Source organism: Alosa sapidissima, chromosome 11, assembly GCF_018492685.1.
Source record: "Alosa sapidissima isolate fAloSap1 chromosome 11, fAloSap1.pri, whole genome shotgun sequence".
NCBI classification, from domain to species: Eukaryota; Metazoa; Chordata; class Actinopteri; order Clupeiformes; family Clupeidae; genus Alosa; species Alosa sapidissima.
In genome coordinates, this window is record NC_055967.1 from 4,955,533 (window position 1) to 5,081,528 (window position 125,996).

A 125,996-nucleotide genomic window follows, 5' to 3' on the forward strand; every position below is an offset into this window, starting at 1 on the left:
AAGTAGGGCAGTTCATCACAGTTCATCCATTGCAACTGGATTGATGAAAGGTCACTTACACCTGTAGGCTACATTGTATTTGGGAAAAGCAAAAGGTATCAGCATAATGTTATTTATTTATTTATTTTTTATGTATTTATAAACAAAAACATCTCTGTCAGTTCCATGCCGTTTTCAACAGCTATCAAAAACAAAGGTCATTTTTGGATGGATGGATTTTTTGTGAATGTTTCTTCTTCTACATAAGATTTTAGTCATCTTTAGTTCATGTCATACTTTATTGTCAATGCACAAATTAAGTAACAGTAGTCTGAAACGTTATTGTTAATGCACAAATTAAGTAACAGTAGCCTAGTCTGAAACGAAATGCAGTTTTACATCTAACCAGTGGTGCAAATAACTGACATGTCCAAATGGGCCTTGATGAAATGCGTCGCTAGACTGTTCATACACATTTTAACGGGCCAAAGTTGAAGAGCTTTTGTCCGTTATTGTTCGTGCAAATATAGGCTGATTCATGTTCCCTTGCATTGTTTAACTGAGGTCCATGGCTAGTCTGGCTTTCATCAGACCAAGCTCAATCTTTTAAGAAATCAAAAAATAAATAGCGGGCAGATCAGGCTGGGTTCACCCAGCCTAGTCCATAGGCACCCGATATTGTTTAATTTTCCGATTGAGATATACACGCTCTGGCTATTCTAAATGCAAAAATGCATCAGGGAGTTATGACAAAACGGTAACTAACAAACTAGATCCTAATAGAAAGCTGTTAGCTTCCATAAGCTACAGGTAGGATTATAAGGTAGGCCTATTTACAACATAAATTGTCAATAGGCTATGCTGGCGACACAAATAAAATCTCCTTTGGAAACCAATGGCTTACGCCTTACAGTATCAAGCGGACTTAAACTGTCATATCGTGGCGAAAAGTTGTAATAACATTCACGCAGCTCCATGAGTCAAGGAAAGCGCGAATGAAGTAGCCACTTCTAAATGGGACCCACTACACAGTAGCTTAAGGTGTTTTGCTAAAGCAGCCATAATGAAATGAAGGTGTCATTGTTTGGATACTTCACACACACGTGCTTTTTAATTTCACAGACTACAACTACCAAGCTGTAATCAAAGCACATCGATTCCCCTCTCACACCCTGCACGCACTTAAAACAAAATAAACAGGCGTCTCAGTCTCACGCATGTATAGGCAAAACTGTATCAGACCGGTGTAACGTTGGTAAATCTTCCATTGCACAGAATGATTTTGTAGCACGTGCAATAAATGACAGTCGAAAGATACAAACAGTGCTGCTATACATTTGCTTGGTATAACCGCATTTATAGTTTTCTACAAATGCAATCAATCAAATGCCTCCATCACTCAACCAACGCTAACGGTAACATTACCTAGGTCCTTATTGATATTACAAGATTAACGTACCTGCAGTAAAAACCAAGCATGTCCGATAAACATCCTCAGATTTATTTCGGCTTCAAGAAGAAATGGGAATTACACTTCATGTGAACATCGTCCTATCCTTATTAGATGTTCGCTGCGGTAAATTAGTCCTTGTAGGAAGCGTCCATTGTTTTTTCCAACCCACTTTTAACTTCCAACAAAATTACGTCTCACTGCAACGATGCGCCATCTAGTGGACAAACGACTACTTCTCGCCAACACTGAAAATGCAGCCATGATGATGATGATGAATATTTATTTTGGCTTTCTTTTAATCCTACTGAATTTGTAATTATGTATCGGCCATTCTAATACCGATAGTATGTGGGTGCCTGTGTGTGTGCATGTGTATATGTGTGCACCGCCATTTACAGGCCAATGAGTGTACAGTCACTAAATGGACACATAACCTAATTTTTTTAGACCCCCCCATGGATGAAATTCTACGAAACTTGGCATACCCCCAGAGAATGCCAGGTCAATCATACACATAACATTTGGTGCAGTTCTGAACATCTTAACTGAAGATAGGGGCGATTAAAGCAGAATAATATTGCATTTTCATTTTTTACCGGGGGTGCAAATCACAAATGAGCCAGGTTGATGTGGGCCCTTGAGACCAACATACCATAAAAGATTCTTCATCCTCAGTGCCACGGTTCAGGTAGTTATTTAGGAAAAACTGTTTTTTTTTTTGCGGTTTAGGGGGCCCAGCACGAGGGGGGGGGTGGTGGTGGTCCCCGGGGACGAAATGAATTTTTTCCGTAAAAGTCTAGTGGGGCTACATACCCACCAAATTTCATGTACCCCGGTGGTTTGGTGTCCCGGGTATCAATGACCAAAAATTCAGGGAGTAGATGACGGGAAAAATTCTTGAATTGTGTGCATGTGTGCGTGTACAAATTTATGTATATGTGTGTGGGTGTGTGTGTGTGTATGTGCATGCTTGTGTGTTTGCCTGCGTATGTGTGTTTGTGCATGTGCATGCATGCGTACATATGTCTACTGTGTGAGTATGTGTCATACGTATGATTACTGTAAATGTATGTGTGTGCGTGTGTATCTGTTTATGCACATGTGTGCACATGGAATGGGTTAACATGACCCCTGGAGGCAAACATACGGAAAAAATTGGTCATCCTAGGCCCTACAGTTCTCAAGATATTCACAGAGAACTGTGTCTGCCCTACCCTCCTTTCGGGGGGTCCAGTCCAGCGGGGGGGGGCTACAGATCAAAACGAAGAATGACGGTTCCATGCTATCCATGTGGGGGTACATGCCCACCAAGTTTCGTGTACCCCGGTCTTTCAGTGTCCCGGGAATCCTTGTTGGTGTACGTCACTAAATGTACACATAAATTATTTTATTGTAAGGCCCCCCATGAACGAAAGTACTCAACTTGGCATGCATTCGGAGGGTGTCATAATGATCCTACACTTTTAATTTCGTGCAGTTTTGACCTTGTCAGCCAGAGATATTGTGATGAAAACACCACATTTTTTGCTTTTTAATTTTTAACTAGGTGGCGCTATACATGAAATAAGTGGTAATGGGATGGGTTGACATGCCTCCTTAAGACCAACATACATAAAAAAGGTGGACCTCCTAGGCCCTACGGTTCTCGAGATATTCACAGAAAACTGTCTCCGGCCACCTACAGGCCAGTTGGTGTATAGTAACATAAATTAATTTATTGTGTGGCCCCCCATGAACGGAATTCCACGAAACTTGGCGTGCATACAGAGGGTGTCATAATGATCCTACACTTCCAATTTCGTGCAGACTATGTTAGGTCACAGATACCTTCAATTACAACACCTCATTTTTACTTTTTTGTGTTTAACTAGGTGGCGCTATACATGAAATGAGTGGTTATGGAATGGGTTGACATGGCCCCTTGAGATCAACATACAAAAAAAAAATGGTCCTCCTAAACCCTACGGTTTTCGAGATATTCACAGAAAACTGTGTCTGCCCTACCCTCCTTTCGGGAGGTCCAGTCCAGCGGGGGGGCTACAGATCAAAACGAAAAACGATGGTTCCATGCTATCCATGTGGGGTTACATGCCCACCAAGTTTCGTGTACCCCGGTCTTTCAGTGTCCCGGGACTCATTGACGGAAATTTGGGCATGCGAAAAAGAAAAGAAAAAGAAAAAATAAATAAATAAAGAAATAAAGAAAAAATAAATAAATAAATAAATAAATCTGACTAAACCTATATGACCGCCGCTTCGCTGCGCGGCGGTCATAATAATGCTAAAGGATATTTATAACCTTTGTATGAGGAGGAAGTCTTTATAGTTTGAACAACTGTGTAATATATATGTTGGATTGTATTATTCCAGATATGGAACTATGTGTCGTTGAACAATAAAGTGTTTGTTGCTCGGTATGGGAATAGAAACATTTCATGTATTTGTTTCTGCTCAGTGCACTGACACACCAGGTGACTAGTGTTGAATGACCTGTGCGCTGAATGAATGTTTGTCTTGAAGAATGAGGAAGAAGGAAACAATAAAAAAATATAACCGCAAGCGGTGATTTACGGGGTCCGAGCAAGATCCGAGGTAGCATAGCTTTTTAGTTTTACATATGCTTTGATTGTTTGGGCCCAATTGTTCAAAAGAAACGTGATCGGATTTCGATTATCGGATTTCAGTTATCGGATTTCGGCTATCGGATTGGATCAAATCTTGAAAATGGCTTGTTCAAAGGGAAACAAGGATCCTGAAATTGGATTAGATCACATAATTGGGGGCCAAGCAGCAAAGCTGTGAAGGCACCCATTGTGTTTGTTAGTTTTCTTATTATTATTCCTCTGGCATGGGAGTCTATGGCAGCCCATAGAACCGTCTGGTGAAAAGTTGTGAAATTTGGCACACTAATTAGGCACAGTCCCATGATTAATTTCACCAAGTTTCCAGTCAGCACCTCAAGCATTCTAGCGCCACCAACAGGCCAAAGTTGGACGTGCGTTCATGCAAGTAACTTTTGACCCGTTGGCCTGATTGTCAAATATGACGTATCTTTGGACCAAGCCGAGTTCAACGCACCCTATGACGTCATTTTACGCCATGATGGATTTTCCGCCATATTGGATTTAATCAAAAACACCTAAAAGTTTTCACAGGTCACAAAGTTTGTCCGATTGACACCAAACTTTACACACATAATCGTCCAAGGCTCAAAAAGGCTCATAATCGTCAAAGGCTCATAATCGTCCAAGGCTCATCCCTTTTTGTCTTCAAATCTAAAACCGTTTGCCCGTAACAGCCAATCAAAATTGGCGGCGAAGCCACCAAACAGGAAGTGAAGGACCAAATAAGGGGGAGGCTCAATAAATATAGTGACTTTTGACCTATAGGTGGCGCTATAATTAGCAAAATTACCTACATTACATACAAACAGGTGCTGGACCCAAACATTTCAGTAATAAAAAATGACGTTAGTCCGCATACTGAAAACTCCTTATAAAAAAGATTTAATCATCACATGTGACGTTCGGGCTGAATGCCCTTCTTCAGACGAAGATCCTAAGGTCCTAAGTCTGACAGATGTGAATTTGTGACGTCAACGTAATTGATCCGGCCGCCATATTGGATTTAATCAAAAACAGCTTTCACAGCCAATCCCACTTACTTGCTTTGCAAGCTGCTTTGTGATAGTATATTTTTACTACCTTATTTCTCGTGAGACTCAATCAGGACGATGCAAGATCAGGATCCAGGCTTTATTCTTTTCAATGAGGGGCCAGTGCCCCTCAAGGGAGAAAAGTACATGTTTATGTCAGCCCATCATGGATTTCACCAGATTCTCAATATTCTCTTCTAAAGACTACCGGAAGAGGCTGGCCTTTTATGCTCAATTTGCAAGGGTGTGGTTCACGTGGTGATCATAGGTACAACGTCCTCTGATTGGCTTTCTCTTCCCGCCGTTTCCGTCAGCCACACCCAGACACACCTACACACACCTACACACACCCACTTACTATTTAACATATTAGGAAGGCTCCTCAGGTAGAAATGTTATACAGGATGTTCTAAACATTCTTACACTTAATTCATTGTACTCCTTGTACTGAGACTATAAAAATGATACCAAACATGAATACATTTACAGTTAATGACACAAACATATAATTCAGCTAAAGTTTAACCCAGGTCTTTGTTTAACCCAAAGAGGAGATTGTGGACAGATGGTAGGAGCCAGTGGGGAGCATTTCACACCTACATCTGCATTGAATAGATCAAAGGGAGAAAGAGAATACCCTCTAAATGTAAATGTGGCTAAGCCTCCACCTAGTCTGGGGCAAGAATCAAATTTATTTATTGTAAATTTGTTTTTCTTTAAGGTTGGATTTTCCATAATTATTTTCATTGTGAGATTACAATAAATCACCAACAAATTATTTGTTATGCCGGTTTTTAGTCAACTTTAGTAGAGGTGCCAATAATTCTGGAGGGTACTGTGGGCCTATAACTCAAATGAGAAGTCTTACAGTTAGTCTGCACTATTAAATCTACATTTATGTCGTTGAAGCTCTGCATGTGCCCAGTCTGCAGTATTTATTCTAATAATACTTCTAATAAACAAATAAAACTATCGTAAAAGCACCAATTACTGGCCCTTTCGTTCGAAAATTCTAAAACAACAATGTTTTTTAATACTTCAAAATAACATTTGATAAATGAACCTTACATTTTTCAGTAACCATAGGTGTGTAGATTTGAACAAAACCGGGGCTTTTATTGCCTGAAATATCCGATTTTGTTTACCACACTCGGAGGTTAGTGCTGGCCTGGTGGGTTGCCTATTTCCGACCTTTCTCACAGCACATCAACAGTTAGACCGAGAATTCTCGTCGCAAATCAAAATTCCACTGGAGTTCCAAGCGGATTTGTACACTCAAGTCAAGTCAAGTCAACTTTATTTCTATAGCACATTTAAAAACAACTGAGTTGAACCAAAGTGCTTACAAACAAACATATGACAATGGTACAACAACAATATTACATGGGGGGAAAATAAATAAATAATTGAAATAATACACAAATTGGTCAAAAATAAAATAAAGAATAAAGAGTGTGTGTGTGTGGGGGGGGGGGGGGGTATTAAGGTAGATTAAAAGCTTGGGAGAAAATGAAAGTCTTTAAGTTAGACTTAAAGCAGTCAATGGTTGGAGAGGACTTAATATGTACAGGTAGGCTATTCCAGAGTTGGGGGGCAACAACAGAGAAGGCTCTATCACCCTTAGTCTTAAGGCGTGTTTTGGGGATATAGAGAAGATTCTGAGATGAAGACCTAAGTGATCTTGGAGTGCTGTAAGGAATTAGTAGGTCACCTATGTAACTAGGTGCCAAACCACTGAGGGCTTTGAAGACAAAAAGTAAAATTTTAAACTTAACTCTGTGCTCCACAGGTAACCAGTGCAGCTTAGCCAACACAGGAGTTATATGCTCACGTTTCTTAGAGCCACTTAATAATCTAGCTGCTGCATTTTGAACTAGCTGAAGTCTGTTGAGAGTGGAGTGGGTCAGGCCTGCATATAATGAATTACAATAATTTAGTCTAGAAGTTATGAAAGCATGTATAAGAGTTTCAAGATCGGAGAAGGACAAAAAGGGCTTCAGTTTTGCAATGGTTCTTAACTGGAAAAAGCTGCCTTTGACCACACTATTTATTTGCTTATTAAAATTTAAAGAGGAGTCAAAGAAAACCCCAAGATTCTTTACTTCACTGTGGCAGTTTGCAGAGAGAGGTCCTAGTGCATTTTTCAAGATAGAAACATCACTTGGAGGGCCAAAAATAATTATATCAGTTTTACTTTCGTTCAGTTGAAGAAAATTTCTTGCCATCCAGCATTTGATGTCACTGAGACAGTTAAAAATATTCTCCAAAGAACAAATGCCATTAGTGTTAACAGGCAGGTAAAACTGAGTGTCATCTGCATAGCAGTGATACTGAATGTTATACTTTTTAAAAATTGAGCCAAGGGGTAGCATATAAAGAGAGAATAAAAGAGGGCCCAAAATGGAACCCTGAGGAACACCACACTTTATAAGGGCAGAGGAAGAGGAGAAATTGCCTAAACTAACTGAAAATGATCTATCACTAAGATAAGAAGAGAACCATTGCAGAACAGAACCCTGGAGACCAACTTCAACCTCCAAGCGTTTTAATAGGATGTTATGGTCAATGGTGTCAAATGCTGCACTCAGATCAAGAAGCACCAAGAGGGCGCAAGATCCAGAATCAACTGCTAAGAGGATGTCGTTTTGGACTTTAAGCAAGGCCGATTCAGTGCTGTGCAGAGATCTAAAACCTGATTGGAATTTATCACATATATTGAACTCACTCAGATAAGAAGAAACCTGAGAGAGGACAACCTTTTCTAGTATCTTTGACAGAAAAGGTAATTTAGAAATAGGGCTATAATTCTTCAGGTCACTGGGCTCAAGGTTAGGTTTCTTAAGTAAAGGTTGCACAATTGCACGTTTAAAACCTGAGGGGACCACTCCATTGGTTAGTGAGTGATTAATTATGGCCAATACAAGAGGGCAGATGATGGTAAAAACTTCTTTAAAAAGGCGTGCAGGTAAAACATCTAAGTGGCAGGATGTAGATTTCATATGGGAGACCACCTCAGAAAGCTGGGAGGAAGATATAGCCTGAAACTGTTGGAGGCAGCTAGGTGAAAGTTCTATCACTGAGGGATCCGAATCTGGAGGTGAGATTTGAGATTTTATTTTGTCAATTTTATCGATGAAGAAGTTGAGGAACTTCTCACAGATTTCTGTTGAAGGGGCAAGAGTAGATGACGCAGAGGCAGGATTTATAATAGAGTTAATGGTATTAAATAAAACTTTTGGCCTATGAGCATTATTGTTGATAAGCTGAGCATAATACTCAACCTTTGCTGCCTTAACAGAGTTTTGGTAGGTCTTTAGAGAATCTCTGAAAAGGTCATAGAAGACCTGAAGCTTCTCTTTTTTCCATTTGCGCTCTGCTTTCCTCACTCAGCCTTACCAACACTGTTTATAGCTCTTCGAGTCACGTTAAAATGTAATTTTTGGTACATAGCTAGCTAATTTAGATACACTTATGGTGTGGGTGCTTGGCAAACACACAACATCAAGAAAATTCCTACATTTGACAATAGAATTAAGGACTTTATAAAAAAGAGTACAGATCTGAAAATGTGCACTGTTAATGGTATCCACATAATGATGGTTGTATGGTTGTTCTCCAAGGGAAAAAAAAATACTCATATAGGAATATAGGTGATATAGGAGAAATGGACTGAGTGGTCGAACTTTATTGGTCTATATCTCTGAAATGGAACAACATATCCAAATTCTTTTGATAACTTTTGTGAGGCTTTGTCTAAACATAGAAAGAGAATTTAGGTGAAGATTTGATAATTTTTGAAGCCTGTGAAACCTTTTATGATGTTTGGCTTTTCTCTGAAATTGTGGCAAAAGTAAACATTTTTAGAGCATAAGACCAGGGTGAAAAAGATGCATCTAAACGTAGAGATTGATATGATGAAATAATTTTGAGTCTAGGTCAATCTGGTAAGGAGAAATAAGCATTTTTGACAAGAGCGCCACCTTTGGGTGCAGTACCCCAAATTTTGGGTTATGGGTAGTGGGGGGTACTGGTAAAAATACTTGTGAATGTGAAGTTTCTAGGACTTTATAGGAATGGGACGGTTTATAGGAATATAGGTGATCTAGGAAAAATGGCCTAAGTGGTCTAACTTTATTGGCCTATATCTCTGAAATGGAACAAAATATAAAAATTCTGAGCAGTAACTTTTGTGAGGCTTGGTCTAAACATTGTCTGTGAGGATTTTGGTGAAGATTTGATTATTTTTGAAGAGTGTGAAACTTTTTATATTGTTTGGCTTTTCCATGAAATTGTGTCAAAAGTAAACATTTTTAGACCATAAGACCAGGGCCAAAAAGATGCATCTAAATTTAGAGATTATTATTATGAAAGAATTTTGAGTCTAGGTCAATCTGGTAAGGAGAAATTAGCATAATTAACCCTTTTTCCAATAGCGCCACCTTTGGGTGCAGTACCCCAAATTTTGGGTTATGGGTAGAGGGGGTACTGGTACTGGTAACCATACCTGAAAATCTGAAGAGTTTTGGAGTTACGGTTTAGGCTGGAGTATGACTTTAACAGAATTTTGGCCAAAAATGAATGGTACAGAATCAATAGGGGTCCCGCAGCTACGCTGCTCGGACCCCTAATAATAAAGATTAAATCCTCATCCTCATTTCCTTCCTGTCTACTTTGGATTCTTGTAGTGTGTACCTCTCCATACAGAGCACTATAACCTGTGTAAAAGATTTTAAGGTTGTTTTGCCGTTCAGTTATCTAATCACTAGACAGTTGGGTATTTGGATATAGCCCAGTGATAACTTTCACGCAGGAACACTTTTGCAAATAGTGTCACTGGATTCCAGTCGAGGCTGTCTATAGACTTGTGGCCCGCCTCTGTACTGCGCGCGCACGTGTGTGTGTGTGTGTGTGTGTTCATACACCATGAAAGACGGCCAGTGAGAGGGGGTGGAATCCAATTAGAAAGTTATCCGACTGGTTCTTCCAGGGGCAATCTGAGAGTCAGGTGGTGCCTTCCCCGAGACTGCTGTGAGATGGTGTTCTGAGTGCAGAATGTTTGTACCAGGATGGAGAAGCATTAGCGGACGGAGAATGTCTTAAAAGGTAGTAGACTTCATTTATGGATATGGATTCTGAATTTTAGGGGGGAGGGGGTTGAACTGCAGCATATACTTTAGATCATATATGAGCAGGGCTAACAACTAAAGCAGAAACTGATGTATTGTGTTTTAAGAGTAATATTTTCAACTGAAAAGTCACTGGCTTTTCAAATGGCATGGAAGAGTGTCCATAGAAATCAATTCTGCACTTTAAGTGCAAATGTAGTGTAATGGGAACACCAATGTCACATGTTTATGTTCTTGTAAGGACTCTCTCTCCTCACAGTATGCCTCTTTTGCAGTGTATGCCAACGGTTAATATTGTCGTAGCATTTGAATAGAAGTTATCAGTCGGCATAAGTAAACTGACTTAAAGCAGTAATGGTGTCACATTTTGTTTAGGTTTTTTTTTTTAAGTCAGAGAAAAATGATTCTTCTCCCGGGCACCCAGCAGTTGGACATTCGAATGCCCTTTCCAGATGAGATTAAGTACACCATTTTGGGTATCTCGATTCTGCTCTTCTTGATAGCAATGGGCATTCTTATCTGGCAAGTTCACAAATGCTGTTCCAAGGCTCATTATTCAAAGGATTCAGGTGAGTGAGTCACATTACACAAAGTGGATTCATGGGGAGTATTTTTTGAAGTGGAAGCGGTTCTGGTCAGACTTTTAAAGTTGCATTAAAGTTTAGTTTACATTTGGTTAAACTTTTGTTTATTTGTTTGTTTATCTTGTCTTTGTTTTTCAGTTAGCAGCTTGGTGGGAGCAGATGAATTGGACCAGAGTAGAAGCTCCTATCTTGACATTCAGAGGCCAAGATTTAAGGTGACGCATTAGGATTACTCTGGAAAGACTTTTTGCTGTTTTCACCTCCTCATACCACTGAGCGTCATGTTCCACTGCTGTTCTTTATCTGTACTTCCCTTTAACCTTTCCTCCACTTTAACTTCAACTCTGGTCAGAACGTCATGGTCGTATTAAGTGTGGTCGGTCATCATATTGAGAGGACTTTCAGTGCTCTCACTCAGAATTTGACTCAGAATTAGACTTTGAATACAATCATAATAGTTAGATCAAGAAGGATTTCATTTATTTAAATGTTGTCTTGAATTGGCAGAGGTTTTGAACTGTCTGGTTTTTTTTGTATTTGCATTTCTTCACATTACTATTTCTACACATAACAAAATAACATACATATTTATGTACTGTATATTGTATTTCATATAGCTATACAGAATATAACACAATCATGTCATTTTGTCAACACACTTTCTCTGTCTTTCTCTCTCTCTCTTTCTCACACACACAAATGCACACGCACACACACACACACACACACACACACACACACACACACACACACACACTCACACACACAAACACACACACACACACACACACACTACATTTTGTGTGAGTCTTCACAAGCTCCCTGTCCCCCAGTACAGGAGGAGTTCGCCCATGACCAGGTGCGCAGGCTGAGCCGCTACCTGTCCCAGGACTCCCTGCCAGCCTCGATGCTGAGCGGCAGCCTGGAGAGCCTGGAGGACCAGGAGAGCGAGGACGAGCCGCAGATGCGCGGCTCGCTGCGCTTCTCCCTCTACTACGACCAGCTGCAGGGCCGCCTGGTGGTGACCGTCCTGGAGGCCCGGCAGCTGCCCCTGCGCGAGTTCAGTCACAGCGTGGACCCCTTTGTGCGCGTGCGTCTGCTGTGGGCCAACGAGGCGAACGAAGAAGGAGACACCGAGGAGGAGGAAGAGGAGGTGGAGGAGAGGAGGACGACGGCGAGGAAGGAGAAGAGCTCCGTAAGCGTCCGGCCACAGCAGTGCGTCCTTCACGAGTGGCAGTCGCGGCTGGTGAAGAACAGCAGCAGCCCGGCCTTCGGGGACCAGTTCTCCTGCTCACTGGCTGAGGAGGAGGTGCACCGTGTCACTGTCAAACTAGAGGTACATCCTCACAGCTGTGAATGGAATGGCCTCATACACACAAAATGTTCATTTCAATGATCTAATTGCCACTGTGCATGAACTGTCTGCATACCTTCCTGCTTCTGCCTTAGAAAGTTGCTATGAGTTAAATGTTTCCCTATATTTATGGAAATTTGAAGTTATTTATAGTGTTAATCCACAATGTAGGCTGCAGTTTTACCAATCTACAGGGCTGAATGTATTTCGTTTCTGCCCAGGTTCGAGACTTTGATAAGTATTCCAGGCATGGGATTCTGGGGGAGGTTCGCAAACCGTTGAGTAATTTGAATATTTCATATCCTCTGGAGATGTGGCAGGATCTACAACGACCCACAAAGGTAAGTTATGTATGTGAGTGATCCTTTGGGTAGCTTCTAAAAGTACGCTTTAGATTAAGTATTTTGCATTTTAGCTTTTGAATGCATCTTTTCTTGGAAAATGTCATGTTTTGTGTTATTTTATGTATTTAGGACTTGGTTGGTGAAGTGCTCCTCTCTCTGAAGTACATGCCTACATCACAGAGGGTGGAAGTGGGTATCCTGAAGATCAGGATCATTTCAAAGTCCAGCAGAACAGACAGAGGTAAGTGTTTGACCACTGTACTGGTTAACCACATTGTCAGAATCAGGAAGACAGTAAGACCACCAAGTGAACCAAGTCTGTCAAGATATGCAGGATAGAACTTCTCATTCTGAATTGTTAATTTAGCTTTATTGTTTGTACTGGACAGTGTATGGCTAGTAAATAGCTTTACTGTCACTTGCAGGTTTTATAGATAGAGATATATAGATAGATACTTTATTGATCGCCAAGGGGAAATTCAAAGAGGTTATATGTCTTGATTGTAAAACATTATTTCTACCAACCTTTTATCAGTCTGTGAGAACATGTTGTTTACATTAGGAAAGCACAATAATCAGCTTATGTGTGGTTAGGGTTGTATTGGCACACTTTTAAAAGTTTCTTTGCCTAATGATGTCATGCCTTTCCCTGCACTCTGATATCAGCACTCTATGTCCGGACCAGTGTCCAGTGCAACCAGTGCAAGCTCCGCCACCAGAAAACTGCGCCCAAGACCCTGTGGGACGTGACCGTTTTTAACGAGGTCATGATTTTCGTGCTGCCTGACCCTCCGGTGCGGGACTGCACCATCGTGGTCAATGTATATGAACTGAACCCTGGGAAGAAATCATCGAAGCGCCTGATTGGCCAACTAACAATAGGGAAGGGGAGACAGTCAGAGGATGAACACTGGAAGCTGATGATGCGTTCGCTTCGCCAACCAATTGCAAAGTGGCATCTACTGTATGTATGAAACTAGTGAACTATTTGTGTTTCTGTCTTATCCTGTATTACTCCTTGAGCCAGACCCCCTAACTTTGGTAAATCAGTACCATTAAAGGGGAATAAGTCTCATAGAGATTTTTGACAAGATATATCACCCTAGAATTAGGAAATGTGATAGCATTGCATTTTTGGTAGCATTTTGTGTTTTATCAGCCGGTTTATATCCATTATACGTGGAGAAAAATCGGCTGTATGTTATGTAAAGTATGTAAATGACTCATTATCTAATAACACTGGATAAAGTCAAGTTCAAAATTCTTCTTTTTGTTTTTCATTTTGGACAGTGAAATGTTATTACAGTGGGTGTTTTGAATTTGGTTATTTTGAATAGATACTGCCAATAGCCATTTTTTTTTTCTTAACCCAACCACCACCCCCCCCTTATGGGGACCTATATTATAAAGCCAAAATATAGCAGTTGAAGGACAGTACCAAAATAAGTGTTCTGTAGTCTCCTCCTCCTCTAAACAGAAACGTGTCAGGATCTGTCCCGGACTGTTAAGTTTCTTGCACTTGGGTCCTCCTGCACAACCCTGACAAAACGACAGAATGGATTTGTCTCTATCCCCCAAATATGCAGCATTTTCTGTGTGTTTAAGTATTTAAAAATTAACTAATATTGGAAAAAAACATTTTTATATCTAATGATGCTTCATACAATTTACTGAAGATTTCTTTCAATGGAAGAGGACAATCTATCATTTTTTCCCAGCTATTAAAATTTTTACATGGGAACTCCACCAATTTATCAGTTTGTAGATAAAACATATATATTTCCTTGTTAAATTTTGTTTTATCTAGCCATTTGTTCTGCTTTATATTTGGTCTACACACTAAATTATTATCAGAGCTGGTTTTCATTTTTTGTTTCCAACTTAAAGGCAGGGACGCGGTTAATTGATTATACTATTGAATAGTACATACCTCCCCATACCTAATTCTTAATTGTTTATATGGAAGGATCTCGCATTTTTCATTCACAATATCTTTAACAAAAATAATTCCTTTACTAAACATTTGCTTAAAAAAGATAACTTGTCCTCCACTTAATATATTTGAATTAAACCATAACATTTGTTGCAATATTTCTTCTGTTTTTTCAGGAGGATAATACTGAAAATGTAGCCAGCTGCCAATAGCCATTAAAGAACCTCTATTATTGCCATATTCACAACTCTGAACCAGAAATTGCCATTTTAATTTTAATTTAAACTGTATGTTTCCAGATATACTCCTACATGCTGGAGGATTTTATAGAGGAGATTGTTCATATATGATTTGTGACCTATAGTATGGAAAGTAAATACAAGATATAACATGGGTTTTCAGCAAATGTATGAACACATACCTTTGCCATAGCTATGTACCTGACTTTACCCAATGTTAGGATATCTATACTTTAAATGTATGCCAATTATTGCATATTTCATTAGATAATGGCTCATTTACATATGCATACATAATATTTCAGAAAACTTCCTATACAAAAAAATATTGACATCATGTAAATAATCAGCTGCGGAAGGTTTGTGTGGATATCTATTAGTTAAGATGTCTAGCCTATTTACCTATAATATATCCCTCATAAGCGTATAATAGATATAAACAGGGTGATAACACACAGAAAGCTACTACCAATGCAATGCTTTAACTTATTTTCTAACTCTAGGGTGGAATACCTTGACAAAAATCACTATGAGACTTACAGTATTCCCCTCAGATGGTACCGACCGACCCTTCTGGCTCAAGGACTAATCTAAGGACATTGCATTTATATGAGACATGGCTAACTTCTTTTGCCACATTTGTATGGAGTCCTCCTGACTTCAGCACACACTTGTGCATGCACTAAGTTAGTGCTTACTGGAAACTGTTTGCACCTTTTATGTCATTCTTTTCGTCTGTGTTCATCTTTATCTTTACGACTGTTTGAATTTGGTTATGTATCACTAAGCTATTAAACAGCCTGTAGTCAAGTCAAGTCAAGTCAAATTTATTTATATAGCACATTTCAAAGCAATAGCATTGCACCAAAGTGCTTTACATAAAATAATAATAATAATAATGGTAATAATACATACATACATACATACATATACATACATATAAACATAAGGGAGAGGTGAGGGAGTCAGGGAGTGTTAAAAGCTAGGGAGAAGAGGTAGGTCTTTAGGTTGGATTTAAAACTACTAATAGTGGGACAGGATTTCACAACATCAGGAAGGCTATTCCAAAGCTGGGAAGCATAGACAGAGAAAGCTCTGTCACCTTTGGATTTAAGAGAGGCAGAAGGAACACAAAGAAGACACTGGGAAGATGATCGAAGAGGTCTAGGAGGACAGTAAGGAATTCAAAAGATCACATAAATACTGAGGTGCTAAACCATGTAAAGCTTTGAAAACAAACAGAAGAATTTTAAAATTAATTCTGTGTTCCACAGGAAGCCAGTGCAGTTTAGCCAACACAGGTGAAATGTGGTCACGTCTCTTAGATCCAGTCAGTAATCTGGCTGCAGCATTTTGGACCAGCTGGAGTCTATTTAAAGTAGATTTAGTTACACCTACATAAAGTAAGTTGCAATAATCAAGCCTAGAGGAAATAAAGGCATGTACAGTGGGCATCGCTTTCAAATGGCCACTTCAGCCGCGCATTACGAGGCGTGAAGCTGCGTGAAGCTTTAGTACCACTTTCAGCCACTGTGCGTCGTTCCGCCACTGTACATCGCTCTGTCTAGTAGCCTGACTGCCGTCCCTTCTGAAAAAGCAGGAGGCTAGGCTACCTTTAAACGTAATTGTTACCGAGAGGAATCCCAGCCTACAAATTCAATAACAAAATAAATCGTAATTAAACATTACCTCGATTAAGGCTACTTGGGTATGGCTTAAGGCTTGACTACACGGTGGTAGCGAAAATCGAAATCTGCTTTTGATAGCCTACCGGTGCCGCTCCACAAAACGAAAACATATCTTAATTTGCTGTCTATGTTATTGTCAGTGTTGGGGGTAACGCAACTACGCAAATCAAAGCAGTGTCTTAATTTGCCCTACTTCTTGACTGCAATGTAGTCAATTGACTGCTTGACATGTCATTTTTATTTTTCTGTACAATAAACAAATACATCTGCTTTATCCCGCAGAATTACATTCATATTTGGCTGACTGCAGACGCGCCACTTCCCTCCCCATATTCCAAGATTAAGATAGCCTATACAAAAAGCACTTCATACTATCATAAAAAAATCGTTAAAACGAATAGCTATTTGCAATTTGACAAAACACTGGTCCTCATTTTGCGAATGCGAGGACGATATACCTGTTGCATTTAGTTAGATGTCCGAGTCACGCATAATGTTTGAAAACCACTGGCTCGTAATCACAATAATTTAACACAGACAGTTGGATAGCCTACTTCATCATGTCCCCATGCCTACATTTTTGTGAGTAGCATAGAGATCATTAAAAACAATAAAGTATGGCTCTCCGTTTGGGACATCGAAAACTTATATATTTTTAATAGACTACCGTCGAAGATGCTGACTTGCAAAAGCCTCGGGATAACACGTTATCTCCACTATCATCAGTCATGCCCCTTGATCAAAGTGGGGAATGAAATAAAAGTTTGAGAACCACTGGCTTAACAAGTTGCCTGCAGTCCAGAACACAGAATCTGTTGCAATATTCTGATGATCGGCGATGATATCGGCAAATGTAAGAATTTAATTTCACCATGCACCTTCGACAATGAATAGCTCATTACACTTGTTACTGTTAATACGTAGGCCTACCTGGTATCATTACAAACATTATTCTGTGTCCTAAGGCCTAGAATATTTTGCGTCCAAACGGATCCATCTCAACACGACTCAACACATTACTTCATACCCCAGGCCTATAGGTGGCACTGTGTCTTTACAGAAATTCACCAAAACTTGCAAAACTTGCGCTTTAAAAACAGACAGAATAGGCTACGGCGAAATGGCTAGTGCAAGGAAACCAGAATTGTTTGTGTGGACTGATGGTGAACTGTCAACTGTAGCCAACTGTAAAACTAATAAACTTTATTTTACAGTTTGTGAAGGGTGCAGTCCCGTCCTTTATTTGGCTAACGCAGGTAGGCCTACTAATCACCTTTACTTTCTTTGGTTGTAGGATAGTCCGTGATCAGAGCTGCCAACCCTCACGCATTCGATTGGTCTAAGAGCATGTGGAGCCAATCAAATGAATGAATCTCACTCTCAATGTGTGAGAGTTGGCAGCTCTGCGTGATTCACATTAGTTTTGGCTATCACCGCAATTAGGCTACTAAACGCAAGGCTTACCCAAGTTCTAGGCTATTCTGTCGCCACATTTATAATATTGCTATAAAACCTTCGTTAGTAGGCCTAACAGTCAATACTTTTGCCTGCATCAAATCGTGCATTCGCATTCAGTGTGCTACCATCGGCTTAACGTGAGTTCTAAGCGTCTTTGTATGCTTATATCTGATTTCACTCGACTGTGAATGCATGTATATATGTTGTAAGACATGTAAAATAAATGAATGACACTGGCACTACGCACAAATTAATGTAGCCTAAACTTACACCGCACTTTCCTAATAACTTAAGTTCTCTCGCGTCACTGACAGTAGCAAGAATGCATAAAAAAACACCGGGAAAAACAGTGTTCAGTCCACCAAGTCATAAGCTATCGGCGCTGCGCAGCACCAGTTGTGATATTTATCTTAACGGAGTGTAGTCGTAGGTAATGTCATGTATGAAAACTAGTATTGTTAGGCAATACTATAAGTGCAAGTCCAGGGCAGCTGAGGTGTGGCGATGACATCATCGATACGCAAGCAGGATGTGCGGTTTCGGTGTCTAAACGAACTCAAACGGGCTACGGTTTCAGATTTCTCCACTCTGGGACCAGGTTTCAGAAAAGTGCGGTTTCGGGCAGTGCGTTTACAGGATTCGTTTGGACGCTCGGCCAAGACGAAGCAAAACCTCTGCGTTTAACCTAAAAAGCGTCTCCGTGTGGACAGGCCCTAAAACTGGCATATTTTATGGCATTGTGTCATGTAAGTTCGTTGCAAAATCTAGAGAAATGTGTGATCAGCGGGGGACAATTGGGTCAGCGTGGTCAGGGTGGTCAGCGGGGGACAATTGAGACATACATTGGATTGTGTTATTACTTGAACATTCCACACTATCCACAGCTGTGGTAGGCCTATCAGGGGCAGGAGGATTACTGTTAGCGCAGGCTTTATATAAAATTCTTCAACAGAAGGCCTCGAATGTTGTCTTGTTTGTGGAGCGCTTTGCTTCGCTTCTGTAATCTCGGCTTCATTGAAAATGAGGGCTTCCCTCAATGACCCTCCGAGAATAAATAAAGGTTGAATGAATGAATGAATGAATGCCCAAAATAAAGGCCTGTGGTTTGCGCAGCCTACAGTAAATAACAGACCTGCCAGAATGTGCGTTATGATGCTTTTTTACGAGCAAGATGTTATTGGTACCCTACGCACACTGGATGTTCTTAAATAACAATGATCATCAGTAATATTCGACCATTCATTTGGGTAAATGGGCAAGCGTGACCACCTTGATTGGCTGATTGGCTGATGATTTTAACGCGGGCATGATTCCAAACACCTCCCTTACGATGATGAGTGACAGGTCTCAGAATGCGTGCGCTACACAAGGACGGAAGATGATGAATAACTGGGGCCGTAGGCTATTCACAAAGGTTTTTATCTTACTACTAGGAGTAGGCTACTCCTAAATCGCACTTAAAGATTTTAGCTTGGAGTTTTCTCTTAAAAGTTATTCACAAAGCCTTTCAGACAACTCCTAAACTAGGAGTGAGTCTTCGTGGCTATGGATGACGTCATTACTCATGCACGAGCTTGACTGAAGTGACCACCTTGATTGGCTGACGATTGTAACGCGGGAATTCCAAACACCTCTCTTCCGATGATGAGTGACAGGTCGGAGAATGCGTGCGCTACACAAGTAGTGCAAAGGACGGAAGATGAATAATGAATAAAGAGTAAATGAATAAAGAGTAAGGCAAAACAAATAGCCTAGTAGCCTAATGAAACATAGGCCTATGGATTGATGTAGTAGCCTACCTTTGCAACATTATTAAATTAATCTGTCACCAATATGCCTAGGCTACGTTTGCAAAGAGGAGAACATTTTAATTTGATTCACAATGAAACGTTATATTTCATTTACATGTTAGCAATGAGTAGTTTTGGTTGTTGTTGGTGGCGTTATTGCATCCCTTTTATGAATGCAAAATTGTTCCCTCGCGATTGGAAGCTCCTGTTGCGCATAGGCTACGCATTTCAAAATATCGCAACTAAAATGCCACAAAAAAGCTGTTTATGAATAGGTCTTAGTGAGTTAGGAGTCCTCTCGACTTAAGCTGTCCCAGACTTAGGTGCTACTTTTAGGTCTAAAATGCTTCGTGAATTACTTTTTGTGAAAAAATTAGGAGTCCTAAAGTTAGGAGTGAAACGCCCATTATTTTTAGGAGTTGCTCCTAAATTCGCCAGTTAGGAGCTACTTTTAGCCTTAAAATTCTTTGTGAATAGGCCCTGAATAAAAAGGCCTAGCCTAAATGAATCAAGGCAAAACAGCCTAGTAGCCTAATGAAACATACGGATTGATGTAGTATCTTTGTAACATTATTAAATTATTCTGTTACTATGCCTATGTTTGCAAAAGAGAACATTTAAATTTGATTCACAATAATGTTACATTTAATTTACATGTTGACAATGATTAGCCTAGTTTTGGTTGTTGTTGGCGGCGTTATTGCATGTTATGCCTACAATGCAAAATTGCTTCCTCACGATTGTAAGCTCCTGTAGCTGCATAGGATTTCAAAACACGGCAAAATGCCGCAGGTTTGTGAATAGGTCTATGAGTAAGGAGTCCTCTTCACTTCTTTTAAGCTGTCAGAGGTGGGAAGGTGTGATTTGTTGGGGGCAGGGCGGATTAACTGGGCACAAATGTCTGATGGCCCCCCTTCCCCCCAGCCAACGTGAATCGGGTGGTTAGTTAATAGGCCTAGCATAGTTAGCATTTTTTGTAAAACTGCTACAAATGATTAGCTAAGTTACATGGTTAACATAGTTAGCATGTTAGCATAGTTAACATAACTGCTAAAAATGATTAGCTAAGTTATCTCATGGTTAGCATAGTTAGCATTGTTAGCATAGTTAGAATGTTTTCCTAAACTGCTAGAAAACATGAGCTAAGTTAACTAAGTAACTTGGTCAAAATAATTAGCTTTGTTAGCATAACTGCTAGCAAACATTAGAGCCATTCCAGTTATCGTCAACTATCTACCTATATAGAGCCTTTAAAATTTGTCTATCAACACACATTAAACTATCAGTATGTGAACAACTTTTAAACTATCTACATATAACTTTTAAACTTTCAACATTCATTAAACTATCTGTCTATTAACAACTGTTAAACTATCTACATTCAACTTTTAAACTGTCTATGTCTAAACTATCAACTTTTTATTAAGTTATGCTATGTCTGTCCTAGCTTCAATTTTCATGCACTCGTAATCAGGGCTCCGAACCGGTTAAAGGAACGAAAAGGAAAACCGAAAACGAACAGAATTTTACGGAATTTTACGAGGAGCGGAAACGGAAACGAAAACAAAATGGTCTTCAACTGTTCCGGAACAGAAACGTTATTCTGAAATCCACAAAACCGGTTAATAACGTTTTTTTTTCGTTCTCTATATATTTTATAAAATTTCACAAAAGCATATCATGTCAGGGAGACTATTTCCGGTTGTGCGAAAAACAAGCCCGCATCTACACTGTTAATGTGAGCTAACAAGCCGCTATGTAGCCAACTACTGTAGGCGAACAGCCTAATAATTTGATTTCTGCAGTTTGAAAAAAAAAAAAAAACGAATAAATGGACCTTTGGTCCATATGTGTATATTTTGTCTTGCTGTTGTAATGTAACCTATCCGTCTGCCACTTCGGATCTTAGGCCAGCTCGTAGCGTAGGCTACTGAAACTGATTTGAAAATTGTTTGTAGCCTATGCGTAATAGCCTATTTTGCCTGTCCACGCCTTGTCATTTTAAAGTCGGGATTTGAAATGTTTGCGCAATAATAGCCTATTCTATGTAGAAGAGTTAAACGGGAAATTTGAGATAGGCCTTGTCAGCAACAGACAGGTTCGTTTATAAACAGGGTTGGAATTATAGCGCAAGCCTTTGAAGATCTCCATATGGATAAAACTTAGGCTACAACCAGGTAAGGAGTTTAGCACGTATCCAGAAATATTTTTGATAAGAAATTATTCATAGGCATAGGTTAGGCCTTCAGTAAGTCTGTAGGCTATGGGATGGATAGCCCATCTGAATGTTTTTGGATGCCGCCTGTGATTTATTATTTTTGGGCATAGCTACGGTATAGGCTAAATCAAGGGGAAATAATGAGTACATCCAGGTAAAGGTAAAGTCCACAAACATAGACTTGATAGGCCCACCAAACACTGCCGGAACTTTAAGAACGAACGATATTTTGCGTTCCGAACCGGTTCAGGACCGATATGTTGGTGGCGGAACGCATGCAAGAACGAAAACGTTAAACATAGGCCTACCTGAACCGTTCGGAACGGAACGTTTGAAAAATAATTTTGTTTTCAAGCCCTGCTCGTAATTCCCTGGAATTACATTCTCTAGTTATTCTTCTAACGCTTTTTGTGCATTTTATACAGCTTCAACCATTTAACTTAGAAACTTCATTCAAACTGTGTTGCGTAGGTCTTACTTATGTGACTGCAGCTATGTATTTTTCAACTTTGTAACTTTTATACTTTTTAAACTATTAATTAAAAACTACTAAAATTTCCCCATTGACTTAACATTAGATTATGACATCACAATAGAGCAACTAGAAAAGCATTTCCTGAAGGAAATACAGTGCAATAAAATGCAAAAATATGATGAGTTTATATGGTTAAATTATTTGCTTGGTAGATAAGGTTTAATATAGTTGGAATGACTGAACAGTTAAATAGGTTGATAATTTAAATGGTTCAATTATTTAGGTAGATAGTTGACAATAACTAACAGTTGGAATGGCTCCAATGTTTGCTAGCAGTTATGCTAACTATGTTAACAAAGATAATAATGCTAACCAAGTTACTATGCTAACTAGCATGCTAACAATGTTAAAAATGTTAACTATGCTAACCATGTGACTTAGCTAACCTAGCTAATCATTTTTAGCAGTTATGCTAACTATGCTAACTAGCATGCTAACCATGTGACTTAGCTAACCTAGCTAATCATTTTTAGCAGTTATGCTAACTAGCATGCTAATGATGCTAACATGCTAACTATGTTAACCATGTTACTTAGCTAACCTAGCTAATCATTTTTAGCAGTTATGCTAACTAGCATGCTAACAATGCTAACATGCTAACTAGCTACAGTGGGTAGGAGTCATAGTTGATGACAAGTAACAGTTACAATGGCTGAACAGTTCAAAAAAATCAGTAGTTTAAAGAGTTAAATTGTGTAACAGTGAAATATTGTAGTGAGGACTTTTATTTTGAAACAGTTTTTGGCAGAGGAAGCAGTTGAATAGGATGTGTAGTCTTAATAGGGCCAGTTTGTATGCTTAAAGCCTGAGACTGGCAGTTGATCCAGGTGGCCTGAACACCTGCCATAGGATTCTAATTGCTTAACGGCTCTATTGTGATGTCACAGCCCAATGTAAAGTCTATGGGGACATTTTGAGTAGTTTTTAATTAATAGTTTAAAAAGTATAAAAGTTACAAATCTGAAAAATACATAGCGCACATGTCCTAAGTAAGACCTACGTAACATAGTTTGAATGAAGTTTCTACGTTAAACGGTTGAAGCTGCATTAGCTGCGTTAGAAGAAGAAAAATAATAAGAACTAGAAATGCAATTCCAAGGAATTACCAGTGCATGAAAATGCTAAAGTTGTGATGTAAAATATCATGTATAGTTAAAACAGATAATAAGAGATGGTTACTACGGTGATGCTAGGATAGACATGGTGGTTGCATAGCTTAATAAAAGTTGATAGTTTAAAAGTAGACTGTTTAAAAGCTGAATGTAGATAGTTTAGAAGTTGTTGATAGACAGTAGATAGTTTAAAAGTTGTTGATAGACAGCTAGTTTAATAGATAGTTTAATGATAGTTTAAAAGTAGACCGTTTAAAAGTTGAAGGTAAATAGTTTAAAAGTTGTTGACAGACTGGAAGTTGAATGAATGTTGATATTCAAAGTTTAATGGCTGTGTATAGGTAGATATTTGACGATAACTGAAAGTTGGAATGGCTCTAATGTTTGCTAGCAGTTATGCTAAGATTTTTAACTATGCTAACCATGCTACTTAGCTAATGTTTTATAGCAGTGCTAGCTATGCTAACATGCTAACCATGCTTCTTAGCTAACTTAGCTAACGTTTTCTAGCAGTTTTGCTAAACATGCTGACTATGTTAACAATGCTACTTAGCTAACTTAACTAACATTTTCTAGCAGTTTTGCTATACATGCTAACTATGCTAGCAATGCTAACATGCTAACTATGCTAACCATGTGACTTAGCTAACCTAGCTAATCATTTTTAGTAGTTATGCAAACTATGCTAACTAGCATGCTAACATGTTAACTATGCTAACCATGTGACTTAGCTAATCGTTTTTAGTAGTTATGCTAACTATGCTAACTAGCATGTTAACATGCTAACCATGTTACTTAGCTAACCTAGCTAATCATTTTTAGTAGTTATGCTAACTATGCTAACTAGCATGCTAACATGCTAACCATGTTATTTAGCTAACCTAGCTAATCATTTTTAATAGTTATGCTAACTATGCTAACCATGTTACTTAGCTAGCCTAGCTAATCATTTTAGTAGTTATGCTAACTATGCTAACTAGCATGCTAACATGTTAACTATGCTAACCATGTGACTTAGCTAACCTAGCTAATAATTTTTAGTAGTTATGCTAACTATGCTAACTAGCATGTTACCTATGCTAACATGCTAACTATGCTAACCATATTACCTAGCTAACTTAGCTAATCATTTTTAGCAGTTTTGCTAAAAATGTTAACAATGCTAGCAATGTTAACATGCTAACTATGCTAACCATGCTAACTAGCTACAGTAGTTAGGAGTCATAGTTGATGACAAGTAACAGTTGCAGTGGCTGAACAGTTAAAAAGTTCAGTAGTTTAAAGGGTTAAATTGTTTAACAGTGAAATATTGTAGTGAGGACTTTTATATTGAAACAGTTTTTGGCAGAGGAAGCAGTTGAACAGGATGTGTAGTCTTAATAGGGCCAGTTTGTATGCTTAAAGCCTGAGACTGGCAGTTGATCCAGGTGGCCTGAACACCTGCCATAGGATTCTAATTGCTTAACGGCCGTATTGTGATGTCATAATCATAATGTTAAGTCTATGGGGAAATTTTGAGTAGTTTTTAATTAATAGTTTAAAAAGTATAAAAGTTACAAAGCTGAAAAATACATAGCACCCATGTCCTAAGTAAGACCTACGCAACGCAGTTTGAATGAAGTTTCTACGTTAAACGGTTGAAGCTGCATTAAATGCGTTAGAAGAAGAAGAAGAAGAAGAAGAAGAAGCAGAAGAAAAAGCCTTGGAAGAAGAGTACAGTGCATTTGCATGCACTGTAATAAGAAGAAGCCTAGGAAGAACAGTACAGTGCATTTACATGCACTGTAATTAGAATCCTATGCCAGGTGTTCAGGCCACCTGCAGCCACTGTCTCAGGCTGTCTCAGTCTTTAAGCATACAATATGGCTGTATTAAGACTACAGATCCTGTTCAACTGCTTCCTGTGCCCACAACTGTTTCAAAATAAAAGTACCTTTAAACTATCCAACTTTTTAACTGTTCAACTACTGTCAACTGTTCAACTGTTGTAACTGTCAGTCAACTATGACTCCAATCAACTGTATCCTCTGCCTTCAACTATTTCAAAATAAAAGTCCTCACTAGCTAGTTAGCTAGTTAGCATCATTAACATTGTTAGCATGGTTAGCATTTAACATAATTAGCATTTTAGCATAACTGCTAAAAATGATTAGCTAAGTTAGCTGAGTCACATGGTTAGCATAGTTAACATTATTAGCATTTTAGCAATTTTAACTGCTACAAATGATTAGCTAAGTTAGCTAAGTAACGTGATTAGCATTGTTAGCATAGCATTTTAGCATAACTGCTAAAAATGATTAGCTAAGTCACATGGTTAGCATAGTTAGCATGCTAGCATTGTGAGTATTTTTTCCAAAACTGCTAGAAAACATGAGCTAAGGTAACTAAGTAACTTGGTCAAAATAATTAGCTTTGTTAGCATAACTGCTAGCAAACATTAGAGCCATTCCAACTTAGCCTGGCGGGCCATCCTATATCATTGAAATGTATAGTCTGGAATCGAACCATTCACCTCGCTTAATCCAAGGGGCAGGCAGAGAATTGTCTTTCAAACTGCCTAGGCATGCAATAGGCCAGCGCTACGACCATATCCGTATCCGGTCGGCAAAACAGCAAATACATCCTTCTTCGAAAGTAATGATTTAAGTGCATTGTGTTGCTCAACTTTCAAAGAAAAGCACAAGTCCAACTCCTCCAAAGTTGACGCCAACGCCGATTCAAACAACCGCTCTTCGTTCGCCATAGCCACCTTCCTTGTTGTTCACAGTCGCAGGACTGTCGTTATCCTGTTAAGCCCACCTTAAGACTCTCTAACAAAATAGAGCGCTGTTATTGAATAACATCCACGGTGTTAGCCAATAGAAATCCCTATGGTTTGATACTAGACGTACAGGCTGAGCAAATTAATTTGCCGCCGCTAGGGTGCGTCTAGATTTCTAGGCTAATTCCAACTGTCAGTTATCGTCAATTATCTACCTATATAGAGCCTTTAAACTATTTGTCTATCAACACGCATTAAACTATCAGTATGTCAACAACTTTTAAACTATCTACATATAACTTTTAAACTTTCAACATTCATTAAACTATCTGTCTATTAAACTATCTGTCTATTAACAACTGTTAAACTATCTACAATCAACTTTTAAACTGTCTACGTCTAAACTATCAACTTTTTATTAAGATATGTCTGTCCTTGCTTCATTTTCATGCACTCGTAATTCCCTGGAATTACATTCTCTAGTTATTATTACAGTGCATGAAAATGCACTGTTCTGTTATCCGAAGTCTTCTTCTTCTTCTTCCCACCAAATTTCTGTGTCTAATTCAGCTTTAACCGTTTAATGTAGAAACTTTGTTCAAACTTTGTAACGTAGGTCTTGAAAAGGACACGTGGGGAATGTATTTTTCACTTTTGTAAACTTTATACTTTTTGAGATATTAATAAAAAACAAGCTTATTTTTCCCATAGACTTTGCATTAGCACTGTGACATCACAATGGACTAATTAACTTGATTTGGGCCAGTTGAACTGATAGCACCTGTATCAACTGCTTTCTGCTTAACTAGGCCAACTCTCTCTGTGTCTCTCCATTCTACAAGGATATAAGGCACATTCCATCCAACTTTCTTTCCATTCATCCTCTTCAAACCATTCACTCATCCACCCATTAAACTATACATCAACATCCATTAAACAATCTGCCTATCAACATCCATTCAACTTTCTGTCTATCAACATCCATTACACTATCTAAATTCAACTTTTAAACTATATACTCTGTCTCAGGCTTTAAGCATACAATCTGGCTCTCTTAAGACTACTATTTCCTCTGCCCACAACTGTTTCAAAATAAATGTCCTCACTACAATAATTCACTATTAAATAATTTAACTATTTAAACTACTCAACTATTTAACTGTTCAGCCATTTCAACTGTCAGTTGTTATCAACTATGACTCCTGCCAACTGTTTCCAAATACAAGTTTGTTTGGCATTTTATGTTAATATACAGTATGTTTATATTTTCATGCACTGGTAATTTCCTCGAAATTACATTTTCTAGTTTAAAGGATCTGCTTGTGTGTCAGGCAAAGGCTTGGAATTATATGCATAGGCTTCAAGTGACATGAGGGCTATAAATACGTGGCATAGGCAAATTTCTGAGCTGCATTTTTTTATGGCTTTTATGTAGACCAGTGGTATGATGTGTGTTACTCGCTTCCTCACAGGTTAGTGCTTTCACCTCTGTCAAACAACCTCCTGGTCATGTAAAGAACAGCAGGGGGTGCTATGTTACTATTTTAGATCAAGTCAAAGGACCCCCTTTCAAAGGGGTATATTTTATGTTAAATGGAACATGTAGTGACACACGTTATATGAAAACTTGCCCATGGGTGTTCGTTCGGCTTGTAGAATGCAGCTGTTTTCACACATTAACTGACTAAATGATTTGGATTTCAACAGGTCACTGTAATGTTATTAGACCACCAGACCCAGACTATCATTTCATCGGTATACCCCAAAACCTAACAAAGATACTAAATAGTCAGTTTCAAGAGCATCAATTTAAAATTCCTCTGCCAGATATTTTTCCTTCTTTACTCATAGCAATCCTCTGACAATTGTATGGGTGAATTGGCCTGGTATTCCTGTTATTTATATGATAGTGTCCCACAAATAAATTATGCAGGTCTTTCTTCATTCATATTCCAATGGTTCAGGGGTGGTCCATAACTAAGTACATTTACTTGATTATTGTACTTAAGTGTGAATTTTGAGTATCTTACTTGAGTATTGATATTTTTTGAAACTTGTGACTTGTGACTCCACTACATTTAAAAAAAGACACATACTGTACTTTTGACTCCATTTGAAATATGAGCATGAAGTATCCGTTACTTTAAACCACATTTGAGTCTTTGAATGCAATAATGTGATTGACCATCTTGAATTTTTTTCCAATAGTCCAATTTGAACTTGGCTGAATTGGCTGAGGTAATGATGATGACAATAGATTTTCCATCAGAACATCCTCCATGTAGCCTGGGAGAACTACACAAACCTGTTTTGGAACTTGAAACTGGAAAAGTGGTCTGGTGTTAACCAGGTTATCCTCCATGATCATTGTGAAATTGGAATGAAAATAGACAATCACCTGACATTCACAACATAGCTAGATCTTTAGCGTACATCATTAAACGATAAATCTACTGAAAATGTAGTTATCTGGTTTTGTATTCGGCAGTTAAAATGTTTTTAGATTTGTAAACAGAGAATGAATAATGATTTAAATTATATGATTGCATCTATTTGAACAGTTGCAAGGTTATGAAAATAGGTCAACTGTTTTTGTTTGATGTAAGTCCTATGAGTGACCAAATGATTTATGTTCTAGTACAGTATTGACCAAATAAACATTACATTACATAAATACATACATTAAAAAATACTTGTACTTCTGAATACTTATAGTATTTTAAAAGCAAGTACTTCTGTACTTCAGCTTAAGTAAAAATCTGACTTCTAAATCTAACATTTAGATGCATTGTTACACCTGTTGATACACCTGTATATAATCTTATCCTTTGAGTCCTATGCCAAACAAAGAAAAGAGAGCATTATGAAACCCCAACATTCATTAACAGCTGTCACTAGTGCCATACCAACCAGTAATACCAAAATATCAAATTAGAGATACATTGATCACACAATAGCAAAGACATATTGTGTGAATGACAAGCTGCAAAGTAATCAAATGTTTTGTGCAAATGTACTTTCCTAGGTAGCCTGCATTTGTACAAAATATTTGATTAAGGAAATGAAGAGTATAACTAAGCCTGTCTGCCAGTGTCACATCCCAGTTTATCAGACCTGTATTGCAACATCATTGGCCCCATGGCATACCAGCAGTTACATAACAGCATGTCACTTCTGACACTGCAGACTAAACCTGGTGATTCACAGCAACCTTTAGAAGCCATGTCAGAGGGTATGTTAATGAACAATGTGGTTCAGGCAGTTAACCACTGGTGTTGGGCAACATATTATTATCTAGAGAAATTTTGAAGAACCAAATTTTACCAAATGTTCACGCTTCTCCAATCAGACCTCATGGAACTGATCATGTGATTGCCAAGAAAGTTGACCCACGTATCACCACTTTTAGGTGTTGCCATGTGATGTTGCCGAGTGTTGTTCAGGCAACATTTCTGGTTCCAAAACTTCCATCATCAGTGGGCAGCTTACCACAATTATAACAATCAGAACACTAGGAACTGGTCATGTGATAGGCCAGCAACATTGTTGAAAAAGTTGTGTATCATCACCGTAACAAACACATCTGGGACACTTTGACCTGGATTAGGAGAATCTAAAATAACTGGCCTTTTTAAGCTGGAGTCATTTTGAAATCATGCACAGTATACACTACAAAAATATATATAAGTACAAAAATAGAACACATAAGCTTTCACTCCACTTTATCATGACTAGAAGTGAGGGAAAACTGGGAGCAGATACAAAAGTGTTTGCATTATTGTTGAGTATTTGTGCATCATAAACACAGGTCTACTCCGAAGAGTGTTGTATTTCTGATTCTTGGGCTGTTTGCTAAGGGTTAAAGTTTAATGTGGGGACAACCTTTTCATCATTTTGTAAATATACTGCATGAATATAGAAAAAAGTATTCTAAAAGCACATAAATCATGTGCACAAGGCACTAATGATGCCAAAAAAAACTTCAGTGCATCATTTTTTGTTTCAAAGCGTCTTAACTTCAGCAACAGTTTGGCCACATTACCATCCCCCGCTTTCCTGGAAGCAGAGGTAGTTTCCAAACCTTCTCCTCATCTAAGGCTGTCCCTCCCTCCCGGTCTACCAATGAAGAGAGAGAGAGAGAGAGAGAGAGAGAGAGAGAGTAAAGCAACTAAGCATGTGAAAATGAGCTGGAAGGCCTTGGAAATGTGATTTTCCCCACTCCTCTCTCCCTGTCTGCGTCCACTGTTTGAGAAGGAGATAGCCACCTGCAGTTAACATCGTCTCCTTCGTCTCACACAGCTGTCTCTGGGGTCCAGGGGTCACAGGAGGGCATTGCCCTGTGGAGGGACCTCATCCACAGCATGGGGAGAGCAAACCATAACATGCCTGTTGTGTGAATGACAAGCTGCAAAGTAATCAAATGTTTTGTGCAAATGTACTTTCCTAGGTAGCCTGCATTTGTACAAAATATTTGATTAAGGAAATGAAGAGTATAACTAAGCCTGTCTGCCAGTGTCACATCCCAGTTTATCAGACCTGCATTGCAACATCATTGGCCCCATGGCAGACCATCATGGCCGGATCTAGAATAGGGCTGGGAGGGACAATGCCCCCCAAAATATTTCTTCTGCCCCACCTAATTGGTCAATTTTAATTGACAGCTATTGAATCTGCCAATCACACTTTTCTAATTCGTCCCGTCTGAATTTCGAGGGTGCTGATTTGCTGGTTGGATAGTATAAATACCAGAGCAGCAGCGTTCCCCTACTATTGACCTCTCCAGAATAAGTCCCGCCTCCGTAACTTCCGTATCCATCCAACTTCCGGGCGTGGATTGTCTATGGGAAATAACATGGCGTTTCCAAATATCATACCGGTAAAACATCTGTAGGTAGCGAAGTTGAAAAAGCTGGTGGGCAGATTGGCCTACACACTTCTGCCATCTAGTTTCCACTGGATTTTTTTTATTGTCGGTGCCGTTTAAGTAGTATACTATAGACTATACTACTTAAACAGCACCGAAAATCAAAAAATCCAGTGGAAACTACATGGCAGAAGTGTGTAGGCCAATCTGCCCAGCAGCTTTTTCTACTTTGTCACCTACAGAGTTTGACAGGTACGATCTTTCAAAACGCCATGTTATTTCCCATAGACATTTGACTACCGAAGGTTGGATGGATACGGAAGTTAGGAGGCGGGACTTATTCTGGAGAGGTCTATTCCACACTGTGTGCATCACTTGCTGTTTCATACTTCAGTAGAGAGGGCTTAGCTATTATCCATAAAGGTTATAGGCTACTATGTAATATAGATTCTTGTTGCTGGTTTAAATAAAGACCTTTAACTGTAGTGTTAGTGTTTGTATTATTCTCGTTTTGAATAAGGTTTGTTTTTTAGCTAATGTGCATGTTAGCTTTCTAAGGTGATCTAGCCAGTTAGTTTGTTAACATTGGTCATTCCTTAACTGTGTTATAAGCAGGGTGGGAATTTACGGCGGCCACGTCGTTGTCCCTTGCGTTGGCCGTGATGTCCCTTTGAAAATCGGAGGTTCACAGGCCACTGGGTCTGTGGCCTTGGTGCGCCTTTCTTTCTATATTCTGCTTTGCATCCGACTACTTTGCATCCGACTGCTTAGCATTGACAATGCAAATTAATTTAGCCTGTCTTTTACGCAGTGGAGAATGTGACAGCGCACAGCAAGAAAGAAAGTGTATCCAAATTCACCCATTCTTTGCAGCAAGTTGTTGTGGTAAACGGTTCGCGAGAAAAGTAACTTTAATTTATTCATGTTACATTCTCCGCCCATCTCTCTACTCATTCATCTCGGTGGAATACTTCACTAATTTTTCCCGAACACATGACAAACCATATATCAGAAGAAACAGCAGACCTTACCGAATACAAAGGTGTAAAGCATTCCCCTGTACAGGTAGCCATTCCTAGGGTTAGGGTTCATTGTGCCCACCCCAAATTTCTATTTGCCCCCCGATCTGAGCAGCCTAGATCCGGGCCTGCAGACCATGTGGCCCTGTGGCATACCAGCAGTTACATAACAGCATGTCACTTCTGGCACTGCAGACTAAACCTGGTGATTCACAGCAACCTTTAGAGGCCATGTCGGAGGGTATGTTAATGAACAATGTGGTTCAGGCAGTTAACCACTGGTGTTGGGCAACATATATCTAGAGAAATTTTGAAGAACCAAATTTTACCAAATGTTCACGCTTCTCCAATCAGACCTCATGGAACTGATCATGTGATTGCCAAGAAAGTTGACCCACGTATCACCACTTTTAGGTGTTGCCATGTGATGTTGCCGAGTGTTGTTCAGGCAACATTTCTGGTTCCAAAACTTCCATCATCAGTGGGTAGCTTACCACAATCATAACAATCAGAACACTAGGAACTGGTCATGTGATAGGCCAGCAACATTGTTGAAAAAGTTGTCCAATGTATCATCACCGTAAGAAACACATCTGGGACACTTTGACTGGATTAGGAGAATCTAAAATAACTGGCCTTTTTAAGCTGGAGTCATTTTGAAATCATGCACAGTATACACTACAAAAATATATATAAGTACAAAAATAGAACACATAAGCTTTCACTCCACTTTATCATGACTAGAAGTGAGGGATCTAAGAAATGTATGTGCAGTGCACAAAAAAACAAAAGGTTTATTTCCCTACATTTTGTTTGGCAGCAGCTCTGGTGGACATTCCTGCAGTCAGCATGCAAATCAGTCAAAAGTCACACTGCTCACTAACATGACTAGTAAGCAACATTTGACAGAAATAAAATAAAAAAAATAAATATATATATATAAAAAAAAATGTGTGCATAGAGAAAACTGGGAGCAGATACAAAAGTGTTTGCATTATTGTTGAGTATTTGTGCATCATAAACACAGGTCTACTCTGATTCTTGGGCTGTTTGCTAAGGGTTGAAGTTTAATGTGGGGACAACCTTTTCATCATTTTGTAAATATACTGCATGAATATAGAAAAAAGTATTCTAAAAGCACATAAATCATGTGCACAAGGCACTAATGATGGCAAAAAAAACTTCAGTGCATCATTTTTTGTTTCAAAGTGTCTTAACTTCAGCAAAAGTTTGGTCACATTTACCCCCGCTTTCCTGGAAGCAGAGGTAGTTTTCAAACGTTCTCTTCATCTAAGGCTGTCCCTCCCTCCCGGTCTACCAATTAAGAGAGAGAGAGAGAGAGAGAGAGAGAGAGTAAAGCAACTAAGCATGTGAAAATGAGCTGGAAGGCCTTGGAAATGTGATTTCCCCCCCTCCTCTCTCCCTTTCTGCGTCCACTGTTTGAGAAGGAGATAGCCACCTGCAGTTAACATCGCCTCCTTCGTCTCACACAGCTGTCTCTGGGGTCCAGGGGTCACAGGAGGGCATTGCCCTGTGGAGGGACCTCATCCACAGCATGGGGAGAACAAACCATAACATGCCTGTTGTGTGAATGACAAGCTGCAAAGTAATCAAATGTTTTGTGCAAATGTACTTTCCTAGGTAGCCTGCATTTGTTAGCCTGCATTTGTTAATTCCTCCTAGACTTCAGCTATATGTGTTCATTTGTTTTGCACATTCTTTTCTTTTTGAGATGAGTTCTTTTAACGTACGAGAGCACTTCTGTAAACGTAAGGAGAAGGCATCTCTGGACTCATCCTGGAGCGTCCTATTCCTGATTGCTCACCCACATGTACAGTACTTGTACAAGGGATTCTTATCTGACATCCATTTCTGTTAAAAGGTGAGAGGGTAGAGATGGTCTGAACATCTCCAGCAGGCTTAACATTGTTATCTCTATCATGCCGCCTGTATCTCACTGACAGATAAAGATAATGCAGGGCCGCTCCTCTCCTTATAGTACATTTCATCATATACATGCATGTGTGCTGGTGACCAGCTGGCACAGAGCTAATGCAATGCCTCAGCACCTTAACAAGACTGCACTGGAAGAGTCTCAGATCAAGTTTTTGTTATTGAGTATACACTTAAGCCCCATGAGACAGCAGTCAGTTAGGCTAATTTAGAGAGGTGTGTGTTAAATTGAAGAAAGATCGAAAACAGAAAATGTTTGTAGGGCATTCGAGGAGGAGAGCTCCCTTCCCCAGTGACATTAACAGACTTTCTTCCTCTTTCTACTTTAGGGTGTCACTGCTGGTAAAAACTAGTGTTGTACCGGTGTACTACTAATGTACCGGTACACTGGAGGGAGTCTCCTTCTAAGCTCTATGTTTAGTCACTATTTGTGTCAGGTGCTATTCATGCCTTTGTATGTACTTGTAATGGCCAGAAACGTTAGTAAGGAATACAAACTAATGCTTTAGAGAAGCAAAGCAGATACAGAGTGCAAAATAATATTTGCAGAATATCACTTTTGTCATCACATAGTTGTGTATACCTGAAAACTGGTCTATGCTGTAAAGATGAACAGGCACACAAGCATCAGATGAAACTCAACAAGGTTAATTGGTGACTATGACTATTTTACAAAACGGAAACCACAAGCAGGGATCCCAAAGGCTGAGCTCAAATGGTGACATGTGGTGCTATCCAATCACAAGTCATAATCCAGTGCGCAGGCATCTAAATAATTGACACTGAACTGCTCCTCCTGAGCTACCAGAGACAACATTCCAGCCTGAGCTTGAAAGCCAAGAGACGACATGGGTCAGGAAAGGACTTCTGCGCTTGTGTTACTATTTTATAGTCCCTTCCTCTTCCGCTCTAGCGGGCCTGCTTGTGTCTACTCAGAGGAAACCATCACAATGTGCGCTGTTGTTTCCTGGCTTTTGCCGTATAGCGGCAGGCAGGGCGTGATTTGCGAGCCCTTGGCCGGGTGACTGTGTTATGTAACTGAGAGGTCCCAGCCCACTGCAGACATTAGTAAGGTGCTGCATTCCAGCTTCTCAGGGGTGGGAGAGTAAAGCAGAAAATGAGGGTGGGTCGTTGGGTTATTAAAACCCACAACCTTTTCTTTGGTCTGTTTACTGTTGCTGCTGTTTAATGCTTAACACAAGTGAGTGTTCAATTCTGCAGACCAAAGCAGTTTGGAAGACACTGACAGCCAGGCATTGGTAGGAGGGCCTTTCTCGGAAGCACAGCTACACTTCAGGGAAGACAACATGGCTTTTGCTTTGGAGGTCAGCTGGCTGTGCAGTGGCCAGTGGAGAAGGGTGGTGTGAGGGTACATGGGGGTAGGGGAAAGTATTGGCCAATACCAAAACACGTTGACAGTACTGCAGCCAGCCGACTCCACAGAATAGGAAGTCCAAACAAAACACAGAAAGGTTCCCCCAGCCTTTAGGCATCCATGCAATCAACGCCCCCCATCTACCCGCTCTGTTAACATCCCATTCCAACATTCCAACCCCACACCCCCGCATTCCCTTCACCGGGCCTGGAAAACATCCCTGTGAGCAGGCCTCTACAGCCAACAGAGCAGGACCCTGTGCTCTCCAGCAGGTTTGTCCTGTCCCCAAACTCTCCTTTTCTGCTGGATTCCTTTGAATTTGAACACAAATGGATCCAGCAGCACCACACCCCAATGCCGTTCCACCCTCGCTCACCTTCTCAATCACTTTTTTCTGATCAAGCTCTCTGGTGAGGGCTTTGGCTCAGGGCTCCAGCATGCACTCTCTCCGATTGGTATTTACATTTCCTGCCACCATTGCACTAACGTCCCGGCGATATCCTTCAAACATTTGACCTGAAGTTACAGTTTCAGTTTGTGCTGAAGGAGAGCAAAGCCAAAAGCCTTGCAGGGATGGACCTGACCCCCTGACACCCCCCACCCCCCCACCCCAGTGTGAAACAAGTCTAAACAAATAAAGAGTTACTTATATATAACAAATAAAGAGTTACTTATATATTTTCTCTGGAATGTGCTTGGCTGTCCTTGTCAGGGCCAGAGAGAGAAAATATGTGTGTGTGTGTGTGTGTGTGTGTGTGTGTGTGTGTGTGTGTGTGTGTGTGTGTGTGTGTGTGTGTGTGTGTGTGTGTGTGAGTGAGAGAGAGAGACCCTGTTTACATGTTTTTAAAATGTGTCTTGGTGATCCGATCAGAAGTGGTCAATTCTAAATACAAGTGTAAACAATCACCAAGACAGCGAGAGATCAGCTCAATGGGCCATCCAGGTGCCAGCACAAAAGTCGCCAGAGTGACCTACATGAGTGTCACTGTGACCTCTACACATGCCCTTCCCCTACTCCTAAACCCCACATACACCCATTACCAAATGGTCTATGATCTGGCCTATTGGTCCACATAGATTAGCCCACCTTTTAATGAAAGTCAAGTGACCTGTTGTCACACAGTCCCTTGTGTAAACACGTCTACCTTCAATTAATGTCAACTTGCCTGTTGTCCTTGACCTGTAAAGGGCAGTGTTTGATATCTGGCCAGATAAAAAAAAACATTTGCCAAAAATAAAACTGGGACGTGCCAAGTATGTTGAGCACGCACCAACACATACTGACCGGGGGTCAATGTACAGAGTATGAATGAATGAATGGAGGAGACATCAGAGGCGGAGCGGGCGGCAATGTTACAACACTGAAGTGGACGACGTGGCACCGACCTAAGCAAACACAGAGGTCAAATCCAGAGATTAGCGCAGTAGAAGGCACTCACGACAAATACTTTTCCTTGTAGTGCAGCCACAATTCTTGTGTCTTGACATGCCCATGTCATCTCAAGACTGCTGGGAGCAAAAACATGCACACCATGTGTTTCAATTCATTTCCAAGAGGGGATAGTGCATTCAATCAAGACTCATTTTTGACATGAGTCGGTGCTTAAGATAAGATAAGATAAACTTTATTGTCCCTCAAGGGGAAATTTGTCTTGGGCTGTAAAGTGCATTCACTGTGAATAACATCATCACATACAGGACAACAATCACATACATACAGGACAACAATCACATACATGCAGTGTATGAGCCTGATACAGGGAGAAAATAGCCCTTAAAATGTGTAAGAAGCCATAAATACATTAATTGTGTAGTGCAGCCACTTAGTTTATAAAAAGGAATTAGAGATTTCTAAAATGTATATTTCCTTCCTTTCCTTATTTTTTCAGTTTTATTCAGTAGAGCCACCGACGTAGGGAGGAAGGACTGCTTAAAACGGTTGCTCTTATGGCCCTAAACCGCTTCTCTGATGGCAGTAGCTCGTATTCACATGGAGAATATGAGTTGGGTCATCAAGAATGTTATGTGCCTGATTTACCATCACCTTTACAAAACTGGATTGAAGGGATGGGTAATCCCTTCTATTCATCATTACCCTTATTGCTGTGTTTACCAATCTCTCCACCTTAGATTTAAGCTGTACTGTGAGTGGGCCAAACCAGGCAGCCATACCATATCTGATTAAACTTTCCAATACAGCATTGTAGAAGAGTATGTGCATGTGATGTGACACTGCACTAAGTTTTGCTACTCTATTTATGTACTCTGGATTTGGCTAATTGATTATTGATTTGCAACAGAGTATTAGTCACAGACGTATGCAGTGGTGGTATCCCTCTGTCTGTGCAGCATCACAAACTTTTGCTGAAAGTGCAAATAATCATTATTACGTGAACTTGAGAGCTCCTGTTTGTTATAATTTCTGGAATACCAGTGATAATCAAAGCATATTACCAACGAATTATGAAACAAACAGTTCCAAAACAAGTAGTCTCCTACTCTGTGATCAATAACATTTTTAATCTATCAAGACACTTCCAAAGAGAATAGTAGCCACTTATTATTAACACATCTCAATCCTGTTGTGGTCTTATGAATTTATTTCTCTATACTCCAAATCCAGCTCACTTATAATCTCCTCATAACACACTGGTGTTATATATACACCACAGAGGAGTTCCAGATGCAGAGATCCAAAAACATTGCAGTTGTAAGCACAACCTCATGCCCTGTGGTAGGCTACAGTATCCTTACTATGAAATCAGATGTAGTTTGTGATGGAACATTTTTCGTTTTATCAGGCTGGGCATATGGCAAGAAGCAAGACAATCGCTGTGTTGATTACGTTTCTTTATTGATTATATGTGCAAAGCAAAAAATGAACAGTACTGTTTATGGATTACCCTGGCTACAAAGGAGTTGATTTAACCCCCTTTAACCCCCTCTGTTACAGAAGCTACTAGAGAGAGTGCTAAGGCTAGAGTCAGTCATATTGGCATACAAACAAGGATTACATAGTGGCCGAGAGAGAGAGAGATAGAGAGAGAGAGATGCTGGGGTCAATTTAAATCACGGTTTTAAAAGGTGGGTACATTGCAACCTCTCAGAAAAAGGTTATCAGTACATTCAATGTCATCAAGTAGCAGCTCTGGAATATTACAGTATTTCAAATGCTAATTTTCTCACATGAATATAATGTCAGTAATTAACATTAAAATAATCCAATTTATTTAATGCTTTGATGCCTGTGTTATAAAAATATCCAGCTGGGTGTAATTTTAATAGCAAATTTGCATATGATGAATAATACATTTAAGAAATGACCACCAACAAAAACTTTCACAGGAGGAAAAAGACAATTCATTTCAACAAGGAAAGAGACAGCTTTCTTATTAAGAAAAATACGTCTTCCATTGCAGGGAAAAAAAAATACAAAAGTAGCATTTGGAAACAAAAACATATACATGTAACTGGTGTGGAAAGTGCCACTGACATTATTAGCAAAAGGCTCAGGTTGTCTCAAAAATATCATAAACTGATTGAATAAATGAACATCTACTGTATAGAAAAACCATAAACATAAAACACAGTATATTGACTTGTATTGTAGAAGAAAGTAAAAGACTTATCACAGTTATCTTTCTGAAGATGAAATGAACTCAATGGCATTACTCAACAGGGACAAATCAAGTAGATACAGGACTGTCACTCAACACTTACTAATAAGTATGTAAAAGATTTCCAAGAAGAAAGATAAACATTCAATACATCCACAATCTCCAGTGATAATTGCACTGGAGCTGAGAACCTCTATCTGCTTCTCCAATATCACACTGGAAAACTGTACATTGTACATTTTGGGCTCCAATGTGCATTCGGGCAATGAGCAAAGTGTCTTGTGTATGAGCTAAAGCTATGGAATGGAAAGTGGGAGCACTGCTCTGACCCATCCACACTGCCCATTGCCCGTCAATGAAATTTGGGCCCTTAATCTTGACATCCCACTGTTTGACGATAGAAAGCAGTCCTGGTTTTAATGTAGACTCCGTCCCCATACACCGGTGGGAGTGGGTGCTACTGGTTAAAACATTCTACTAGATCATTCGTCATTAGAAGGTGACTAGATTATTTGTGGTGCACCACAAGGGAACCAAAAATATTTTGATTGTGACAGTTTGGTGCGGACAAGATTTTTTGTTACATCTTGCCCATTTTGGAAATCTGCATGAGATGTAAACAAATGAGTATAACACAGTCCCTATATCCACACTGTTATGACTCAGCACATGGCAACTGGTGATCCATGGGATTGTACTGGGGTTAAATGGGATATCTGGTCTGCTTCTGTCAGTGGCAACGGACAGAATCTCTTTCGAGATATCGACCATCTTCATTCACCTCCAGAATGGAGAGAACACCTAGTGACATGTACAGTTTTTCAACCATTTTCACAGGTCACTCACAAGCGTTATCAAATGAAGCTTATACAGCAGCAAAAATACTCATCTAATTAATAACACCATAGGCTATATTCAAGTTGGGAAAGAGGTAAACCAATGAGCAGTCACAGTAAAGGTAAATGTGTTGGAGAAAAAAACACTGTAGACATGAAGTGGAGGTTGGACCACACTATCAACATAGTGTTTGGCTATTCTGCTCACTGACTGCAACCTTAGTCCTACACAGTACATTTGCTATCATTGCGGTTGTATAGATAACACAGTTAGCGGGATTAGCGTCTGCAATAAAACACACTGAAAGTGCATTTGAGTATTTTTCCACCAATTGGCATTCCAACTCCACGTCTTTGTGTTAAGTAAATGCATAAACCTTATATGCCTTAGCAAGACTTATGTGAACAGACATGTGTGAATATTTCTGTGTGTCATCGATGAGTGTTGAGGACTTGCAAGTGCATGGAATGTTTGGGGATACAACTTGTAAACACTGTAAGGGCAGGCAAGGGACGTTAGTCAGTAGAAGCTGGACATTCTGCAAGTGTCATCAACGTGGTCCATGCAGCAACGTTCAGAGTGGAGCATCTCTTTTTTGAAAAGAGACAAATTGATGCTTTAATCCACCCATCCCCTGCTCTACCCCACTTCCACAACACCATTGAATGGTCCCCTTTACCAAAAAACAGTGAATCTACACAACCCTTAGACTCCCAGCTTCTTCTTCAGGTCGTAGTATGCATCAAACCTTGCCATAGCATATTCCTGGGAAAAGAGATCAACAACAGAGAGCAAAGATAAACATTCAAATTACCAGAAAGGGCAATATTGACATTTCAAAGTATGTGAATAAAGGGATATTAAACAAATGACATTTTCAGTGGCACAGAGAAGAGCATTTTAGCCAGACCGCAGTGCCACGGCCTTTTCTCACATCCCTCTCGTCATGATATTCTGACCTGGCAAATATTTGTGTAGGGGCCCTGAGGTTGTGTCACAGCACAAACACTGTAGCTATTAGACAGTCGAACCCTATGCACCATATGCTCTATAATATGTCTGGCTTGCCATATGATCTAGAGTCTAGATTGCTGTGGGTCCATTAGATACTAAGGTCCAGATGTACCTACATTTGAGAACGTAGCGTTATCAGCGGCATGGCCAAACCAAAGAAAGCGAACACAGTGGATCTTCAGTTTACGTGCTATTTATCATACCTGTAGCTCATCAGGTAATCAGCACTTTTCTCCACCCCCTACCGCAATTTGCGAACGTTCACAACTGAACGTAGCCTGGCTAGCGCCACCACTTCTCAAAGGGACGTGGTCTGGGAACCAAACGTTCATTTTCTCGTATTTGAAAAAAATGCCCAGATCCGTTTATTGGGTGCCACGGATGTCTATCAAATGTGTCTGTGCATAGCTCATCATCGTCTTGCTTTCACACCTGTTCTGTGATTGGTTCCCTATCTCAGGCGAAAATTTGCTCCATGGTCTCCAGGCTGCCTTAGCAGCGTGAATCAAATCGCGCGCAAGGCAGCATGGGAACACTCCATCGCAATTCCATCGCAATTGAAGTTAACTGATGACAACATTAAATAAAATCAAACGTTTAGTGATCATGAAATAATAGAATATGATAAGATGTCAACAAGCAGGGAGATAATGAAGACTGAAGAGCAGTAGTTCTACTCAAACTACTTGTGCATGTAGGCTATGACAGATTTAATAGTCACATCTAGCAAGTAGGAAAGTTAAGGTTGCTTTTGACATAGTGCAAAGAAGCAAAACTGGTACTATGAATAGCGATTCTGTTGTCTTTGAATGTTTCTCTTACGGACCGATTTAACCGCAATTTGGATTAACACCTGCTTTTACAAGAAATATTTCACCGCAAAACAGACGTGCGCTTTCATGGGCAGTTTTTGTACATACTGGGGAATACCTAATTAGGTGCATTTTACGCTTAGCCTCCCATTTTTTAACATGAAACTCATAACGTCCCTGACCCTCCTATGAATGTATATGCATGACACAGAAAAACGTAATTTGTCATTCTCAGCTCCTGCAACAGGCAGTCTGCGCTTTTACTGGCCTGTGGTGTGAGTGCGGCCTGTTAGTACATATCACACCATGTTTTTATGCGCATGTTGTGAAGAGAATACGACTTCAGTGGGTGCAAAAGTGTTAGTACATCTGGCCCTAAGTTCTTGAACAGAGGGGAAGGTCTGACTTACCATGTAGCCAAACTCAATAGTGGATATTCTGGCTTGGATCATGGCCCACAGACCCCAGAAGAAGTGAGAGGCAAGAGCAAACCTACACACACACACACACACACACACACGAAAACACAAAAGGACATGTTATTCACTGAAGATAGTGCTACCTCGAAAGCCCCCGCTCCTCTGTAATGACCTTGCAGAGACGTGCATTTCAACACTCCTGGGCCGCTGCCAAGCTTTTGTCTTCCCTACAGAGGCCCTTTGAAAAAACTGAGTAAGGGGGGCTCAGCAATGGAGCCATTATTTAACATACACTTTTACTCCAAGAGTTTCTACTACATTTAGTACATATTTTTTTCATTATTGATCAAAGACTGTGAATCCAACCATGAGGAGATAATTAAAAGCTACTCAGAGGTTCACAGAGTAATTCAAATATCAAATACTTTTCACCCCATTACCTCTAGTGAGCAATACAGAACAAGAGCCATATGTTCACCAATGACTGTATACTGTATAATGATTGTACTGACCAACTCTGTGTGTGTGTGTGTGTGTGTGTGTGTGTGTGTGTGTGTGTGTGTGTGTGTGTGTGTGTGTGTGTATAACATGCCCATAGTATCTACCTGTTGACTTCCTCCACCATCTTCTCCTTAAGTTTCAGTTGGTCCGCACTGCTCAAGTTATCAAACCCCTTGTCAAACTCAGAGAGGTAATGCCCATAGAAGTGCAGCTGTGGAGAGCATTTCATAAAGCAGTTTAGTCAGGTGCTTTCTATTAATAAGCCTGAGGTGAAGGACACTTAGAAGAAGAAGAGCTTAAATGCTACATACCTGCTGAGCTTTGGTAGGGTAATTCTTTGTGTGGACTTTGAAGAATGGAGGCTTGTCGTGGTTGTAGTCATACATCCACTCACAGAAGTGGTTTCCAAGGTCGAACCCCCTAATTCAAAAGCGAGAAAAAAACCAATGAGTATATATTCCCGTATGCGACTGAATTAACGTCTGAGTAAGATTTATTGCCTCTGCTATTGCGCTCACATCTGCAAAAATGGGATCTTTGAACTCTCCTAACCTCACCAAGTCTCCCCCCTAGTCGCCATGGCAAAATCTGCCAAAAAGGCAATTTTGCTGTCATTGAACCACAACTTTGGCCTTTGAGAAGTAAGACTAAATACATCAGTAATGAGCTGGCAAACACTCAGTGCTGCTGCTTTTCTTCTCTCTCCTTCTCCCTCTGTGTGTGTGTGTGTGTGTGTGTGTGTGTGTGTGTGTGTGTGTGTGTGTGTGTGTGTGTGTGTGTGTGTGTGTGAGAGAGAGAGATTGTATGTGTGTGGTGGGTGGGAGAGTTTTTTTTTTAAATGTGGAGCACAGCTGCTTTGGAGAGGAGACAAAAACACGCACAAGATGTGTCTCTGAATGCCAAGCAGCATTCCCAGCAGCATTCCCAGCAGCATTCCCAGCAGCAGCGCAACCTTCACTCTGGAGCTCGGGGTCCTCTAAGAGACAGAGCATCACTCCAGAGAGAGGACGCTGGCTTGGACAGGGGGATGGGAAAGAAACAAAATCTCAAGGCTTGGGCTCAATGTACTCTATGCAGGACTCCATTTTGGATTTGCTTCCTACAGGGCAATCAACTTCCTGTTTGTACACAGTAGGCTATGACAGAAAATGACAGATTACTAGCCTGTCAGTTTTAATATAGTAGGCTATTTGTAATTGAACATAGCATAAGTTACCTAACCAGTTCAGTAATATCAGTTTTTTTCCAGTTGCTTGATTAAGACTAAGAACATTTTAAACCCTTTTCCTGTTTGCTGGAGGGAGTAACACACAACATTTTCACAAAGTCGGTCTACATTACCATGAGACGAGGTCCTGAAGACAATGACTATAGAAAAAAGCCATATTTTCCAATGTTTTAACGTAAACAGGAAGTTGATATGCCAGTACAAGTGAATCCAAAATGGAGTCGTGCATAGTGCCTACTTAGAGATTTCCATCACCTATTGGACAATCAGGCCTGCTAGCAGGACCTCTCCTCTGGACAACAGAAGTGCCTAATTGGGGAAAGCCGTGGGCATCTAGTGACTAAACCTGTGTGAAATCCGACCACTCTTAAGCAAGCACGTGTGAGAACCTGAATGCCTTGCCCAGTGTTTTGACTGAGTCCATATTGGCTGACTGCCAGGTCACTGAATGTCCCTTGTAAGTAGCTGGGCACAAAAGCATTCCACGCTTTGGGGGGTGGGGGGTGAGGGGACCCAGGTCTTGGATAAGAGCGAGCTATTACTAGAATATTCTGGCAAGTGTGATCAAAGAGACTGGAACACTCTGCCTGACATCTGTGAGGCAAATAATCTTTAACCACAGAATGGAAAAAGTGATAAGGAAACTTCAGTTCAAAGAACTGATTCACAAAATGTTTACCTGGGTGTGTTGGTTACATAAGGATGCTTGACCTTATGTGTATATATATATATTATATATATACTGGCTGCAGCAGTGATCAATCAATGAGCTCACAAATGTCCAAAAAATGCTGCCAGAAAATTAGGAGCCGCATGTCTGGCAAGCCTTGCCTATGAGGCAATTGAGTGGATTGGATTGGATTCGATTGGACTGAGCTGAATGTCTGGCTTAAATCCACAACTTGCTAATACTGCAAGACAGCGAAAAAGAGGGGGGGGAATTCTTGACAGGAGAGTAAAGGAAGCTTGGATGTATTCCTAAAAGGATGCTACTGAGAGACGGGCCTGTTCTAGGGGCCAGCAGAAGAAGCAGGCAGCCCTGAATTAAGACAGTAGACCACTGGTTTAATAAACAAGATGTTCAGAGATTTCATTAGAAATGTGTTCCTGAACAAAACCTTGGCTCCTCTAAGGACTAAAAGATTTAGGTCTTTCTGAGTGTCTATGGCAGTCGTTCTCAAACATTTTCAGTCATTCCCCACTTTGGAGGTGGGGAATTTTCAAGTCCCATGTCTCTGTTCCCCTTTAGTGGGGCCTGCCCCACACTTTGAGATCCACTGGTCTATGGCAAAATTACTTATTTGTGAGAGAGTGAATCTACAGTTGCTTTCTACACCCTGCTCTAACACTCCTCTGTATGCTTTCAGTGCTACTGTGTCCAGCGTGTGTGTTTGCTACAAACCTGTAGTTGTAGCTGCTGTACTCAAAGTCAATAAGCATGAGCTTCTGTCTGTCTGAGTCTTCACGACCGTTCAGGAGCAAGATGTTTCCTGTGGGGACAGCATTCAGTTAGGACACTGACACATGGTACCTCACCTTCTGAACAACAGTCCTTCAAGGAATCCCGGACAAGACGCAGCGTGTTGGCAGAGCTAGCTCTTACCTCCTTGACAGTCGTTGTGACAAAAGACAACAGGTGAGTGAGTTGACTCCAATAGATTCCTGTGAACCAAGAAGGAGAACAGTCATGTATTAGTCTGAAGAATTACTATGTGTTTACAGCAATTACTCTACACGATATGTAATTAAAATGATGGAGACATGGTACAGAGGTCATTATTCAACTAAAATCTGGTAAACGCATTTCAGGCCAACATAGTTAATGGCCACTGATGGTAGTGGCAGTGGATTATTGCTTCATGTACTGTATTCCTTGATTCATGCGAATATTATTTCACATGACTTAACACATTCAATAAAAGCATGATTCTTTTACTAATGAATAAACTTTGTTTATGCTTTTAATTTTTTTTAACGTGAACAAAGTTGAGCTTACTTTAAGCTCTCCATCTCCTGAAGCAGGTTATAACTCATCAGTCGGGCGAACTTGCGAATGTGAGACTCTCTTGTAAAGGTCAGACTTAACACCTGGTTCATGTACCTGTAGACAGGGAAAGGAGCAACTGTTATAGAGCTTAAGCTTCAAGGCTTTATTTATCATTCATGATGTAAATACAAACAAGAGATCATTTTGCGCTTCTGAATAATAATTTAACAGTGTAAACAGGCAACAATGGCTGTATTCTGTAAATGTCCTACGTGCTCTATGGCATGTGTGAGAGTTTGAACCACGGTGGAGGACATCTTATCATTAAGATTTCTGGTAGCCTATTGTGCAGATAAGCTGGTATCTTGCCATGCTGTGCAGTCTTTATTTTGGCTAATGTGGGAGAAGGACAACACTCCACTGATCCAAAAACTCGCAAGTGGACAATAACAGCTGTGGTGAGAATTTAATACACCGTTGTTGACAGTTGGTTTTAATTACAGGGACGTTAAACAGGAGTTAGAGAGGATGGTTGCTATGACGACTCACTATGATGACTCACAGCTGAACTTTGCCAATAGAAGCATTTAACGCCTGTAGAAAATACTGAAATGTGAGACAAGGTGGCCACAAGGAACACAATGTAAGAGTGTGTGCTCATACCACTAAAATCGAGTTCAGGTGCCCAAAGCAATAACTAACAGTTGCAAATGCTAATATTAGCATAGTGTCCACACACCATTTTGGACTCTTTGTCTGAGCAGTCTGCAGTGTGTCCTACATTCAGGATTTCTTCAGACAAACATCCATGTGAAAGAAGAGACCATTTGTATAGAGTGACTTCATAGGTCAGACTGCCCACACCCTGCATATGACTCGCATTTACTTTCAACGTAGCTACCCAGAGAAGATCTGGGACTTTCCAGTCTATAGTGGCGAATTGGGCCTTAACACAGGTGGTGTATTGTCAAGGGAGCAAACTCACTTGTCCATAGTGCCAAACAACCACTTGGGCTCCTTGTTGAATGGCATTGTCATCCCGTGGAACTTGGCAACCTTTTCAGCGATCTCAGCAGATATGCTTGGGATACTCAGCTCCTCGGTGTCCAGCTTTCTACTCTGTAAATAGGAATCAATGGCAAAATGTGAGGGTGATGTTTATTGAAAAACACTCCAAATGGCAACCGCACAAATGCTGCAGGAAAATGGCTCATCAAACCAACTGGACTAGTCTGGACTGCTGCAAATTTACCTCCCTGAGCATTCCAAACAGCATCCCCCTTAATTAATATATATAACAGGAATATTCGATTATTTACTTTAACAACACACACACACACACATATATATATATATATACACAATGTTTCAATTTTCAATTCAACCTTTATATTCACATTCCAGACTCACGGGAGGGTGCATAGCATATAAAAATATTTAAATAAACAAAACAAAATAAAATAAAATAAAATCATCTCATAACAATATAAAAGGTGTATAATTAGATTTAACATAAATATGATGAGGCTAATCTAAGAAATGGGTTTGTTTAGGTTTGCAAAAAAATCCAGTAATGCTAAATGTACTCCTGCTAGCTAAAAGAAATGTACTTCTAAAGTGGGGCCCAAACTAGGCTAAATTTAGCTGGGCCACAGTGATAGGACAGGACAGTGGGTCCTCCATTTGGTGCTCATTGGGCATGCATGAAACACACTCAAGGACTTGGAGGCAGAAACTTATGTAATATTTTGTCTGTACTGTACCCATTTCTGGCTGTATTATTAAAAAAACAATACTAACTGGTAATGGAATCATTATTTCATTAATACGGACGTCATGTAGCACATGCATAGACATGCAATTCTCTCTCTCTCTCTCACACACACACACGCTTTCAGCGAGAGTGCTATCTAATCAATATTTTCACACCACTCGAGAGTATGGTGAACTCACAGGGACAAACTGCTCCAGTCTCCCCTGGGGAAAGATGCCGTAGAGCTTGGGTCCCAGCTCACGCTCTGCCAGAATGGCAAACATCACGCTCTCCAGCACCATGGCCTCGGCACCCTGGTGGAGGAAAGAGCACTGGGAGTTAGTCAACACACACGAGAATACCTCCGCAGTCCCCCCCCTCCCTGTTGAGACAGTTCAACAAGGTTAATTCTTCCATCATCACCTCCCCCCCAGTCCACCCTCATCCCAATGAGAGCTGTGAAGCTTGGTTAGAATGCTGAATGTGTTGCGTTGGAGCAGGGGAATGGGACGGTAGTGAGGGAGGGATGGGGGATGCATTCACACTACTCAGATGGCTGCAGCCAAACTGAGGTTGATTGTTTTAGTGGCGGTCATCTGCCCTCGTTGCTCCCCGCGGGAGGTCAGTGGGACAAGCAAGGGGCTCCACATGAGAATGAACTCGACCAGCTCCTCTGATCAACAAAGACCACAGGCATGCATGAAGCCTTGTGTGTAAAGGCACAGTCACATGAACTTGCTCACGAAGAGGACCCCTGCATATGTCTCTACTGGAATGAAACTGAAGTTACCACTGAGCCATGAAAATGAATAATAATACAAAAAAAAAAAAACACAATGTAGCGGCCCAAGCTTGAACAAATTCTAAACATTGTCGTCTCAGTGCAATGGAAGATTGCTTCTTTCATCGCAATGGGTCACGTCATTGACATACTATGTGGCTGAGCTGCTGTGGCGAGAGAGAAGAGACACACAAGGAACAAGAGAGGCGATTGTGCTGTGTTGAGAGGAGAAGGCTCTGCCAACAACTCAACTCATGAATTGAAGCAGCCTAAGTAGGCAAGACAGCAGAGGATGAGCTCAGCGCCCCTGCGTTCTTAGATGGTGTGACAAACAGGAAATGGTTATTTTTCAGAAGCTGAATTGGTAGTTTTCTGTGACTGGAGAATGCAGCGTGCATGCTTTGGCATACAACATGCATGTTGTCACATTAAGATACTGTGAAGGCATCGCAGACATTTTGGTGTCTCCTACTTGCCCGCTAACCCAGAAAAGCTAAATTAGCATTCCAGTTCCAAACACGATGACCTAGTTAATGTCAACCTATTAATAAATACAAAACAGACAGTTTTGTTCACGCTTGAGACTGTTCTGTGTTAACTAAGTAGTGCTAGGTCAGACTTTAGAGGCTGCATATTATTGTAATAGCCTACCCTGTGCAGGCGCTGATGGATGCCATTTACAAATCTCCTCAGCCTGTAAGCTCCATTACTGGAATCGTCCTGACACACATTTTGAACATATGTATTGAATTGTGGGTAAAGGGGAGGGGAGGCTGGCACAGCACAATGTTGCACAGATCACATCTGTGTCAAGAAAATAACATTGTGCGCCCATGTGCATGGCTCTGGATTCCAATAGCCTACACAGTAATCCCTGGGTTTTAAAATTTCAACACGTTTTGCCAATTAAAATCTTTATGGGAATTGCAGCAATTTCAGGTTAATAGTTTACAGGGTAATCTTCGCCATTCTAGTGTCACATTTGAATGGGGCAAAACTCACTTTGAGGTGGTGCAAATAGGCTCTGCTCACTTTAACAGCTTCCTGTGACCACTGCGACAAATCTAGGTCACATGCCACTTCCTTTTGTTTCAACACACTTGCATCCATTTGGGTACATGTGATGAGCACAAAAATGGCCTCCCAGCGTGTGCTCTGTCCAGTGGTCAACATAGCTGAGGAGGGCTCATACATGCATCCTGTCAACATCCTGTAGGACACTGCTGCAGCACGCCGTGACTCAACGTCCAGGGACATGCTGGCCAGCCTCACAAGCATGGAAGGAAATTACACGTCCGCAATAACAAATCGGTTAAAGAGGAAAAGTGGCTGGCCAAGGGGACATGAGTACTTACTGAATCACACCTAGAAAAAAAAAACAGGAATTTAATTGCGAGTTTAATTAAATAATTTATGACTAACTCTACTCCTGAGCATGGCGAGCATCTTTGCTGGCTTTTAGGCAAAAGCACGTGTTGATATCTCAACTATGGAACAAAAAGATGGCAGAGAGCAAAAAGAAGAGGATTGGAGAGAAGGCAGCTGAAATCAAGCAGGCAGGTCAATGTTCCAGGATGGGAGATGACAACTGCATGCACAATGTGTGGGTCCATTGGCAGCACCTGCTTTGGCTCTCACTTCCCCTCCCCCTTATGTTTGTAGTGAGTCTGTCAAACAGCTGCTGGGTTTTTCCACCTATGAGCCCATTACAGCTGCAGACAGATAAAGAAAAACCAGGGCATGAACCCATGTGAAGAGTATCAGTGGTGGATGGGCCTGGTAGAGTGCAGGGGTATGACAGGAGAGGAGAGAGAACATTAAGAGACACACACACACACACACACACACAAAAGGGCTGTGGTGAGCAGATAGGCAAGGCAGCCAGGTAATGTCAAACTACGGACAATGAGGGTGAAGCTAGGATAAGCTCTTAATAGGATCCATGTCCATGGGTGCTGCTGAAACATGGAGACGAACTGGAGCTAACAGTAGATGCTGAGAGGACAAAATGTAAAAGGCAATGGAATCCCAAAATGTATGAAGTGACATGATACAATGCAGATAATTATTTATTTCTCTAGTGTTATGATGCCTATACGGATCTTTCTCCCACTCTATAGCAGAACGCAAAAGAAACAGAGGGTCTTCACTTCACATGTCTCCAGTGGACTCCAGAGGACTTAACCGACTCCTATCTGAGGTGACTATGATGATGAGCTCATGTGAATATGAATGAGGGCCATATGTGGAAGTAACCCACTTACCTGACAGACCTTCTCACCAACACTCTCACGTGGCACTCTCAAATGCATCCCTTGGCTAAATATATGTGTGTTTGGATAAAACTATCTGCTAAGGTATACTACAGAGACTTTTTTTGCATATAGTCATTACTCTTTACCAATATGTGGTGAGTGACTGTCTTCTTATATACATATATTTTTTTAAATGATTTTGCTTGGGCAGTCTTCAATGAACAAACATAATTCACAGATGCCAGGCAATCAAGATTTTATGCAAACTTACACATGCACATTAACTCAAACTTATTCATCATTATATCTTGTGCATTATTTACATGAACATTATACAAAATGAAACAAAACAGACACAATCTAGCAAACAATTGCACATGCTAATATTTCAAACTAAACACAACAGCAATCTGTTGGCAAACTGCCATGCTGATACAATAAATGACAATATACTGTACAGAAGTTTGTTAAAAGGAAATGTGTGAGTGCAGCACAATTAATAGTACTTTGAAGAGGAAATGTGAGACAGAAAAGGTTTTTAACCTCATATGATCCCTCATCCTCATGCCACAGGCATGCTTTTTTTTTCATTTTTACATGCATGTCAACAAATGGCAGAGTGAGTATTTGCCAAAAACAACACGGTTGCTCGACGAGGCCTGGACCTCCTAGTAACAGGAGGCATGGGGCGCACTAAACTACACAGCCGGAGACAGGGCCCTGGTCCCGTTTGGAACGGACGATTGTCTCCTTGCCCTTTCCAGTATAAAGTGAGAGAATACAAAGCTTGTGCTCACTAAAGATGCACATTACCCAGGGACCAGAAAGGAGACTGAGCGCGAAGGAACAGATGTCTGTGCAAACAGGGTGGGCAAATTCCTTTTTTTGTCTATTAGTTACTTACTTGAAAGTGATTTTCTTTGTTTGACTCTCTTGGATCCCCTTTATTACAGGACATCTAGCAACGAAAGAAAAAAAACACTAACCATGAGTACATAAGTTTTTCCAGCGTCACCCAAACTATTTTCACAAATTGTGATAGGAACAAAAAAATACTGATTTTAATATAACCATACAGAAAAAAAAGAACATATTGTTTAATCTTAGAAAAAAAAATGTCCCAGAAAAGGGGGGAGAGAGGTCATAGTTACATCTGTTGCTTTTTTACCCATAATGGTTTTGTCTAATGACACCAACACACCATCCCAATAGAGAAAAAAACTATTAAATGTCATTAGGCATAAAATGAGCCATTTATAATTCCACTGTCGGTGTGCACAGCTTTTTTATTGAGGAGAATTTATGAGGGCCATTACGAAACCCATGTTCCATTTGATATATTTGGGAACTGTTTTTAATCATGGTCACAGTACATTACAATCCATTAGCTACCAATTTATAATAAATAAACTTCTGCAGCAGTAATTTCAGGCTTGGTAACCAAGGTGAAGAAAGAACTCTTAATGCTTGTCTGCTCACACAGACACATTTCTGCATTTTACTTCATGTTCCTCTGATACAGTTAGTTATTGTCCTACTTTCTGCTGACTTTCACATGTTTGTTTGCCATGGCTTGTATCGGGTGATGTCAGAGTACTCAAATCAGGACTTACAGCTCATCAACTATGTCACAATGCTACTGGACCGATGAATAGTTTAAAGTATGCCAACAAATGTACTCAGTGGCCTACAACGTCAACCAAAACAGGAAGGCTGCATTCTAAGATGGACTCATTTTAATCAACTTAAATAATCTATGATCTGGTGCATAGGCACTCACTACAAATCCAGTTGCCAGTTTAACAGCTGGTGAACTACAATGAGAGACGCAGTAGTGAAAGCACCCTGAAGGTATTTCAGCTTAAACAGCCCGGTGCACATATTGAGAGTAAGTTAACTCTCAATGACTGGAGGCGTTTTCATTATCAAGTTTCCTGAAATTTGAATACATTGCTGCAGCTTTCAGGAATCTCATACTGTACCGTGTTTGGTATGGCGGAATCACCTGGAAACAAGAGTGCTCAAGGCACGCTCCTTTCGGTAAGCCTACGGCAAAGAACACACGTATGTACAGCCATGGTGGAATATCGCCCGACAAGACTGTGGCTTCGTCAAAGCCACAGCCACCCTCTCTCTCTCACACACACACTCTGACTTGCGTGCTTGCGCACACACACACACAAACACACACACACACACACACACACACACACGAAGTCTGCTTCTGGCGACTACTTATACACAGTGTTAGCCTCCCGGATTTATTAAACAAATAAATGTCTTCTTCTCACAGATGACTGGTATGTCTTGGGAAACATATCAATTATGGGTCTATTACAGAGTCATTTTAAGGCAATGCAGAGTATGATTACATATACACAACATTAAATATCCAAGTGGATAAACGGTTTGGTTTTAAATAGTGTACTTTCCCCCCCTATAGCTTGAGTACTGACCTGCCACACAGTCTAAGATATTGCCCAATATGTTAAAGGTCATGACTGATGATTAACTCACATTGGACAACTGTGGGTTTTACAATTTTACTCATAATATGATGAGACAAAGACAAGCTTTAGAATTCAACGGCTTATTATCTGATATAGGCTATGATGCTCACCAAAATGAAAACATGAATTTACTTTTTTATTATGCAAGACACTCTGTTCCAACACAGGTTTAATAAATCAGAACCCTTGAGAACCTGTAAAGTCTTGCATTCAAGGCTGACACTTCTTTGGGATGCGAAGCTTATTGGAGCCCCTCTGCACAGAGTGGAACTGGGAACACATTAGAAGTGAAAGACAACATCTCTGCCTCAAAATGTTACCCCACCTTCCGCTGTAGGCTATCACAGATGCTCAAACCACAGAGTTTATTTTTCAAGGACTCAGTAAGCCTAAGGCTCTGACAAGGAAATATGTGGATGTGGTCACCAGGAGAACAAACCTGTAGAATGGCTCCATATATCCGCAGGAGAACGTTTCTGGGTTCGTCACCGACGCTAGAGATGTGCTCTGGCAAAGCGCAGAGGAAAAGCATGTTGCTGAGGCCGCCCCTGCGCACAGATATACAAATCACATAAATGCAAGATGCAACGTTCCACATTGTGTGGAGAAACACATCTCCGTTGCATAGGCTATAGGCTACAACATCTTGACCTAATAATCCGTTAAGAGGAGCTTTGTGTCATTTTTGTGACAAAGGAGCTTTGTGTCATTTTTGAACTGCAACGGGTAGACTAGTCGATAATCACAACCAGATGGCTTTATGTCAGTTTAACATTTGGAAAATATATTCTAAATGGCCTAGGTGGCGACCATTTTAAGAAATAAACGCATCATTGTCATCGGCTAAAGACTCAAGACTGATCATTGGACATAAGCGTAACATGCAATGTTTGCTGATCAGTTAAACATAAAAACTGGTTGTATTAAGAATCAGGCCACAGAAGTAAAGTATGTTAAATCGTATATCGCTTTAAAAAAAAAAAAAAAAAAAAAAATTAAAACCCGGAACTACACTTTGATATACAGAACTGAAAACAATTTTAGGCTACATAGTCTATTCTTACCGGATAATGGTGATCTTAAACTCATCTTCGGTAAGAGATTTCCATGCTCCGTGGAGAAATTCTTTGCACCACAAATAGGCCTTATGCTTTGTCTGCTGATCAGGCTCGTCCGGACGAATGATATCTTTGCAGTCATTCTCAGTATTTGGCTGGACCTCGAGTGAATTTTCTGTTACTAATAACCCCAATGACATCGAAGGTGAAGACGAAACCCCATTAATGAACTTGGTCTTCATTTTTACTCACAAAATGAAACGCTTCGCTAACTGTAAAATGTTTCAACTGGGCTGACTGAATAATATCGGTTAAATCGTGGACGCTACCGGAACGGTCTTGTTTAGCCACTTAAACTATGAATAGACTGATAATACACCGTAGCAATGATTGAAAGGAGCTCGTGGTCAATGTTTGACAGCGACACTGAATGAATCAACTAACTGTAACATATGTTGCAGTGGTTTTTACATTAGGCTACTGTTGAAATGGAGGTGTTTACTGCGACGTCACACGACCACGCCCGTACTCTGCGTTCATTGGAAGATGTAGGCACGTCCCTCCAGGAATCAAACCAATCACAATGCTCAGGACTTGTGTTTGGGCTTCGGCCACTGAAATCAGTAGTAGGGTAATGCCGCCACAAAAAAAATAAAAATAAATAAATAAATAAATAAATATATATATATATATATTATGTTTGAAACTTTCCTGTGAGGTGTAAGCCTAAGAAAAGGACTGAGGTTAGCATAGCAAAGTGCTTGTTTAAGGTATTGTGTGGACAGAGCAAGGCTACTGTTTTGTCAAAATCCCACATACTGACAACTCAACTAGTTCTTATCAGGGTCAGCTGCCAGTTGTCATATGAGGGTGACTCATGATGATAAGTTACACATGATCATCAGTGATTTCATCACCATTTACTGGACAGGAAAACAAAAAGAACTTTAAAACCAGCATGGTCACCAATAGGTGATTGATTAGGCTATTCAACATGTAACCACCCCGACACAGAGGGGATAAGTGATTCACTTCTGATGCTTTTACTGTTTCACCACTGGGCAACTTTTCAGTGTCATTCAAAGTTCTCCATTACTGAATTCTTTGACCACCCATTGCAGTTTATTATAGACCCACATTCTTTTAGGTGGTCTCACAAGTAGGTTACCTGTGTGCACTGATGTAGTGGATGGGGTTTAGTTGCTCTGCTTTAGTGCCCAAAGGCAAGAAACAGCACTGGTTCTACAGGAACATATAGAGTCCCTCCTAGCCCAATTTGTAGGGACAATAACATCACACAACTACACATCTCTGCAGATTCTTGGACTTTGTCATTCTAAAATTGACGTGTCCAAATTTGATAAGATAAGAAAATTGCTAGGTCCAAAAATCTTTGGCAACACTGAGGCAAGGAATAGTTTAGATTTCCAGTTAGATTGATGTCTAGGAATGGTTAAATTAGCACATTTTGAACACATACACAAGTTTAGTAAGGGCATTGGCAAAGCATGGGAAAACATCAAATAACAGCCTAAAGGCCATCTCAAAGAACAGAGAATTTAAATGACTGACTTTCTTGAAAAGGAATTTTATGTCTTCAAGTATTCAAACAGTTAAATAAAAAGAGTTCTCAAGATGTACATAGTGAAGAATATACCCACAAATGTATGAATACATGATCCCGTAATCCTGCAAAGATGTGCTACAAAATAATCAAATACTTACAAGACATGATAAAAAAAAAAAAAAAATGCGGCTAAACTAAATGCACAGGGACAGTAGACTTCGGACAGCATACAGTGTAAAACCAACACACCCCAAGGGGGAGAACATAAAGAGAGCAAAAGCTGCAGTTTCCTGCTGTTGATGATGGGAGTAAAAAAGAAAAAGACAAGATGTGTTTTATTTAGTAATCCCTTAATTTTTTGGCAGTGCACAGCATGCACACTACAGTCAAGACAATAGCATCCAGATACAAACTGGTGGTTGACTCCTGAACAGGATGAATCAAGTTTCTAAGGATTTTTCTTTTTTTTTTTGTAATGTGATTGACTTCAATTCAACTTCATGTTAATCAAGATGACTGCTGGTTGCAAACATTGACTTGCATATGTATGTGAGGTCAGGCCAAAATGTTTTGATGCAATGTACTGATTTACACTGAATAATTAAAAAAGGAAGGAAAGAAAAATTAACATGTTATCAAGGCCATTGGTCTTGCAAATCTATATTTTTCAGGGCTGGGGCCACAAAGTCTCTTGCGTTGAACACAACACAGACGTCTCCACATTGTTACAAGAAAATTAGCACCTTTAACACTATGATCCGCTTGGCTCAACCAGTATAAGAATTCTGATGCCGATTGGCCTATCACAGGTTACCATCTAAGCCATGTTAACAAGGCTTCTTATTTTCTGCAAGATGTTCCATAAACTATATGCATGTGTTGTAATTTTCCCTATAGCTTCCTTTGCCACTTGAATGATATACTAATATATGTACATGTAGACACAGCCACAAAACCCTTGAGTCAATGATTAGTTTTGGGGTGAATTCATGCATGTGTCTGTTAAAAAAGTATCTTGGTGTATGAGTACGAGTAATCCTCAACCTTGTCTTTAAACCACATGGGAAAGAACTCAGGTCATTTGATAAGAATTGCACATGATAAAGCTTAATGAACGCTAACAAAATGATCTGCACATTATCAGAGATGAATACATACCTGTACACTTTCTACAATATTTATAATTCACGGTAAAGAACCAATCGAGAAGTGCCATTACTACGATTCATTTGTGTCAATTACAATTACAGTTTTGATTTTTCAATATTTTTTTTTGTTTGTTTTTACAAGCCCACTTCAACAACATGATTCAAATAAACAAATACATGATTGAAACAATAGTTTCATTCTCCAGCCCCTACCCGCAAACACACCCATTTCAGCTTACGCATTGAGTCTGAGGGACTGATCCTCTCTCCGTCGGGAGGAAATGTCAATATCTATCGAGTCCTTGCCCACGATGAGCCGTAGGCGTTTCGCTGGTGGGAGAGGGATGAAGTCATCCTCAAACTCTTCGTTGTCAAAGTAGTCCTCCTCTTCCTCTTCTTCCTCATCTTCTTCTTCCTCCTCCTCCTCCTCTTCCTCCTCCTCCTCTGACGACAGCAAGTCCTCCCCCATGCCTGTCATGCTGTGGCCGCCTGGCTGATGCTCCAGCACCTCACCTGCCTCCCGCTTAACGATGCCCGTGAAAGTGACGTCGTCGCCGTACGCCCGCGGCAGCGGCCCTCTGCCGGCCTTCTCGCGCTTCAGCTGGATCTTTAACTTGGTAGCGCTGTTGTGCCCAGTGTGGCCGTAGCCGTTGTTGAGTTTCGAGGAAGCGTACCCACCTCCTCCTCCTCCGCTACCACCACGCTCCTTCTCATGGTCCTGGCTGAACTTAATGCTGATTTTAGATGAGGAGGAGCTTCCACCTCCTCCTCCACTGCAGGCTCCGAGAGTCTCCACCTCCCCTGGCTCGGCTTTGCTGCTGCTGCTGTCCCTCCTCCTGCGCAGCGTCAGCTTGGGGATACCTGTGCTGTTCTCCAGGATTAGCTGAGCATCGTATCGTGTGATGCGCCGCTTCTTCTTCCCCTTGCCTCGCCGCAGGAGCTTTGCAGCTTTGTTGCCGTTCCGCTGCTGATGCTGCTGGTGCTGGTTCGAGTTCGAGTTCTGGTTCTGGTGCCGGCCGGGGAGACCCAGCTGAACCTTCCCGCAGTCAGCCACGTCAGCGTGCCGCAGGTCCGTCACGCCGTCCTGGAGGAAGGCCTCGCCGTACGGCGCCCCGCTCTCCTCTAGTTTGGGCGTCCGCCTGCGGCGCGGGCATGTGCCCTTGCGTGGGCAGTGTGCCTCCAGACTGGGCATGTTCACCTGCTGGGGGCCAAGTGTGCCCTTGTGGTCCTCCTTCGTCACCTCCGATTTAGGAACCACCTCGCCCTGGGGTGAGCTCTGGCTAGGGGAGGAACCATGTCCATAAAAACCTCCGCCACTGCCAGCATTCTCCTCAGAGCTGATGGAGGTCCTGGTTGACCTTCGAGTCCTGTATGACAAGGGCAAGTGGTCCTTGCGAGCTCTGGTGCCTTTTGGCAAGCTCTGATTGTTGTTTTCCTTTGCCGCCTTACGAGCGGAGCTGCCCTTGATAGCCAACCCCTGTGCTGAACCGCGACGTATGGTGTCCCTCTTGGGAGTGTCCTTGTGACTGACGGCAGCTGTTCGGTTAGTGGACTTTGCCACTGGCCCTTGAGAATGTGTCCTTAATTTAAGCAAAGGCGTCTTGGCAGGCTTTGATATTAGTCTCTTTGGTAAACTGGAGCAGTCTGGGGAACGTAGTTTGGAGGATGAGGTAGGTGCTGGAGTGCTGAACAAGGATTGCCTTGTTGACTTTTTAACACTAGACTGGGATGTCCTCTTCCTTAAAGCTAGGGACAGAAAAGTGAGGAAACAAACAGAAAGTCTGGTCAAATCAAAAATAAGCTGACAAACATGGATAGCGTGCTTATAACAGTTCCTGGATAAATATGTCTTCTAAATATTTTCAAGTTCAAGTTCAAACAGCTTAAAGGTCATATGCGCTTACTGCAATGAAATTCTTACATTACGGTCTCTGTTCTGTATGACAAGTCTCTATTTACGGCAAAAGTTAAAAAGGGAAGACACTACACAAATCAATATGCTTCTCTCCTCACATACATTTTCCATACTTACCCCTTCCGCAGGCTTCCTTATACACACATGCATGCATCATTATTTAAATACAGTGGGGGATAAGCAAATTGAGCCATGTGTGTGTGAGAAACTGAACTTTACCATTCTCACTGCCTCATTCACGTTGCACCGCAAGTGCAGACACGAGAGAATGAGACTCATTCGTTCACACACACACGCACACACTCCCCCACAGCGTCCCTCTTTGATTGTAAAATGTTTTGTGTGTGGTGTAAAGTGTTGCATGTTCTGTGGGCTATGTGTTATTCAAGGGATGTACAGTACAGCGGGTTTTATTGTTGGTGTCGGGTGTTTGCCGCCGGTTTGGTGTTCGTTCACACAGCAAACCAATTGTTTGGTTTGGCGCGATTTCGCTCATTCATTCACTCATTACAACGTCATTACCAACTTCATTCTTATCAATAACAATTACATAGTGTGGTACCCACTAGCTTGTCTACCATTTGCCATATTATATCATCTTTATAGTGGCCATAATCTGGTTAACGCATAAATCTACTCACAACACTTCCTGACACTCCTACTCTGTCACTGTCCCATTGCAGAAGCGCGCTCCGCGCCGGGACCGGTCCTTATAAACATTCTGCAGGGGTAGGGAGCAGGGCATTATGCTACAGGGGTGTTTAGGATATTCTTTTGGTTGTATTGTTTCTTTATGCGTTGTGGTTATGCACGTATTTATAATGGACGTATGTTTTGTTCATTATATACTTTTCTGTTGTTTTCTATATAATTGTTATGTTGATTTATGTTATGTACTATTGAGCCATATTTTGAGTGCTTCCCTGGTTCAATGGTGTGCCTCAATCATCCCCATACGTGCCATTTGAGAGTAATAGCTGGGGCTATTTAATGGGGTAGCTCAGTTCCCATTGGGTGCGTAGTAGGTGAAGGACTCTCCTGTTGTGAGGCAGAGTAAGTGTATTATGCTGATACTTCGGACTGTGCATTGTTTGTGCCATTTTTGTTTGTTTTTGGTAGGGAAAAGTATTTTGTTTATTAGTGTTGCTATTTTTGAATACGCTGAAAAATAAATAATTGGAGTTAACAGAACCTACATCCACCTCTCCTGCAAGTGCCTTTTTCTCCATTTCCACCTAACTCACAACCCAACACGTGGGTTGACCGCCCAGTCGCTCATAGTGTGCAAGTACTATATTAGGATTGGATTAGCTATTGATTAGTCATATTTGTGATAAGACTGAGGTGTAAACATAAAACCAGAAAAGAGAGAATTGTGGTCTCTCTCTGTCACACACACACACACACAGTTTTAGCGAGTTCTTACATGGGTGTGAATTAGGCGTTTCCTGAGAATCTGTGTCCACACTGGAGTGTGCTGATTGGCCGTCAGAGTTTCTGTTTCCCTCCCCCATCTTCTTAAGTCTGTTGAGTCGTTTATCTGTTTCCCTCAGGCCATACTTGCTGTTGATAACTGGAGCCTCCATCGACAGCCCTGGTTTTGTTTTGAATGCCCCTGTGCCACGCCTGTCATGCAAAACATACAGTTGACCAACAGGAGGTTATGTATTGTACAAGAAATAAAGTTTTATTTAGTTTTTTGGTTGGGTTAGATTGAGAAATCCTTTTCAAGGGAACACATCATTGCCATTGAACACAAATCACTGACAAAAGAGAGAAAGTAAATACCGTTCACAAGTGTAGCATTCACAGAATTCGTTGTTTTCCCCAAAGAATCCATCTCCATAGTAACATGAGATCTCTTCCCTTGGTTCGATATCCCTTAGAACCTTAACGCAGGCAGTTGCACGACCCGTTGAAACAAACTGTCACAGAAATAGACCAGTGAGTATAAAGGAGAATATTTTGTTAACATTCAATTTCACCCCCCCCCCCCCAAAAAAAAAAGCAGAACACTGTACACTGACAAGGTTGATGTATAAATATTTTTTGTTCAGAGTTTTTGGTTAAAAAAAAAACTGTTCATACAGTTCAGACCAAGACTAGGGTAAAATATTCATAACATTTCAATCAATGACAAATGGTTTTGAATTACACTAAGAATCCCCCCCCCCCCCCCCCCCCCAACACATTCCAAAAAACAGCACTTTGATAAAACAGTACGGGCCCGTCCCAATACCTCCCCTTCCCCTAGATTTTTGCCCTAACCCTCGTTTTTAGGGTGTCCCATTACTTTAGGGAGCAAGGGGAGTGCTATTTTCCCCTTAAAATCAACCCTCAAAATACAGCCAGGACCGATGCAGGCTTAAAACAAAATGGGAGATGAAATTACCTAGGATACCATGCGAGCTCAGTGAGCCGGCCACATTTTTCAACCAAGATGGCTGACACCACTGGAAAGGAACAATTGCATTGCTCATATATTTTCGCAAATAAGCATATTCATTTCGAAATATGTTGGAATATGCTAGTTTGATGCAAATCCTGTCTGGCGAGTTTTGAACTCTTTTGAGAGAGTCTGGCCATCGAAAAACATTGTATATCTGATCTGGGTAGTTTCGGCAATATTTAGGATGTGTTCCGCCGTTCTGTTGATTAACCAGACAAAGATAAACCAACACAGCCCACACAACAGTCAACATGACCGCTGGAACCGGCATGTTCCTGAATGAAAATAGTAGAAGGCTACTACCGGTAGACACGTCAACGCTGCACATGACGTAGGTGAGCACGTTCGCTACACTAATTTGCATATAGAGCTGGTAAGTCCCGCCCATCCGCTAAACCCCCAGTGGACCTCTAGATTGAAAAATCGTCAATGCAAGTGAATGTAAGAAAATAATTATTTTCTGGTCCCGTTTGAATTGTGCCATGAATGTGAACATATGTTGTCTGTGAATTTTTAATATAATTTTTCATGTTACGAGTTTGACAGTATATTATATGATTCTTCGGCTATCAGTTGTGGAAAAGACATAACGAGAAAGACTACATGTCGCCTGTGACGTGAGCTAGCTCTAATCGCTAACATTAACTGAGATGCTAGTTTTTGTAACGGCAGGAATAAACACACATGGTAACAAAAATATTCGAAACATGTCTAGCTTCACTCAACACATTAACACTATGATACAGTTTGATTGTAAAGTTGTATGGTTCACTGTGTTCAAAATCGATCTTAATAACCCTCTACATCTCGACCAACTGATGGTTGTTATGGGAAACTAGTTAGCTGTCGTCTAGCGGAAAGTTGTAGTCCACAAAGTGCTCTCACACAAAGTTTAACCGCATCAAACTTCTACCCTCTCAATTGTAGCATTCTTTACACGAAAATTTATATTAAAAATTCACAGACAACATATGTTCACATTCATGGCAAAATTCAAATGGGACCAGAAAATAATTATTTTCTCACATTCACTTGCATTAACGATTTTTCAATCTAGAGGTCCAGCGGGGATAGCGGAAAGGGCGGGACTTACCAGCTCTATAGTGATGTCCCAAATTAGGAAAGATCTTCACCCCCACTTTCCTCGTCGAGGGGACTTTACTGTCGAGGGCAATCAAAAAACCAAGTGGAAGTTTTAAGGGGGGAGAAATGGGATGGGCCCTATATATAACTGGTCATCTATTTAGACCTTACCATAAACCTTAGACCTTGCCGTAAAAATATTGCATTTTGTACAAAGCTAGCAAACTGTAATAAAGGTAATAGGTAACAACAGTCAGATTTTATCATAATTTAAATTAAATGACATACTGCAATGGTAATTGCAAAGACAGGGGTAGCAGTCTTTTTTATACAAGCAATGCAAGGTGTTTTATAGAGATTGAAAGATTCCAAATAGTGGTGTAGATATAAACTAGATCTAAACAATGTTACATGTGTACATATGAAGGCGTCCATGTTGGTTGGTTGTTATATAATGCCCTATTTCTTTTTCATTTGCAAAACGCAACCTCCAAATTTAGTCATAACTACCACCACATTGAGTTCAGTTCACATTACATAAAATTAAAAACACTCACCTTGCAATTTGGCCTACAATCTGAAAAGGAAGTGAAGAAAGAATAATTAGATAGATAGATAGATACTTTATTGATCCCCAAGGGGAAATTCAAGATTATCTACCGCATAAGGAATTCAGGTATTTTCAATGTGCTCTTGAGAAACCTACTCTAATATGGGACTTTCTTCAATCAGTCATGGTACACGTTATATTGAAGGTTTTGCAGATAGATATAGTATTGTACTCCTATATCGGTTTTAAAAGGAAGCAAACACATGGAGCATCCTATTTTGTATGACTAAGTACTGAATGTTATGGCAATTACCAGTGGCAATACAACAATATTGTGGTAACCAGAACTATCCTGATGTTCTTCTGATGGAATTTCCCAAATCTGAACTTTGGTCACCTTATTGACATATCCCCTTAGAATATGGCAGCTGTGTAATGTGTGAATTAGTGTATATATTAACGCGCTGTGTGAATCCTCTGTGAAACACACACCATGGTTGATGAAGGCCGCTGGTCCCAGCCAAAGCTGTGCACAGTTCTTTCGTGTGGAGTACATGACGCTAAAGTCGTTTTCCCCATGCCGAAGCAGCAACCTCTCCTCCGCGGCTGTCAACTCAGCGATGCAGCCCACCAGGTATTCAATCTTATCATTCCTCTTCCTGCATGGAGAGAAAAGTCATTTATCTGTATTAAAAACATTGCTTGTACAATTTGTGTGCAACACAAGAACATTGAAAGGTAAACAGGATTATATGTGATATGACAGATTTGTGGCTTGTAAATAAGGAAACCCAATCTGATTGCACATTTACTATTTGTACTACAAAACCCAAAAAAGGACCTGGACTTGCATGTATTTGTCAACTAGAAAAGATAATGCATGTATTTTTTCCTTCCCCTTAGACACATAGTTGGGACTGGCGATAAGAGAGGTAATCAACAAAATAGGTGCATTACCATTCCTTTGTTGCTACAATTTTGGCTCCGTTTTGTTCTGAAGAGTACCGGTTACACGGCAAAATTTCAAAGCCGCTGTCTGTGGCGAACATGCGCAGATAAACATGTACCTGTTCCAAAAACAAGAAGGGCAGTCCTTCCTATTCAGTTCACGGTTGGAGGTATATTTACAACGTAACCCTACACACATACAAATAATGTATTACATTGATTAATTGGAAAAAGCATTACATGTTCTTTGAAGAGTTTTTCCTGGGTCTTGTTCTTATTTGGAAAGTAAGGTTTTGTCCCATCTCCTGATGTCAATGCTTGAAAGGCTTTCTCTATGTCATCGTGCTTTTTGTAACTCTCAATCATACCCTTCAGTTCCACTAGTCTGGATGCCTTGAGAGGCCGAAACCTAGAAGAAAAACGTTTGATAGCCAGTCAGATGTAGCACATACATACACACACACATACACACACACTTACTTAATCATTGACGACTTCATAATTTATCACCTATTTATAGCATATTATAAAGCTTAATGCAAATTAACAATACAACACACTTGTCTGATATGAGTGCATTCTTTTTGAAACAATACCAATAACTAAATCAAAGGATAAATCCTTTCAGTCATACTCTACTTCTCAAATGCAACCTGACACACCATTACAACATCTGATAGAATTGTGCTCCAGTAGGGGTTTTAAGTCCAGGCAATCTGTGAGAACATTTCACCCAATTGCGCCCAATTTCACTCAATTGCAATTTCAATCAATTGCACCAGAAATTATTGTTGTTGTATTCAGTTCATGAAATCTTCCCATATCACACAACAAAAGTCCATGAAAATCCAAGTGGTGGAACACTGTCAAAATTGGCATCATAAAGACTAACACTTATTGCACTTATGTGTAGAGAGGGTGAAGGGAATGGGGGAATTGGCTATGGCTTCCGGATTGATTTTGAGGGCCACCAAGTGGCGCTAATAACCGTTATTGTCCAAGTCCAAGTACCAAGTTACAGAAACATCAAAAAGAAACAACCTTGACCTTACATATGTTGTGATTGTTCGTAGGAATATTAATAATATTAGTAGAAGTTAGCCTGACATAGCCATACTCAATTCTATACAGAATATGAGTCTGATACTGCATGATCAGGACATGATTATGGGGCGCGTTTTTAAAGTTATTGTCAATATCTTCTAAAACAGATGCAATAGTGAAATCTAAATGTCTAGCTTCTCTAGCAACCGGCTTTTTGTTGAAAACAAAATCAACCAAAGCGCGCTTAGGTGACTTGATAGACTGGTCTGTCCATAATCGTATAAAGCACACCCAGACAATTTGATTGGTCCAGCCCAAATTTCCAGGTTTCAAATTTTGTGGGCAGGGTTAAATAAAAAAGTAACAATGAGAGATGGCTGGAGAATGCGGGAGTCAGCAAAGTGCTTTGACTGGCAGTTACTGAAAAGAACACACTGCAGTGGCCTTTGACTTGTATTAGTATTATCATAATCATCCTCCTCCTCATCAAAATGTTGTAATTGCTTTTGACTTTTAATAGGCCTTTAACTTTTGCAACTTTTACACTAGTTTTGATATTGTGGAAATTGAAAATTGTTCTATTTCATCTGTGATTTGAGTTGGTTTGGCTAGGTTTGTCAACAATATCAATCTGACGTGTCCACAAATTAGAAAATGTTTAAACCAAATAATCCAAAATAAGTCCTGCATGAGTCTCTGCAGAAAATAAATCCTGCTTCTCAATTTCTCTTCACCCCCTGCTCTAGCAACTCACAGCTCTCTCAGTGTGTGTGGGTGTGTGTGCGTGTGGGTGTGGGTGTGTGTATGCAGGAGTGTGTACAGAAGTATTAAAGGTCTAGTGGCAATACAGATAGGCTACATCTCTGGGAAAGGAATACAACATTTGAAAGTGATCAGGTCAGTTTTTGTTGTTATACAACACAGGGGTATACTAATCCTCAGATACAGTTGGAAATGCCTGCTCTTCCTCACTTCGCCCATCTCTAGCATCAGTAAGTAGCGAGTCATCTACCGAAGTGTAAACCAGTCTAGTTTAAGTTAAAGTTTAGCTGCAGTATATGTAGCAGACGCTTGCTGGTCGTGCATATATTAATATTTTCATGATTGCTGATGCAAGTACATTTTTGTGTGTTCAAGTAAATTATGCTAGGCCTTCAACAATTATAGGCTAGCTGACATTCCTTACACTTTCCCATAATATTTTTTGCTGTTTCTGAAATGACGGGCAATTTTTGGAATAATTTAATTTAGTGACATTTTTTCTCTACTTTGACTTTTTGCATTTGCTGTTAATTTAACTTCATGAAATAAGCAATGGTTCATCATTGTTCTCTGTAGCTTTGATAAACTTGATACTCCCAAACTCTCTATCTCCATCACCATCTCACTCTTGTTTCTCTCAGTTTCCTAACCATGTCCTGAATCCCAAAAGCTTTGATTGATGGTGTCTTTTCATTTTTGTCTATAAGTTGAAATAGGACTGTCAAATGTCAGGCTATTTAGAGAGTTCACGTCAAATTTATATTAGAAAAATGACTAGAAAACCTGTTGGCACCTCTTTGTAACATCCGAAATCGTATCCCTATGAACCTGACAAACGCAAATCACACCCATTCTTCTCTGTTCAATTGCTCAACTAATATACTGTACTGATCACACAGATATCACACCTATGCCATGAGAAACCGGGGCAACCTGAGCTTTCCAGTGGTCACTGATCTTAAGTAACCTAGCCAAGGACTCCAGTGCTCCCCAACCTGAAGGGATTGTAGGGGTGTAAGCTGCACAAATACTCTTCATCCAGAAATTGCAGGCCCCTCTGATGAAGACGACAGGCAAATACATTTGTTTGTATAAGTGACACAGTGTGTCTGTGACTTTCAGTTGAGTTGCTGTGTCTCTCAACGATGCTTGGCAACCATTCTGATAGAAGAAATATATTTATTGGCAGAAGAATGATTATCTGTGAATAAAACTTTACATGTCTCGATGCTGTGCAATTATTTTTTGAAATCTTGCCAGTTATGTAGTAACCGTTTTAAAAAAGCAATAAGCCACTCAAGTCCGTTTTAGGCACTCTGCTAAAATCACTGGAACCTACGGCCTCTCTGGGTTTATTGCTTAATTCTACATCATTCTAATTACAGTTTTGTCAGTATTTACTTAAGGATAATTTAAGGGCAGCCGTGGCCTACTGGTTAGCGCTTCGGACTTGTAACCGGAGGGTTGCCGGTTCGAACCACGACCAGTAGGCACGGCTGAAGTGCCCTTGAGCAAGGCAGCTAACCTCTCACTGCTCCCCGAGCGCCGCTGTTGTAACAGGCAGCTCACTGCGCCAGGATTAGTGTGTGCTTCACCTCACTGTGTGTTCACTGTGTGCTGAGTGTGTTTCACTAATTCACAGATTGGGATAAATGCAGAGACCAAATTTCCCTCACAGAATCAAAAGAGTATATACTTAACTTAACTATAATTGATAGATAGATAAATACATAAATACTCATTTTAACATATTTCCACCAACTTTTCAGACCTTATTTTGCCAAGACTATTTAGTGACCCCTTGTGGAAGTCAGACACACAGACCTGGTGTTCATCTTGTGCGTCTGGAAGCCCAGGTAAGGGTCCAAGATCAGGCTGGTGCTCACGTCATCATATTCACACAACTCCTTGGCGGTCATTCCAGAGGCTGGAACATGCCGGCGCTCCATGTCAACAGAGGCATTTCCATACCCTACCATCAGAGAAAACAACAGGATGTAACCAGGATGTGTGATTTGAACACTTTGTAGCACTAAAGCACAAGTACTTTGATTCAAATAAACTATATTAATGATGTAGTGTCACTAAAGCACCTTACACAATTTGAGGCCTAAACCAACACAAGTGAATCTGAACCAATATAGAGACGTAATGGGTATGTTTCTATGTGGATGCATTATTTATTTTATTTATTATTTATTTATTTATGTGTCAAGAAGGCATTCATGTCTAACATCAGATTTGGGTCTGGGCACTCACGTCGGCTGGATCTTTTACTGCCAGGGGTCCCCTTCGCTTGACGCAGGTGGGCATGCTGCGTCCTAGCTTTGTTGGAGGGCTGATGGCTAGAGAACCTGCTGCCATGTCTCCTGCCATTCAGCACCATGTTCTTGGATTCTCCCATCTACTTCATTCCAGCTGGCAACCTGCTGAAGGTGCATTTAGCCTATGTGTCCTTGGCCCACCATGTGGTCTGGTGCAAAAGAAAGAGGTTTGCTGTGAAGATGTCAGATCTTTTTCTTTCTTAAGTGAACAGGTGTGTATGTCACGGAGAGTGCAGTCTTCAGCAGTACTCGGCTACGGTTGGCAACTGTAAACAGAGATATAGCTGATGTAGTAGATGGACGCTGATGAAGTTTACTGTATTTAGCAAGTTCACACTAATGCCAATCCAACTCTGACCAACATTCTGAATCAATCCATTCATGCCTGTTATTCTGTCATAGTTACAGTTATTTCAACATTGAAATCATAAATAACATTCACGCAATAAGACAATGTTTTATTTCAATTAACATTTTCGAAACGGACAACAAATGCGTTTACTAGGCAACTCGAGACTATATGCCTAGACTGCCACCTCCTGGCCGTCAGGGAAACTGAATTACATCGATTTTTTACGTTAAATCCAGTTTATCACTAGGAATCATAAACACACATTCAGGATGTAAATTCATTTAGAACTTTCCACAAGTATAACTTGTTCATAACCCAGAGTGGAGCGTGGTTCATCCAAGGCAAAGACTTGAGTTTAATGCTGAATAAGTGTGCTAATGATAACCTAGATGGTTGGTAGATGCATAGTTTGACAAGCTGTTGTTTATCTATCAACCGTGGATGTGCAACACAAAAAAACTCACACAATTTAAAGAACTGATGTCACCAAATAAACGCGTTCGCTAACAAGGGATAAGACTCTGCAATACGAAATAACAATTTAAAGATCACTAGTAGCGTGCTGGCTAACTATCTAGCTCGCTATGTTTTCAGAAATTGTAAACATTCAAGCCAGTTAGCATTTAACTAGGCTAGCTAGCTAAACGGCTAGTTACCCTTTAGGACAATGGAGCTAAATTGCTACCTAACGTCAACGGTGGCTTGACATCAGTAGTTTGTAACAGCATCGGCCACCGATTATGGATATCAAACAAGCACCACGGGAACACTGGCTGTTTATATTCTGGTCACTGTCAGTTACTCTTCTGGTAATTGCTTCAATAATACTCAACTGGGCACAGGGCCCAGAGTACGAAACCAAGCTACCAGCTAGCCAACTAGAAGCTAGACCCAAATTATGAGACCGTGCTAGCCACCCCGTTTGCTAATAATTTCAGCTAGCTAACGTTACCCGGAAAAAGAATCAAATAAAGGAATTATCTAGCCGATTAGACTGATCTGTAAATTTAATACTCACTTTACTGTTTTTCCTGTGTTATAAACAACACGTCCCAAATACCAGTGGGTCTGAAAACATCCTTTATAAAAAAATGCCATGGGACACAAAAATTACCAGAAAATTAACATTAAAATTCAAGATGGCTGCCAACTCTGGCTAAGAAAGATGGGACTACCTCCGCGAGCAACAGACCCGATGTTTTTGCATGGAATACGGCCTGCGATTTGTAATTCGGCGCTTGAAAGGGATTGAAATGTATTATTTTTTTAAAATAAAAGCCAAATATGCATTGAGATACGACGAAATAATGGTCAATAATGTATATATCGGATGTAAACAAGAAACGCGTCTGACTTTCAGTTTAAATGCCTTTATAGGCTAGTTTGCTAGCTAGCTAGCAGGAACGGAGAAATTGCAGCCAACCAGCGACGGGGGACACGATGAAGGTAGCCACCTCGTTGAAACATCTGTACATTATTGTTAGGCTATAATCCACCTGGCTCCACGAGTTTTTAGCTTATTCTTTGAATTGGCCTATTTGAAGAGAACAGTTATTGGTCACCATTGCCATTTAACACAGCACACTTTTTTAGGGTTGCAAAATATGATACTTTATGACGCTTAAAATGATACAAAGCTGTATTAGTATTCCAAGTTGATTCATAATTGGGGGCCAAGCAGCGAAGCTGACTCCAACATTGAGTTAGAAGTTTAACATTGAGTTAGAAGTTTTTCCTATTATTATTCTGCCATTGGAGTCTATTGGCAGCCCATAGAACGCCTGGCTAAAAAGTTCAGATTTCTTGGCAGAAAGTTTCGGGACACTCCACTGACCACTCAAACTTATTTACGGACCTCTAAACCCAGCCATCTAGCGCCACCAACAGGTCAAAATCTGGCAGAAAATTGAACCACTGGGTCTAAAGTTGTGAAATTTGCTACACTGATTCAGCACTGTCCCATGACCACCCTCACCAATTTACAGAACTCTATGCCCAACACTCTAGCGCCACCAATGGGTCAAAACTGGATTGCATTAACGCATGTGACCATTGAACGGTGCATCCGATTTTCACAAATCAGGCACTGTTGGAATCCCTGGACTGGAGAGGGAGTTAAGTCATTTAGAGACGAATGACCGCGTCGCAGGAAGTGCATCATAACAATGGGACGCCAGACCCTCTTGTAACAGCTGTACTCAGTGATACTGCAGACGTAGAAGTAGTTAGAAAATAAGGCAGAAAAACGACAAGTTTCCTCATGCTGCTTCCTTATGTTGGAATGTGCAAAAATGTACAAACAATCAAGAGGATGCCTTCTTGTATGTGATTTCTGCAACAGTGATACTGCAAACAGGTTGATAGTCTACTGTTGATTTATATGCTGTAGCCTAAAGCATGTCACACAGTAGCCTAGCCTACAGAAAACACTCATTGATGTGATATAATGATAACTTGTATGCCTACAATGGTTTATTAAACATCATAGTCATTTATTTAGTCAGTCATCATGTTCATGTTAATGAATAGGAAGGACACCTAAACGATAGCCATAAACCAAAATTTCGCGCAGTATCTGCCGTGAGTCCCTATGCGTGAATCACGAGCTCCTTCCAGCTGACTGGCTGATCTCGTGGACAGTCAGTCGCGATCGATTATTTAATAAATAAATGTGAATTACGAATAATAATAAAAAGCTTCTACCTAATATGACTCTTTTTTCCATGAACTGTAAAAGAAAACACATTTTTTCCAGCTGTATACTCCATAAAGAGTAAAGTTAATTATGTACTTATTTCCGGAATTGACGTCACTTCCTGGACTCGTCTGAGGCTGGTCTAATGGGTCTGAGGTCTCTCAATGACTTAACCCCTACTGCTAAGTTCAATGACTCCTATTATGTCACGTTCCGCCATATTGGACCTCCGCCATATTGGATTTAGTCCAAACTCTACGAAAAGTTTCAGCGGTTACAAATTTCATCCGATTTTCACAGAACTTGGCGGAGATGATCTTCTGCCCGAGCCGCACAAACGATACTTGTCAGATTTTTCAATTTCATTTTTGTTTGCCCGTGACAAATCAAATATGGTGATGAAGCCGCCAAACAGGAAGTGGACTAACATCTCTGTGACGCTTTGAGTTAACATAACAAAACTCGATACCATTAGTCAGGACACTGTCCCAATCACTCACATCATTTTTTATGCATATACATTGAACACTCTAGCGCCACCACCAGTTCAATGCTGGTTACAAATTTCATCCGATTTTCACAGAACTTGGCGGAGATGATCTTCAGACCGAGCCGCACAAACGATACTTGTCAGATTTTTTAATTTCAAGTTTATTTGCCCGTGACAGCCAATCACACATGGCGACGATGCTGCCTAACAGGAAGTGGGCTAACATCTCGGCTATGCTTTAATGTATGAAGTCCAAACTTGGTACAGGGACTTGGTATCTGATTGTGAGGACGCACTACGAAATTGGCATCATGTGGCCTCTATAGGGGGCGCTGTAATACAGGAAGTGAGCTTGTATCTCAGCAACGCTTCGGTGTAAAAAGTCCAAACTTGGTATAAGGACCTGTTACCTGATTATGATGACGCACTAGGAAATTGGAATCCTTTGGCCTCTATAGGGGGCGCTGCAATACAGGAAGTGAGATCCTATCTTAGCAACGCTTCGATGTATGAAGTCCAAATTTGGTACAGGGACTTGTTACCTCATTGTGAGGACACAGTAAGAAATTGGCATAATTTGGCCTCTATAGGGGGCGCTGTAATACAAGAAGTGGGCTCACATCTCAGCAACACTTTGGTGTATGAAGTCCAAACTTGGTAGAGGGACATGGTAGCTGATTGTGAGAACGCACAAGGACATTGGTGTAATTTGGCCTCTAGGGGCGCTGTAACAAAGTAAATGAGCTTAGTTCTCAGCCATTCTTTATCCAATTGCAATCAAGCTTGCTGTGAGTGCTTGCTCATGGCATGGCAATGCCATTCCTGCTATAGCGCACTGCTTGGCCCCCACATTGCTGCTTGCAGCTATATTTTAAATTGTTACAGTGTAGCCCTCATGTCATTTTGAGGCCATCACAGCAGACATACAGCTTGCTGTAAAGTCTGCTGTGATGGACTCAAAATATTTTTTTGCACGATTTAAACACGAAATTAACGTAAAATGTATTGTGTAACAAAAAAACATTATTATCATAGCCCAAATATGGTTCAATATTAAATAAGTTTAGGGAAACTATGTAGTCCCCTGTGTGCACACACAAATTCACTTCTAATGTTACACACCATCTTGTGTGAGTGAGAAGCACATTGCGGGAGAAGTGCGAATGTGGTGCGCACGCTCGAAAAGTTTCAAAGGTTCTTAATTTACAACGTAACAAAAACATGTAGGCTCTTCTTTTCGTCATATACCAGTATACTGACCATAGACATAATATACATAGACGCCGCATCGACCGCTACTCCTTACTAGCGCTGACGAGATTTGGAGCCGCCATCTTGGACCGGTCATCCACTCCACTCGGTGTAATCTGTTTGGCCGGTGAGATGAGCTGTCAGCGCACTTAATTAATCATATCTCACTGAATACCGAACAGATTCTCACGCGGTTTTTTTTGCTGCAAAGGTCATACATGTAGCTATGATACAGGACACATGATTTAGCGTATTTTAATATTCATAGTGGGTTTAACAGTAATAGAATATTCTGATATATGATATAAAGTGACCTGACGTCCGATATTAAAACTGGGAACATAATCCATGTTTGACAGCATAGACAAAACTAGTTTGATACAAGTTTAATGAGTTAAATATAGTTCACAGTTGACAGAAAAGTTCCATCAACAGCATTATTCACAGTCCACAGAAAGGTTCCATAAACATTTAAGTGAGATCAGTGCCATTCAGACATCTGAGGGGTATTCCAAGTAGGCCTATGTGGTTTAGTGACAAACTTGGGTAAATTGACTCAGAATAAGTTGTAAACCTCCCAGTAGAAAAGCTGTATGATACAGGAAACATGGTTGTGTGTATTTTAATATTCATAGTGGGCTTAACAGTAATAGAATATTCTGATATATGATATATTATAAAGTGATGACATCCAATATAAAAACTGGGAACATAACTAATCCACTTTTGACAGCATAGACAAAAACTGGTTTGATACAAGTTTTAATGAGTTAAATTTACAGAAAAAAAATCCATTAACATTTTCAGTTCAGTGCCATCAAAAATAAAGTGATGAACAGACATTGGTGTGGCATAAAGGAAATGGAGTAACTGGGTTCAATATCAACAGCATTTGTTAGACAAGTTCCATAAATATTGTAAAGTGCAAGTTTGTAGGTTTGTTTCTGATCCTTAAAAAACAGACATTGGTTTAGCATAGTAAGTGTAACAGTTCATCAATTCAAGACAAAAAGGTGACTTGTCACTTGTACAGTGTCAATGGGTTCATCAACAGCATCTGTTATTTACAGTTCACAGAAAGGTTCCAGCCCCAATGAAGAGATTAAATAAAAAGGAATTAAGAAACATTTTAGAAACTGCTAAGATCAACCCGTTCATTGCAATCAGTAAAGAACCGGGGAGTGTCTTCACAGGCTCAGTGAGACAGAGTTACCGTCATGCAGTTGGTTCTATGATTTCGACAACTGGTGCATGTCATTTTGTATGTTCCCACCTTGCTAAAATTGCTTGGGTACACTTTGGCTGAGAACAAAAGTGCTTCAGACAGCAGGTGGGCAAATAAGATGGCATAGTAAACTGGGTAAACTCCATAAAAGAGGACTGAGTCAACCAGACGATGGGAAAATGGGACACAGAGTGGTGGTGATGAAGGTGGAGCTCATAAATCAAACATTCAGTCACAGTGTAGCAGATGCCCTGCAGTACTGCAATGAAGAGCTGCACCTTCCTCAGTTCCAGGGGTGTGAGGAGACCGTTCAGTTCATTCACAGTCTTCTTGAACAAGGCAGTTGTTCTGGAGAGATACAAAATAATAAATAAATGAATGAAAAGGAATTTGAGAGGCATCTTATTCTTGTTAGGGTAAATGACATGTGAATAATACAGTGTTGGGCAAGCTACTTCGAAATTTTAGTGAGCTAAACTATCAGTTACTCTGCCATGAATAAAACACTACACAAAACTACCACCCAGTCAAATGTATTAGTAGCCTAACACAAACACGGCAGTAGGCTAGTTCACTACATAGGAAGCTACTTTAAATTGTGCTAATTTCACATGACAAGAACAGTGTAGCTTGTCTGGCTAAGCTACTTGATAAATAAAGAAGTTGAGCTATTGAAAAGTTACTTTATTCAGGAAATAGTGAGGCTACCACCAACACACTTAGGCTACAAGTAGCAGCTAGCGATTGCCCAATAGGCTAGTCTGTGCCACTTGTGTAAAATTCGCCGGCCAAATCTAGTATGATTTATTTCTACAATAGCCTTCTTGTGTCAGTTGTAATCTAAGTCAGTGTTATGGAATATGACTTATCAAGTCTCAGTTCATAGCCGGGTGAACACCGAGTAAACATAGCCTAGCTAGATGGCTACGATTTTCATACAGTAATATCAAAGATTGCTCCTTCTCAGCTGTACAAAATACAATCAATAGTACGGTTATGTTAAATCTTACTTGTGAAAAGTAAATCCCCCGAGTATGGTCCGCCGATTTGAGAAGGAACATGCTGCACAGTGCTGTCATCTTCTGTCTTCTGCTGCAACGCAACGAGGAGTATGACCGGTCCAAGATGGCGGCCGCATTTCTTGTTTCCAGCAGCCAATGCGGCGTCTATGTATATTATGTCTATGATACTGACCGCTAAGGCTTTGATCATAGGGACCACTGAGGGCGCTCTTAGAGTGCCTTTTGAGAAATTGTAGTTGCGGTAGCCTACTAAACGGACCTCTGTCTCTGCAAGTAGGCTATACTGTAGCGCCGACGAGAAGTTTAGGAGACGGGGAGGCTGAGATATTGTTCCAAAAACTCCGGTAATTTTTTATTTTTGTATTTTTTTGCAAACATCATTGACATTACAGAAAATGCAATACTACGACATGCACGGTAATTATTTTCTAAGGTTGTAGCCTACATAGGGCACGGGCAGCAGGAGGTGTCGCCGGTGTCCACTCAAACAAACAGATCACTCTGATAAATCACGCACAAATTTGGCTGAACCAAAATCGCAGAGGAAAGTAATTTGCGTGAACGCATGTTGATGATGTCACGAAAGAAGAAAAACAAATCCTCCTAACCAGGCACAGAAGCACAGAACGTAGGCAACCTGCTAACATATTTCATATCTGAGTTTGCGACTGTCGATTTGCTCTTGACACAGAGAATACGTTGCACATCGAAATGAAGTGTTAAAGTAATGGTCACGATATGGGCACTGTCTATTTAATTTACAAAAAAATAGGTTTCAACCTCTGTTTTGGTTCAATTTTATGATTGCTAATACTATGCTAACGTTAGTCGGCTAGCATAATAAGCTAGGTTGCTAACAGGGTATACAGGTAGCAAGCTAGCTGCAAAAGCTACCAGGGTGCCTTATTTCATCGGCATCATACGAGAAGCTTTTCCAATATTGCTGTGACGATATTCTTATCTCCAAGCTCACTGTAAAGATATGGAAAATGCAAGGGGTAAGTTGCCATCGCCAGTTGTCAAAGGGTTTAAGCCGGCCAGCTAACATTATGCTTTCAGCTTTGTCGGCTTCCTCGATACATCTTTGGTTCCAGTGATGTGCTGTAGAAGGCCTACGCTCTAGATAATCTGAAAGAAATGTTACATTTGTTATGCCAATTTGTATGATGTTCTCCTGCCAAACATTTTGGTTAATCATAGAGGTAGAACAAATGTAGCCTATAGATTGTGGTCAGCTGCCTAAAATGTGTTTGTGATCAAGCTAACATGTTAGTCATCACTGTTTATCTTTTGTTATCAGGAGCAATCAGACAAAGGGAATCTGACTCTGTAAAATCATGACATGGGAGGTCATCAGGTCTACTTCAGGTGAAGCATCATGCCTCCGAGGAAGCGACTCCTTGCTCCCATAGGTGGGAGGAGAAGACTGAAGACTGATGACGATTTCTTCCCCTTCAATCTACTGCCTGTGGAATGTCAGCTGCATGTCCTCTCCTTCCTCAGTGAAGTGGACAAATGCAACTCAGCGATGGTAAGTTCTAGCTGGAGCTGCCTGGTACGATCAGGGAAGCTCTGGAGAGTGGCAGATTTCTCACGCCGTGGAGTTTTCCACATGGGCCAGGAAGGGTTGCTTGTGTCCAACCGGGAATTTGAGCGCTGGAAAGCATGGGTCCACCATTACACCCACCACCTCATATCACGTGGGGCTAGCCTTCTTACCCTCAAAGCCAGCTTTGATCTTGGGGACGAGTGCAATAAGTGGGGGGAACTCCTCTCTCACCTCCTGGAGAATGTTCACTGTAGAGACCTCTGCCATTTAGACCTGAACTGGACATTCACGCTGCTGGAGCCTTTGGATCTACGGGTGAACTCCAGCTCCAGTTCCCACCAGGACAGCATCACCAAGATGGATCAGGTCAGTAACTTTCAGATCCTGCTGGCTAAACTTACCCAGAGCTGTCCAAGGATAACCAAGATGCGCCTCCATTTTGACTGGTCGGAGACATCCGTGTCACTCATCAGTCAGTTCCAGCACCTCCGTGTCCTGGAGCTTAAGTATTTTTGGGTCTTCAAAGGGGTCAGCCCGAGCACCTTGCAGACCTTGACCAAATCGCTGCCCAACCTGAAATCCTTGACTCTCCATGTGCTGGTGCCCCTCAGGAACTTGGGCATCTCCTATACGCTGGAGTCTCTCTCGCTGGAGTTCTTGGACGTCTCCCCCAGCCGAGGCCTGGTCTTTTCTTGCCTCAACCTGCCGGCGCTTCGCGAGCTACGGGCCAAGAAGATTGTGCGTGGCATCACTCTGGACCGCAGGACCAGGCTGAGGATACAGAGCCGGTGGCCTTGCCTTTACCAGGTCCTGCGGGAGGGGACGCCCAAGCTGCAAGCTCTCAACAATGAAAGACTTCTTCCCAACTGGAAAGAACAGACATACAGGGAGCTCACCTCAATCCTGCAGCAGTCCTGCTACTGCCTTCAACATCTAGATAGCTGGCTGTGGTGAACACGGAGTGGCTGTCAACAGCTGGTAGATAATCTCTATGGTTTGCTGTGAAGGACTATGGCTATGTTAATCAAGAGGAACTCTGATTGCATCTATATTCATGTATTTTTTTTAAATAGTGTGTGACCAACCCCTGCTCATTTGGGGCTTTTGCAGAACTCCACTACTGCAATATTGTAGTTTTGCAGTGACAAAGTTCACTCCATATCATTCCTGCTGATAAGATCAAGAATAGAGGGAAATTACATAATGAGATATGTAGGAATTGATGTATATAATTCTGTCACAGAAATTGTTATTCTTTGTTTTGGAATTTAACCTGCAATTTGCCTCAAATTGTTGTGACTGAATTGGAAATTGGGAAGCAATGGAGCAAATGCATTTTTGGTTGAGGTCCAAGCAGTGGTGCTGTGTTTTATTTTTTAAATGATAATTTTATCCGCAGATCATTCCATGACAAAAGGATATGTGTATATGTGGACATTTGTCTTGGATAGTCTGTAATTAGACATATTTGAGAGCGTATTCCTACATAGATACAGATCATTGTGGTACCTTCCTTAACCATTAGAGGTCTCTTTAGGTGGTTTCTGCACTAAAAACACCATGCCTGTAATTTCTCCCTGTGCTGACTTTCCACCAATAACAATTCCTTTAATGGATATTTGACTGATTTCTCAGAAAAATGAAACTTGATTTACTGAAGATTATAATGGCCACCACAATAAACTGATGTCATTCAACTGTTGTTGATTTGTTTTGTGATTTAATGTCTATGTTTATATGTTATCCAGCATTATCATACAGACAACTGTCTGCATTTGTCTAAACCTATTTGAAGTACAAATGATTTATAATGTCAGAGTTAAGGGCTGTTCACACCAGGAGCGATAATTATAATGATAAATATAACCATGATGATAAAAGCATCATCACTGACCAACGGTGAGAAAAGTCGCTCTTTGTGTTTATGTAGCCTATGTGATGGATTTTTATCTGAAAGTGATCCCCAACAATATCGTTCTTCATGTCATTATAGTTTATGTGTGGACATTGTCAATTATATTAGCTAGAGCAATATGTTTTTGGCGTTATCGTTATAGTTAACGTTCTTGGTGTGAACTGTCCTTCAGTGTGACCAGTCCTATTCATACTAATCACCTGCATGTTATTGGGTTGCTTGCTACAGAAACAGGATTATGACTGACCGATAACCTTGAAGTGAAATATTCCCTTTTATAATTTGACATGAAGCACCATTGTGTTTCAGGAGCATGTGATCCTGAAACATGATCAGTGATATTAAGGAAGTTCCAGGAGAAGTCATGATACATCTCATAAATGCAACATCACAATAGGAGCCACACTGTTGTGGGCTGGTGGCAGTTGTGGCATGTGTGAAATAATTATGAGCTAAATCTCCCCAGCTACCCTCCAGCCTCGTCGGTGAAACACATGCTCCCAGTTTTCCCTCAAAACATAGTGGTCCCCTTGTCAGCGCAGCATAGATCTGTGTAGACTAGTAGAAAGTGGTTTGGGAATGTTGAAAACATTCCCAGGGAGCTCAGTTCCGCTCACCGCCGATACCAGACAGCTGGATTTTTCATTAACCAGCCAAAACACTTATAGAGGACTGATAATGAAGATAACAAAATGTTGGTTTGTGTGTAGGTGTTTTTTGTGCCTGTTAACTGGATTTACCACCTGCACAACTCACTGAATGTCATTATGGACACAGAGGACATATTTTTTTCACTGAATTTTGCCAAACTCCTAGTAGGAAATGGTACCCAATTCCAGATGTGGGGTGTGAGTAATGAGTTCATTGGAACGACCATCCCCTGCCTTCTGCCACACTTGCTGGTTCCCTAGCCTTACCTTAGTTAATGACTAATCCATGGAAACGCCTCATGTCTCTACTTGCCGTAAATGAGAATTTGTTTTATGGGGGGTCAGGAGGTACAAGGTCTATTAAAGGTGTTGTTACATCTTCATAGGGAGTTGTGTCCATCTGGAAGGTGCTTCTGCCTGTGATCTGCCATGGCTAAAGGACTTTTTATGTCCACAGGCCTTGCCGTGGGCACGGGCATCATGACCCTGTCAGCCCTCGGTGGGATTATCACTATGGCCATCATATTCCAAGTGCAGGTTGGTCAAAATCCACCTACAACACGAGTTCCGATTACAACGACACCGGTGATTCCAACAGGACCTCCACCAGACCTGAGACTGCCCCGAAACGTGATTCCCCAGAGATACCACATCTTCCTGAGGCCTCTTTTCTACCATACACTCACTAATGAGACGATTCAATCCTTTATTTTTATGGGAAACTCCACTGTGACTTTTGAGTGTTTGAACAAGACCAGAAGCATTTTCCTACACAGCAAGGACTTGACTGTTAAGAAACTGGAACTGACGCGTCTGGACAACGGTGACATTCTGACTGTCAATCAACACGTTAATGAAAGCACTGTCAGTGAGACTGATTTCTTAGAGGTAAAATTGGAGGATGATGCAGTCTTGGAGCCAAATAGATCCTACAGCTTGTTTGCTGACTTTGAAGGAGAGATGTTCAATGATTTGACTGGCTTCTACACAAGTACATATGAAGTGGAAAACAGCAATGAAACAAGGTAAGTGTGCGTAAATAATAGAAGATAATAGAATCTAGAATATCATCTTTTATCCATGAATTTTGGTGTCCTCACCCTAAGAAAAAGAATGCTAAATGCCCCCCCCCCCCCCATCACCCCATTTACATTATTCATCATACCTCAATGCATTCAAACTTTCTTTGCATTTCACTTCCCCTGAAATTTGTAACAGTGGTGCTCCACATTTCTTTTTGGAAATAAAATGCAGACTGTTCAAAACCAATCCAGTGCACTACACAGGGAAATACTTGGAAATACTTTCATACCACAAGAAGTAGTTGACATTAGGTGTGTGTGTGCGTGTGTATGTTAGTGTGTGTTGGTGAGGGGGAGAATATTGTGATTTTTAAAATGTTTGATGTGTAATGCTTTCTACTGAATGCACCAAAAGCTGCTGAATCGGTTCTGTTCGCAGATATCTTGGTGCGACTCAGATGGCTGCCACTGATGCCAGAAAAGTGTTTCCCTGTTTTGATGAACCTGACTTGAAAGCTAATTTCAGTCTCACCCTCACTCACAGAGAAGGCTCTTCTGCACTGGCCAACTGGCCTAAAAAACGTAAAGATATTTCAAAATAAAAAAGTAGAGATTTGTGTCTAATGGTTGTGTAAAATGGAAAAGAAGTGTATGCATTATGTGTGTATTTCTGACAATAAATACATTATTATGATGCTGCAGGCACTAGTGGCTCCGAGATTGAAATTGATGGAGAGAAGTGGGTAGTTACTGAGTTTCAGTCAACGAAGAAAATGTCAACCTACCTTATGGCTTTTGTAGTCTCTGAGCTCGCCAACACTGGAGGCATAGACCATAAGGTATATCACACCTCTGCTACATGTGAAATCTGTGCATTCAATTTCTGTGAACTATTAGAGCTGAATATATCAGCAAACCATTACTGAATCATCACCACAGCTCTAAGAAGACAACAGTATTTATTGTGAATTACAGTTAGCTAGATTTGAAAATAATATTGGAAATGTTATTACAAATAGCCAAGATTTACATCTGTGACAATAAATCTATTACAAATGGTCTTCTATTGTTTGAAAGTGCTAGTCTAAGAAATTACATTGTAATACTTGACATTATTTTGTAATAGAGGATTTTCTATCTTATTTTTGCTGCATTTGTTTTTAATAATTTGACATAAACACATTCACAACCAGACATTCCTATTTAATCCCTATTGATTTTGACTTGCAACCAGTTAGAAATTATGTAATCTTTAGATATGCTGTGGATTATTCTGCCCTATCTGGCAGCGTTGTCTATATCAGAGTTCCATGAGATGTGTTTTTTCTTTCTTTGTTGTTAAAGGTATGGGCTAGACCTGAAGCCATAACTGATGGTCATGCAAAATATGCTGATACAGTTGCAAATAAAATCCTGAATTTCTATGAATCGGAATTGGGCCTAAAATATCCTGTCGGCAAACTAGGTAAGAAGATATCCATGAAAAGTTCACATTCACTGTAGGCTGTATATTGTTTAGAGTACAAAGTTCTGGAAGATGAAAGTGTTAAAATGTTTGTAGTGCATTACAATTTTAATGGTACTCACTGGTACTCAGAACGTTACATTACATGGGTACTTATTGGTACTCTATTGGTCTCTTCTCCATGACACTCTTCTGCTTACAGATCATATTGCCCTACCTGATCTGGCACCAGCTGGGATGGAAAACTGGGGACTGATAACATACCGTGAGTCAGCTTTGCTCTTTGCGGAAGGAGTCTCCTCCACATTCGATAAGGAATATATCGCTACATTGATCGCTCATCAGCTTGCTCACCAGGTATGGCATATTTAAGTATTACTCATAATTTGAGAGAGAGAGAAATGGTTTAATTGCTATAAAAGCCTTGTATGCTATCTCATGTATTATATGCAATGACTATTTTCAACATTTTCAATATTTTGTAATGTGTTACCAGTGGTTTGGGAACCTGGTTACTATGAAATGGTGGAATGATCTGTGGCTGAGTGAAGGATTTGCCACATACATGTCTTACCAAGGATTGAAACATTTAGAGCCTTCTTGGAATACAGTAAGCCTATGCTTTTGAATTTACACACAGTGTGTTACTGCAACCAAATACTCGGATCAAATTGTATGTGTAGAATGGTGATAGGGGTTTCTAAAAGAGCCAGTAAAAATCAAAGCTTTACATTACAGAGCAACTCAAGTTTTAAGTGTATTTGATTTTGTTTTGCCCCTGCGGTTCCCTCTAGGAAGACCTGTTTGTGGTGAATGAGGTGCAGAGAGCCTTCCAAGTGGACGCTCTGACTGCTGCTTACCCTCTCAGCCCCAGTGAGGAGGAAATTCAGTCACTCAGCGAGATCAACGGGCTCTTTGACACCATCACTTACAGCAAGGTGTGGATCTGATGAGGCAGCAAACTCCAGGCCTTTAAGTTCAAATAGTCATTCCCCTGCCTTCTCCTGCATTACATCCAAATGTGTATTTGAAATGTATAGATTTTCTGAACTGAAAAGGAAATACGACTCATAAGTTATTGTGTTATTAGTCAGTAACCACAAAAATGGTTTTATTTTTCAAAAAGCTGAAAACAGTTATAACATTGTTTGTGTAGTGTACTGTAAGTTATTTCATTTTCTGTGTACATTATCTAGGGAGCTGCAGTGTTGAGAATGCTGTCACACTATATGAGTACCGGTTCTTTTAAAGAAGGCATAAAGGTAAGCATGGCTGTGTTGTGTTTTTGGTTGCAGACAGTTACAGTCATAACTACTACACATCCTTTGTGTTCATACTTTGTTACTGCAGTAAAAGGCAATAAGATATGTCCCCCCTTTTTAGAAATATCTTAAAGCTCTGGAATATGAAAGCGCTGACCAATATGACCTGTGGACCTACCTACAAGAGGTATATAAATATTGTACAAGACTATTAATATTTTGCATTTAAATGCTAATCAACATAGTAAGGCAATTGTATTTATGCAATTGTATGTTATTAATTGTAGAATACTACACTTTATTTAATAACAAAGTCAAAATATTGTTGTGTATTAGTTAAAAGTGATTTACTTTACTTTAATAAAGCCTGTAACTTTTAAAGGCAGATACAAACATAGAGGAAATCATGAGCACGTGGACCACGCAGGCAGGTTACCCCGTTCTTACAGTAAACACTGGAACTGGAGACATATCCCAGGAACGCTTTCTCCTGAACAGCACGGGGAACAAAGCGTGAGTCTTCAGTCCATTTCCTTCCCACAGAGCCAGAGCAGACACAAAAACACAGTGCTGGCGAATAATCAATGTCATTACTTATATTTGCGCCATATTCTCTTTTATGTTTTATTTGTACCCCAATAATGTTAAAACTTGACTTTATTTTTCAGCGTTGTATGGCACGTGCCCATAAATCTACTGAAAAATGATGGCAGTGAGGTGCATGACTTGTTACTTGATAAAGCAATAGGAGGTAAATGACATACCATCTAAAAGGATCCTCTATGAAAACTGCTTTGGATTTTGCTGGTGAAATGGAGAGTGGTCTCAAGTTGATCGTGAATGTCGCCATTTTTTGTCTTGTAGGGCCAAGACCAGAGCTAAAACGTGACAAGTGGATCGTGGTCAATATTAACTGTACTGGTTATTACCGTGTTAACTACGACCGGGGAAACTGGGAGGGACTCATGGCTCAGCAGAAGGCTGATCACCATGTGAGTAGTGTTCATCTGATTCACCACAGGGAGGCCATCCTCCTTCTGCAGAGCTCTAGCCTTACTCTTGTGTCTACCATGAATAAAGCCCACTCTTCTTAAAGAGGATGTTCACTTTGTACTCCCTCCACGACAACACACACACACACACACACACACACACACACACACACACACACACACACACACACACACACACACACACACACACACAAGATGGGGTACATATTTAGAGAGATTGCGATTGAGAGAGAGAGGGGGCAAGATGGGGGGCTGAAATATCAAGGAGAGAGCGCCATTCCAGGACAGCTTGTTCACAGTCAGGGATTCATTGAAAAACTGCATTGCATTTTGGTAAATTCGGGCCTCAGAGTTCCAGAGAAGGAATGTAAGCTTATGATGGATTTCATAGATGTGCAGATTACATGATGTACAGATATAATTCACACCCAAGTATGTCATAATAGCAATAGCATTAGCAAGTACTACTAAGACTAGCATGTGATCTTATTTTCATCTCCCTCACAATATGTTTTGCTTTTGTTTTTTACAATTTGCAGGCTATTCCAATGATCAACAGGGCACAGCTTATTGATGACGCATTTAATCTGGCAAGGTGACCTCTCCTTTGTTTTAAGAATGAACCTTTATAGACATAAACCATAAACAGGCATTTTGAGGCACACAGGATTTCCACACAAATGAATGATGCAATGTTGTGGCTTGTCTTTTAGGGGCAAATATATTGATGTGACACTAGCACTGAACACAACCAAGTATCTCAAAAATGAAACGGAGTACATTCCATGGAACGCTGCTATGAAAAACCTGAAATACTTCATCCTCATGTTCGATCGCTCTGAGGTCTATGGACCGATGCAGGTAAGTTAAGCAAATAGATGAAAGCGCACCTAGTCACTGATACTGGAACAGATTTGGTCCTAATCTGGCTCTGATATATTCTAGAATGAGCTACAGTCTGCTTCAGTTAATTTAAGCAATATGAGTGTGGTTGGTAAAGTAAATCACCACGGCTGTAATTCGGCCGTAGGTACGACTGGATCTAACTGTTGTATAATAATAAATGCTGAAGAATTGACAAAAATACTGATGTTCTTCTGATGTTCCAATTACAGACATATCTGAAAGATCAGATCACCAACCTATACAGACACTTTGAGCATGACACAATGAATAATACAGTACCGAAAAATCACCTTGACCAGTACGTATTTCAGAAGTAAGCCATGTTCACTCATTATGGATTCAGTTGGACACAGCAGTCAGCTTACTCTTGTTATTCTCCATAGGTATGCCCAGTTGGAAGCCGTTACAGTGGCATGCAAAGTTGGCTTGAAAGAATGTATTGACACAGCTACTAACATGTTCAACCAGTGGAAAGAGAACCCATACAACACTACGTGAGTTATCCTCTCTGTCTCTCTCAACCCCCCCCCCCCCTCCTCTTTTCAAACAAGCTAATTTAAAGTATATCAATAATAATATTTGTTCTTTAAATGAAGATTTGACAAAACAAATATGAACCGGGCAACAACTATAGTCATCACCATTTCCATTTGCTATCTGGTTGATTTTCCTAACATATCAGTATCCATGTTATTTCTCTTATCAAAGGACCCAGATACACCCAAATCTGAGGTACAATGTTTATTGCTATGCCATTGCTGATGGCGGACAAGCAGAATGGGAGTTTGCCTGGGAGAAGTATCTGAACTCAACCATCGCAGCAGAGAAAGATAAACTAAGATATGGTCTATCGTGTACCAGGCATATTTGGCTTCTGAACAGGTCAGGGTGGAGCAGTAATATCATATCTCTCTTCACAGTGTGCGTCAGTACCATGCTTTATAACAGTTATTTCGACCAACAGATACCTCCAGTATACTCTCGATCCCACTAAGATTAGGAAGATCGACACCGTGTCTACCATCAACTACATTGCCAGCAATGTGGCCGGGCAAGCTTTGGCTTGGGATTTTGTGCGGGGTAACTGGAAGCACTTCAGTGAAGAGTGAGTGTCCATTCCTGGTGAAACAATGCATCCCTCGATACACAATGCAATTTTTACAAGTCACGACACATCTGCTGCTGCTTGTGTTAATTGCTCAGCAGCATTAATCTCAATCCCTCTCTACCAGTAATAAATCTTTAAAGAATGTTGTAAAAGGGGAGTCAGATGAACAAAGGTCACTTTACACACAAAAGTGTCACCACCCAGTCGTGATTCATTTTATTTCACAGTTGCTAGGCAGTGATTATATAGTAAACTGTAAACGTTGTAAATCAGTGCTGAGAAATGGTCATTTCCTTCTTCTACTGCAGACATGGTGGGGAGATCAAGTTCCTTGGAGATCTCATTGATGGAGTGACAGAGAGATTCTCCACAGAGTACGAGCTCCAGCAGGTGAGACTGTCCAGAATCATACTTTGAATACATACACACGGTGAAATTAGATCCACAAAATGGACCATTTTTGTATGTACTATATGTCTGAACACATGCCTCTTCTTTGTGACTCACTTTGTGTGGAATAGCTTAACAATGGGGTCTTGGGAGAGGAAACTGACAGAGGCAGACGTAACCTGCTGGCGGTTATTAAGTCTCCCACAGTAATCCTCTACTGTGTATCCGGCCAAATGTAACACATATTTGTGTGTGTGTGTTTGTGTGTGTGTGTGTGTAGCTGAAACAGTTCCAGTACGATAGCGACCTTACTGGAGACTCCATAGGCTCAGCATCCAGGGCCCTGGAACGAGCGATTGAGAGAACACAGATCAACATTCAATGGGTGAAAGACAACAAGGACACAGTTCTGGACTGGTTCCGAAGCGAGACGAAGTAGAGCGCTTGAGACAAATTGCACAGGTCTACTTGGCCAAACACGTCGGCTTGATAGAAAATGCAATTCAAAGCAGATGTAGTACTCCAAATGGACAACAGTACAAAGGAGTCCAATTTCATGCCGCCTGTAACTCCTGAAAAACGCTTGATTATTTTAACCCAGAAGACCTTCATAGTTCACAAAATTATGAAACTAAAACTGAAAGATAGAGAAGGGAGGGTTTGAGAGCGAGAGAGATTAATTTATTTTCATGTAATCAAACAAGCTTAATATATTCATTGACTTGGTATTTGATGACTTTGAATGAAATCACATCCAAAGGAAGCACTTGCTGCACTCAAACCGAGTGCAAAAATGAAAAAGCTCTATCTGTCATTGTAGGGTCTTTTACTTTTCTCCCTGTTTAAACAACTTTATATGTTATTTCTTTCAAACTGTTTATATATTTATATTTGCTATATGGATATATATATATATATATATATTTGCTTACTGAATAAAAAGGTAGTGTTTAAAAATAACACAAGTTCCTCTGGTGTGAATACAGTATATTTAATGCATTTGAGAAGCATGACCAACAAGTGCCTATGACAGATGATCCAGGATAAGATAGGATAGGACAGTGTACGATCTGTGATGGGAAATTCATAGCCATATGTGTGGCTTTAACATACAAACAAATAGAGACAGAGACATAAACACAAACAATGGAAACACTCTAACTTTCAGTAGAACAAAATATCTTATCAAAGAGCCTAGGATGACACTGACAGTACTGTAGCTCTACTGTGAAGGAGCATTTATTCATTTGGCCTGAGGGTCAGATCATTGCTGTTCACTCTGAGTGATATTGTAATGTGATACCATCCAACAAACACAGTTTCCCACTTCCCACCAACAGTACGCAATATACAGTTTTTACCAGTATAGCCAGAGACTTTCTAATGAGGAGACACAGCACTCAAAAAATCCTCCATCGAAATACATGGGGCTAGTTTGTAATGCCAATATGGCCGTTGTCTACACATATCCCACCCCGTCCTCGGCAAAACGTCGACATGTGAATACATTCAGCCAATCATATGGTGTGTTGTGAAGTAATCATGCCAATCATGTGTTGTGAACTCGCTGCTGGAGCAAGATTGGTGTCGTGAAGCCTTGCACACGCGCATTTCTACCGAATAGGATGCCCGATGAGTGGCCAAAAAGCGTTGCAATATGGTCGCCGAGTGGAGGGACTTGCCTAAAAGGACTTTGGTATAGCATGTGTGCCGGGACTGCAGTGCAGACAAGAACCATGAGATGACCAACTGACCGGTTCACAAAAACAGGTGTAAAGAAGACCATCATTTGACCATAATTAATGATTTTTTTAAAAAGAGAGCAGCCTCTTTGGCTCAGAAAAAGAACATTGATGTTTCAGTTGTTATTGCTAAATGACCAAACTTACAAAAAGTAGTAAAAATAATGACGAACATCGCAGAGAAACAGCAGAATGATTAAAAGTGCAACATGTATTTTTATGGCAAAAAAACGTATGTCCTTCTAGATCAACCATAATGCAGTTGGAACAATGAAATGGTAATGTATAATTCTCCTGTGTTTTTTAATGTGCCCTAGTTCTTGTCTAAAGTTTTTATGAAGGAGGAGCTGAACAATATAATCATAACAATTCCATTGAATGAGTGGATTTCTATGCCAGAGGCCCTCAGGAAGTATAATAGCATTTGACACTTCAAAGTCTTATGATAACAGTTTAGGCCTTTTGCCCTAGGTCAAAAATTGCCATACAAGCAGTATATATTCTGATAAATATGTCTGTATCTCTGCATTCATGGAGTTCTGAGAACTCCTGATTTGTTCAATTACTGAATATAATATTATTGAGTTGGTTCAATAGTTAACAGTGCATAAAAATGCACTGTTCTGTTATCCGAAGTCTTCTTCTTCTTTCCACCAAATTTCGTAAGGTCTTGAAAAGGACACTTGAGGAATGTATTTTTCGTTTCGTAATTTTTCGTAAACTTTATACTTTTTGAGTTATTAACATAAATCAAGCTTATTTTTCCCCATTGACTTTGCATTGGCACTATGACATCACAATGGGATAATCAAACTGATTTGCACCTGTATCAACTGACAGCTGCTCAACTAGGCCCCCTCACTGTAGCCAATTAATGACTTAGAATGCAATCAACTGCACCTGTGCTCTCTCACTGACTGCAGCAACTTCAATGGAACCCCTGCTCTGTGTCTCTCTCCATTGAACTGGATAGCTCACTTTCTCTTCCCCACTTTCTTTTACTTCATCCATTAAACTATCTGTCTATCAACATCCATTAAACTGTCTACCTATGCACATCTATTAATTCCCTATTAAATAATTTAACAGTTTAAACTATTCAACTATTTAACTGTTCAGCCATTCCAACTGTCAGTTGTCATCAACTATGACTCCCGCCACCTGTTTCCTCTGCCCACAACTGTTTCCAAATAAAAGTTTGTTTTGCATTTTATGTTAATGATGTTTTGCTTTATCATGCACTGGTAATTTCCTCAAAATTACATTTTCTAGTTGTACTTGCTGACTGTGTTTCAAATTATTTTACTGCCAACACATCAAAACAACAGAACAAATACATAGCAAAACAACGACATTCTTTTATTTCTTAAAAATATTCAGGTAACATAACAATAGCACTTCAGTATTTTAGTTCCATGTTTGTTTCGCTGTTGTCATATGACTTCTTAGCATGTTTGTTCATCTCAGTCCTCCTGAAACACAGAGACAGGCACATTTTAGTGCAACGCATTAAATTACATGAGCCGTGGGAATTATTGTACCAAGTCACATTCATAAGGCCTTTTAGAGAGTGTAAACAATCAAGGGCAAAAAGACTATGAAAACAATAGCATTGAACAAAAATATTTTACAGGTTTTACCTATGGAACCTAAACATTGTATAGACAAACTTTGAGCAAAATAACATGAGTCGGTGCTGCAATCATTTTCCTGGATTTTGTCTGATTTGACACGGAATGACTCACCAGTCAACCATGCTACCAGTAAAAAAAACATACAGGTTGCACAGCTGCAATTAAACTACTCTGCATGCAGTTCAAGCAAACAAGGGGAAAACCGCCATTTTCCTGCATTCCTCGTACCCACTCCTCGTCGTCCGCCCCGTCTCCCTGTCCTCCGGGTTTTGCCACACCCTCGCCGCCGGCTTTGTTGGCCATGATTTTATCCGTCCACGAGGCCCCAGCTGTCTCGTCTCCAGCAAAGTTGCACTTGGTAACGGTGCCCCCATTTATCTTGGCAAAGGAAACTGGGGGGAGTGGGGGGGGGGCAGAGATGGAGAGAGTACACTGACTAATTTGCATCACATTCAAATCTATTTCGACTAGAGCACGCATGCACTCTTAAGTGCTGAAAAGACAGAGCAGAACCATTCAACCAAATATATCCTGCAGCTAACCACATATGTGGAAGTGGTACTGTGGCTGACTTTTGCAGCTTACTTCCTAAAACCCTTATTCAATCTTTGAGAGGTTGTAAAGCAATGTGTTTGTCACTCACAGATAAACGGACCGTCTCCTTTGGTTTTTAGACGGATCTCCTGGCCCATTTCCATTTCTGTTTTCTCCGCCTCTGCCTCGGGTATCCAGAAAGCATAGGCCTGACTGGGGCAATGCTTTTCAGTGATTCTCACCAGCTCTGGTTTGTTGACAATGTCATTCAGATGCTCCTCAGACAGACAGTCTGTTTCTCCTTTGGCCTCCACTTCTGCGTGTCACAGAGATTCAAAGTGTTTTTTTAACTCCCTCAACTAGATTGACTTTTAGCTTTTAGCTGACTTTTAGATTTGTATCACTAGGGGATCTATGATAGATTATTTTGTCCAATATGGTACAGTAATAAATGGGCATGTCTATGATTTGCTGGATTGGGGTCAGTGTGTCTTTATCAGTCACAGAAAGTTTACTACATAACTTTATCAAGTCAGACGAAACAAAAAGACAGACAATGCAGATGGAGCAAACACATTTTTTTGTTTTTATGTTTTTTTTTGTTTATGTATGGATTTATGTTTAAAAAAAACAGGACATACAATTTGACCTGCACAGCGTTTTTTCTTGCTTAGGCAGCCACGTTGTATCCATTTGGTTGCATTAAAATAAAATACTGGTGTTAAGCACATATATAGGGCATCATAATCATCATTCTGTCCATTTGCAATCCTCAGATCCTCACACTGCAACCCTATCTACCAGACTTTGGGTAGAGGTTAGCTAGGTAACTGATTATGAGGACCTGTCCTATGAGGACCTGTCCACGCTGTTGCTAAAACGAAGCCATGAGAGTTGCTGAATCCCATCTAGTTTGCAAGCGTGTTGGATTGCATGCAGCTTTCATGACAGTAAGGAAATGACTAGGTGTGACAACATCAACATGTTCAGTATTCCCTAAAAAGTCCCATGGCATGGTTCTGGCGCATCATTGTAAACAAAGCTTTGTTTATGTTGCGTCAAAGTGAACTCACTGTAGGAAGACATAAGGTAGCCTGTGTTGACTTTCTTGGTATCGCTGAAGTTGGGCTCAATCTCATCTCCTTTTGCATCAAACTTTCTCCTGTGGATTCGACTAGGTTTGATGTATAAAACATTATACCGATCCTGAAAAAAACAATAATGAAAATGTTTCCAAGATATTAACAATTGAAAATGACTAGCTTAGGCTACTATAAAATAGCCTACACTTTTAAGAATATTCAGCGACCAAGACAAATATGCGGAGGGCGTAGGCCTACACTACCTGTGAGAGTCTGACGTTGAGACGTCGGTTAAAACAATTATTCTGATAAAATAAGTCATATGGCATTAATTGCATGATATAAAATGGCTCAAACAACCTTTTTACTTTGAGCGTCTGTGATTACGTGGCGTGATACATCAACGAGTTGTCCCTCCAGTATAACACCTCGACCACTGCCACAAAGAGAGAATGCAGTCAGTCAGTGTAAGCCCATTATCGATGATAATATCAGCAACACTGGAGTACAACTTGGTTGATAGATTATTTTGCTTTATTTTGGTTTTGCTTTACCCCCTTGGTAAGCCTACACTGTCAGTGGAGTTTGTTCGTCCAGGCGTCGACAGAAAAAAACCCGCACCACTACACTATTACCTTTGAAAAGAGGAGGGATTCCATACATTTCCAATTTTCTCATTGTGCACAGGTTTGTTCTGTAGTGATGTGTTGTGATATATCCGACTCATTATTCCAACTATTTAGACAGTTTGCAGCTACTTCCCATCGACTTCCTGGTTTTCTACGTCACCAAGGAAATACCATTCAGTCAGTGTTTTGGGCTGCTGGATCCCCCCACCCTCATCCAAAGGTTTTCACATCACACATGTCATATAGTTGTCTCCATTTGCATGCACACTATTTAGCGTCTAAAACATACAGCTATGTTTCCTTCTCTGAGTAGTTCCACAGCATATGTTTCCTTCTACTGAAGTAGTTCCACAGTGCGAACAGGTTTGATATTCACTCCAATCATAGGCTATGCACTTTTTGTTTTCCTCTGATTAATGTGAATTTCAAACACATAGCACATGGCACAATCAGGCTTTTGCTACATTTTCCCAGTTTCACTCACATAGCTCCATTAAATTATTCCTACAGCGTAAGCTATTATGTGGCCATATTTTTCTGATGTTAGTTTAGTTGTTAACAAAAAAATAACAGGATGTGGCATTGGTGACAGAAAAGTGTACCAAATATTCAAACATTTCCCATAACATTTATAGGTTTCACCGTTTCAATTCATGAAGCTTGTGATATGTACATTTTTGGTCCTAGACAACATTTGGCTAATTCTTGTTTACTTTGGTCCTTGTAAACCACACAAGATAAATACAAACAATGGACAGGATCAAGTGGAAGAAATGCACTCTAGCTGAACTCTACATACTGGTGAGAGACCTGCTCAAACATTCCAGGCACTTTATAGTATTTTTTTCTGTCCACACAAATCACAAACACACACACGCGCACACACACACACACACACACACCATAACACACATATGTCCATTGGTTATTTCATTGTCTCAGAACAATTAATAGGCCTACTGAGATAACAACTTGAAGATCAGGTCTATGCAGGGCCTCTTAAATTACTTTCAACTGACTGAGCCAGAGAGGGATTTCTCCAAACATCAACACAGCAGTTCGGAAGTTTCTTTAAAGTGCCCTTCTTTGTTTGGTGTTCTCACACTCCTCTGCGTGGTTTGCTGTTCGCCTCCTCCCAGAATTCCTTTGGGTGTTGTCAGGCGTTGCCACAGGACCAGTAGGTAATACACCCATTTCAAAATGCTTCTCTAGGGTGTCTGCCTTTCGATTTGTGGAGACAGAAAGTAGAGGGTGAAGGGTCGATTTGTGTTATGTTCTGAATGATTCATATACATAAACATAATAGGGGTTGTTTGTGGGTGACATAAGGTTGACTCACTTTTGATATGCTCCAGGCAGGGTCGACGCTGTCAGGTAAAAGAGAAGGAACTTTCCCCTCCTCGTGTTTGTCTCCATGTGTCTTGTCAGTGGTAATTGTTTGTGGACTCTGTCCTGTTCCGGGAAGAGAAACTCAATATCATCAGTGTTATCCCCCTCGTGTTCTCAGTCATGGTACAATGGCAGTAAAATTAATTTTATAACTTATAAAATTGTGTCCAGTTAAAGTTAAGGAGAGGGCCTCACTGTTCTTTGGAAGCCGACGGACCTGGAGGCCTAGCCACACATTGCGTCTTTGACCCCAGTCTCCAGGGCTCTCCACTTCGTACAGGCGGTCCCTTTCCTCCTCATTGATTTCCAAGAACTTTTGACACACTGTGTCAGAACAAGGAAACAAGTAATGTCCATAATGTCTGAATAAATAATGCCCATTATACAAGACAAAGACCTGTCATGTTTAAGAATAACCCATCTTTGCTCTTCACCTGCCCAGCCTTACCTTCGTACATTCGGGCAGAAATGGGATAGCTGACACCCAGTACTTCCTCTTGAGGGAATGACGAGCAGAAATCTTCCAGCATCTGCAGGGCAAGCCCCTTCCTCCTCCAGAGTGTCCGAACAAACAAAGTGTCCAGCACGGGAAGCAAGTAGCTTTGCCCACTACATCTACTGCACAAGGTGCCTGTGCAAAGACAGCATGGACCATTGGACAAATGATAATATATAAAACACAGTAAAACATATAATTTAGCTGCACAACTAGCTAAACTCCAGATGAACTGAGGTGTGAAGAATAATATAACTAAAAATGTGAAATTGTGACAAAGAAAACAAACAACCGGAATAGGCCTTGCTTTGAATGGAGCCATGGTAATTACATTAGTTATCTGACAGAGGTGATGTCTTTTTCACTAGCAAGGGTATGGCACATAGACATTCTTTCACCAACAGATGATAATGCTGAGATATACCTTTTTTCTTTATGGTATAAAATCCGACAGCTTCTCCATCCAGCCAGAAGATTTTGCCAAATTCCTCCAAAGCATGCGGTGAGAAATATATTTCTTCATCCAGAGTTCTTTCCAAAATTCCAAAAATGATCTGACTCATGACAAACAAAATGACTCTCTCCACGATTGAATTCACCTATGGAAAAACAATGACCAAATTAAAAGCACAGATGATAAAACCTCTTTCTCAGCTTTGGCAAAATAAAACAATGTAATTATACAATTATTAGCCTTACCACTACAAGTCCACATCTGGATTTGCAGGATGTCTTCATCACATCTTGTACAGACCACCACTTTTTGTGCAGGTATACTGCAACCACTGAAAGATTCAAGACATTTTCTCACACGCTGCCATAACCAATCATAACATCAATGGTAACTACTGGAGTGAGTGTTTAAGTAAGTAAACACATACATACATACATACATACATACATACATAGCCTACATAAACAAACCACCCCAAATAGCTCAACCTTGAGTTGCATCTCCAGGCAAATGCAGGGCAAAAACCGAATGGGCTAGATCATCACTGAAAAGTGAGAGGCTGGCTATGTTATCATGACACACGTCCACCTAGTAAAAGAACAACAGACATGTATACCACTATGCGAAACAAACAAAAATTCCTTGATTACAAAAGCATTTCAATGTCCAAATGAATGAATCTTATGAAACACCTTTACTCCATGTGATAGCGTGAAAGTCTTCCTTAAACCATTGTCCAAATATGCCATTTTCTCCTCTGACAGATCGACACAGTCTTCTTCAGGACAGTCAACTGGATATGTGATATCTGTAATAGAAGTCACTTAATATAATTAAAGGAATGTAGGGTAGGGTGCTTAGTGATAAATACTTTATAACACTTACTGACACGAAAATTGATGTATTACAAAATGTTAAAAACCATGTAGTAAGCACGCGGAACTGGCATAGGCTTGCTTGGATATTTTTTATCTCCACAAAGTAGTCTCGGTTTTACACAGGAGACTGAGCACGCCGTGCATGTAGTGTCCGGACTTATTAAAGCCTACCGAAAACAGTGCCAACAGGGTTCCAGTGAATAAAGAAGACCTTTCGACTATTGCAGAAGCTGTGAGTTATGGATAACAACTTAACAGTAGGCCAGATTGTGGATACTGGCTTTAAATGAACACAATAGAGCACTTTGAGTATATTTGGCAACTCCAACGCGAATGGTTTTGGACACGTCGCCCATGTTTAATGACAGTCGGCAAAATGTACAAAACAGTATGGGCAATGACTAATGGATTAGACTATTATCGAAACACGTCAGATTCGAAAGTGGTTCCACACCACAATTTATACGGCGAGTATTTCGGTAGCGTCTTACCGGTGATATGGTGCTGTTTGGATTCCATTTTGTTTATCAAATGTCATCAACACTGTAAACACTTTTGTTTGTGCAAGGGCTCCACCTAGTGTGAAAGATCGCAAACTAAATCAACTGTGTGCACTTTGCCTGCACTGTGCAGAAATACATTTCGGTGCTTTAAATGCAAGGTATCACGAGGTGTTCATAGGGTGGGTCACTGATACAAAATACGAGGCTTAAATATGAGAATATGAGAGCAATTTTAAGTTAAGCTTTTTTTTTGTAGCCTATTTTGTAACTGTCAGATGCTGTTTCAACTATAGATCTGTTGCAAGTAACTTCTCTCTTTTGCCAAATAATGGATATTATAAATTGTAAGATATACAGTGAACATATTGTAATTATGTTTATTAAAACAATTTTACAGTTACGATGTTAAATGGTTGTTCAAGTTCAGAGTAATTGAGGACGATACAGCAAGTTGCAACTTTATGATCTCTAAACTGTTAACAGCATTTAGGGACAGTTACCTTGCAACATATCAAAAATAGATTAAAAACTCATATTCATAGACGTTTGTTGGGCCTGTTTTGTCAATACTAACATAGCCTAAATCATCGTTTTTTGTTTTTGTCGCATGTCAAAATTATTAACTTTTCAGCACGTAGATCAAACAATGTAGAATTTACTGATTTGACTGATTTGTAGAGAATCATTGTACATTAATCACTTTGTGAAGATTTTATCAATGCAATTGTGTGTTTGTATCATGAGTAAGTATCCAAAGTATCCTGATACTCCCCTGTTTGAGTGTTTTGTAGTTTCACAAAACAAAACAAAGCCTTTGCCAGGATGTCCCACATGTAGCCTACTGAAGCCCTGTCACTAGTGCAATCCTCTTAATCCAATATCCACTGTGGAATTTTAAAAAATCTTCACAGCACTTAGCACTTGAACATTTTCAGGTCGGTCAAAGTATGGCTACAGTGGAAGTTTTTACATGGTAGCCTACCTCAAAATAGGCCAGGTGTATTTCAGATCTTCATAATATTTGATACACATATAGACTGGACTCTACATACATTCATAAAAGAAAGTCTGAATTGGATGCTTTTCTTGATCTAGTATTGTGCAGAAGCTAAAGCCACTTCCTGTGGGATTTTCAGTCAGATTTTCCATGGGGTTTTTAGTATAAAGTATCTGTTTTAAATCTTTATTTTTCACCCCAACTCAATATCATTGACACTTTGTCTCAACCTTGAAATGTAATAAACTGCTATTATTTGTCCATGGGATTTAAAAAAAAGAAAATATACAATTCTCAAATACAAAGTACCCCCCAACACATACACATTTACACTACTGTCAACCATTGTATTTACATTACATGGCATTGTATATTGAAACCTGTAAAAGGTAGCTTACATGCAACTGCATTTCAACAAATTTGACTTTTATAACATCTTGTGTTTCTGCACAAAAATGTCAACAATAGAGATTCAGAGATACTGAGCTGGGGTGAAAACATTTCTCCATATGGAAATCCCCAGAAGAATACTATATAAAATGTCTCTAAGGTCTACAAAATGACAGTACCTAAGAAAAGCACCAGAGACCAGACTAGAGTACCCTTCAGAATTATTGTCACCTCTGCTAAAGTTGACTAAAATCAGGTATGAAAAATAATCCGTTGGTGATTTATTCTAGTCCCACAATAAAAACAATAAGGATAAATCTAACCTTAACCTTCTTTTTGTATACATTGTACCTATTTATTATATTTATTTATTATATGTATTTATTATATGTATCTTTACACTGTCTTAATGCTATGGACCCATTTGGTGTCTGAAATAAAGATTTGATTGAAACACATTTATTTTGAGAAAAAGGAAAATCTCATAAAGAAATAAATATTTTTAACAAAAACATGTCGCTCACAATTATTGGCACCCCTGCTTGTAATACCTTCTTAAGCCTCCCTTTGCCAGTAAAACAGTTTGTAATATTCTCCTATGACACCCCATAAGGTTGGAAAATATTAAGGAAGGAATTTAAGACCATTTGTCTTAACAAAATCTCCCCAGATCGTCCAGATTCCTAGGTCCACACATGTGCATTCTCCTCTTTGACCCCTGATCTAAACTCTGACTGAGTTTAGATCAGGGGACTGAGATGGCAATGGCTGAAGATTGATTTTGTGTTCATTAAACCATTTTTGTTTTGAGCTGGACATTTATTTTGGTTAATTGACCTGATGAATGATCCAATCATGACCCACTTTTAGTGTCTTGGCAGAGATTGACAGATTTTCTTTGAAAATGTTCAGGTTTATCCTGGGGTTCATGATACTATGCGCCTTAAAGGTGCTCTAGCGATGCTGGGTAACGTCACTTCTGTTGACGTTCAAACAAAACAGAAAGCTAGCTCGCTACTTCCTCCCCCTCCTTCCCGTGCAATTGAAACTCTCCTAAACGCGCATCTCGTCGGTGAATTGCTGGAACTGTTTGTTATGTTTTTATGGGCTAGGTTTGCCCAGCTTGTTTTTGTTGCCGTTTTTGGAGCCTCGGCTGTCCAGAGATCACGTTTTTTTACAGTGTATTCAGGACATAGACAGCTAGCAGATGGTGAGGTGATGTTTGCTAAGTGACATAAAATGTTTTAGCCTAAAAAATGTGTGGCATCGCTTAGAGCACCTTTAAGGTTCACAAGGCGTTTGGGAGTAAAACAGCATTTTCAGTATAGTCATTCCCACATAAAGTGTTTCTTGCCAAAGAGGACATTTAATCTGACAACAGACCACATTTCCAGACAAAGTCACTGTACCATTCAGTAACTCCTGACATTTACAATTAAATGATTGGAAAGGCTTTTACCTGACATGCCCTCTAAATAATCTATTAGCAGTGAGGTCACTTTTGAAGATTTTTGGGGGACTTGGTGACCCCAAGATGATATATTTTTCTGTAACTCTCCAACAGTGGTTCTTATGGAATCGCAAGATAACCATGGGTCTTTGTCCATGCATGTTTGTCACATTTCCGTTTGATTAGAACCTTTTAATTATTGTTTTAACTGTAAATATAGGCATTTTAAAAAGTATCTAGTTTTTATAACCATTCCCTGACTTACAAATGTCAACACCCAACACCCTTTTTTTTTATTTCAATTTAGTGTATTCACTTGTCTCTCCGATGTTGAAAAATTACTCTGGGATTTAGCCTCTGTGTCACTTTATTTTCATACCTTAGTGAAAAAGAAAGTCATGAACTTCTGAAAGTTTACAGACACTCTGATTAACTTGAAATCTAATTGAAATTAGATAGGAAAAAGCTTCTGTTACATTTTCTACATAACATTTTCTAGGGGTGGCATTAATTGTGGGCAATGTGTTTTTGTTCAATATATTTATTTCTTTATGACATTTTCCTTTTTATTCAAAATAAATTTGCTTCGCTTCAAGGTTGGATTTTTCTCATTGTTTTCATTGTGACTCATTCAGACTCATGGAAAAGGAACAGAGGCCATTAGTTCATCTCAATGCATTCATTCCTTCCTCATAAAAAAATATTGAAACAGGTTGTTTTGTTAAAGCATATTGTCATTCAGTCTTTGGTAATATACTGTAGTTGAGCATTTTGTGTTGCGAAAGCTTTTCTTAATTTTGTGAGGTGTTGTTATTGACAATACTTGACAATAACACATCAGAATGCATTTTCAGATGATACTAAGAAAAAATACAATTCTTATTCTTATGCGTCATGGTTTGTATATTATTTTTTTTTATCCCCCCCCCCCCCCCCCCCCCCCACACACACACACATACAGAATACAGACAGATTATAATATCCTCTGCCCCTTACTCAGACATATACTGAGTTGTATTTCCATTCAGTTTAGTCAATTTGCATGGATTAATGCATGTTTGTGTGTGTGTATGTGTGTTATAATGTATGCCTCTAGGGCAAGAAGTTGTATTGACATGTCATTCCAATTATGTGCAATTACCAATTACTTTGCACTTGCATAATAGCACACACCACATACAACATAATCATGTGCTTGCACAAATCAGAGAAAATTATTTTTAATCTAATTGGTCTGGCATGTTACTGATGCCAGACCAATTAAATATAATTATTACTAATAAATCCAAGATATATCTTAACAGACCTTGGTATGGGTATATTAACAGTAGTTTAAAGAAAAGTTATAAATCGTGGAGTTATTGTTGTGGGACAGATTCAGTCTGTGGGATTAACACCCCATGAGAGAAGTATTATGTTCACGAGAAAGAGACCTGAAACCCTGCATCTCTCCTGTTCTCTCCTGTTCATGCATACATCAGATGTCAAATACAGTAAATGGAACAAAAGCATTGATACTCAATCGTTCAGCAAAATGAATATGCAGCACTGTACGGTATACTCTATGGTCTAGCAGTTTTACATACACTTGCAGAGTTGCCATGTCATGAAAATAGACAAAGACGATCCCTGGCCAGGGTGTCCTTTTCTTATTCACAGTCGATTGTTCACTGTATCTGGCTGTGTTTAGATGTGCACCAGATCCTCACACAACCCTGAACCACTGGTGGTAAATAAAAACCCAGTGGGTCAGCTGAGCCCCCACTTGAGGGAACAATTTCACAGTAACACAACAAAGATATGCAGCTCAATTAGATCTGGTTATAAACCAAAATCCCTCATTGGTTCCAGTCTAGTATGGTCATGCAAAAAGCTAACCCAAAGAAACAGGCGCTAGTTCCTCTTGCCATTCATTCAAGACCCATTCAAAGCCAGTGAGATAGAAACAGTCACCAAGTCACTTATTAAACACACCTAGCTAATTCAGCCTACTTGTTATAAATACACCAGAGACCTTGTTTTGAGCTGCCTCGTAATAACTGTTTGATAGTCCAGAGTGGGAAGCCTGTGTGTTCATTTTAACCCTCTACAGCCCTCATTCCAGTGGCACACAAGAAAGCCTGCAGAGCAGACTTCCCACTGGGACATTTCTCACATTCCTGTATTGCGGGAAAGGCCTGCTTGAACAGTTTGTTTTGTTTTTGTAATGCTCTGGGTTTATCCCTCTGAGGTATTGGTTTACAGTCAGCTGCTGGACTGTTGTAAGGTCCTTGGGATGGCAAAGTTTCCATAGCTGGACACCTGTGAGATTCACATGAGAGAAACTGTAGAACCTCCTTACTTTATTACTGTAACATCAGCTTCTCTCCCTGACCCATCCCCACAAACATAACACTGGAGTATTGCACATCAAAGTGCATGCATTAGAAGAAATTATATATGAATTCTGATCCAGCCTAATACTATGGTTACATGTATGATATATATATACATTAAGTAATAAAATTAGGTTAAAAAAATGAAGCATGGCTCTTATTTGGTCACATTTTTTGTGCAATAAAGACACTTGTGGACAATGCATAGTCTGATTTCTTAATGATGTTCTCTGGTTTGCCAATCTGATTACATGACCAACCAATAGGATTAACTTAATATCTTGGACAAAACGTTCTCCTATTATAACAAATCCCTGAAATATTGAATGGCCATGAATATACTGCATGGAAAGGGAAATAAATGTGTGCTCCTGTGTGTATTTGTGATGCATTGTTGATATTATGACAGTGTGATAGTACACTCTTAAAACTAATGTGTTGAAAACAACCAAATTGCATTGTTTTTAACACATCTCTGTGTCCAGATAGGGACAATACAGTTTGTGTTGTTTCCTTTTTTTATTTGTTACACAATATGTGTTGAAAACAACACAACTTGCTTTGTTTTTTTAACACATCTCTGTGTCCAGATATAGGGACAACACATTGGGATGACTCTTTACCTCTCCGATTCCCTCTGAAACCCTGCCCCATAAGTTCCAACCAATAACCAGGGATATCCACCAATCCATTTATCAGCTGTTATGGTTATGGTTATGCTGGATAACCTAAGTGACAAAAAAATATACATTTTTTGATGAAATCTAGACTGCAATGGAAGACATTTTTAAATGTAAATGGATGCACAAGTCACTGATAACCATGTTGTCAAAGGCTTACCAAACATGTGTTGACAGTAGCTTTACACTAAACGAAGAGGCATTACATTGCAAGACTTCATTCCAATTCCATACATCAACTCCATGCCTTTGGGTTTGAGCAACGCTACAATCAAGACAGCAGAGGGCGTCAACAACACACTCGTATACGACACGTTCTTGGCGTGCTGTTGTCCAATACACGCAAATTCCCACAATACACAGTTCTATTGTCTGACAATTGACCTTGCGTTAATTTACTAGCTACCATGAACTGAACCATGAACCATGACCTATGAACTGGAAGATAACTTGAGAAGGCTATGTGGCAATATGAGAAATCTTGTCAAGATTAGAATGTCTTCTTAATATGTTTCAGAAGCCCATGAGCTGCAAGGTTTCTTGTCCTCAGCTTACCACACTGGTGCCATCATCCTTGATTAGCTGAGTAACAACAACATTACAATCACACTAACTTCAACTGTGCATACTTGGAGCATGGGTATAGGCTACATTCATATTCATATACACACCTATGAAGTGCATGTCTATGGGAAAAGACTGAGAACTTTATACTTTTGTTGCATTAAAATTATAGGCCCAATGATTTAATATAGAAATGGGCTAAAACGGATAGATATCTTCGTTAAGTATTTGCCAAGGATGTGCAAAATTAAAAGATGAGAAAAAAGATGAGAAAAATCTAGTTGCAAAATGGTAAGAGGTGTGGTTCACTCTTTATTACAATTTTGTGTCTATTAAAGGCTATTAATAGGCCTGTAGTGAAGCTCATAAATATTAGTGTTGTTATTGCGCACTACATACAGCCACTATTGTACCATGTGCAACACAGACACTCAAGATGAATGAATGATACGATGCACTCCACTCCGAGCATTTGAATGAAACTCCGTATCGGGTCTTGGTTTTCTCTCTGGTAATGTGTGTGTCATTGGCAAAGTATGCGCACACCTAAAATGTGGAACTGGGCGAGATTTCACTGCGGTTACTAGAGGTAGGCTACGCGTACAGGTGGCCTAAACGGTGGAGACACCTGACATAAAGCTTTTTCCACGAGTGTCTAAACATTTGTAGTCCAAGTTGTCAGACATACCTTGTAGGCTAGTAATGCGATTCATCATTAATGTTAGGCTATAGCCTTGATGGCGAAAATGTATTTAGGTCTGCAATGTTACTGTCACCTGAACGTAGAGCTTGACACTTTCTACAATTTAACTCTCAGGTTGTAGAAAAGTAATATTAATATATATTTTATATGTCATTTTAATAGCTTAAAAGAAGAATAAAAAGCATCACATTTGAATGAAGGTTAAGTTGTACCAATTACAGTAACATAAATCTTACAGAGGTGTGAGACGCAATATACGTATATGTGTGTGACGGTATAGTTAGTGGCGGTATTTGCGCAGAAAAAAATACGCGTGATCCATACGATGCTAAGATATTGCGCTTCAAAATTAGTACTTCCCTTTGGGGATGAAGAATCCTGGTATCGACCAATGGCGTAGAATATCAGAGAGTATGTAGCCTCCGTGTGTGGAAAATGCAAATTATGGGGTTTACACTGATGTCGCTTAATAAAACAAAACAAAAAATCAGTAGGCTGGTTTATAGTTGTTTATTAGTATGTCAGGGAAAAAGTTATGACAAGATGCATAATGAACAACCTATTCAACGTAATTGTGATGCATAGAGGCATATTTGTTTTTAGTGCGGTTGAATGTCTAAACCAAACGTTTCGGAAAGGAGGTTCACATAGCCAAGGGCAGACGACATGAGTAGTCTTCTAATAAGCAACGCTGTTATCAATATGGGCTTCCTGTTTTGTCCTTTGATGGGGTGGTTGTTTGCCCATTTCTTTACACGGTGCACACATTAACTCATGTTCTTCCATCATATCCAGTTTCTGGGAAGAAGCCTATGAGCCTCTAAATGTTGCATTATGCCCGCGTCACTCACTTGGTTCCAACATGGCCTAACTTTAGGTAGAAATGGGGTCTTTAGGATAAATCATAATGTAGGCTATGTCACATTGTGACTATTTAGAGCGTTTGAAATAACTCAGTTAAAGCAAAAATGTTATACTAAAAGTCAGTAACGTCTGCCAAGATGTTTTGGTATGGCAAGGGAAATATAAATAGCATCTTAAAACGACAGAGCCATGATCCACTCCGTCTTTTCCTCCTCACTTACTCACATAGCATTATGTGTGTTTGTGTGTGAGAAAAGCGGAGTCTTGTTTACGGCGGTGATTCTACGGAGCAGAGACCGACATAGGAGGCTGGCTTACCGGAGCACTAATTAAGAAAATCTAACCAATCAAGAAGTTACAACATTTCAACCACTGATTCCCGATTTGTATATCCCTAAGTAACAGAGCTTAGAGTAGCCTACCTCTGCTTTTGCGCGTCAGGAGAGGACTATTCCCTCAGCAAAACACATCGACCGTGAGAGCGAGTGAAGACAGACAGCAAGAGGGAGGAGGGATAAACGGGGGGTGCAGTTGGTGAAACCATTTTAGTCCTGGCGGATATTTTGGATCGAGCCCTGCTGTCGGAGAGGCGCATTGAAACGGGGGGCTGCGTTTTCATTCATATCCTCACCATCACCATCGGCTGGTTCTGACCTTAAGATTTCCCCTCTAAGGCCTCAGTAGCCTTGTTCTCTAGAATACAAGGAATTGGGAAACACATATGTTGTAGCCTGTTCTTTATCGGGTGTCTTTTATTCTGTTAGCCGTTCAGCTAGTGTTCGTGTCTCTTGTGCTTTTTCAAGACATGGAGGCTGAAGATGCGGATTACTATCATTCAAGTGGATTTCATGGCTCGATTTTTTTAACGGCCTTGAACAAATCGTTGTTTTGTTGGCAGGAATAATGACATGTTTTGGATGATTTGTGAAAAGTCGTTTTAGGAAAAAAACTGTTTTTGTTTATTATCACTGTTTCCCTTTTGGGAACGCGAAATTTGGTCAACCATTCCATCAAGATCGGACTGCTTTCTAACAATCTGAAACAACACTGTGAGGTTATCACTTTTTTTGTGGACTGACGACAAGTGATACCGTTCCTACAAAATTGGAGGAACAAGCCCCTTTTCAATTAGGCCTACTCTTAATATTACTTGTAAGGATATAATTTCAACAGGAATGAAATCTGGAATAGAACGGGATAAATTGACCTTATTTTGGGGTCTTTTACTGTCTGTTTCTACGCTCTGCATGTGGCCCGCCGGTGGAGAAAGTAAGTGAATGTATTCGCTCAGTTATGCTTGTTGTTTATATCAGTTATTGTGCTTGGATTTCACAGTAGGCCCATACGTCAATCAAAAGATTGACTTATCCTATAGGTGTTTAAAGCACGTGGGTATTATAGTCGCCCTTTACAGGTTGACAGATAGCCTAGACGTAGGCTACCTTTGATTTCTAAGTTTTTCCATTCATTTTAAATGGAAAATGGACGCTGAGTGTAGCAATGGCTATCTAATTAATTTAGTTCGATAAGCCTTGTGTTAGTTGGTCTATGAGCCTGAATGCAATAGCCTACACAGAATGGCAAAGAAAAATGTGTCTTGGTTTATATCCTTGCTTGAATTTCCAAGACAACAGACACGCTGTGAAGATTGGACTATCCGTTATACTATGGTTTACATTCAGGCAACAGAACAAATTAATAAAACGATATCATGATGCTGACTTAACGAGTGACTTATGATGCTCTTCCAACACTGATGACGTGTAGGCTACGTCTGTCATGGAAAATAGGCTAGGTAACATCGTATTAATGAGAAGACTACCATTCGCCACTATTAAACTGTCCTTATGGTTAGACAAAATGCTTTTTGCACCAATCCATAACCTAACGCTGATGAAAAGCCGCAGACCCTCAAAGCCACATGCACAAGACATGAAATGAGCATTCTGTAACTAGATAGCGCTATTTCATCACAAATATTGTTGTATATGACTGCCTATTAATTATATAGGCATAGGCTATTTTAAATGCTTAATTTGTCGGACCACCTCTCAAAGAATGTAATCAGCGAAGAGTGGCTTGAAAGCCTTGTGCGTTTGGTGGCGACGGGGTCTGTAGAGAATTGTTCTTTGCGTCACGGAGAAAGCTACTCTAACTTAACCATGTGGCCATAGTATCGGCCTGAGGCAATGTTTTTGTAACCGTTTCCGAGAAATTCGTCGCATAACCCATGTCTGAAAAGCTACATTCCATAACAGTGTATCAGCAGAAATTCAGTCGTTTACAGCTTGCTGTTTTCAAGCTGTAGGTCCCAGGGAGATCTCAGGCAGAGATCTGTGGCTGGCTGCGTGCTTACAAATCACACATCCTTCTAAATTGTTCCTTAATTAGAAGGTGGCGTCAACAAAATGACTCAAATGGTTTCGGGAAATCAGAATTTGGATTCCAAAAAGATAGACATTATGGAGAAAACAAATAGGCTAGAGTTAAGGGTGGGTGAGTGTAGCCTTCGAGGAAGTTTTTAAAGCAGCAAATCGTGTTTCTCCATGGGGGAGATGTAGTCTGTTAGACCCGAGAAGACTAAAATCTAAATCTAAATTACCTATAAATGTGCAAGATCCTGTCATCATGATAGAACTAATATTCATTTATTCAAGTGAAGTCATATGCAGTAGGCTAGCCAAGGTGTGTCACAGAATTAACTAATCAATTTTCACCTTTTCTTAAAGGAGAATTCCGGTGTGATATTGACCTAAAGTGTGTTGAAACATGATACCGAGTGTGAACGTATGTCTCATAGCTCACCTCGGCTGGTCCCCTGTACTCAGAAATCTGTTAGCCAATGCTACCAACAGGGTTTCGTTGTGGTGCCTCGGGCATCGGCCTAGCCATGAAAATAAATCACTGTTTTACACCATTTACGAGGCTCAAAGTAGCTCCATACTTCATTGGTAGACTCAAAATCACACCGGAATTATCCTTTAACAAAACACTGATGCTGGGTCTTTTGAAAATACATCAAAATAGATTTTGAAGCCCATTGTAAAACATCGCCAACACAGACTGTCTATACTGGCCAATAAATAAGATGGGTGATTTAGTCAACACTTCACAGAGATGACTGAAAACTATGGTCTTGTTTTCTTGAAAAGCAATGCAAGAGCAGACTATGATCAAGACCCGGCTGCACATATGCGATCAAAACGATTTCCAATGTCAGCATCCATTCAACTGTATAATTGTGACAGTTGCTTTATATCCTGTTCAACTAAAGATAAGATTTAGGCTTAGTTGAGGAGGGATATTTGTGTATCAACAGGCTGACTAGTAGTTGCTGGGCCAGCACAGTCATGAGGTGAGCTTGTAAGGGATGTTTGATGACTGCCACTAAGTCACTGATTCATGCCTCTATAAGATAGGATATGAATCGGCCACTTTGTTCTTAGTTTAACTTTTTCCAAACATTAACATATGTAGGGCAACATTACCTGATGTTAAGACTGCTTGAGTTATTGTTTTGGATACATTCTTTCCATATGGTATTTATTGTGAAAGTTTTTTCTCTCTTCTCTTCTTTTTGATTTTGGTCAACAATTTGCAACTCGCATATTAATTTGCTGCTATTCTTATTTGTCTTACAATATGTCTTGGGATTTTCTGACATTTGCATCGGTGAGGATAAATGACTCACTGGCTGGTATTGTCTAGGCTACTTTTCTACAGATGTCTGTTTGAAGAAGTTGTGGTGTTCAGTGTTTCCCACAGAATTGAATTCCATTTGTGGTGGTTGGTTTGCAGAATTAACTTAAATGCAACAGTTTTTAACAAATTAGCACAGCGTGGTTATTATGCTAACAAGATTTAAGCAGAATTTAGTACAACCTGGAAAATCATTGTGTGGTGGTCAATGTTGATATTGTGGTGGGCCGCCACAAATAAGTCAATGTATGGGAAACACTGGGTGTTTTCTGTCAGTGACTGAGGTGGAGAAGGGAATTGTTTTGTTTTTTCTGTCCCTCTTTGTTTTAGCATTTAATTGATTCAGCAGAGTTAATTGATTCTGAATGAGACTGTGAGTTTGCTGCCGGTAGTGGCCATTGATGTGTTGGTTGTCTGTGCGGGATGTTTTTGTGTGGAGTGTCTGAGGGGGAGGACCGTTGTGAGGTGATCCTCACAAGAAAAATGGACCAAGCCGAGTCCTGTATTTGCATGCCAAAAGGAGAGAGACTCAATTCAAAACCATTGACCACTGCGGCCAGGCATATATGTCCCCTGCCCAGTGGCAGTGTCTCGGTGACCTTTCCTCAACACCCCAATGAGAGCAGGACCCCCAGTATGGGACACAATGAGCAAATAGGTGGGGGTAGCCAAGTTTTGTCATCATTCCATAGATAATAAGGGTCTTCTAAATAAAAGACAAAAAGGACTTGCTGCTGGAACCAAACCTTATTCAGTTTCCAAAGCTTCCCATTTAGAACTTGTAGTATTTTCCCCACTAATGATATTTAACATTATTTTTCATCACCCAGAGAAGAGTAGGCCATTTGACTTGGAATTCCATTGTTTAGAATGCTTGGTAAAGAAGTAAACATGCCTGAAGCACTTGCTGAGGAACAACTCTCAATTTACCAACCAAAGAATGGGTCAAGTGCCATATGTCTATATGGATAGAGCCATGTGGTTTATTCAGACCTGGTTAAACAGGAAATAAAATAAATATTTGCGTTAAGCACAATGCATCACAGGGAGGCTTACATTGACGGGCGCTCTGACTAAAATCAAGGCATCTGTTGTCTAAAATGGGAAGACCCCAGAGTACATATTATGAATTTAAACAGGAGGTGGCATTATTAAACATTTTGTTTCCTATAGTGTTCCATCCTGATTGTGTTTCTCTGATTGGTAATGTCAGCCTGTAATCATGGCTCCGTTTCTTCAGAGTGAAGGAAGTCCAGGAAGGTTGAGAGGACCTAAACACATGATGATACGGAGGAACGTCTTTCATTTGTGGTTGGGGCACAATGCAATCTAATTTGACTTTATTGAATTGAACTTAGTAATATTATATATGGCATAATTATCACTCACATGTTCTTGGTTTTGTTGCTAGAAATTGAAAATTGTTAAGTTGATTGTTGAAAAAAAAAAAATGATTTGAAACATTTTTAAACATCTATATTAGACGTCCTACAGTGCAAAATTCCCAGGATAAAAACTAAGCTAGCTGAATGAATGGTCCTGCTCTTTAGTCTCTTACACTGCCTTTTCACCCCATTCGTTTTAATAATCTGGTCAGGCTAATAAAATGTAATTAAATCTTCTTTCATGTTCACCACAGTAAACTTTCCATGCCATAGCTTCCAAGTGTACAGCAAACAAGACTCCACGGTTCATTGAGAGAGAGAGAGAGAGAGAGAGAGAGAGAGAGAGAGAGAGAGAGAGAGCGTAGAAACTGAGGTTTGAAAATAGTACATATAAAAATACATTCAGTGAGGGGAAACAGACATGGTTTTGTTGATTGGAAGAGTGGAGAGTTTGTGAACGGTTTTATTGGACCTTCGCTGTTCACACGGGCGGTCGCTGGGCCCTGGGCGGCCTCTTGCTGCAGAGAGAGTGTCTCCTCTGTAGCCCCGAGCCTGTAAATGCCTACGGACACACAGCGCATTAGCTGATGCCTGTCTGGGAGTGAGAGAATGCTGGCCAGAGCTTCCCCGGTCCACTCCCGGTGTGAGTGTGAGCTAAGGCAGCAGAGAATGAGTAGTTAAGGACACTCGCTCAGCCACACACACACCACACACGCACTCATGTAGTGTCACATGTGCACCAAGAGATGTATATCCTTACACAAACACACATACACAACACACACACACACACACACACACACACACACACACACACACACACACACAAAACATTCATTGCTTAACGTGCGAGGGAGGGTAAGCGTATTTCACATATCTCTGTGGAGGAACCTGTAGCTGTGTGTCTCATCCCTCCTCATCTCTCTCTCTCTCTCTCTCTTGCTTCCCCTCTCTCATTTAGTAATATGTGGCGTGCACATCTCCCTGTGCACCAGCCATCAAGCCTGGATGCTGTCGTGCCTTTGCACCCCAGTGCTGTCCACGTCCCACGATTGCCTGAGTGCTGGACTCCACGCTGCCCCACGCTAGCGCCAATGACTCACTCTCAGTCTCCTTTTTGCCAGGAGAGAAAGTGTGTCAGCAGCATCGCTCGCTGAAGCCTCTGTGTGTGTGTGCGTGCGCGCGCGTAAGTGGTTGTCGTCGATGACGACACACATGCTGCCCTCACGACTCTCGCAAGCTGCCAGATGGGGTCTGTGACGTCACGTCCAATCGCGGCCAAGCTTGGGGGACCTGCCTTCATCATCGTCTCCTGTAGCAGTGCTGGCTATATGAGCAGGAATAGCTTAATGTCTCCTTTTGCTGCCTGAGAAATGATGCATAACATGAAAGAGCAGGCAGCTTGTGCTAGAGATAATCCCTACCTGATATTTTCTCATTGTGCAGACGAAAAAGGCTAAAATAGTTCATTGACAGCAAGAGACCCTCTGTGTCTGCTTGTTTCCTTTTAGTACCGTTTGTATCTCTGCATCAAAATGGAAGTGTTTTTTAATAGTTCATAAGCCTATCGTAACATTGTAATTATAATCAGCTGCCTGAACACAACTTATGTAAAGCATTTTGAGAAATCCACTCCAACTTAGTGAAGGTGGTAATGATATTTCTGTGTTCAGAAATTCCTTAGGAAGGTGGTTCTAAAATATGATCACAGCGTATTAGATAGAAGTTGTGTATTAGTCAAGTTTAAAGCCGAATGCATATGAAATTTCTCATGTGTTGTATTGTAAGTCAGCAGTTGGAAAGGCATGTTCGCAATAATTAACATTATGTTTTATGAGAAAGAGCTGGACAGAAAATCCTGAAAATTAAGATAAAAATTAATCAACACTCGCATGTTGTTTTGACGTGTCACAGATATCAACATGTTCACACCCCTTTGTGGCAAACGCAGCTCTGGGAGTTATGGTAAGGTACTGCTGTGAGCGAGTCTGAATGCTTGCCATAGATGAGTGGAGTGTGTCATTGCCAGCTGGGCTCTTGACACTTGAGCTGAGACCTTTTTGAGGCACTGGAGCGCTTGTCCAGGAAGCGCCGAAGCACCAGCCTTGTAGGCAGATGACTTCCAGCATGCCGGGGATTAAGCTTAGTGGAGGTAGCAGGTGTCAGAGGGTGGGGGTGGGGTTGGAGGCACGGGAAGAGGGAGAGGGGGTGGGTGGAGGGGGGGGGGGGGGGTAGAGTGACCAGTGCTGCTTCTTCTCCTGCTGTTTCTCTGACCGCTGCAGAGTTGAGCTGATTGCTGTCTGCTGAAGACTTGCTGAATACGGGTGCAGGGGAAGCAAACGGAGGCTACTGATGTTGGCTCCCAGGGACCTTTGCTGTAGTTTTCACAAGGAAAGGGACAGCAAAAATTGGTGTTGGGTTGTTGAGCTGTGAGATCCAAGTTGTCAATCCAAGTTGTGCGCTGGGTTGTATCACATCACGATCCTAAAAAAAAACAATGGAAAAGTAATGCTTCCTGTGCCGGAACAGATTTACAGCAGTTTGCTGTGAAAACTACGGAAAACCGTTGCAATTATGTCCCTGTTTCCGAGAATGGTCCCTTATTAATGGACGGCAAAATGGTTCCAGTAACCTCTGATAAACTGGCCACAATATACTGTCCCAAAGGACTTAACTGGCCTTGATGTTGGTGACTGACTCCCTTAAACATGTCAAACAGTCATAAACTAGTTCTTGTATAGGAGAAGAGTTTTAAATGACTTACCCTGATATAGTCACAACAGTGAGACTGCTCATTTAGAGACTATATATCATGAAAGCAATGTTTTGTTAGCTATTTTGTCTTTTGTAATTGTAATAAAGCTAAATGTTCTCTCTGGGAGGCAGCTAGATTGTGTTCCATTAAAGGCACACCAGGCAACGTTTTCGTGTTAATTACTCATCTTCGTAAGTCGGTATATGGTTAAATGACTCATTACAGGGCGAATGAAGACTCTCTCGCCCGCCCCTACTGCCTGTAGGAAGAATATCGCGCTTGCAAGTTCAGTGTATCGTACCCGCCGACCGAAGCAGGATCAATTTACATCCTGCATCCACAGCACAGAGGGAGGCTAACAAAAAGGTAGCGATTGTGGCAAACGTGTGTATAATGGCAGAGCCGGCGAAGAAGCAGCGAAAACCCTTGACGGAAGATGCAAAGAAAAGGAAAAGAGCTTCAGACCGAGCGAGGGGGAGTTTCGTAGAGAAAAAGCATCAGGCTTGCCTGGAGTCCCTTTAATACGTTTTTTACACCTTTTGCAGGGCTGCCAACTTTTCAAAAAACCTTGGAGTGAGATTTGGTGGGGCCAACCAAAATTTTGCTGCCGAAATTTCTGTTTGGCTCATTCAGCATTATACCGTACAGTAAAGTGGTTCTCAGGTGTAGGGACCAGGCATGGACGGATTATGAACTTTCGGGCCCCTGGGCCCACATGTATTAAGGGCTCCCCAGTAATTGTCGCATATGTGGAAGAGGGGTTTGGGGGTCCTCCCCCAGAATTTTTTCATTTGTTAGATGTGATTTCCTGTATTCTGGTGCATTTTGGTAGCTTAGAAATCTAGACACACCCTAGCGGCAGCAAATTACATTTGCTTCCAGGGCTAGTCTAGCAACTCTCCGTTGGCTTGTGAGCTCGAAAAATTAAACTTCTATCAGGCCAATCAAATCGTCTATAGAGTCGTTAGGGGGGCATAACAGAATGATTGATGGCAGAGTTGCAACGGTTTGGCTTGAATTCCCTGCTACTTGAAAACAAAGAAGATGGATATTGCTGTTGGCCAACAGTGTGACACGAGTTAAGCTTGTTTTGAGATGGCAAAAGTTTGAACTAGCCAACTAGCATGGGACTCAGCGCTGTGCTATTGCGTGCAGAGGGAATTTGAAAGACAACCGATTATCCCGCCCCTCGGACTGAGCACTGCGAACGGTGAGTGCCCAGACCCTACATTTTAATGTGGGTCTGCCTCGTCAGGCTACCATTTTGGGGATGGCCAATACTAAATTCAATCAGATTCATAGCCTACATCCTGATGTGTTGATATTGAGGCAATGATTCCATGCAAAGGCTTGGGCTTCAGGGCCCCCTGACACCTTGGGCCCTTGGGTCTGGGCCCAGAAGGCCCGTGCAGTAATCCATCCCTGGGACCAGGGTCCCAGAGTTAACCCTTGGGAGTCGCAGCCCAATTTGACCATTTTAGCATACCCTCGGTTTTAGTCATTTTTATCACTGCCATACATATTTCTGCCCTAAGTGTTTGGTTTAATTTTATTCAGCAGAATCTCTGCTTTCTTAATATGTAATTATATCTTAAGAAATACATAGCCTACCCTATCTAAAACTACCCCAAAAATACAAAAAGCGTTTTTTTTTTTTAAAAAGTTCAATCTTGAAGTAGAGCAACAATATATTGTCAATGAACTGTTTTCTGATCATTATATTATTCATTCACATGCATACCAAACTAAAATAAACAAAGAAAACATCTCAAATACCAGAAAAGACATTTTCACGATCGTTGCCGAGTGGAACTTCGATTACTTCGATTACAAGATTACTGCCTTGTAAGCAAAGTGTTGTGGTATTTTGTGGGTAGTAGATTCATGGCAATGTTTTACTTATATTAGTTGAGTTTATGTTAGACATCATGATAAGAACGCAATCGATTACAATGTAATGTTCCATAAACACATACATTTTTTACAGTAGCCTATTTTTCACCTATCCCAGTAGGTTATATACGCAATGGTATCATTTGAAAGTGCTTTTCCTGCTCTTTTCCATTGCTACTGTTCGTTCGGTTCTAGCACTCACGATCGCGGAGATATTCGTGATAAAAACCTGATCGATTACAATGGAATGTTCCAAAAATACACATTCATTTTCTGTATTTCCAAGAAACTGTTTATTTCGCGATCCCGACAGGTTACACACCCAACCATGGTATCATTTGAAAGTGCCATCCCTGCTCTTTCCATTGTCACTGTTCGTTCGTTTGTAGCACACACGATCGCGGAGATATTCGCGTTGATTCGGACGGTGCGTTTTCATGTCGCCAGCGACATGATGACTTCGAAGGGTTAAATGAACATTGGTATCAAAGGGATCTAGCCTACTACTAGGACCATGGGCGTCGGAGGCATTGTGAAAGTGGGTGGGACATTTCAGAGGGGGGGTATGGGGGTCCTCCCCCAGAAATTTTGACTAGATGCAATTTCCTGAATTCTGGTACATTTTAACAGGTTATTTAGATACTTCTATATAACAAAATAAAGCCAGCCTACAAAATTAATTAAAAGTAAATCATGCATAATTTAAAAATAACTCAATAGGCTACTTGGCTACGCAATAAGGTTTCCATTACATCACCGCAAATGTTCAATGAACGCATGAAAGCGGATGGTTTGTTTGAAATCCCGACACTCTTTCAACTACATGGAACGTAATAGTGATCATACCTCCCCAGATTTCAGTGCCCATCAGTCCCAACATTTAACAATATAATCAAACAGTCCAAAAGTAAATTAAATATCAAACTAAACTGAAAATGTCATGCTTTTGAAGGCCTACCAGTATGCCGCTCCAAGAAACGCATATCTCAAAATAAAACTCGCATAAGAAATAAAGGGCTGTCTCGAATACAATCCTGCCCCTAAAGGCCTGTACTTTGTCTTAAGACCCCGGCCATAATTTGAGGATTTACAGTATCTAAGTAGACAAACTGGCTTCAGATATCCAACAGAGTGAATAGAGATTGTGCAGTCTTAGCTGTGGTTAGTGACGTGATGCTGTTAATGGGGAGTTTTACATAGCCTAGCGTAAACCTATAGGTTATTATTTATTTGGTGCGCCTGGGACGGCTTCTGAAGTAGCATCGCAAATGATAGAAAATTTAGAAAATTCCACAGACAGGGGGTGCTCTTGAACCCTCTCACCGTCTCTGAAAGCATAACCGTGGCTGAACAGGTAGATCTATAGGCTAAACTCATTTTTCAGGCATCTGGGTTGACACTTCAGCGTGGTGTTCGTTGATGTTTCAAAACAAGTATAGCGAAATACAGTTTCTGTCTTGTTTTATTTGGCATTTTGTAAAATCCCATTGATTTCTGTTGAAAGACAAAGACACGTTGATATTACTGCGCCACCGTCTACGCTCCAGGTTCAAATATTGAGCGGAAGTTTATACACAGTTGTGAGGTGTCTAAATAAATAGTTCCACAATAGGCCTAGCAAATAAGACGGCTGGAAATCATACATTGCACCGATATATTTGCTTTTAATAGTCAACGAACTCCACTAACCACTCGGTGAGTTGCACAGTTTTGAAAACGAACGTTAAGGGTTGTTTTAGGACATGTTTGAGTAGCCTACAGTATGCCTGTTGGCAGCCACCCTGAGCAGGCAAAGGCGATTCAAAACGAGTCAGAAAAGTCGAGACGACCAATCGTCAAAATGTCGGTGTCCACCACTCTAGTTCATCCAAAACAAACCAGAAAATGGCCTTGAAGTGCTAAAAACCGGAATTTTCCTTTAAAGCATTAAAGCATCAATTACTTAAGGTCACTTGCCTTAAGGTCACTTGCATTGTTGAGTTTGACTACAGTAACTTAAGTTATTATATTATTCTTTTAGATGGATTGTTGTACTCGAGCCTCATGTCGTTAACTCTGAGCTCTATGGCGACAAAGAATGGCATTCTGGTGGAAGGCCAGGCCAAGGTTATCAGTGGTAAACACTGGGAATGGAATGGACCAGATAGGGCTGCTCATACAGTGGTGTGAAACTCAGTGAAGAAGGAAGAGGCTGCTATTTGGGTTATGCTTGGCTGCGTATGAGTGGGAAATGGCTGCATCTAGGTGACCTATTGTTCCTCAGGCATTTGAACATTGTGTGCTTTGTTTCACACTCCTGCCAGTGCAGTATAGCTTCATGTAACTCATGTCAGGTTTTTGGACATTACAGATAAATTGTTATTGGTGAGTTTTATTTCCATGAGGACCTGACTGGATTTTAGGATGGCGGTAATATCATAGTTACTTTACCCTTTTCTGACTTCACACAGCTTATATTTTGCTTGCAATCTGATTAGTGATCATGCCTAGATTCTCATGCCTACTTGTTATTTTTGTCACCTTTTGTCACCTTCCCCAAGAATGTTATATTTTGAAGGTGGTTTGTCTGTTTCGCTTTTGTTAATGTTGCGACATATGGCATTTGGCCTTGACGGATGTCTGCTCTTTGGGTGCCTCTCCAGTTAAGGCTGTTATTATTCTTCCTCTGACAGACATATTTGGGTTATCTTCATGAAGCTCTGCCAACATTGAATACTTATCAGCAAAGTATACTAACCCAGCTGGCCTTGATTCCCAAGGTCACATTTGTAACACTGCCATGTTTCACTTTGCAGCACCACCACTACCATTACAAAAAGTGAATGACAGGAGACATGTTGTGTTGTGTCTAGGTAGCAACAAATACAAAAGCACAACAATAGAAAATGGCAAACATGAATTCCATTAGTTTTCTCTGTTTGGAGGCAAAACAAAATGATGTCTGAGCTTTTCATATCTGTTCAAAGTAATGTTGTTTTTTTATGTTGTCATCATCACATTACACACTTGCTTTGTACATGTGTTGGCTTGAAGGCAGTGGCTGGAGATGTGTTAAGAGAGAAAAAGGCACGACTTCCACTCCTGGAGTCAAGGCTTTCATGTAGGCTGGGGATGAGCTTTGCTTGTCCCCTGAGGGCTACCATAGTCACACGGTCTGGAAGTGATTTTCTGGTGGAGCTGTCAAAGACTGAAGGTGGGGAGAGAGTGGACACCTTGTAGTGTAACTGACAGGACCTCTGTGTACAGAACACCCCGGCCCTCCAGACGTCTAGCCAAAGATCAGGTGGAGAGGTGAAAGATAAAGACTAGGGGGTGAACTGTCAGGAGACCTGGGACTGCCGTTGCTGTTTGCCACAGTAATTTATACACAGAAGAAAAGGATTTTTTCCCCTTTCCAGGCTTAGACCAAAGAATTCAGATGTTTACTTCATCCGGCCTATTCTCTCTCTCTCTCTCTCTCTCTCTCTCTCTCTCTCTTTCTCTCTTTCTCTCTCTCTCTCTCTCTCTCTTTCTCTCTCTCTCTCTCTCTCTCTCTCTCTCTCTCTCTTAACTAATGCCATGAACTGAATAGTTATTTTCATAACTTTGCATTATCCTCTTCTTCCTTTTTCATTAATGCAATCACAGATAGTCATGTCTGACAGACATCCTATCTCTTGCTCTTGCTCTCTCTCTCTCTCTCTCTCTCTTTTTCATTCTCTCTCTAAACTTCCTCTGCCAGACTGTCTGATTTTGTTAATGGATTCAACAGGAACTGAGGACTAGAGTTTCTTTTTACCAACAAACAAATTAGTCTTTGTGTTTGAGTATGTCCCCCCCCCCCCATACACACACACACACTCACACAGCTGGAAGAGCAAGAGCAGAGAGACAGAGTTCTTCATGAAACAAAAGAGACATGCAGCTCAGTAGCTCCAGAACTGCAGCCCCAGGGCATTTGAGATGATCAGTGAAGTGGCCCTGGGGGTAGTGGGGGTAGCTGTTGGCAAATACAATTTTTCTCAAGGAGCTAATCGTGTTGGTTTCTAAGTTTGGAGAGCCGTACACTGCTGACTGGAAGCAAATGAGAGCCATTCATCTCAATAAACAATGCACTTACTATTTTGGGAGAGGTGTTGGAACAGGGAGGACCTTTTAAGTGGATTTATATAGCCAGACACACATTCATTGTTATGCAGTTGTGTGTGTGTGTGTGTGTGTCTGTGTGTGCATGTGTGTGTGTGTGTGTGTGTGTGTGTGTGTGTGTGTGTGTGTGTGTAAGAGAGAGAGAGAGACAGAGAAAGAGTGTTTGAACATGGGAGTGAGCAAGCAAATCTTATTATGAGTTGCACAAAGACATCCACGTAAATAAACCATTCAAATTCCCATATCTGTGTTTCTCTGATTGTTCTCAACACATGTCTCTTGAGGATCATCTGTGGAGGGGGTTTTGTTGTTGCCACAGTGGCTCACATGCATGCTACTAATTTCTGTGGCTAGCTGGGGCTTTGTGCCCTGACGCTATGTGTGAGTGGTGCTGTTTTGTGTCCTGTTATCCTTTTTGACTGTTGCACGGGCCACAAGCCGTTTGGACCAGGGGTGGTGCTGATGTGTGTGTGTGTAGGGGGGGTGGTTAGGCCTGTGTGTGTCTCATGATGACTTCGTGACTAGGAGCCGGTGCGAGAGTAAGCCGCTCTAAGAACTTAAAAGGTTTAGGCAAAGGAGCTCATATGCCAAAACGCTCCTGCGATGCGTCATCCCTTGTCTCAGAACTCATCTCTGCCGCCACGGTGAGCCTGTGGTGGTGGAAAGTTAGCCTGTGATCTTCATTGTCTGAATGTTAGATTAGTGGTGACTGCTATTACCTGTACCTCCTCTCTCTGCTGTTGTAGAGAAGGCAGGGGAACAGAACTCAAATGAGCAACTCTCCTCTGCCTTGGGTGCCTTGTTAACACTAGAACCATGTGTTGTCACCACGTACATTTTCAAAGATTTCAAAATCTAGTTATTCAGCAACTCTTGTTTTTCTTTTCTTTCCTTTTCTTTTCTGTGTTTGTCTTACTTTTTTGCACTCTGGTGCAGTCATCTTGTTTACCACTCCCCGAGAGCCACATTTGCCATTCATGAGTCCATCCATGCCAGTCTCATGCAGACGCGGTGTACCTTAGCCCTTTCAGCAGGACTCATTGTTCAGGTCCCTCCACCTCACGTAACCTAGCGGAGGTATCGCTTACACACCGACGATAGTGTTTCCGAGAGGGGCCCCTGGCCATTAACTGTTTATTATTGCTCTTACTCAAACCATGACAGGGAGATGCTACTTGCTCACCCGCTTCCTCAGTTTTCCCTTCTAGCTTGGCCCCCTGATCGTAAAAAAGCAGTTTTAAAAAAACCCCACATATGTACGTTTGCACAGATGCATATTTGCACACACACACATACACACACACACACACACACACACACACACACACACATGAAACACACATGTAAACACACACACCTCACACATAAAATCACACACACACACACCTCACACATAAAATCACACACACACACCACACACACACACACACCACACATGAAAACACACACACACACACCGAAAACACACATGTAAACACACACACACACACACACACACACACACACACACACACCACACACATGAAAACACACACACACACACACACACACACACACGAAAACACATGTAAACACACACACCTCACACATGAAAACACACATACACACACACACACACACACACACACAGAAAACACACATGTAAACACACACACACGCCACACACATGAAAACACACACACACACACACACACACACACACACACACACCACACACATGAAAACACACACACACACACACACACACACACACACACGTACACACAGTACGGCTTAACCTTAAGCTGTGGGTTCTTAGCCCTGTTGTTGTCTCCTTGTTGTTGTTCCCCTCGGGATGGAACGGCCTTCTTTTCTGATAAACCCTCAGGGCATGTGGGGTGAAGCCTCTGCCATCCGCATTAATACTTCTCTCAGTGTGAGAGAGAGAGAGAAAGCGAAAGAGAGAGAGAGAGAGAAAGTGAGATAGAGAGAGAGAGAGAGAGAGAGCCTCCAGTGAAGCAAAAAGTCAAACTGTCCTGGGATGCCCTTGCTGATGTGGCAGCCAGCTCCTTAGCCATTGTAAGGATGCGGTCCGTATCATTTGTTGTCACTTGGAACATCATCATGTCATCACAAAAAAAAAACACAGACGCAAGAAAAACAAGCGTGACAAAAACAACAATGAGCTCTCTCTTGGGAGAGCACTAAACCATGGCCTGAATTCAGTTGTGGGATTCTCTGTGAGGGCCTGGTAGCATCAGATAGCGCAGTAGTAACACATGAGATTATGCCCCACGGGGCTCTCTGGGAGCGAACAGCAAACTCGTTTAGCAGTGTCACAGATACTTGGGACAAATCAGCCAGGCTGGCTCGTAGATATGGGTTGGCAATGGTGGCTTAACCTCCCGATGAGTAGATTTGTATTCTTCTCAATTCTTCTGGAAAACAGTGAGTGTGGCTGACAGTGTAACTTCATGTAACTTTTCACCACTTCAGCCTCTGGTTGAATGAGGAAAAAACATTTGGCAGCATTACAATCATCTTTGTTGTCTCTCTTGCTCTTTCAACTGTAACACTATCATCTTTGGACGAGGAAAGAAGAGATGGGTCTGAATATGTAATGTACAGTTTTACAACCTTGCTGCTTGATGCAAATTGGTTGTTTTGTATTAATTTGCTGACTTCAAACTAATTTCACTCTCTTTTTCTGTCCTGTTTTCTCTCTCTCTCCCTCTCTTTCTCTCCTCATTCTAGTCTGTGGTCTGAACGTCGACATCCGCAATGACATCCGCGAGTTCACACGGCTACTGGAGAACTGCACGGTGGTGGAGGGCTACCTGCAGATCCTGCTCATCGGCGACAAGACCAACCACCTCAATCAGGAGGTCTTCCGAACGCTCAGCTTCCCCAAGCTCACCGTCATCACCGACTACCTGCTGCTCTTCCGCGTCTCGGGCCTGGACAGCCTCAGCACACTCTTCCCCAACCTCAGCGTCATCCGCGGCCGCAACCTCTTCTACAACTATGCGCTGGTCATCTTCGAGATGACCAGCCTCAAGGACATCGGCCTGTACAGCCTGCGGAACATCACGCGCGGCGCCATCCTGATCGAGAAGAACCCCGAGCTGTGCTATCTGAACTCGGTGGATTGGTCGCTCATCATGGACAACAACAACAACTTCATCGTGGGCAACAAGCAGACGACGGAATGTGGCGACGTGTGCCCGGGTATCATGGATGGACAGCCTGAGTGCATCAAGACTAGCTTCAATGACCACTACAGCCACCGCTGCTGGACGGCCAACCACTGTCAGAAAGGTAAGCAGGTGCTCTTAGTACTGTTTGGAAAGTTTGCAAAGAGCCATCCCACCCAGAGAAGTATCCACCCACTGGTGACTGGTTGGGTTCAGCTGATGCTGGCTCCTTCCACACTGAAGTTGTTCTGGTTCTAAGTTTGCCTCCAGGACAGCAGGTTTAGTTCTGACATGATCTTGTTTGTCATCCACTGACTGTCGGAGGAGTTTAAGGAACAGTTGTTTTAAAATGCTCGATTTGGGATGGGTGTCTGCTGTTAAGCTTGGGGGTGCTTTGGCTTTGTTTTCAAAGATTCAGCTGTGACAAGCAGGAGCAGGACAGAGTGCAGAGTAGTCTACAGAAAACGAGTATTTGGACAACTGCAAAATAGCTTTCTGTGCTACATAGGGATTCCTCAGGATTTAATTGGTCTGAGACACATTAGGGAACAGGGTAGACTGTTTTTTGGTGTGTGAATGTGTGTGTGTGTGTGTGTGTGTGTGTGTGTGTGTGTGTGTGCTTCTGCGTATGTAATAAAAGCCTGGCGTCTCTGTTTGGTACTGAGAGCTTTGGAGAGTCAGCCAGGCAGGACCCATCATGTAAATATTGAGTTAGTCTTATCTGCTCTCACAGCGCGCACTCAATGAGTTTACGGGCGGCGCAATTAATTAAGGCCTTTATTGCAACAACAGACAGTTTCAGGTAGAGCTTTCATCTTATCGGCCCCCAAAGGAAAAAGCAAAACATAATCGCCCTTGAGAAACGATACTCAACAAGCTGTTTGCTAAGAAAAGTGTGTGTGTGTGTGTGTGAATTATTTACTTATTCATAGTTGCTTATGAACCCTGATATCCCTGGTGATATGGGTGTCATGTATAGGTTTGCATGAATTTATGAACACAAGGATTTGTCTTGGAAATTGAAAACAGTTGAAAACAAATAGAAAGAGAGAGATGAAGTGATAGGGAGAGAGAGAAAGAGAGAGAGAGGGTGGCTATTAGGTCTACTGAGTCATCTGAAGCCCTCCTCTCCAGCCTCATCCTGGGACAAGCCTATACCTGCCCCCCCAACATCCACCCCCCCCCACACACACACACACACCTTTCCCCTGCACACCTGTTTGCTGTGGTAACGTCTTCTGGGAAGAGTGGCTCTTGAGGGGGGAGGTGACGGTGAGTCATCCTTGGACTCCAGGGCTTCCCATTCATGCTCCGCACTGCTGTGTGGCCGACAAGCCAGGTCGCCTTTCTTCTCATCTGCCAACACACAACAACGGCAAGAACAGAGGGACACACTGTCTCTGTCAGTCCTTCTTCTTCTTCTTGTTCTCTCTCTTTCTTTTTATACAAAACTCTTGAATAAAGAAGCACCTGTCCACTTGCGACCGCAGTGCTTAGCTTAGGAGGGGGAGACTGTTAGACAGTTGGTTATAGAGGACAGGGCAGGGTTATCCAGTCTCTTTTTAGTCATAGGTTAGACCTAGTCAGGAGGATACAGAGAGAGAGAGAGAGAGAGAGAGAGGGGAGAGAGAGAGAGAGAGAGAGAGAGAGAGAGAGAGAGAAAGACAGAGTGTTGACCTAATGGGGGAGGAAGAATGACATAGATACAGAGAGAGAGAGAGAGAGAGAAAGATACTTTTCCTTTAGAGGCGAAGTGCAGTAGAAGGTGATGGCGGCTAAAAGTGAGGAGGTTGGCGGCTTCAGCAGGGAAAGAGATAAGCTTCAAAGAGCCGCTTTCTCCTTCTCTCCCTCTCTGGTTTCTCTCTCTCTCTCTGTCTTTCTATCTGTCCTCTACTGGCAAGATAACAGTAGGTGGACGCCAAGGAGTGCCGGCGCAGAGGCAATGTCTGCTGTGTGTGTGTGTGTGTGTGTGTGTGTGTGTGTGTGTGTGTGTGTGTGTGTGTGTGTGTGTGTGCGCATGTTTGTTGCTTTTGGGGGATGGGTGGACTCGGCGGCGTCAGAGCAGAAGCCTGGCTTCCTGAGTGGACAAGTGTTAGGGGACGCGGCGTCTTTCAAATGTCACTGAGTGCAGGACTCCAGGCAGCCGTTCCTGTGAACCACCGACTCTCCTCCCTCTCTTCCTCTCTCTCTCCCTTTCTTTCTATTCTTCTCCTTTTCTTCCCTCTGTCAGTGTCTCTCTTTCCTTTTTCTTTCTCCCTCACCCTATCTCTCTCCTCTCTTTCTCTCTCTCTCTTTCTATCTCTCTCTGTCTCTCTCTCTGTCTCCCTTGCTCGCTGGCGGTATAATTGCCTTGTTTTTCTAGAGCACAGATGTTTCTTCAAGGGCACGCTGGGCTGTTTTTTTCTCCTCCTCTTTTCCTTTCTTGCAGTCAATCTGGATCAGTCGCCCTGCTCTCTAATTACACCGCTTAGAGATGCTGTCCTCCTCGCCCCACACACTCCACTGCCTCTGTGCTCCCAGCTAGCTTTGTTTGTGTGTGTGTATGTGTGTGTGTGTACACTACTCAATGTATGTTTCAGTGTGTGTGTGTGTGTGTGTGTGTGTGTGTGTGTGTGTGCGTGCGTGTGTGTGTGTGTGTGTGTATGCAATGCTCAATGTACCGGTATGTGTCAGTGTGTTTGTGTGTGTGTGTTTGTGGCAGGATGGTGATGCCAGTTGCCCAGTGGAGCTGTATTGTCTCTCCCCCACTCCCCTATAGTTGAATGGAACATTCCTCAGCTTGTTCTGGCCTGCACCGGCTTCTGAGGAAGACCCACAGTGTTGTTTGTTAGTGTGTGTGTGTGTGTGTGTGTGTGTTTGTGTGTGTGTGTGTGTGTGTTTGTGTGTGTGTGTGTATGTGTGTGTGTCTGTATTTGTTTATGGACTACAAAATCAAACACCCCTTTCCATTTGCATTGTAGTCATTGTGAGTGGTTGTTGCCGCCTTGTTTGTTTACTAGCCTGATCAAAAGCACAACAACACAGCATAGAATAAGCGCTTGCAAAGTCATATACACACACTTCTAAATGTACTGTTATTTATACAGAAAGCCTTAGTGCAGGGACATTGTATGCAAGTGTGTGTGTGTGTGTGTGTGTGTGTGTGTGTGTGTGTGTGTGTGTGTGTGTGTGTGTAAGAAAGATCTGAAAGAGAAGGAAAGGAAGTCAGGGTTATACCTGTTGATGTGTGACAAAGTGGATGAGATGAGCTGAAAGGGGCGTGTGTGTGTGTGTGTGTGTGTGTGTGTGTGTGTGTGTGTGTGTGTGTGTGTGTGTGTGTCTCCCAGCTCCCTATCTTTCTCCACCCCTCCCTCTCTCTTATTTTGTCTGGGTCTGTTTTTTACATCCCTCTTTTGGACAGTTTAGCAGAATAGGGCTCTCTCTCTCTCTCTCTCTCTCTCTCTTTCTCTTTTTCTCACTCTCTTCTCCTTTCTTATCTCTGGGTGTTAACAGCTCTGCTTCCTGTTCACACACACACACACACACACACACACACACACACACACACGCACCCTCGCTCCCCAGTATCTCTGGTTCTAGTTCTTGTGTCTTATCAGCTTTATGGTCAACATGCACACCTCCCCCTGTCACACACACATCTCCCATACACACTATCTCACACACATATGCTCTCTCTCAGTCTCTCTGTCAGTCTCTCTCTCTCTCTCTCTCTCTCTCTCTCTCTCTCTCTCTCTCTCAGGCTGTTGTAACACACAGGCCCCTGACTTCTCTTCAGAGCCAGCGACATCAGGTCCACCACAGTACAGGCAGTCAGACTGCTCCTTGTTGTTTTCCTCCCTGAAGGTTAACCCCCCTCCTTACACACACACACACACACACACACACACACACACACACACATCCCACCCCAGCCCCAGCTAGTCGGCCTCCACCCCTAACGGGTTGTGGCCTTATCTGCCCCCGCAAGGCTCGCATTCCTGCCATTCCACCCCGGCACAACCGCCCGACACTCGGCCACAAGCCATCAGGACAAGCGCTGCAGAGATGACCCTGCTGTCACTGTCTGATCATACATCGCCCACCCTCACCTGTGTGTGTGTGTGTGTGTGTGTGTGTGTGTGTGCGTGTGTGTGTGTGTGTGCGTGTGCGTGTGTGTGTGTGTTTGTGTTTGTGTGACAACCAACACACACACAAACACACACACACACAAACTAAAGGATTCTTTGTAAACTCCTGCCCACACACACATACACACACACACACATAGATACTCACTTACTCACTCACACACACACACACACACACACACACACACACACACACACACACACCTCTCCTGCTAGTCACGGGTTCATTCAAGGCTTTTTTCCAAACCAGAGAATGTCTCCCCCTGCATCCCCCCCCCTCCCCCCTTGTGTTTTTCCGTTGTCTCCCCTTCCTTGTCTTACCACTCTAGGAGGAGCAGTGGTGCGTGAAAAAACTGCTGCGCATGGTCACTGCGACATTGGCGGGGGGTCAAGGTCACTGCGGCCAGTCACGAGTATCCGCGCTGCCACTGTCCTCTCTGTGAACTCTTAAGAAGCTGAGAGGGAGAGGGGCAGACAAATTGAGGGGATGCAGAGAGAGAGAGTGAGAGAGAGAAGCAGATGGAAGACAGCAAGAAGTAGAGAGGAAAGAAGTAATCAATACTGGTCTCTGTGTTTGTCTTGTCACCATGATAGTACAGTCTCCTCCAGTTCAGATCAGTATGCTTTGACTTCAAAATATAAGGGGCTACATAGATAAAGGTGTAAAACATGAAGCACATTGGTGTGTGTGTGTGTATATTTCTGTGTGTGTGTGTGTGTGTGTGTGTGTGTGTGTGGCTGATGGAGGTCAGTCTTTGGGTCGTCAGGGAGACGATGAAGGTCCCCTCCTAGATTCTTGGGCATTCTCACACCCCCTTGCCACAGAGCAAGCACACATACTGGAGCACAAGCTGGTGACCTCAGACAGAGCCATCCCAAACACTCTGGCTTATTGCATGTGTGTGTTAGGGCTTTGGAGAGGGTTCATTGTGGGTCCTGTGTTTTTACTTTAATGTGGGATGAGTGTGAGTATGTGGAGGGGGTTGGCTGTGGGTTCAATATTGTGGGGAAAGGGGGGGGGTGTGTGAGTGTGTGTTTGGTATGAGGAGAAGTTTTTGCTGTGGGTCCTGTCTGTGTTGCAGGTGTGGGGCATGTAATTAAGTGGGCATTCCTGCAAACTTAGTTCATCACAGGATCAGGAGATTTTGTGTGTGTGCG

General features: G+C 41.0%; 8 protein-coding genes and 1 long non-coding RNA gene across 18 annotated transcripts in view; 5 read left to right on the forward strand and 4 right to left on the reverse strand.

Moving 5' to 3' along the window:
* Positions 1 to 10,054: 10,054 nt before the first annotated feature.
* On the forward strand, positions 10,055 to 15,482 carry syt19 (synaptotagmin XIX). The gene is made up of 7 exons (XM_042111071.1): positions 10,055 to 10,190; positions 10,589 to 10,782; positions 10,936 to 11,012; positions 11,636 to 12,133; positions 12,373 to 12,492; positions 12,625 to 12,736; positions 13,162 to 15,482. The coding sequence occupies exons 2-7, from the start codon at positions 10,614 to 10,616 to the stop codon at positions 13,467 to 13,469; spliced, it is 1,284 nt and encodes a 427-aa protein (XP_041967005.1). The 5' UTR covers positions 10,055 to 10,190; positions 10,589 to 10,613; the 3' UTR covers positions 13,470 to 15,482.
* Positions 15,483 to 30,353: 14,871 nt separating this feature from the next.
* On the forward strand, positions 30,354 to 38,546 carry LOC121723777. Of its 2 annotated transcripts, XR_006035033.1 has the most exons (3): positions 30,354 to 30,388; positions 35,514 to 35,516; positions 38,467 to 38,546. It is a non-coding gene; the product is annotated as an uncharacterized LOC121723777 (long non-coding RNA). The 2 variants fall into 2 exon arrangements; XR_006035034.1 differs by lacking the exon at positions 35,514 to 35,516 and having other exon boundaries at positions 30,356 to 30,388.
* On the reverse strand, positions 38,273 to 54,671 carry chka (choline kinase alpha). 2 transcript variants are annotated; one of them, XM_042109866.1, is made up of 12 exons: positions 54,219 to 54,671; positions 53,594 to 53,702; positions 51,549 to 51,602; positions 47,809 to 47,922; positions 46,841 to 46,974; positions 45,865 to 45,969; positions 45,472 to 45,530; positions 45,271 to 45,358; positions 42,952 to 43,060; positions 42,745 to 42,851; positions 42,131 to 42,212; positions 38,273 to 40,659 (listed from the first exon to the last, which is right to left on the reverse strand). In XM_042109866.1, exons 1-12 carry the CDS (start codon positions 54,452 to 54,454, stop codon positions 40,600 to 40,602), a joined length of 1,257 nt encoding a protein of 418 aa, XP_041965800.1. In that variant the 5' UTR covers positions 54,455 to 54,671; the 3' UTR covers positions 38,273 to 40,599. The 2 variants fall into 2 exon arrangements, with proteins under 2 accessions (XP_041965800.1, XP_041965801.1); XM_042109867.1 differs by lacking the exon at positions 51,549 to 51,602.
* Positions 54,672 to 55,780: 1,109 nt separating this feature from the next.
* Positions 55,781 to 69,800, reverse strand: kmt5b (lysine methyltransferase 5B). 5 transcript variants are annotated; one of them, XM_042110471.1, is made up of 11 exons: positions 69,530 to 69,800; positions 69,373 to 69,433; positions 67,938 to 68,151; positions 67,503 to 67,650; positions 64,113 to 64,281; positions 63,882 to 63,991; positions 63,417 to 63,583; positions 62,932 to 62,951; positions 60,631 to 60,767; positions 60,269 to 60,468; positions 55,781 to 58,673 (listed from the first exon to the last, which is right to left on the reverse strand). In XM_042110471.1, the coding sequence occupies exons 3-11, from the start codon at positions 68,080 to 68,082 to the stop codon at positions 57,163 to 57,165; spliced, it is 2,607 nt and encodes an 868-aa protein (XP_041966405.1). In that variant the 5' UTR covers positions 68,083 to 68,151; positions 69,373 to 69,433; positions 69,530 to 69,800; the 3' UTR covers positions 55,781 to 57,162. The 5 variants fall into 5 exon arrangements, with proteins under 5 accessions (XP_041966405.1, XP_041966402.1, XP_041966403.1 ...); XM_042110468.1 differs by having other exon boundaries at positions 67,938 to 68,268; positions 69,530 to 69,799; XM_042110469.1 differs by having other exon boundaries at positions 69,373 to 69,800.
* A 5,428-nt stretch (positions 69,801 to 75,228) lies between these two features.
* si:dkey-12e7.1 (uncharacterized protein LOC557553 homolog) lies at positions 75,229 to 78,288 on the forward strand. Of its 3 annotated transcripts, none has more exons than XM_042111129.1 (2): positions 75,229 to 75,381; positions 76,338 to 78,288. In XM_042111129.1, exon 2 carries the CDS (start codon positions 76,416 to 76,418, stop codon positions 77,538 to 77,540), a length of 1,125 nt encoding a protein of 374 aa, XP_041967063.1. In that variant the 5' UTR covers positions 75,229 to 75,381; positions 76,338 to 76,415; the 3' UTR covers positions 77,541 to 78,288. The 3 variants fall into 3 exon arrangements, with proteins under 3 accessions (XP_041967063.1, XP_041967062.1, XP_041967061.1); XM_042111128.1 differs by lacking the exon at positions 75,229 to 75,381 and adding an exon at positions 75,504 to 75,665; XM_042111127.1 differs by lacking the exon at positions 75,229 to 75,381 and adding an exon at positions 75,505 to 76,035.
* Positions 78,289 to 79,539: 1,251 nt separating this feature from the next.
* anpepa (alanyl (membrane) aminopeptidase a) lies at positions 79,540 to 87,277 on the forward strand. Its single transcript, XM_042111263.1, has 20 exons — positions 79,540 to 80,176; positions 80,613 to 80,755; positions 80,876 to 81,012; positions 81,518 to 81,638; positions 81,841 to 81,995; positions 82,135 to 82,248; positions 82,433 to 82,576; positions 82,835 to 82,900; positions 83,022 to 83,087; positions 83,283 to 83,413; positions 83,569 to 83,651; positions 83,765 to 83,892; positions 84,453 to 84,508; positions 84,627 to 84,774; positions 85,029 to 85,117; positions 85,203 to 85,313; positions 85,528 to 85,701; positions 85,784 to 85,924; positions 86,236 to 86,317; positions 86,598 to 87,277. The coding sequence occupies exons 1-20, from the start codon at positions 79,581 to 79,583 to the stop codon at positions 86,754 to 86,756; spliced, it is 2,844 nt and encodes a 947-aa protein (XP_041967197.1). The 5' UTR covers positions 79,540 to 79,580; the 3' UTR covers positions 86,757 to 87,277.
* Positions 87,278 to 89,397: 2,120 nt separating this feature from the next.
* Positions 89,398 to 92,169, reverse strand: arpin (actin related protein 2/3 complex inhibitor). Its single transcript, XM_042109608.1, has 6 exons — positions 91,945 to 92,169; positions 91,670 to 91,745; positions 91,301 to 91,433; positions 90,337 to 90,543; positions 89,922 to 90,085; positions 89,398 to 89,531 (listed from the first exon to the last, which is right to left on the reverse strand). Exons 1-6 carry the CDS (start codon positions 92,034 to 92,036, stop codon positions 89,523 to 89,525), a joined length of 681 nt encoding a protein of 226 aa, XP_041965542.1. The 5' UTR covers positions 92,037 to 92,169; the 3' UTR covers positions 89,398 to 89,522.
* A 377-nt stretch (positions 92,170 to 92,546) lies between these two features.
* fam169b (family with sequence similarity 169 member B) lies at positions 92,547 to 95,742 on the reverse strand. 2 transcript variants are annotated; one of them, XM_042109605.1, is made up of 9 exons: positions 95,647 to 95,742; positions 94,970 to 95,085; positions 94,766 to 94,865; positions 94,523 to 94,608; positions 94,248 to 94,422; positions 93,776 to 93,958; positions 93,523 to 93,651; positions 93,278 to 93,390; positions 92,547 to 93,159 (listed from the first exon to the last, which is right to left on the reverse strand). In XM_042109605.1, exons 1-9 carry the CDS (start codon positions 95,672 to 95,674, stop codon positions 93,010 to 93,012), a joined length of 1,080 nt encoding a protein of 359 aa, XP_041965539.1. In that variant the 5' UTR covers positions 95,675 to 95,742; the 3' UTR covers positions 92,547 to 93,009. The 2 variants fall into 2 exon arrangements, with proteins under 2 accessions (XP_041965539.1, XP_041965541.1); XM_042109607.1 differs by having other exon boundaries at positions 93,034 to 93,155.
* An 8,208-nt stretch (positions 95,743 to 103,950) lies between these two features.
* The window catches only part of LOC121724091 (insulin-like growth factor 1 receptor), a 41,186-nt gene continuing 19,140 nt past the window's right edge, over positions 103,951 to 125,996 (forward strand). The window contains exons 1-3 of the mRNA XM_042110440.1: positions 103,951 to 104,950; positions 120,272 to 120,835; positions 121,606 to 121,608. Of these exons, the coding sequence (XP_041966374.1) occupies positions 104,857 to 104,950; positions 120,272 to 120,835; positions 121,606 to 121,608 (661 nt within the window). The 5' untranslated portion in view covers positions 103,951 to 104,856. The remainder of the gene's footprint in view (positions 104,951 to 120,271; positions 120,836 to 121,605; positions 121,609 to 125,996) is intronic.

What these genes read in the sequence shown, in the direction of transcription:
- kmt5b (XM_042110471.1), bottom strand. Translation starts at nt 68,082, where the DNA reads ATGGGAGAATCCAAGAACATGGTGCTGAATGGCAGGAGACATGGCAGC. An exon ending in AAAAACTCTTCAAAGAACAT is followed by an intron (nt 63,992 to 64,112) that starts GTAATGCTTTTT and finishes TTTTTGGAACAG; the next exon opens with GTACATGTTTATCTGCGCAT. An exon ending in AGCGGCCTTCATCAACCATG is followed by an intron (nt 62,952 to 63,416) that starts GTGTGTGTTTCA and finishes CTTCCTTTTCAG; the next exon opens with ATTGTAGGCCAAATTGCAAG.
- syt19 (XM_042111071.1), top strand. Translation starts at nt 10,614, where the DNA reads ATGATTCTTCTCCCGGGCACCCAGCAGTTGGACATTCGAATGCCCTTT. An exon ending in TTCAGAGGCCAAGATTTAAG is followed by an intron (nt 11,013 to 11,635) that starts GTGACGCATTAG and finishes CCCCCAGTACAG; the next exon opens with GAGGAGTTCGCCCATGACCA. An exon ending in GTGTCACTGTCAAACTAGAG is followed by an intron (nt 12,134 to 12,372) that starts GTACATCCTCAC and finishes GTTTCTGCCCAG; the next exon opens with GTTCGAGACTTTGATAAGTA.
- arpin (XM_042109608.1), bottom strand. Translation starts at nt 92,036, where the DNA reads ATGAGTCGGATATATCACAACACATCACTACAGAACAAACCTGTGCAC. An exon ending in CAGACGCTCAAAGTAAAAAG is followed by an intron (nt 91,434 to 91,669) that starts GTTGTTTGAGCC and finishes TGTTTTTTTCAG; the next exon opens with GATCGGTATAATGTTTTATA. An exon ending in CTACCTTATGTCTTCCTACA is followed by an intron (nt 90,544 to 91,300) that starts GTGAGTTCACTT and finishes TGTGACACGCAG; the next exon opens with AAGTGGAGGCCAAAGGAGAA.
- fam169b (XM_042109605.1), bottom strand. Translation starts at nt 95,674, where the DNA reads ATGGAATCCAAACAGCACCATATCACCG. An exon ending in TTATACCATAAAGAAAAAAG is followed by an intron (nt 93,959 to 94,247) that starts GTATATCTCAGC and finishes GTCTTTGCACAG; the next exon opens with GCACCTTGTGCAGTAGATGT. An exon ending in TTCTGCCCGAATGTACGAAG is followed by an intron (nt 93,652 to 93,775) that starts GTAAGGCTGGGC and finishes GTTCTGACACAG; the next exon opens with TGTGTCAAAAGTTCTTGGAA.
- chka (XM_042109866.1), bottom strand. Translation starts at nt 54,454, where the DNA reads ATGAAGACCAAGTTCATTAATGGGGTTTCGTCTTCACCTTCGATGTCA. An exon ending in ACAAAGAAAATCACTTTCAA is followed by an intron (nt 47,923 to 51,548) that starts GTAAGTAACTAA and finishes TTCCTCCACCAG; the next exon opens with GGTGCCGAGGCCATGGTGCT. An exon ending in ACCCTACCAAAGCTCAGCAG is followed by an intron (nt 42,852 to 42,951) that starts GTATGTAGCATT and finishes TGCTCTCCACAG; the next exon opens with CTGCACTTCTATGGGCATTA.
- anpepa (XM_042111263.1), top strand. Translation starts at nt 79,581, where the DNA reads ATGGCTAAAGGACTTTTTATGTCCACAGGCCTTGCCGTGGGCACGGGC. An exon ending in GAAAACAGCAATGAAACAAG is followed by an intron (nt 80,177 to 80,612) that starts GTAAGTGTGCGT and finishes TTCTGTTCGCAG; the next exon opens with ATATCTTGGTGCGACTCAGA. An exon ending in ATATCCTGTCGGCAAACTAG is followed by an intron (nt 81,639 to 81,840) that starts GTAAGAAGATAT and finishes TTCTGCTTACAG; the next exon opens with ATCATATTGCCCTACCTGAT.
- si:dkey-12e7.1 (XM_042111129.1), top strand. Translation starts at nt 76,416, where the DNA reads ATGCCTCCGAGGAAGCGACTCCTTGCTCCCATAGGTGGGAGGAGAAGA.